General features: G+C 43.6%; 8 protein-coding genes, 2 long non-coding RNA genes and 5 other non-coding genes across 24 annotated transcripts; 6 read left to right on the top strand and 9 right to left on the bottom strand.

The window, feature by feature from the left end:
- Window positions 1–19,159: 19,159 nt before the first annotated feature.
- vax2 (ventral anterior homeobox 2) lies at window positions 19,160–39,944 on the bottom strand. Its single transcript, XM_034569259.1, has 3 exons — window positions 38,842–39,944; window positions 34,262–34,449; window positions 19,160–19,955 (listed from the first exon to the last, which is right to left on the bottom strand). Exons 1-3 carry the CDS (start codon window positions 39,074–39,076, stop codon window positions 19,473–19,475), a joined length of 906 nt encoding a protein of 301 aa, XP_034425150.1. The 5' UTR covers window positions 39,077–39,944; the 3' UTR covers window positions 19,160–19,472.
- A 7,559-nt stretch (window positions 39,945–47,503) lies between these two features.
- LOC117752218 lies at window positions 47,504–48,096 on the bottom strand. Its single transcript, XR_004612004.1, has 2 exons — window positions 47,969–48,096; window positions 47,504–47,924 (listed from the first exon to the last, which is right to left on the bottom strand). It is a non-coding gene; the product is annotated as an uncharacterized LOC117752218 (long non-coding RNA).
- Window positions 47,778–48,354, top strand: LOC117752217. Its single transcript, XR_004612003.1, has 2 exons — window positions 47,778–47,919; window positions 47,967–48,354. It is a non-coding gene; the product is annotated as an uncharacterized LOC117752217 (long non-coding RNA).
- Window positions 48,355–49,320: 966 nt separating this feature from the next.
- On the bottom strand, window positions 49,321–69,179 carry c18h20orf27 (chromosome 18 C20orf27 homolog). Of its 2 annotated transcripts, none has more exons than XM_034569420.1 (6): window positions 69,031–69,179; window positions 62,111–62,215; window positions 56,398–56,537; window positions 52,400–52,538; window positions 51,238–51,363; window positions 49,321–49,469 (listed from the first exon to the last, which is right to left on the bottom strand). In XM_034569420.1, exons 2-6 carry the CDS (start codon window positions 62,127–62,129, stop codon window positions 49,369–49,371), a joined length of 525 nt encoding a protein of 174 aa, XP_034425311.1. In that variant the 5' UTR covers window positions 62,130–62,215; window positions 69,031–69,179; the 3' UTR covers window positions 49,321–49,368. The 2 variants fall into 2 exon arrangements, with proteins under 2 accessions (XP_034425311.1, XP_034425310.1); XM_034569419.1 differs by lacking the exon at window positions 69,031–69,179 and adding an exon at window positions 65,565–65,728.
- trnag-gcc lies at window positions 49,615–49,685 on the top strand. Its single transcript has one exon. It is a non-coding gene; the product is annotated as a tRNA-Gly (tRNA).
- On the top strand, window positions 67,731–67,803 carry trnak-cuu. The gene has a single exon. It is a non-coding gene; the product is annotated as a tRNA-Lys (tRNA).
- trnan-guu lies at window positions 68,534–68,607 on the bottom strand. Its single transcript has one exon. It is a non-coding gene; the product is annotated as a tRNA-Asn (tRNA).
- A 457-nt stretch (window positions 69,180–69,636) lies between the features above and the next one.
- On the top strand, window positions 69,637–69,710 carry trnan-guu. Its single transcript has one exon. It is a non-coding gene; the product is annotated as a tRNA-Asn (tRNA).
- A 478-nt stretch (window positions 69,711–70,188) lies between these two features.
- trnan-guu lies at window positions 70,189–70,262 on the bottom strand. Its single transcript has one exon. It is a non-coding gene; the product is annotated as a tRNA-Asn (tRNA).
- A 584-nt stretch (window positions 70,263–70,846) lies between these two features.
- gba2 (glucosidase, beta (bile acid) 2) lies at window positions 70,847–82,379 on the bottom strand. 2 transcript variants are annotated; one of them, XM_034569412.1, is made up of 18 exons: window positions 82,098–82,379; window positions 80,871–81,573; window positions 77,624–77,715; window positions 77,167–77,282; window positions 76,734–76,952; window positions 76,245–76,484; window positions 75,913–76,015; window positions 75,439–75,592; window positions 74,973–75,098; window positions 74,611–74,795; window positions 74,022–74,126; window positions 73,826–73,933; window positions 73,480–73,631; window positions 73,140–73,246; window positions 72,868–73,010; window positions 72,514–72,629; window positions 72,012–72,203; window positions 70,847–71,875 (listed from the first exon to the last, which is right to left on the bottom strand). In XM_034569412.1, exons 2-18 carry the CDS (start codon window positions 81,062–81,064, stop codon window positions 71,639–71,641), a joined length of 2,589 nt encoding a protein of 862 aa, XP_034425303.1. In that variant the 5' UTR covers window positions 81,065–81,573; window positions 82,098–82,379; the 3' UTR covers window positions 70,847–71,638. The 2 variants fall into 2 exon arrangements, with proteins under 2 accessions (XP_034425303.1, XP_034425304.1); XM_034569413.1 differs by having other exon boundaries at window positions 71,825–71,934; window positions 71,984–72,203; window positions 82,098–82,375.
- Window positions 82,380–82,697: 318 nt separating this feature from the next.
- Window positions 82,698–86,760, top strand: rgp1 (GP1 homolog, RAB6A GEF complex partner 1). The gene is made up of 9 exons (XM_034569417.1): window positions 82,698–83,063; window positions 83,245–83,360; window positions 83,754–83,887; window positions 84,082–84,165; window positions 84,406–84,555; window positions 84,881–85,027; window positions 85,339–85,466; window positions 85,560–85,737; window positions 85,994–86,760. The coding sequence occupies exons 2-9, from the start codon at window positions 83,245–83,247 to the stop codon at window positions 86,215–86,217; spliced, it is 1,161 nt and encodes a 386-aa protein (XP_034425308.1). The 5' UTR covers window positions 82,698–83,063; the 3' UTR covers window positions 86,218–86,760.
- A 41-nt stretch (window positions 86,761–86,801) lies between these two features.
- Window positions 86,802–91,866, bottom strand: msmp (microseminoprotein, prostate associated). Its single transcript, XM_034569421.1, has 4 exons — window positions 91,755–91,866; window positions 88,624–89,003; window positions 88,444–88,552; window positions 86,802–87,534 (listed from the first exon to the last, which is right to left on the bottom strand). Exons 2-4 carry the CDS (start codon window positions 88,730–88,732, stop codon window positions 87,363–87,365), a joined length of 390 nt encoding a protein of 129 aa, XP_034425312.1. The 5' UTR covers window positions 88,733–89,003; window positions 91,755–91,866; the 3' UTR covers window positions 86,802–87,362.
- pik3c3 (phosphatidylinositol 3-kinase, catalytic subunit type 3) lies at window positions 91,792–101,345 on the top strand. 6 transcript variants are annotated; one of them, XR_004611999.1, is made up of 27 exons: window positions 91,793–92,222; window positions 93,279–93,467; window positions 93,865–94,008; window positions 94,144–94,273; window positions 94,483–94,509; window positions 95,403–95,489; window positions 95,624–95,719; window positions 95,821–95,892; window positions 95,985–96,089; window positions 96,617–96,709; window positions 96,820–97,005; window positions 97,203–97,333; window positions 97,747–97,828; window positions 98,067–98,134; window positions 98,247–98,352; window positions 98,444–98,560; window positions 98,815–98,946; window positions 99,077–99,203; window positions 99,352–99,423; window positions 99,520–99,584; window positions 99,684–99,768; window positions 99,871–99,945; window positions 100,028–100,196; window positions 100,394–100,528; window positions 100,597–100,848; window positions 101,043–101,083; window positions 101,165–101,345. XR_004611999.1 is itself a non-coding variant. In XM_034569409.1 (27 exons), exons 1-26 carry the CDS (start codon window positions 92,158–92,160, stop codon window positions 101,055–101,057), a joined length of 2,655 nt encoding a protein of 884 aa, XP_034425300.1. In that variant the 5' UTR covers window positions 91,796–92,157; the 3' UTR covers window positions 101,058–101,083; window positions 101,165–101,345. The 6 variants fall into 6 exon arrangements, 3 of the variants coding, with proteins under 3 accessions (XP_034425301.1, XP_034425300.1, XP_034425302.1); XM_034569409.1 differs by having other exon boundaries at window positions 91,796–92,222; window positions 100,394–100,484; window positions 100,723–100,848; XR_004612000.1 differs by having other exon boundaries at window positions 91,792–92,222; window positions 99,077–99,205; window positions 99,354–99,423; window positions 101,043–101,176.
- Window positions 101,346–103,676: 2,331 nt separating this feature from the next.
- Window positions 103,677–107,124, bottom strand: si:dkeyp-75h12.7. The gene is made up of 7 exons (XM_034569418.1): window positions 106,669–107,124; window positions 106,353–106,473; window positions 105,224–105,393; window positions 104,841–105,019; window positions 104,575–104,737; window positions 104,198–104,319; window positions 103,677–104,106 (listed from the first exon to the last, which is right to left on the bottom strand). Exons 1-7 carry the CDS (start codon window positions 106,742–106,744, stop codon window positions 103,807–103,809), a joined length of 1,131 nt encoding a protein of 376 aa, XP_034425309.1. The 5' UTR covers window positions 106,745–107,124; the 3' UTR covers window positions 103,677–103,806.
- Window positions 106,020–127,635, bottom strand: tesk1 (testis associated actin remodelling kinase 1). 3 transcript variants are annotated; one of them, XR_004612002.1, is made up of 11 exons: window positions 125,967–126,307; window positions 115,279–115,400; window positions 115,109–115,157; window positions 113,963–114,109; window positions 113,332–113,414; window positions 111,092–111,182; window positions 110,514–110,597; window positions 109,574–109,660; window positions 109,309–109,399; window positions 107,602–109,224; window positions 106,020–106,031 (listed from the first exon to the last, which is right to left on the bottom strand). XR_004612002.1 is itself a non-coding variant. In XM_034569414.1 (11 exons), exons 2-11 carry the CDS (start codon window positions 126,159–126,161, stop codon window positions 108,140–108,142), a joined length of 2,034 nt encoding a protein of 677 aa, XP_034425305.1. In that variant the 5' UTR covers window positions 126,162–126,726; window positions 127,420–127,635; the 3' UTR covers window positions 107,374–108,139. The 3 variants fall into 3 exon arrangements, 2 of the variants coding, with proteins under 2 accessions (XP_034425305.1, XP_034425306.1); XM_034569414.1 differs by lacking the exon at window positions 106,020–106,031 and adding an exon at window positions 127,420–127,635 and having other exon boundaries at window positions 107,374–109,224; window positions 125,967–126,726; XM_034569415.1 differs by lacking the exon at window positions 106,020–106,031 and adding an exon at window positions 127,073–127,329 and having other exon boundaries at window positions 107,374–109,224; window positions 125,967–126,726.
- Window positions 127,636–128,283: the final 648 nt, after the last annotated feature.

Here is a 128,283-nt window from a genome sequence, read left to right as displayed (position 1 = left end):
TTATCAGAAAAAAGTCCTGATAACTGGTGATAAAATGTTTGGTGAAATTCCGGCTCTTGTTCCTTATTTATCTTATCAAATATTAAACATACTGTAACATGCCCCTGTGTGCTCGCACATTATTGGTCAGGCTGCCCACTCCCATGAACCCTTGCAGCCTTTTTATCTCTTAATCCCCACACTCATCATATTTTGTATTTTTCACATAGTTTCTGTGTGAATTAATTTTTTGGGATTTATCGTGTGTTTTGATATTTGCTCACAAATTGAGTATTTTGAATTTAGTTGAATTAAACTATGTATGACTGTATTTAATTCGGAACAAAATTCTCGTGATGCCGCTTCATGTTACAGATAAATAAATTAAACCCTGCAGCGAATTAGAGGCTTTTGTTATTTTGTTAATAAGAAAAAAAGGAGATAGAGAAAACATTAACGTTGACGCTGTGGCATCCAAAATCCATGTGTAATTAAAAAAATACTCAGTCCTGCTTTTTATCTTTGAGATAGAGGGATGGAGTGAAATTAATTAAAGTTATTATTATTATTATTATTCTAATTATTATTATTATTGCACTGTATAGATCAAATTATAATAAAACAAATATCGTTAGAATGCCACAATAAATAGTTTTCTGATATAATTTGTTTTGCCAATAGGATTTTAATTGATTGATTGATTTTATTTGTTGTTTCTCTATAAACATGAACCTGACACGTACAGGCTGCTGATGGCTGTGTGAACTGGATGTTTTTCCCCTCTCTGCTCTGTAGGTGTCGCTCTAACTCTGCCATCTGACACCTGTTGCTCTGCCACATTCCTTCAACAAGTCTCTTCTGCTCAGCTCCAACTCCTCCGACTGAATGAGGAACACAACTGAACTTGGGAATTCGAATGGAAAAAAACCTGAATAAGATTCAATGCAAATGAATCAACTGAAATAAGAAAATAACGGTGCACCATTAAAAGTAGTGGTGGGATTGTGCTTCCATGTTCAGGACTGTAAATCACCTTTAGTCCCCAATAATTATTGTATCCACTTTTGTTTGTCGAGGTAAAGAAATAATCAGTGGATTCTAATATGTATTTCTTCATATTGCACCTCCGTTATTTAATTTATCTTCACACATTGGCCTGAATTCAAAGTCTGGAGGAAGAAAACCACATGTCAGCCTCGACACAGCCCCAGACGTGCTGTCACGGTCAGTGTGCACCATCACTGGGCTTCTGCCTCGTCTCCTGTAGCTGCAGCTACATCACCATCCTCCCCCGGTGGTGATGAGGAGGCCCAGTCTGCAGAGCCCGGCACCAAGTGGCACAGACGGTGGATCAGCGGCCGGCTCCCGGGTCATGACAGGAGAGGAAGCAGGGTGTCTGCTGGTCGTGGTGGGCACACACACAGTGGCACTGTCCTGAACACACACTGAACACACACTGAACACACACACTGAACACACACACACACACACACACACACACACACACACACACTGAACACACACACATGATCAGCAGACTCTGGCCTGATACTGATGGAGGAATCTGTCTCTCTGGCTAAATGAGGATTGTTTTTGAACATGTTGAGCAGAATAATTTAGCATAAATCTTGTTGCTATGAAATTTTGATTTATTATCTTTCTCGATCAAATCACAACTGTGTGTGTTTCGTCACCTCGTCTTGATTCCTGCTTATTTTCTCAGCAATTACCTGATTGCTATAAACACTTGTTTTTTCTCCAATCATATATTTTCATCTCAATTTAAATGGCAAATAAGTTCCATATTTATATCCCAACCTTTTCTTATATTCTAAAAGCCAACTTCATTAATTATTATTTAATAATTGGGTCTCAGAGGAAAGTTGGCATCAGGTTGTTATTTGGAATTCAGAAAAAAACACACAAAACAGCTCAATTTCAACTTTAGTTTTACCGACTAACTTTTAAAACTCTTGAATGAGAAAAGTGTTTATCTGATTGTCCTGATTTCTCTCATTGTCTCATTCAGATTAAACCACAGAACTACAGGGAAGTTCCTTCTCCTCGTTCCCAATAGTGTAAAAGGTATCAGGAGATGTAAAACTGTTTTACATTTGTCTGACATAAAGACGTTATTATATATTTACGCAAAAAGAGAGAAAATGCTCCGACTGTATAAATTCAGGCTAAATTAACGAATAAAAAATGTGACTGAAATCTGCTGTTTATGGGCCAATGTATCAAATAGTTATTTCTTAAAAGTAAATATGATTAATACTCATTTTACACAGCTTCATTTTTAAATATATAATTAAATCATTTCCACTAATGAATAAAATAGTATATATGTATGTAAGAATATATCTGGGGCCTAATCTGTAAAACACATAATTTTATAAACTCATATATTTTCTAAACATTCCTCTTTAAGGCAGTGGAATTTATATCATCACGTTATATTTAACTGATTACCTGAGAACTGCATTTAAGCGCAGTACGTGAAGAATATGGATATTTGGTATTTTCTGCCATCATCTATATAAAATCCTCCTGTGATCTCACTCAGTTCATCTCCTGTTTCCTGGACTCTTAGAGAACTTATAGAAAATACAGCTTTGCAGAGGGATGGCGCTGTGAGTGACGGAAAAGAGAGATGGACTCAAACGTGAAAAAAAATCTGTGTTCATCACCAAGGCCAACCCCCCCCCCCACACACACACACACACACACACACACACACACACACACACACACACTCTACTTCTCTCACTATCTCTCCATCCTGCCATCACTCCTCCCTCTGTGCTTCCACTCAGTCCAACACGTCTCTATAGCTCCACGTCGCTCTGGCGGTTTCTTTTCTCCTGTCAACTGCCTCAAACTCTGTTTTTCTTCCATATCCTGTATTTCCTCTTATATCTTATCCTTCTTTTCCTCTTTTAAACTTCCTCTTCCCAAAATATGAGTATTTACACCTTGTTCTCCCTCAAACTCCCTTCTTAAAATATTCTCCCCTTATGTTTTCCATCCTCTCCTCCCTCCGTCACCCCCTTTTTTTCTACACCTTCACTTTTCATCTTTTTCCCTCTACCTCTCTTTCCTCTCCCTTCCTCCTCCTCTTCGTCGTCCTCCTCCTCCTCCTCCTCCTCCTCTCGGTGCAGCTGGCGGGGCCCTTCCATTAGTCCTGACATGCAGAGGCACTGATTCTGTAAAGGTCATGACCCCTCGCAGCGGGTTTCGCCAGGGCTTAGTCCTACACACTCACACATCTGCCTGCCCACTGCGTCCATCCCTATGCCTCTACACAACACACACACACACACACACACACACATCCACACCGTACATATACATAGCAACGGAAAAATGCACAAATATGGATATACACACATGCACGCACACACAGGTTCACACACAAACTCTGGCCTGCTTTCATCATGCTGACTTAACCCCTGCCTAAATAGCACCAACTGACTGCACAGCTGCTGTGTGTGTGTGTGTGTGTGTGTGTGTGTGTGTGTGTGTGTGTGTGTGTCATGCAGTAGGAGAAACCCTGGTTAATTGGACCTCTGCAGGCTTGGGAAAGACCCACAGCCACTTTCTCTCTTCTAGTCAGTGGCTGTCCTCCACCTGTCCTCGTATTGTCCTGCGTCTCTATGATGAGCTGCTGCGCTCCAGCGACTGCAGGTGGCCTGTGGGAACACACTCAGATGTTAAGAAGAAGAAGATCAGAGGCAAATTACTGATCGTCATCATCCGAAAACTAGCACTGCAAGGCAGCTTCAACGTCCGATTTAACTTTAAATCTATTTTAATTTAATCTAAAGCTTTTACGATATGATTTTATGGCCCTTGGAAGATTATGACTTCAAGAGATGTCTGAAAAATGCTATAGAACAGTGAAACTGGTAGAACGCTACAAATAGTTGATGATGTTGGTGCCTGAAAGTTTGGTAATGTCAAAATAATCTTCATTGCACCTGCTTAGAGACTTGAGGGAAATAATTACATTTTTAATTTAAGTATAAAGTTTAAACCTGAGAATCAATAAATAAACGTTTAGTGGACATACTGATTATACTGATACAATTAATATAAGAAAAATACATTAAAATAATATGTGACTTTGATATGGTGTACGATTTTTTTATATTAATTTAGTGAAAATACAATAACATGTACAGTAACATGTGTTTCAGTTTGTAAATTTCATCTATTGCAACGTTGCTTCTGGTGGATTTCGAACATGTGGTATTTCTTCACAATTTGATGGTTGACGTTGTATCTTTATAATCAAGTGAGAGTGTTTAATTATTAAAATACTGAAAGTTTAATGTTCCCTTTAGTCAAGAAGTGACAAAGTTGTTTTGAGTGATGATTAACAATAATCGCTGTTCCTGTCTCTGGGGATGAGTGCATGTGATCCGTCTGTTTAAAAACCTTCACATCCTTGACACAAGCAGGGTCACGACACTCCTGGTGTTTGTGAATGAAACCTGCCAACTCTGCAGATTTCCCTCCACAGCTCTTCCCCCCCATCGTCTCTTCTCTCCACTGCAGCATCCTCTTCCTCAGCTTGCATCTCAATCATCTCCCCCACTCTCTGCCTCCCTCGTTTTCTCTGCCCTCCACGGTTGCCTCCTCCGCTCCTTCCTCCCACCCCGGGGCCACTGCTGCTCACTGTAACTGGCAACGTTGCTTCTCTCCCCTATTGTGGCCGTGACAAAGGGGGCCGGTGCCCTCTCGCAGGCTATGTTACAGGCTGTCACATGAGGCGGACACTCTGGGACGGCCCAGCGTTATCTGCTGTGACAACTCAGATTACTTCCACAGCCTCCCATCTGATCAGCACATCCAATTCAATTAGTGGCAATTAGTCCTGGTCCCCCCCCCCCCCCACTCTTCCTCCTCCTCCTCCTCCTCCACCTCCTCCTCCATCCTCACCCGCCCGCTGAGTCTCTCCCAAAAAGCAAAGCTGCCGAGCTTTGAGCAACTCGCTCAACCTGGCAGGCTGGCTGGCGAACAACTTTGTAGCGACTTGTAGCCCCCCCCCCCCCCTCTCACCCCCCCTTCGTCCTCCAATTACCCTCACACACACTCACAATGACCCATTCACACATTCATACTCGTATGCACCGCCAGAGCACATATTCAAAGTGACACATCACATAGAACACACAGCTTTCCGCACATAAACTCCCACAGATCCGATTCAGGAGCAACACATGGTCATGGACGCGACACACAACCTGCACGGAAACACACATTAAAGCTCATGTAATCAATAGTTGTATAATAAGAATGAATGAAATTGCTCATAGGCACAAACCCACGAGGATTTAAGACCTGACGCTGCAGCGCCGGCATCTTAAGCATCTTTCAGTTGTTATGCAAGAATTGTACTGGATAGATGCTCACCACCAAACGGTAAAAGTTAGCAGTTAGCTTGTTAACATAGCAGAGGATTTAAAATATGTTAGAGACCAAAGCAGAGTCTATAGGGGAGTAAATACTGGACTCACATTCACCAGGTGGTAAAAATGCTAATGTTGTCTGACGTATTCTAACAATTTAGCGATATCCAACTTAAAAATCAATTATTGCACGACGGAATTATTCAAATATGATTTGGTAACGTTTTTTTTCCCAAAGTGTACGTCTGACGAAGAGGTTTTGTTTACGTCAGCTTTTATTTTTTAGTTTGCAGGATTATTACCACTGGACGTTTTTTCCAGTTCATGGGTCTTGAAGATCCAAATAAAAATTGGGATCTAGCGAATTTAAATGTGGTTTCATACAAGAGGCATAAACTTTACAAAGTCCCACTCAGCTTCTATGTGCGATGGATCCATCTCCACGTGCACCCGTCATCACTTCGTCTTCTGCATGTGAGCAGCTCCACGAAAAAAATTCCTTGTATCATTTAATCTTTTTTTTTTTGCGGCCTAAAGAGGCGAAGTTATCCAGAAATTCACATGACCCCTTTGTGAGCCACTCACCCTTTGTTCCCCACTCTCACCCTTCTCCTCACCCGTCCTCATCCCCCCCCCCCCTTACAGTGGGTCCACGCACACCTGGCCTTGGTAAATTAGGGCCCTGAAAAACCAGCGAGCGAGGAGAAAAGCGGGATGCGTGGTGGAGCGAGGGGAGGGGACGGGGGGGACGGGGGGGGGGGCGTTTGGACGACGGGGTCTTTCAGCATTCCAACGGAGCAAAAAGTTAATGACGGCCCTATTGTGTTGTGAGAAAGCTGGCCGGAGGAGAAGTGTTAGAGGGAATCACCGCCTGTACCAGTGAGCAGCGACAAAAGGGGGCCGGCCATAAGCTGCATTGAGTTTTTAGCATATTTATATCGCTTACATGGTCACTTTATGTGCCCGCTGAAAAAGTGCACTCGCTCGTCCTCGCTCCGGCTAGCGAAACAACACGAATTAGTTCAGAGCGGCAAATAATGAGCGGACTTTGTTTTCTTGACCCAAACACAGCGAGACAAACGGTTTATTCAGGAGCAGCGAAACCAGTTCTGCCCTGGAAATTAAAAAAGGTGAATGTTTTTACTCTTGTAAAAGATTTTTTTATTTAATCGTATCCAGTCACTTTCTCGCTCCTTAACTCCCTCCCTCTCCTCCCTCTTCATAAAAGCCGCCCTAACACGCCCGCCTTCCCTGCAGGCCTTAATGCATGCTGACAGCTTCCCTCCGTAATTGGTGATCACACCCAGATGGATGGTTCCTTAATTTGCTGTTCCCAATAAAGTCAGGCAGCTCAAGGGAAAAGGGGCAGCGGGGGGAGTTCAGCTGTGGAGGTGGACGTGGTAGTGGGGAGTGGGGGGGGGGGGGGGGGGGGGGGGGGCCTGATCCTTGATTTGTTGGTTATAGATACAAGAGCAGTAAACACCCTCGGCTGCGGCCCGACAGTTTGCCCAAGCTTTTGTTCACACGTCCGTTGAAAAGCAGAGAGCCCCCCCCCCCCTCTCCTCCTCTTCCTCAGACCTCCCCCCTCCCTTTCTCTTCCTCAATAATCCTCTCTCTCTCTTTCTCCCTCTCTCTCTCCAGCTCCCTCTGTTTTTGGTCCGGCCCGGAAAAGAACGCTGCGTGAGCACTGGAGGACGTGTGTGTGTGTGTGTGTGTGTCTGTGTGTGTGTGTGTGTGTGTGTGTGTATGTGTGTGTGTACAAGTCCTGGGTCTGAGCCAAGGGCAGGACAAGGAAGTGATCTCTTGTGTGCATGTGTGTCTTTCCCCTTTTCATTGACTAAACGGATTGCTGCATTCCGAGTGAATGTCTGAATGGAGGCAAAGAGCGAGGTGAAGTTCCCGAGGTTATAGGTTAGGATCTGGGTAGGAACCTCGGTTCATGTGTGGTCATTTTGTCTCCATTAGGGAGGACACAAATAGGGTGACGGACAGGGTTTGAGGCCGAGACCTCCTGCTACTAATGAGGGCAACCTGCCGTGACCCAGGGGGTGCAGGGGGTCAAGCTGAGCCTGACGGTATGATCCAAGAGAAGGGTTGAACTGAAGATTTAATATGAGACACCAGCTGCTCGAAACAAAATGAACATACAACGTATTTTGGACACTTAAAATAAAATACAAATATATTAAATCCCAATGCATGAAAGACGAAATTATCACTTTAAATTGATTCAAGAACAGTTACTGTTGACTTTGTCAGGACTTAACTGTAAAATGTGCCATATTTCAGAAAAATGACAACTTATAATTTGATGCATTTTTAAACCTCACTTAAATTCTGTATCGCCCATGTACCCAATAAATTCAGCTTCTTCCCTTTATTCAACATATTTTCTGCATAACTTGCACTTTGTCTATACTCTACAAAGACGTATATACATTTTAATTTATATAGAAAGAAATCGAAAAATGTTTAATCCTTTAATTTAACAGACTAAACAATACAGAAAATGTGTGTATTTTAAGTTAAAAAATCATATTTATTTTCAAGCCTCAATTACATATATTTGTCATAGACAATAAACGGCTGATATATCAATATAGGAATTATATCAGCCCCAAAAAATCTATTTCAGACGGTTTCTAATATTGAATCCGTGCAGATCTTTGAAAATGCAGTTTAAGACTGTTTCTTTGCACTTTTATTCTGAAAGCCATGAACTTCAGGTGACCTTTAAACTTGACACTACAGGTACAAACTCACAGTTGTCTTCCATCGTTAGAAGAAGAAGACGTGACAATGTGTTTGGGAGTAAAAGTTCAGTGAAAAGCCGTTAATATAATGTCAGCCACCTGAAGAGGAGGTGAAGGTGAGACAGGTGATGACAGACACGTCTCCACATGACAGACAGACAGGAAGGACACTGAGGTGGATGAGAGGGGATGCTGCCATGCAGATGGATGCCCCGCCCACCTTTATGATGTCACATGGGGCTCCAGCTGCTAATGTGCAAGCAACAATACCATCAGACGTCAGCTGGGGGAGAACACACAGAGAGGTGGTGTTTCAGCTCTGATGGGGATTGTGTCACTGGGATCACCACAGACTGATCACACTACAGACTGATCACACTACAGACTGATCACACCACAGACTGATCACACCACAGACTGATCACACCACAGACTGATCACACTACAGACTGATCACACCACAGACTGATCACACTACAGACTGATCACACTACAGACTGATCACACTACAGACTGATCACACCACAGACTGATGATGATGATGATGATGACGATGATGATGATGATGACGATCTGTGATCATGGTGGAGAATCACCTGAAAACACTTCTATAAATGATCAATATCTGACTGAAGAGACGGTGAATAAAGATAAATAACCTTTAACATGTGACTAAAGACACAGTGAGGAAATATCCTCAGAAAAAGACAAGTGTCCTCAAGCTTTTAACAAGATACTTAAGTACTTTCTTTTCTCTCCCGCTTCTTTACGACTAAATGCTGCAACAGCGTCTTCGCTCTGCTCATCATCACCTCACCTGTTATTTCCAAAGCACTCTCTTGTGCCGTCGAGCTCTAAATAACATATTCCTCAGCACCTCAGAATATGTATTGTGGCTTCGCCTTGAATTCCGTTCTATGAGACTTGAAGTATGCAATGATGATAAAGTATCGGAGGCACAAAACCTTGCACTCATTAGTCGGGGGAGCACTCTGCTGTGCATTAGCGCTATGCATCACCCCCGCTGGATGCAGGGCGAAGAAAGGCGAAGAAGACGGAGGACACTATGGCGGATTTAAAAGCAGAGTTTATCAAGTTTCCTGTAACTCGATAGGAGTCCAAGGTTTCGAGATTGTTTGTGTGGTTAATGGTTGAAAAATTATTTCTTTAGAGGCCGGGTGCATTATGCTCCGGGAGACAAATTAAGGTGCCATCCTGTGTCCTTGAGGTGTTATCAATTTCTGAAAATCCACCGACCTAATCAGCGGAGATAAGTGCAGGAATGGCCGCCCAACAAAAGCGGCTTTATACCCAAGGACAAGTCTGCCAAGTCGATCTGCGTCTCTGTCCATTGATTCATGGCACAATACAAAACGGCGCTGGAATGTTGCTGATGCACTGGATGCTTGTTTCACATAGTATCACAGCCGTCCGATATGAATATAGACCAAGCGGTCATAAAAGTGGAAGCGGAGGTGAGGAGGTGATGCAGAGATGCGGCCTCGCGGGGAGTTTGGGCACGGAGACAAAACAAGAGGAGGACGGAAGGGTCCTTGAATCCTGCAGCAGCAGGGAGAGTGTAAATTGAAGGCTTCGGGTCGTGAAAAGGAGATTTGGGCAGCAGAGGCAGAGTCATCGGGGAGAAGAAGGAGAGGGAGACTCTGGCCTCTCCTCCGCTTACACCAATGCTCACAGTTATTGTTCGGAAAGGCAGAATAAATTGTGTAATCTCCACTTTTGTATGTGTTCAGCTGCGCTTCTTTGATTGAACAGGGAAGATTCATTCACCTTTGTGAAGGTTGGAGAAAAAAAATGAAAATGGGAACAGAGTCGCAGCACAATGATGTGTTGTCATGTGAGCATGTGTGTGTGTGTGTGTGTGTGTGTGTGTGTGTGTGTGTGTGTGTGTGTGTGTGTGTGTGTGTGTCACAATGCCGCACAACACAAGTGTGATGGGTCATTTCAATTGTCTGGTGTAAATGGTTCAACCTACGTTAGGCCTTGTGTTTGCAGACGCCGCTGAAAACACAATATGAAGACTTGTTTGCTTTTGCACGACGTCGCTGCAAACCTTCAAAATGAGCACAGAAAATAACACGGAGCTGCTGCAAGGTTTTATTAAATCAAGATATAAAATATGCTCATTGATAAACATTCAGACTCATTCATAACGACAATCATACTTTATTCAATACTATATTATATATGGTTTGAAGTTAATGTCAGGTTTGAAGGTTTGAAGTTAATGTTTGACCTGAGAAACACCTCAAGGTTCATTTACTTCCTGTCCTGGGGCTTTTGATCATGTCACATGATCTTCATCAGGAGATGCAACGCGCCCAGTTTTGTTTATCTGCTGTTTCCAGGGTCAAAAATTAAGTTTTCAGGTTGTTGAATTATAAAGAAAAACTTTTCAGCCCTTAAATGAACATAAAAACAAATCAAAATGCAAACATAAACACAGACGTACTAAAATATGAAATGTAGATTTAAAAACCACCTCCACCTCCCCCTCCTCCAGCGAGGATTGGCTCCCCCGCGACCCTGAGAGGATGAGATTGAAAAGAGAAATGATTATATACATACATTTGACTGCAAATGCAATTAAAGGTTGAGTGTTTTCATTTCAATGTAGAATGTCACAAGGCCGAACAATCCTGTAAATGATTGTTTAGTTCTAAAAGTAGAAGTAAAGAGGAAAACTGACTTGTATAGTAGGAGAACCACAGGTGTGACTGGTAATGGACAGTTTTCTATTCATGTCCCAGTAGCAGCTTGTAAAGCTGGACGACATGACAGCTCCCAAAAGTGAAGCCAAAGCGTCTTGACCGCCCCCTGGTGGGTGGCTGCAGTAGAGGTCACAGTCTCTGCCTCCTCCATGTTAGTGGATCAAACTAAAAAGTCAAATAAAGTCTCTCAAAGATGGATTCTGTCATTTTAACATCGTTCTTATCACACTAGTGTTGGTTTTAATGAGTCATTTGATGTTATGAAGACACAATGAAACGTCATAATTGGTCGAGTTCATGCATCAGCAGGACCTCGCTACTGCGGCGCCATCGCTTGATCGCTACGGCACAGACTCTGGCTCCAAATCAACAAGATGGCAGCCTTTGTGTCCAAGATAGTTTGGCTTCATGTCTGGATAGTGGGAGGAAGTGGAGACGCATCTGTATAAACGGTCAATGGTCATGACAGTGAGAGAACATGAACGGCACCAGGACCCTGAAACCGAAGCACATGGAACTCAACCATCCGTCCTCTCAGTGTTCACACCTGGGCTCCTCCCACTGTCACATGTCAACGGGTGTTCGGCCTAAAACCCAAATATATTCCACACACACACCTTCCATTCGCTCCTTTGGCACGTCATGTCTTTTTCTCTTCAAAACACATCAGAACCTCGCTCATCATCTCATATCCTGCTTTTAAACAGAAAAAGAAACAAAACTCCCTGAAGCCGGTTGTTTCTCTCCCTCTCTCTCTCTCTCTCCCTCTCTCTCTTGCTCTCGGGTGCGCTTGGTTCTCAGGAATGCAGCTGTGAGTCTTTTCGCCGAGCTTAAGCCGACTCTTGTGTGAATCGTGTCAAAACAAGCAGACATCACTTAGCCCACGAGAGCTGAGAGAAGCGGGGAGATGCTGAGAGAGGCGGGCAGGCTTGGGGGCCTCCGCTGAGCTGTCCGGCCCTTAAGGTCACCTGGCAATTAACCTCTGACCGGGCAGCGGGACCCCGCCCTCATTTCTTGGCGTTTCTTCTGCGCTGTCTTCTCGCACTTCCTCTACATCTGTGTGTGGATCCTTTCCCACCTTATGGACACTTTGGTTTTAAAGTTAGAGGCTGGTACACTCGGTTTAAAGATGATAGGCACCTTCAAATGGTGAACTTCTTCACTCACGCTGCTTTAAGTCCATATTTCTGCTCTATCTTTTGTTTTGTAAATTACTGCTATGGGCAAAAATGTGTAAAATCTACACAGTGCATCTCAAGCTTCATCATAAAAACCCATCTGCAAGTCCAGCTTTTCCCTTTCTGTCGTCTTGCTGCCTGCCGTTTTCCTCCTGCAACCCGTCTCCTCGTCTGCTCAGCCAAACTAATCCCCCGCTGCCCCCCCTCCCCCTCCTCCCCCTATCCCCCCGCGACCCTCGACCCTGCGCACCTCTTTGAATGTCACATGACCGTGCAGGTGTGGAGGGGTCTCTGCCCCGGCCGACCCCCAATTAGTGACCCTAATTAGTGGAGGGGCCCCCCTGATGGGCCGCTGAGCTGCTTTATGGGAGGGAGGGAGAGGGAGGGAGGGAGGGAGGGAGGAGAGCGTGGGAGGAGAGGTGGGGGCGGCAGGACAGTGATGCATTCCTAAAGGTCTGTGGACCCTCCAGAAACACACACAAACACATACGGCGGCGGTTGAAGGAAAACAGAGCCAACACGGAGCTGAGAGCTCATTTGTTGACGCACAACAAACAGCTCCTGAGTGCTGATCTGGAATTGATCCGGTGCTCGCTTTACACACAAGACTTTGAACATGGGGCCGGTGGAACGCATCAGGTGCACATGACAGAACATTTCATGCATCCTTTATTTTTATTCTTTCATTTATTCAACCCCTCGCTCGGTCTTCAGTTCTTCTCTATACAGAGATCGCATCGAAAACTGTCTTTTAGATTTACTGCGACAAACTGTTGTGACAATAGGAAATCATATAAAAGTCACATTTCATCTTGTTCTTGCAGATTTTTAAACAATAACCCTGTTTTTTTTGTTTTCAGCATCACCAGCATAGTTCAGCAGCTTCACAGAATAACAGACAAAGAAGCACTGCAACAACTAAGAATCTAAAATGAAACAGCAATGAACGACAAAGTAAAAAAACAAATGAAACAATACGAAACATTCTACGAGTATATTTATATAGATGGTCAACCAGATCTCATAGGGCAGGTTCTTATTGGTTCACTGAGCTGTTGCATCACTGGTGGAAATCAGGTTTTTTAGTGGTCAATAAATAATTCATTTTTAAAAGCACAGCTGCCAAACACATGTGGCTCCAGCCTCCAGATATAAATATAAATAATCACTAGTCTTAAGAACTATTTCTATATGTTAAACGGGAACATAGTAAAGCAAAGTGAAATCATGAAGAGTCCAAGATCCAGAGAAACGTGTGTAACTTTTTAAACATTAAAATTAACCATCATATATATTCTCCTCTATAAATGGCTGTTGATATATATTTTCACTTTTTACTTCTAAATTAATTCTTTATTTCACAGGTCTGTTGTGTCACAGTGTCTATTTCAGTAAAGAGCTGTGTAATGAGTCATGTGTGTTGATTATCTCTCTGTTATCGTTCATTACCGGTGACTTGATTCTATGTAAACGTGCAGTTGTGTGCTCCTGTATGTTCTGTTGACCTGCTGTGCTCTGACTTACCAGGATATTGATTGTAATTAATTAATTGGGAGTGGACGCTCTATTTCTCTTCTTGTAATAACGATGATTATTTTTAGAATAACATTGACAGAACGTACATAATAAGGCAGCTGATGAGAGACTACAGGTTAAAAACAGCAATAAAAACCCAATTAGTGTGGCTGGTCAGTGAAGCTGTTTACCGCCACAGTTAGTTCCTGTGCCGCGGGGCCGTTCCTTCTGTCCGTCCCCCTCCCCACCTTTAAAATGCAGCCCACCCATCTGGTCTCCTTTCTGTCGGCCCTCTCGCCTCTTCCTCGCTCAAATAAAGGTGCCAATCACTGTAATTGGCACCCTGCGGATCAATTGTCCTGGCTCGGAGAAGAAGTGCCCCATGCTGAAGTCTGGACCGGCATGGTGGGGGGGTGGTGGTGTACATGAAGTGTGCTACTTTTACAGACTCGTTCTCTCGCTGCAGATTATTCTGAATGTGACATGTCGCTGGTAAAGTTTTGGTTAGAAATGAGCAGACTGTGATTCGGCTGACAGGTACGAGGCTCGGAGCACTGAGCTGAACTGTCCTTTGTCTTTCCAACAATGACGTCGGGCATCAAACAGCCAAGTGGTTGCTGTGGTCATTGTGGCCAGGCCACTTGCCGCTGCATCGTGCCGGCCTACGGAGACCAGGGCTCGTTATTGTGATACTGAACTTTCAGAGACTTCAAAATGTGTAAAAGGAAAGAAAATCATGTGTTTCTGATACGAGAGCAGCTGGAGTGCAACGGAAAACACCTTTTTATTGTAATAACTTTCTTATTGGAGGTTTTTGTGTCAAATACATTCAATTTGTTTATTATTTTATGGTGATTGATGTAATTATTTACTTTGAAATGTCACATTTATTCATTTTATAAAGAACACATACAAGTTATATGTCTCAGTGTTTCTGGAGTACAGTACAAAAAAAACGATCAAAGGTTGTAAGAGCGAAGGATTTTCTTGTTGAATTATGTTTAATCTAACATTTCTCAGCCAAACACACTCCTGCCTCTCTAACACCATGTTAGAAAGTTTGCACCATGTTGCAGAAGTTGTCAGGGATGTGTTGCACTGGCAGCTCACTAATATTTACACAGTGCTACTTCCTCCGGTGCAGTGTTGTCCTGATAATGCATCAGATGGGGCAGTAACACAGTAATTCACTGACAAAAGTCGGGGGAACCTGTTGGAAGGGTTTGCATTGACTTTCATGGTTTGCTGATATAAACCTTTTACATCTTGTATTCATGAGCAGACGATGCAGAGGTCGATGTCGGTTTGAAAGTAAAGATTTTGCTCTTTGTTATCAGCGTTTTTTCAACAACTGCCCTGAGACGGGTCGTCCAACGTGGTTTAGACAAAAGCGCCATAACCACAACATCCACAGTTTGAGTCTTGGTCCCAGACGTGTGTTGCATGTCGTACCCTTCTGTCTGAAGACTTTCTCAATTGTAATTCTTTGTGTGTCAACTTGACAACATGTCAAGAAAATGATTCCTTTGGGAAAACAAGCTTATTTTGGAGGCAGGCTGCCCAGGTTGCTTTTTAATCATCTTTCAGGTCCTTATATTTTCTGAAAAATTCATCTTAGGCTCGGGAATAGAAGCCGAGTTTGTTTTGGAACCATTTGGTCAAACTGTTACTCACGTTTGAATCTGGTATAATAGATTTTTGGTCCAAATGTTCTACTTAAAGCATTTCAATAGAGGAGGAGAAGCAGAACGTGGGGTAGAAGGATTCTGCTCTGAACTCCAGGAGCGACCTGTGGTACCTTAAATCCCACTTTATAAATCTCAAATTATTATTATCATGCAATGTCAATCTGTTCCCTTTACAGGTCGCGAAATAAACTTGTAGATTGACCTTCAACAACCTGCCGTCTGTTCCCTAATTTGACAGCAAACATCAGATTTATTTCTTACACGCAGAACAACCTGAGTCATTCCACATTCGCAGAAGCATATTTTTTACATTTCCATCCAGTCTCTGTCCCAAGGGCGCGTCGGTTTAGTCTGCGCGCCGCCACCTGCAGCAAAACAAAAAATTAAAAGTGCAAAGTACTAACAGGCACAGAAAGACCTGCAGAGGTGACACGTCCACCGCCTCGATGCTTGTGCCACAGCGGACAAAGAAGCCAAGGTTTTTAATAAAGCAGCGAGCACGCCCAAACCCAGAGAGTGAATAGAGGGAGCTTAGACATGCAGATGTCACTCAAACACAAAGAGAATCTCATGTTTCCACTGAAAGGCTGTTTGGATGAGCAGGTTTTCTGACTCGCACCACACTGGATCTTTATTCCGTTACAAAACAGCGAATGGATGAAATCACATTTTCTTCCTGATTAAGTTGAGAATCTCCGTGGTCTTGAGGTTTGAGAGTGAAAGACGACAAGAACAGAACACAGGAGGCAGATTACATAGACATATATTTATATGCATATGAATAAAAATACATATACATATTGTACAGTATCTCGGCCGAGCGTGAAAACAGCTCTGTCAGCCCAGAAACAGAAGTAAGCCTCTTTAAATAAGTGCAAAATGTTAATGAGACAAAGAACTGTAAAGCATATAAAGTCTTTTTTTTTTCTGAACGTTCCTTCGCATTTTGTTTTTCCTGTTAAAATCACACGGAGCGGACATGGAGATAACTTGTGCAAAGACCCATTTATATATATATTTATATATAAATTTATATCTATGTACATAGAGTTTGTTCATCATAAGTAGTAGCTGGTGCCATTAGCTTGACATTAACTTTTACTGCTCAAAGAAAAAGACGTTGCAGAAGTTGTGCATAACGAAAAAGTGAACCTAGAAGAAGTGTATTTTTTTTGTTTTTTCTTTAAATAAAAGGAACATTTCACACAATCTCAGAAGGACTGTGTCCATCGAGAGGATCGTGGCAGAGCCGCGAGGCCCCGTCGTGTTTCTGAGGTGTCGGCAAAACAAGTGCAAGATGTCACAGATTGCACAAAACGAAAAAAAAGCAACAGAAGAAAAAGCAGAACCAAAAAAAAAAAAGAAGGCTTGTGTTTAACTGATGCAAAGTTTCCCTGGAGCTGGATCCTTCCCCCCGCAGCCGCAGATCTACTCTGTGAAACACCAGTAAAGTGACAGAATGTGGAGTCAGTGCTGCAGTTTGAAGGAAATAAAGAAATCGGAGAGACAATTTTTTTTTTGTAACGACTCAAATACAAAAACAGTTTCTCAACATACTAAGCCTCCTCATGTCACATCGATTGAGAGATAAGTGGAAACACAATGAATTCCGAGGCTCCTTCATCTTCCTTGTGTGGAGAGTTTGGACTTTGAATCAACACTAAAGCTACAAAACAATAAAAATGGAATATTCCAGCTAGAAGTCTGTGTTTTGCTCGCGGCACAGCGGGAAAGCAATTTAGCAAAGGAGCGAAACGTCCCTGCAGTAAAGAAAAAGGAAAAGAGGGTTTGTGAAAGGGTGCATCAGCCTCACATGAGAAACCAGCCTCCTGACCTCTCAGCTTCATCTCTCCGCTCAATATTTGATGTCGCAGCGTGTGAATTATGGATGGTGCTTATAGAAAATAATAGTGTTCAACAGCAGCACAGGTGCACCGCTGCAAAGAGCCATGAGTAGATAACAGGGGTTTCTGCAGCGCCGCCGGGGTCTGAACACAACAACAACAAATCGCCGGCTGCAGCGCTACACGGGCGCAAAAAGGCCCCGGCGAGCTGACACGCTGGGGTTTTCTCTTACATTTTCAGAGGCCGAGGTCGGAACCTGTCTGTGCACTCTACGAGAAATGTTTTCACAAAATGGAAACACGCGCTCAGCTGTTTTTCGGCGCGACCTGGCCTTGGCTTGTTAGCGCCTCCGTTTTAAATTGATGTCATGGTAGTGGCCTTTTCTCTTCTTTGTTTTCTTCGCGGATGTCGAGTCACCTTCGGCAAACGTGAGGGAGCGAAGAATGAAGAGAAAGAATGAAGAGAAAGAATGAAGAGAAAGAATGAAGAGAAAGAATGAAGAGAAAGAATGAAGAGAAAGAACTCGAGACCCATGAATACATACATGAAACTGAAACGGTGAAAAGGGGGAAGTAACTCGTGTGACACGTGGAAGCTGAGGTCGCGGCAGGTGAGTCTTGATTTTCTTTGGACGACGAGGAAACGTGGACGTATGGCATCATATAGTGGAAAGAGAGAAACGTAATAATAGAGCTGAAGCTTCCTTAATCCACGTTTTCTGAAACAGAGGTCGATTTCGGTTCAAACCAATTGACCGAGGTCGAAGCTTATTTAACAAATAACAGATTTTTTTTTCTGTCCAGAGTAAATCCTGACTTTCCTGATTTCAAATAAAAAAGGGAAGTTAAAAATCTGCAAACATAAAGTGCTTTTCGACGGGGGGGCGAGCGGAGGAGTCCTTCAGCTGAAGACGGTTCGAGGTGAAGAGAGAAGCAGGGAAATAAAAATCAATACGAGAAACATGGAGCAAAGACGAAAATATAAATTTAAAGAAAAATAAACAACGGTCAAAAAAAGAAAACGTGTTACCGACTTAAAAAAGGTTGTTTTCTTTCAAATTAAATTTAGCGAGTGTGTCAATATATAACTTAATAACTTGGTACAGTAAAAGTCACGAAGACGTTTAGTTTTATTGTGGATATGACCTGAAATATGTTCGATAGCTGCTGCTGTTGTGATGATGACGAGTTCAAAATATAACGGAGAAGAAAAAATAACATTTGAGACGATGGAACCGGAGAACGTTTGGTATATTTCTTGCTTGAGAACATGACGGAATACTTCTGTCGACCAATCGATGGATTAATCGTTTGTAGCTTCGCCCCCGAACCACAACTCCGACTCCAAATTTGGTCCGGTTAAATACGTCTAATTACGCGTCTGATTTACTGAACGTCTTTTTCGCTGTTCGCTGAAAGAGAAACCGTGACACCTGTGAGTCGTGGATTCAAAGGTCGTTTCTCTGAGCCCGACCTCGACTGATTGGATGACACGAAGCGCTGCACCTCCAAAGCTTCGTCCGTAAACGCTTTGGCAGAGTCGAACCAGCTTCCTTCCTTCCTCCTCCTCGTGTTCTTTTTATATTAATCAGATCTAGATATGTGATTCTGCATCGTTTGTCCAGATCCTACCACATAAACAAACACAACCAAATCAAGAATTTACAAAAACTACCGCTGGACACCAAACAGACTGATATTAAAATGCTACGATTCTTTTTTTTTTTGTCAGTTTTCTTTTTTTCAGTGTTTCTTCCATTTTGTGATCAGCACATCAACTAAAATCAAACATGGCCACTCGAAGAGAAATGTGTACAAACGGCTCGATTTGAAACGCTGCTCTTCTCGTTCAGATACTGATTCAATCTGAACTGTCCGTGTCAAGTATTCTTTTTTTTTCCTGAACAGTAGATGAAGGCCTGTATAGAGAGAAACGAACCACACGCACAAACTCACTGGACAAAAAAAAAATAAAAAAATGACGAGTCATTTAAAACCACTGCGAAGAGAGTGGTGATAAAAACATCTGTCAGGGGTCACGCAACACACACACACGGCATTTTGCAAAAAAGAAATTCACAAGTTTTTTTCTTCTTTTTTTTTTTCATGTGGGAGAGTCTCCGTCACATCGCGTCCTTTTCACCATTTTGTGTCAGTGTGCCAAACAGTGCTGTGGACACAAAATGGTGCCGCAAGGAAAAGCAACCTGGTCTCTTCCTCTTTTTTCACATCTCTCGTGATCCAGGGTGATTTCTTTGCCCCCGTCTGCGGCCATTCAGTGTCAAACAGGCCGCAGGGGGAGAGGCCGAGGAGGAAAGCTCTTACGAAGACAAGTCCCGGTCCCCTGGCGTCCGCAAAGACGGACGCGTTACTTAAGAAACCGTCTTCTTTCCGCCCAGGTCGGCCTCCTTCCTGTCCAGCCGCATGTACGGCTCAAAAGCTGAGGAGCCGCAGCCGTAAGAGGACGTCAGTTCGTGATGAGCGCCCCCCAGCAGCGGCATGGAGAAGCAGAGGGAGTGTGGCGGTGGGATGCCCAGCCGCGGCGAGGGCGGGGTGCCGCCCAGGGATGGCAGCGACAGCCCAAAAGTCCCCCCTGATAGGGAGCCGGGTGGAGTGCTGCTGCTGATTCCAGGAGAGGAGCCTCCGCCCGGGCTGCTCAGCAGGGAGCCGTTGTGATGCGGCCCCAACAGGGAGTTGTGAGGTGGGGCGGGGCCCGCCAGGAGGCGACCCTGCTCCAGGAGGCGCAGGATGTTGCAGGTGGCCAAGGACTCGGACGTGGAGGAAGAGCGTTTGTCCGAATCTTTGGTGGTGTCCTTCTTCTGCTTGGTCCGGCGGTTTTGGAACCACACTTTGACCTGAAACAACAAAACCAGGAAGAAATGTTCGTCATTTTTGCTCCAAATACAAACTTAGTCTGCGGTTGAAGCCGTGAAATGAGAACTTAAAAGGGAAGGAATATTTGCAGAGAGTTGTATGCGTATATTTGGTCCTTTAATCTTCAAAGAACCAAAAAAGGTTCTTCTGCTAAATATGTGGAACCTCATGAAGTATCCACATGTGTACAGATGTGCAGATCCTGGATGTTTCAACAAACATTTACATAAAACCATCAGGAATTCCCCCCTGAACCTTCACATGCCTCAAAGTTTGAAGTTTTCCACAGGCTGAACTCACACAAACATGTTACGATTGACTTCTTTGTGACCTGCGCTCGCTGCACATCTACCGTGTTGCATGTTGAGCGCTGCGAGCGGCGAGAGCACGCAACGCCTCAGCCATAACCCGGTCATACGTGCGTATATCCGTGCCGAACAAGCGGAGATGCTGTAATCCCCTGGCACCAGCCATTGGATCAACTCTGTTCGTTTTTCTCTGCACATTTGATCATGGTGGGTCCTGTGCGCTCTCTCCTCTCTCACACTCCACAGCCCTAACAGGCCGGAAGTGCACATGTGGGAGAGGGGGGAGTGATACTCGCGCCGATGCATCCTTCAAATATGATGCAAATGCACCAGAAACTGAGATATTGGTGCAGGAGGCTGCAGAGGAGAAAGAAAATACAAAAAACTCATGATCTCCATCAACATCTGCACCTCTTCACGGCAGCAAACTTTGGAGTTTCACCACACGAGCTGTCACGCCACCGGCAGCAGATCGAGAGGAAAGCTCGGTGAACTCTGCCTGTCCTTGTCCGCCATGTTTAATTGATGGCGGCACAGCGTGGCTTTAATGTATAGCGTGTGGTGAAGTTGGGGCTGACTGAGATGTTGATTGGAGGGCACGGTGGGGTCACAGGAGATCGCTGCACGGAGAGCCACCTCCGATTGGAATCACACACATGAAAAATGTATGCGAGCCTGACCGAGTTAGAGCGGCCTCATGCAGACTCTTCATCTCTCGCACTGTGGCAAGAAGAGCGGCAGCGGGATAATTAAACGCTCCTCTTCTTCATTTTGTTCTGATTTAATGATACATTTTGTTTTGTCACAGTAATTCACAATCTTCACTCCATCACAGCTGCAGAAAAACACGTTCACACTTATCTGCACCAATGCTCATATTTTAAAGAGTGGACGGAGGCTTTCTGGTGCAGATAGTGTAATGTGGATTTCACCACATGATCAGCAGGTTTATTTCCCCACTCTTTCCTCTCGTCCTCACGTCTTCACCGAGGAAGTTCAAACAACAGTGAACTGAAAGTTATTCGGACGTATCGGCCTCGTCACGATTTTTCACAGAAATCCAGTCGTCTAATCCCTGAGCCGAGGATTTAAAAAGAAACTCACAAGCCTGTGAAACGTCTCGGGTTTAATTTAATGGAATAAAAAAACTCGACAATCATCGTACAACAGCAAGACGACACATGGAAATACACACAAATAAAAGGAATAAAGTGTCTAAAGTCTGGGTGAAGGTGCAATGCAGGCACAGCAGGAGTATGTGGACACACACATTCACAGAGAGGTCACATGTGAAGTGGACACACACACACACACACACACGCTTGCTGTGAAGTCATCTCACATGACCCCGTGTCTCAGTAACACCCTTGACTCTGCTCGAGTACTTTTGGATGTGGAGTCAAGTTTTTGGGGGTTGAGATATTTTAAAGTTTCAGTTGCACAAAAGCAACAAACTTCAAAAAGCATCTTAACTTTAATTTTTAGTACAAAACACCCGGTGAGCAAATTCCTGTAGTTTCCTCTCAGCTCTGTATTGATTGGAGAAAAGCAAGCGGCCTTCATGCAGCCGGCATCCCTCAGCTTTCTTTTGAAACACCTGTGGGCGGCACAGGTTAGAACTCAAAGCGTAGCCGTCGATGGCGCTGGGAGCCATCGGGCCGACCGGTGTTAACCACGGTATCAGTACAGTATCAGTGCGGCGTGAAGGCGCGGCTCAACAGGCAGTGAGATCATCGCTTCAGCCACTGACCACGACGCAAATAATGGGATCGGAGAGGATCCCACAGCTCAGAGAGGAATACTGACGCCAGCAAGTCTTACTGCAAAGAGCCGAAAGAGGCACAGAGGGAGGGATGGTGGAGATGGAGATAAGAGGGGAGGGGCGGAGAGGCGGCAGGAGGGCAGGGCCGGCAGCGGTAAACCATCTGCGTCTCCCTCCTCTCGCTCTTTACCTCTTCTCCGTTCACACTAAGATCTCCTTCTGCATTTGACTCCATCGCCTGCCTAACACCCGCTTCCCATAAAAGCCTTTCACTCCAGATGAAACCGCCGACCAATCCGCCTCCTTTATCCCCCTCGCCGTGGGCGGGGCTCGGCCTCGGGTTCACATCACAGTCCTCCTATCGATTGCCGAGGGGGGAGAAGAAAAGAAAAACCTTGATGGTGTTTTACAGGGATTTTATTCGAGGGGAAAATGATGAGAAGAGAAGAAGGCAAAGCTGCCTTCGGTACATCTACACTATTGGATGTAAATCCTTTTTAATGGGATCCAGAGTTCAGAGCTGGGGCAGAGATTACCAGGGGAGATCTAGATCTGCCGTGACCTGCATTTGCCCCGACCTCGTCCTCTGCACCCCGCCCCGCTGCACTCTGGCCCGCCGGGGCGAGGACGTGGTCCGGGCCCGGGTGAGGGGGGCGGGGCTGAGGCGAGGAGGGCGGGGCTGAGGCGAGGAGGGAGGGGCTGAGGCGAGGCGAGACCAAGACTCACGAGGAAAGTGCTGAGCAGAGCAGGGAAACAGGAAGTTCACATACTCTGTGAATTAAAATCCCTGTTATTATGTTTGTAGGTCAAACGTCCATTAGTTTAAACAGTTAACGTCCTCTCATCAGTCTGTTGGTGTTAAATCAGTTGTTGACTAATCCCTTAAAAGACCAAAACTAACTGTGTGGCATCAGAAACATTATCTTCTACTGAGGATATATACATACAAATACAGCAAAAATATACCCATTTATGTATTTTACTGACATATTTGCATAGAATATGTCCATGTTGTATTTGCATATTGATATTTCTATTTTTATCTTATTTATTCAGGATTCAGTTTCTATTTTTATTTTATTCTTACATATGTGCTGCTGCTTTGAGCAGCTTTGATCAATAAAGGTCTTTCTTAAAAACAGTCATTGCAATTTACTAAAAAAAATGAGGGATAAATAAAATAAGGTACTATTAAATGTAAAAATTATAAATGTTTTGTAATTTAGTAAAACAAACCTGGGAATCCGTTAATATGAGGGATCAGTCGTATTGGAAAAGGGTTCATATTTCATCTTTATAAATTTATTGTAATTTAATTTACAAAAAAATAGGACGGCCATTACCATTGTCAAACAGTAGTAAATATTGAATTTATTAGGATCTATTATCTGCAGTGGATTAATTCACTTTTTATAAACTGTAATATCACAGCAGGACAGTGTATGTGGGATGAAATACAATAAACTACAGTCTCCATGTTCATGTCATATATGAACATGATTTAATAGTTTTCTCTGAACAATAAGTTGCTGTTTATCAGGCTCCAGACGCATAGAAAATACTTCTATATTATAAATGATGAATTTATTTCTGTTTTTTTTCTCTAAATTAGTTCTTTTCTTGACAATAACAAAAATAAAGAATATTACAAGACAATAAAGAAAGAAAACATGTTCCCACTTCTTTCTCGTTCATTTGTCTCGTTTTCCTCCTTATTCTTAATTTTTCCAAACAACTTTTTTTCCAAAGACCTTTAGACCCAAAGTACAAATTATAATTATATAACAAATATATTCACTGTGTCACAATAATGTCAAGATTGTAGAAAAACAAAGAAAACGTTGATTTATAAGTTTTTAAGAAGACATCAGGAATATATAGGATGTATGCAACTATTATATTATATTATATTGATGAAACTAACTTTAATCTAATTGGTTTCTAAGTTTCCTCCCTGTGTTAAATCCCACTCCACTGTTTCAGACCCAGGTAGCTGCTGTGTAATCGAAACACGTGTTAGGGGATGAAAACCAAAAGGATGGAGGGTGAACGTCGGCGTGGCCGGATGAATTCAAGGTCAGGGCGGTGATGATGAATCCGTCCTGCCTGTAAACACGGGCCAGTCGGGCAGAGGTCAGCCAATCGGAGGCCTGCGCTGGGAAACCAGGCAGCTGCAAACAGAGCGTAGGCGAACTGGGCTAGAGGTAGAGAGGTTAAGCCAGATCAGGACCCAGTGTAGAGAGCATCCATATGTGTGATCCATAAACCAGCTGAGCTCCGCTGTGTCCCAACGTGAACCTCTGATTGGAGGAAGTTGGAATAAAGACGTCGCTTTAGATGTTTTTTGAATAATTCTCACTGTTGTTTTAATTTGTTTTGTCCTTGTTTCCGTATCACTCGGGGTTTTAATCACTTTATTTCCCTGCTTGGCTTCAAGGCTGAACCGAGCTAAGCCACGACGACGTAAAGCGTCAACATAAACATAAAGCGATAAAACCCCTCCTGTCTGTATGGTTTAATACCCATAATGCAAAGTGAAATGCAGGATTGGAGCGGTAAATTCTTTAAGGAGGACACTTGGTGTCTTTCACACTTTCCATGACCCCTCCAGCCGCTCGGTGATCCCCCCCCCGACCCCGGGCAGACCCCCTGATCCCAGGCATGTGATGAGCCGCAGCAACACAATGAAAACTCTTTTTCCGTGGAGATTGTACCAGGCGGACCAGCGAGCGTTAAACTGTACGTAACGGACCAGCGGATACGCCACTGTACGTCACGTAGAGGACTGATGGCAGCCGGTGTGTGTTCAGATGCAGTGTGTGTGACGAATTTTCATATTTCCTGGGATATTTAAGTAAAGTCTCACGAGTCATTTGTGCATTTGATTCAACTTTGGAATGCTTCACCTCTTTTTCCGTCTATTTCAATTTTTTGGAAAACTTCTCTAGACTGACATATTCTGTTATTTCTGTCTATTCTCTGCTGGTGTTCTGCTGCTTCTTGACATTTTTTGTTGCATGTTTTTATTGTGACACATTATTGAACCCCATCTTGAATCCAAGGTGGGGTTACATCGCAGGAATTTGGATAAATTACCTCTATATTTTTGTAAAATACATTCATATATGAAATAAAACAAGATGCAAGGTTCTTTCCAGATAATCTCCTCTCTCTCAGAATCTGAATAGATACTGTACAAACTGAATCCATGTTGCTGTCAGTGTTGGGATTACAACACTGAACCAAAAACCATGGCTTCCTCAACAGCTTCCTCAACAGCTTCCTCAACAGCTTCCTCAACAGCTTCCTCTTCCTTCCTCCTCGTCACTCTCCTTGCTTCCTCTCCTCGTCACCCTGACTCCAAACCTCACACCAAAAATCATCATCACCACCATCACCATCCACCCTCAAACCCCTCCACCGCCGCAGCCCCCCCACCCATCACCTAACCCCACCCGGCTGAACCCGGTCTGGTCCTCCATGGCTGCAGCACATGTCCAGCCAGGTTCAGCCAGGGGTTAACGCCGTCTTATAGAAGCGCTGGTAGATATGGCTGCCTAATCCTCCTTAGCACAAAAGCACTTGGGACTGTTATGAGGCCTCCCGCTCTCCTGTCCATCCCTCCCTCCCTCCCTCCATCTATCCATCCCTTCCTCCCTCCATCCATCCATCCATCCATCCATCCATCCATCCATCCCTCCAACAATCCATCCATCCCTTCATCCATCCATCCATCCATCCATAACAGCCTTTACCTCTGATGAGCTACACTCATTCAAAAAAAATAAAAACCAAATCACCTTCAACAGAAAAATGTCTTTCTCATGATTCATAAAACTCTATAGACTGTTTTCTATTATTTTTTATATTTATAATTGAAGGAAGACAAACGCATAAGAGATGAAATCATAAAATCAGCCTGACTGATATGAAGGTTTGGGGGCCGATGATGATACAGAAATCAGGACACTATTATTATTATTATCTACCTTATTATATACGAGAACTCTGCCAAGGCCCAACAGTCCACTTATGAAACCATATTAGATCTAGATGTTTATTAGGATCTGCACCAAATTAAACACACATAAATATCAGCCCCCTAACATGTCTGATTTTTATTCATCAAGATCCAAGAATTATTCTGTGAGAAATCAACAGAAATGTTAAAAAACAAACGAACGATCCCACAATGTTAAAGAACGGGATAAAAAATTCCTGGATCTGCCCCCTGGACTGGATCTAGCCCAGAATTCCACGGGCTCTTGCCGGACCTTTGTCGCATCCTTCTACCAAATTTCATGGAAATTGGTTGAGTAGTTTTTACAGAATCCTGACGAACAGATGAAGGCTGATGAAAACATAACCAGAGGTAACGAACTACAAATAAAAAAGAAAACACAAATACAACCAAATATACAGAGCTTGATTAACAAAATAAAATGAATGTAAATATATATGTGCATCTCTTGTGCATTGTGTATTAAATGTGCGCATCTTGGTAATAAATCTTAGGTAATAAAAGTAACTGTACACAAATAAGAAGAGGAAGAAGGATGTAGAAACGTTTTCATTAAATCTTTGTGTGAGCTGCTTCTCTCTGGATTGAAACATGTTTTTTTAAACAGATTAATCTTGTGAGTTATATGACGAGATTTTACAGACTTTTCAGATTTTTACAGATTCTCAAAACTCAGACGAGAACAAGCAACAAACGCTCTGTTTCTCTTATGGTTTATGCTGAGAGAGAGAAAACAGAGAAGTCTTTAAACCAGGGAAGGTTTCACAATTTAGATACTCGAGTTAGAATTTTCACGGAATAAATTATATATTTTACCCTTTATGTTTTCATACGTGACATTTTTTGTACGACCCTGGAGGAGGGATCTCTAATGTTTTTGTAAAATATGTGATATGGGATTTTGTCTTAGGAGAAAATGATCCGAGTACTTGACTATTTGTATTTTCTGCTTCGTTATACTCCCGACACATTTTTAGAAAGAAATAGTAATTTTTACACCAACAACATTTATCTGATAATAACTGTGACTTATTCAGATTAATATTTGACATAAAAATCATGATGATTTCATAGAATATGATCTAATAGGTAAAATTGTGAATAATTAATATTGTTTAAAAAAAATCTAGAAATAAAATAAAATACCTTTAAATAGACTTTATTATAGTTTTATTTCATACAATTTTCCGCTGCATTTGTTTGTATAAATACAAAAATATTTACACAATCTAGAACTGTTCTACGTTAATGTTTTGACTCATTGTGATTAAATACTTGTACAATTCAAAATTTGAATTGTAGAAAGGCCTCGATCCAAGAAACTCATCATCCATAATATTTCAAAACTTCATTCTGCACAACAAGACTCTTGTTTTTTAATAAGTAGAAGTGCCTGTGTGAATTTCCTCATGAAAATATGGAGGTGTTGCGTGGACACATGGTGAGGACTCAGACGTCCCTCTCTGCCGGCAGGTGTGTGTAAGCTGCCGCGCAGGTAATCCTCCACTTTAATTGCATTACACATTTTGCCAAGCGAATGACACAAAGTGGCTGCATGGAAAACCTTTGACCGCACCGATGAGATGAGGTCACACCCAAGGCTCTCAGTGTGTGTGTGTGTGTGTGTGTGTGTGTGTGTGTGTGTGTGTGTGTGTGTGTGTGTGTGAGAAAGAGAAGAAAAAATGAAAACCTCTTGTTTCTAATTTTGGTGATTTCCACGTCAGTCAAAGGATTACATGCTCCTCCATATGTTGGAAAATTACACCATCCTCACACACAGACACAGACACACACCTCACTCTGCCAGAAGCTGATGAAACAAGTCAATTCAATCTGAGTAATTAAGGACAAACTAAGTCTTCATGGCTGTTATGTTCTCTGAGGATCTAATCAGCTGATTGACAGGTCGTTTCCTGAACATCCCTGAGTGGGACTGAAGCTCCTCCTCTCAGGACGACGCTCTTGAAACATGCAGAGGAAAGAGTTGGTTTCTTTACAGTACGAAGACCAAACATTTGAACTGGAGGACACAAAGCAACAAGTGTCTTTGCGTCCGTCAGCGTGTCTGTCTCTCTTCCTATCTCTTTCTCCATTCACACCGTGCGGACAATCCTCGCCCTGTGCAGCCGCCTCCGCGCTACATCTGCACAGCCACACGTCATGGCCGGGTCCTCTACGGCCCAGACGGGTGGCCAGACACCGGCTGTCTGGGCCCATCATGGAGAACAATACACACAACGAGGACATTCACTGAACGTAGACCCACACAGGAGCACAACTTGTCCTCTTGTCTCCGGCGTCTGCAGACGGACACAGAGATGTGGGACCTTCTCTCCAGTGTGTGGAACCAAAACCACGTTTTAGACAAGCATCTGTAACGTCTTAACAAGGAATTCAGAATGATCCCGTTATTTTAAACCCTTTTTTAAATGAATTTCTACACTCAGTGGTCATATTGTCTTGATCCATTCTGCCACACAGTCACCATAAGTAAAAGGTACATGTATGTGAGGCCTGCACCCTGCTGCCATCACCAGTCACGATTTATCAATGCTTGGTCTATTTAGATTATACTGATAGTGGCATCATCCGCTTACAGTCCACAGATCTGTTGTTTCTTGTACGCTTTTCTGCTGAACGTACTAAAAGTAAGAGCTGAGAAATACCTGTCATCCCTCGTCTGAAAGTTTTCACAGCTTCCACTAAACTGTGCCGGAGGCTGTTTGGACTCAAGTATTTGTCTGACTAATAGAAACGACAGCAGGCAGAAGACGAGGGGAAGTGTCACACTGATGTCGGGCGACGTAAAGACCTGTCGCAGGGTCGGCTGTGTCACATTAAGGTGGGCGGTGATTCTCGGATCATATCCAGCAGCTGAGTTTATTAACCTAAAATGTGTCGCGGGCAGGTGCTTCAGGAGGCGGGTGAACACTCGGTGGCACAAGAGCATCTGAATGCTTTCGTTATACGTTTTTTACACATTGTCAAATGTGTCCCTGCTGGCCACCGTACACCCTCTCTGACTGTCGGCCAGGAAAACAAAGAAACTGTGTCAAAAAAGCCCAAAAGAATTCATTTGAATAAACGATAATATAGGAAATGATACAATGCGTCACAATACGATACAATGTGGTACAGTACGATACTATACAAAAGAATACGTCGCAATACGATATGGAACAATGCTGTGCTGTACAATACAATACTGTACGATAAGATGATATTTTGTATGATTTTGCTTACATTCAGCCACATCTGTGCGTTGTGCAGCCAGCTTTACATTAAAGATTAAACATGGCCGAGCTCCCTCCCATTTGCTGCAGGATTAAACCAGTTTAACTCGGCACAGGGGCCATTAAATCCATAGCTTCTCCATGCAAGAGCTGCAAACAACAATGGACTGATACAATGGCAGCGAATAACGTCAGCTGCACTCAACTCAGGACGACTGTGGAGGAGCTTAAAGTGACCACACAGTGTCCGGGAACCTCCTGGAGCCTCCCACTGACAAACCAGTCGGAATAAACAGGGACCCGCTGGATAATGAGCAGAGCTTTGGTCTATTTCTATATTTCTGCAGCTGAAGTGTCCGGCAAAGTTTTAAAAATCGATAAGAAAGTTGGTGTTTTAAACATCTCTTCACATGGAACTACATAGAGGAAATGTGTAAAATAGGGCGTGGCTGTTCCATATGTGGTGATTTATAATAAATTCCCATGTGTGTGGATGTGAAACTAGAGATGAGGAAGGTTCCATTCAGCAGTGAATGATTCACATGCAACATACCTTCACAATAAGAGCTGGAGCCTCCATGAGCATCCACAGGGTCCCCAATAAGAATCTGTGTGTGTGTGTGTGTGTGTGTGCGTGTGTGGGCACCCCCCCTCCTGCTGTGTTACCCTGTGGCGGGGAGCCACCTGCCGGGATGAAGGGACAGCTCTGAGCTGCAGGTAATGGATTACTCAGTAACGCGTTACACCAGAGTGATTAGTGAAAGAGAAAAAAGAAAGTCATAGATTTTCTTTGGCAAAAAAGTTTGCATACACATGTTTTATTTATCTGGAGAGTCAAATATCATAATAAACCTTCAGTCAGGATTTGAAGAGCAAGTCGAGTTTTACTTTTTAATATTTCTGCTTTGATCAATGAGAATAACATAAAAAATTAAAGTCTGCACCATCGAAATTTTTGGGTTTACAAGCGTTGGAAGACGAAAAATAAAAATTAAGACATTTATTTGAAAGAATTTCTGACTGATATCATCAAAAAAGTAACGAAGAATGAGTCTTGGTCGCTGTTTGTTTTTTCCACACTGCGGTTTTACGCACTGCTGCAGTTTCGTTTTACGCACATTTGTCCAGTTGTGTTTGAGGAGAGGGTTTGGGATCGAGTCTGAGGTTTTATCAGGACAAACGTTTGGCGCAGTTTCACTTTAAAAGACAAGAATACCATAAAAATGTGAGACCATTTCCCCAGAGCAACGTTTGGAATCCACAGTTTATTAATCCAAAGGCTGCGCGTCACGACGAGAAACGCTGGTGCCACGAGTTTAATAATTTATAATAATATATTTGTTCATGAATAAGTCATTCGTCCATCTATTTTCAGAAATATTTACAGTGAATGTATTTGTCTTAAGTTTCTGCAAAGGTCTCTGTTTGCGTGCGTAAAAGAAAGATTTAAAAAACAAATCCACATTATTTCTTTTAAGTTTCTGTATGAGTCTCTTTTTTTTTACGTGCGTGCGTGCATGTGCTTCCTATGTCTGCTGCCTCATTGCGTGATCCTTTTGAATACCTCACCAAACTAATTGGAGTTACACCATGGGTCAATGACCAAATCCCCAAACATTGTTAAAAAAACACTTAACGATCCAACCTCTCTGTAATTAGTATTTGTCTTTTCAGTCACAGAGAAAGACGCCTGTCACGTTTATATAGGCTAAGCATGTAGCCTGAGGTCTGTTATATTTATAGCCTATATATTTATTTAGAGTGACTGTGGAATTATTTGGTTGCTATAAACCTTATAAATAAAAGACATGAAGACAACTTGATTTCTGGATTTAGTTGAAATCAAGTATCGAATCTCCATTTAATCAAACAGACTTAACGAGAAACGAAAAAACCTTTTCCTAAAACCTAAAGAACACCATGAATGTACAACCCGGTATAAAACTGATCTGTCATCGGTTTGAATAAAACGTAAAACTCCAAACTAAACTAAAACGGAAAATCTGGAAAACAAGAGCAACAGGCCTGAAGGAGCTTCTGTCTATGTACATTTTATTATTAATAATATTTAAAAAACACTGTTCAGATAGATAGATAGATAGATAGATGGATAGATGGATAGATAGATAGATAGATAGATAGATGGATAGATGGATAGATAGATAGATAGATGAATAGATAGATAGATGGATAGATAGATAGATAGACGCTTTAAAACCATTTGAGCGTCAGAACCCAATTAACTGCAATAACACGCAGAGATGAATCCAAACAAGCTGCTTTTAAAAAGCACCCAAAGGTTTTTTAGCGTCTCCACCTTTTCCTCAGTGTGATTTCTCATCATTAGATTTGATTTGGTTCATTTGCATGACGCGTGTTTTGTCTCCGAACAGAAAGGAGGCGATAATAAGACAGAAAACGCCGCTAACGCCACGAAAAAGCCTCTTTGATCGCGCGTGAAAGCTGCTTCGATAGCAACGCAGCATTAAGACATGTCTGCACAATGGGCCTAATATTTCCCTCCGCCATTACCGAGGAGACTTTTATTATTAACATGTTGTTCTCACTTGAAGGTCAGACGGGTTTTTCATTCAGCCAATCCTCTGCTGCAGCAGCAGCAGGAAGCTGGGGCCCTCCCATTAACACCCCTAGTGTCAGCACTAATGAGGGACACAGTGGCTGCTCTGTGCTCCACACACACACACACACACACACACACACACACACACACACACACACACACACACACACACACACACACACACACACACACACACACACACACACACACACACACACACACACACACACACACACACACACACACCACCTTTATGTTTGAGTCCTGGTTTTTTGTGTGGTTAGATAATACTGTTGCTTCATGGTGCGTAAATTCCTCCATGTGTTATTTTACTTCCTTCAACAAGTGTTTAAAGAAATGTCTGCAGCACAAAAGGCCCCGGAAACAAAACCCTGCTCTTTCATAGCACGAGTGAGAATAAAATGTGCCAACGTCTAAGCATTTTCGACACTTTTATTTTATGACATTTTACTTTGAAGGTTTGTTTTCGAGGTTTTCGTTGTGAAACTTGTCACAGTTTCCAACTAGCATCTGTGTTTTTTTATTTTAGGAGACATTCTTTTTCATAATCGGCCCCAAAAGCCCCTTTTAACACAATATATGATCATAACAGGAAAAGCACTTGTTAGTTGTAACTTTAAATGGTTCTGTTCTGTTCTAATGTTCTAAAAAACCAAGACCATGAAAGTGAAGCAGCTAAATGGAACCAAGCCATCGTTCATTTAATTATTTATATAGTTTATCTGTGCTTTTCCTACTGTAGCATGTCTGTAACTTTATACAACGTTATTGTCTGTTATTTTATTTTGTCTACAGACGCGTTAGTTGCTTGATGGAGTGCGTAAAAGCGGCGGATGCGTATCCAGAGAACAAAGTGTCTGCAGGTTTTCAGATGGATAATAAAAGTTCAGGGAGTCGTATCAGGCCTGAAATGCTTGAAACGTTATGTGACGCAGCTGAATGAACAAGATTTACACTGTTTCACATGAATTCCTCTCAAAAACGAAACTGATATTTAAAGGATACAACATATAAACCTACAGTGTGTTGAATAAAATGTTTTTAAAATGGTAAATACCACCATAGTCATTAAAATACCGTTTGTGGAAAAAAGGTGCACTTCAGCCAAATAGAATGTCAAAACTTATTTATTTAATATTTGTAAATCTAAATAGTCTAAAAATCTAGAAAATAATATATTATTGGTTGGTCTGACACTTCTGGTTTATTGTTCCTGCGTCACTTAACTCTTCTAGAAGTGTCCTATATATAGACCATAGCGTGTGTGTGTGTGTGTGTGTGTGTGTGTGTGTGTGTGTGTGTGTGTGTGTGTGTGTGTGTGTGTGTGTGTCCATCTTATGACTAACACAGAGGGGTGGGGCTCGTGGCGCTGCAGGAGGGTTTGAATGTGTGTGTTCACACTGAGGAGCAGTTACAATCACAATACCACAACAATAACAACAACAACAACAACAGCCACAAACATCCAGAACGTGACCATATATTTTAGTGTAATACACAAAGCTGCTCAGCGACTGGGAGACTAAATAAGAAAGAAGGTGTTTTTTAATTTTTGTTTAGTGAAAACTGATCACTTGGTGGTGATTATTTCCCTCTCATTCCAACAGCCCCATGACGTCAGACCTCACTGAAATGACTGGAGCTGTTGAACTGTGGTTCAGACGTGACAGATATAAATAACGACATGTTGACTCATCTGATTTTGATGCTGATGCAACCTACTGGACTAAAAGCGTTTTTAATAATGTATACATTTCATGCATATATATATAAATAACTTATTTAAACTAGAAATTCAAACATATATGAACACAGATTGAAATTGAAAATGCAAAACTATATTATATAAAACTTAAGGCCTCTAAACTGACTTGTTTCCACAAACCTCTGGAGTTTGTTTACATTGTTTTCTCTGTATTTCCACCTTCATACAGTTGCCTGTACATTCACATTAAAAACACACGTGTCTGTGTTGTTGGACTTTAAACCTTCACGTGTTCATTTAGTAAAGGTGGAAGGTAGGAACCCGTGTTGGGCGTGGCAGCTACCTGTCTCCTCTCTGATTGGCTGAGGAGCCAATTAAAGCCTCTGAACGAACCAGAATCACTCAGATACTAAATAAAAACTCCTGATTGATTTGGTCCCATAATTCTGAACTACCACTGTAAACTACTTGTAAAAGTTACTAGCTTGTGGCTATGGAGGCCTAACTTGTGTCTTTAGGTGAATTAAATACTGGGCTCACATTTGGTGGAAACGTTCTTATTGGTATTACAATATTTAGAATCAGGTTTTATATTTCTTTGGTTATTATCCACAGACAGTTCACTGAGATGAGTCTCGGTCCCGGTGTGTTCTTACCTGGGTCTCGGAGAGGTTCAGCTGCCGGGCGAGCTCGGTGCGCTCCCGGCCCACGACGTACTGGCACCGCTGGAACTCGAGCTCGAGCCGGTACAGCTGCTCGGCCGTGAAGGAGGTCCGCGTGCGCTTGGGCCGGTCCAGGTCGAGGCCCTTGGGCAGGACGATCTCCCGGATGGTGCCTTTGGCGTCTGTCCAGAGGAGAGAAACGCAGAAAAACACAGTGTCAGTGGATTTTACTACAGAAATACTACAAGTTCAGACTCTCCTCGGTTTATTGTGAGATATAGATTATTAGACCATTAATATACAGGTAGGTGGAGCATTCATTAGAGAATAAAATCTCATAAAACCAAAATGGACGCACTGGTTTTGTAGTTTCACGCACACACACCTTCCTCTGGCTGGAATGAGCGAAGGCCTATACGAGCTAAACTGGTGTGACACTGGGACGATGTGCGTCTTTGAGATGAACAAACTACTCATTTAACACGAGGGATGGTTCAGAACACGCTCTGTGAGAAAGATGCATATTTACGCACGTCAGTTGTAAATAGCAGATCTTGTCTGTGATGTGCTTTTATCAGTGGCTGTGTCGGTGCTCACAATAAAGCCACAATCTTGTAGTTAACCGACTTCATGGTCTTTAATCCACGCAGATTAAAAACTGAATCACCGGTTGATGCGTCGTGGCCAAAACTCTGACTCAGATAAATTCCGCTTGAACCGCCTGCGTGACGTGATTTCAGCCACTGGCTACGTTGGGAATTGCACGTCCTGTTCTCCTGGTGCCAAGTGAAAGTGAGTGAAACTAAACATCGCAGGTGTAAAAGACTTTATCCCAAACTTTATCTGGCACGTGACGTTGTAATGGGGATAATAACACTGTGCGTAAAACTGCTCGTTGGAGTCCTGACTGTGAAGCCCTGCACCGACTGTACAACTGTGTGTGTGTGTGTGTGTGTGTGTGTGTGTGTGTGTGTGTACACTTGTGTTCTTGTTATTATTATTTTTAAATATTCTCCTTCCTTGGTGGAGGCGTGTTTTTGTTAGTGTTGTTGGTTTGTTTCCCTCCAAGTGATCTGCTATCAATTTGAATTATTTATCTGCTTCGATATGTTCACCCTGGTATTGTTTTTTAAAAATAGCAAAAATCTGCTAAACCTGAACTAATTTAAATAATAGAAAACATTAAAAAGTATAAAAAACTACACGTTTTAAAAAGGTAATTTATGATGCATTTAATATTAGTGCTCCTGGACGAGGGGGTCAGAAGTTCCACCCCGCCCTGGATCCACAGACCCGGTGGATATACTCAGGAAAAGAAAAATAAGATAGGAAATAAAATCGTCATGAAGTTTTGCAATAATCGACAAATTACTTCTTTTTAAAATATTTTCTTTCCACAATAAAAACTCCGCGTCCCCGTTGACTCCACAGCAGCCGAGATTTGTTCGTATTTATCACATCCGAGGCCAGACACGACCTCCTCTTTGTCCATGGTTTTGAAGTCATGAAATATGCAATCCAATAAAATATGAAGAGTCCTGAATTAAATATGAAACAATACTGATTGAACCAAACATCCAAACTGCAAGAGCAACAAACACGGAAAGTTCAAATAGACTTTCTTTATTTCTTAACACAACAAAAAAGGCACAAATAAAACCTTCCTTCTGTTCTGTAGTCGTGGTGATAAAGTGTTAAAACGCAGCAGGAGCTTTGGAGGAAGGACACGCGCGTAAACGCGTAAAATACGTGGGAATTAAAGGAGATAATGAAATGGTGACTTGCTCCGTTATATTCACGCACGTATCTCAACCTCTGCGTTATATTCTCAAGTGTTTATTTAGCCTACACATGCACGAACCACGCAGTAAAAACACGACAGATCTCCATCTTTACGCACACGCATCATGACCGTACGTCATGTGTCGCCACGGGAAGTGGGTTCGGCAACACAACGGGCTACAAACCGTCCTCACGTCACACGTGCACGTTTATACAGAGTCGTACATTTTAGCATATTTTTTTTTAGTTGTGGGCTCCGGAGGCCAAACACAAAAAAAGCTCAAGCTGTGATGGAAACATGCGCAACGAGAGGAAAGGGGGAGCCGGCGCAGACCTGCTGACCTCCCGGTGACCTCGGCCTCTCTGCGGAAAACACGAGCATCCAGACTTCAGCTTTAAAAAAAAAAAAAAGGAAAAGCCCTGACGCTGCAGGCCTCCAGAACGAACTGTACAAATGTCTGAACCCAAAAAGCACCATGCCTGAGTCCTCACAGGTCAGCTCGTCATGCATGGACTCCATCAACCAGCGGCTGATGCAGCAGCAGCTCCCAGGATTCACATACAGGAAACATGTGATCACCTGCCTGTCGAATATCACATCAGCAAAGATAACCTGGACTGTGTGTATGTGGAGAAGGAGCAGAAATAAGGACACATAGAGGATAACGTGAGTAAAGGTCTCACTGATGCAGCAGCTGAATTATCTAACAGGACTATTTCTAATAATGGGAATAGGGGAATGAAAAGAACTTAAAAATAAATATATGTATTATTATTATAGCAGCTGCTTCAAATACAGGCAACATCTCACATGGAGCTGATTCTTACTCTTTATTTTGTATTTCTTCAACCTGCCTCTTCGTCATTTCTCTCGTGTTTCTGCTCCTCTCACACCCACAGCAGCAGCAGCATCATCATCCTCCTCCATTTAAAACCAGCCGTGACATCAACACTACCCTCGTGTCCTCGTGCTGACTGAGCTGCTCCTGGTTCAGGACACAGCACCGTTCAATACAAGATCAAACCAACCAGGCAGCGGCCATCGTATCCACAGCGTCCGCCTGCAGCCGGGAATTGATAGGCCGACATATTGACTGTGTCCAATGCAGCCAGCAGCAAAAAAAAAAAAAAAAACCACACAGGCTGTAATTTAATTTGATCATATTTTTCTTTTTCTTTTTAAATAAACGTTTCCAGGCAATTTTGTTCCTGGAAAAACCAAAACCAAAATTCATATATACAAGCAGGAAACCTCCTCATATATTCCTCATGTTATGTATTCTATGTTTTCCCTCATTTACCCTCTAACAATATTTATATTTACGCGCTGTAAGAATATTAACAAATGTCCTGAATGAAAATAACCTTGTAAAACAAATACACACGTGTATAAATATAAATATGTTTTCTTTATGTTTTTGGAACCTAAGATTTTCTGTGTATATTTACTGCACAGTTTGTTTTATTTTTTACAATTTAATCTGCAAATATAAATATACATTTTAAATGCCCACAAATATTTAGGGCATTTTAAGGTGTGATGTGACTTTAAGAGAATATTAAATAAAAATAAATAAATAAAAACAAAGGATATTAGCTATTATTAGAGAAACTGTGTGTTTGCTGATTGTATAAATTTGTATCCAAGTAACGTTTATATTTTTGTGGATGTTTTTGGGACGTTGGTTCCACTCAAGGACCAGGGGCCTCCTGCGTGAGGGCGTGGACACTGTACAAACACTGCATTAAATATTATTCTGCTGTTCATTAACGTAACGTTGGCACACAAAGGCAATCAGCCACTGACATGTAAAGTAAAAACACACACGCACACACACACACACACACACACACAGACACACAGATTCATAGTGTTTGCAGATGTGTGTTTTTCTCTCAGCTCTTGTGTTTGTTAACAACACAACGATGAATTTCACCTGCTCTTCATGAACTGTTGTTTTAATATAAATATAAATCATTTTTTTCTTTGTTACCTCGTTTTCAAACCTACAGCAACATACATGTGCTATATATAAATACTCCTTATATATATATATAAATGTGTACATTTATTATGAGTAGACACAACAGCCATATTTCAGAGGCTTTATTTAATTATTTTGAATATTGATTAGACCAATTGATTTGTATATTTTCACATGAACAAAAGAAATTGATATAAATGGGACACGTTGTGCCAAACGATAAATCTGTGACTTCTGTCGTTCAGAGAGCTGTTTATATTTATTATTTGAATTTTAGATTATTGTTTTTTTTTTATTTTAGCAGTGGTCTGGTGTTCCAGTCACTTTGGTGTGACGGAAGTGAAAGTAGCCTATTGTTAGCACAGCAGATGCTTGTTGTATCCACCCTGTATCCATGGCCACAGATATTTACATCATATGTTTGGGAGCTTCAGTCAAAGTTTCACACACTATTTTACTTATTATTACTTTATTTAGACCAATAAAATAAAGTTCATGATATTTGTTATAACAGGCCTAGAGTTTTATTTATTTTTAAATGAGAGAAGCAAGAAAATAAATCACATTTATGTCATTAAATTCCGTTTTACAATATTTATTTATAGTATGAGTTGAATCAGTGTGTGTGTAACTGGAGTGCAGCTTCAGATTATGACCTGTTATTGTTCTGTCATTCTTTAAACGACATTATTGTCTCTAAACCAGCAGTGAATTTAAAATCTTTTGACATCTCGTGGCTTTGACCTGTGAGAGTGAGTTTTTACGCACAGAAACAAACTGCTGTGGGCTTTGTTGTCGCGCACTTACCCCTCACTAATATCCTCCGACAGTAGTCAGGGTCCACTCCCAAAAGTTTGTCGTGTCCGTCTTCGCTGGAGGAGGTCGGCGTGGACGCGGAGGTCCCCGGGGTGTCGTTGGAGCTCTGCACCGGGGACCGGCTCCCGATCTCGGCGCGGCACTTCGTCTCCATCCGGTCCGGACACAGCGGGTTGGGTCCACAGCGGTGGCTCCCATCGCCCATAGTCGTGGCCTGATCGAACATCTACAAGTCAGCTGCAGTCTCTTCGGATGCTCGCTCGCTGCTCCTCCTTGTCTCTGCGGCTCAGCCCTCTCTCTCTCTCGCTACACTTTCTTCTCCTCTTTGCAAGTGTTCTCCGGAGACGAGGAGTGCATGCCCTCCTCTTTCCTCCACAAAAGGGGAAACAAGTAGATCCAGTTACAAAGGAGCCACGCGGTCCAGTGAAGGAGCCGGGGAGAGCTTCAGGTGTCGCGGCATGACGCGCGGTCCGGAGTCCAGAGCGAGGCGGAGGGCGGTGAGAGGAACCTCGGTGTCCTGCTCTAACTACAGCAGCCAGGAGGAATGCATGGTGCAGCCTGCAAGGTACAAGGGGCAACCAGATCTATGGAGGAGCGGGGAGGTGCCACAAACACACACACACACACACACTGCTTAGAAATTAAGTGAGAGGCGGTGCGCAAAACCCCCCTCACACACACACACACACACAGCTGCGGTCACAGTTCACCGTGCACGAGCCAGGAGAGGAAAGTTTCTCCTGGTTCCTCCAGAGCAGCAGCCTGTTACTTCAGCCCCGGGTTCATCCTCTGCTCCTGCGGGTTCTTGGCTGCTTGTTGTCGGTGGATAAAGGGAGAGAGGGTGGGGGGGTCGTCTGTGTGTGTGGAGAGCGCACAGGAGAGGAGGTCTGGGTTCGAACCCTCCAGGAAGGGACCAGGGGGGGAAAGGGGGGAAATGGTCACTTATGCTCCCGCGCTAATAGAAGCTCAGTGGGTCTGTTTGATAGTTTTTTGCTTCACGTCACGAGGAGCGAGGCGGCGGATGGATCAGCCTCTCGGATGTGAGAGATGTTGGTGTGTGGGTAACATTTGTGGTGACACACGGCAATTTACAGTGGCAGGAACCCGGTCACGTCACTTCCTGCCCACGCAGGCTCGCCGCTGATTGGTCCGCCGGGCCGGGCACGTTTTGACAGGAGGATGCGCGGAGCTTCCAGACCGGGATCAGGCGCGGGGACATGAGATGATGGCCGTGCGCGCTGGAAACAGCCAAACGCAGCGGTGCCTGGGTCCCCCCCCCCACCCCCACAGATCTGCATCAAGTCTCTCTTCCACCGTGGAGGAGCTCGGAGACCTGGAGCAGGACGCACAGGACCTGTGGGCCAATAAACCCCAAAGTGCACTCCTCTCAATTTAAACCCTTTAAATCTCTTTAATGCAAGTAAAAAAAAAGATCCATATGAAAGTATTAACTTGTAAAAATACCACTTGGCAAACATACAAATACACGTATGCACATCTCATACAAGACTTTACATATAAAGATGTGATGGAGGTTTCTACATAAACTGATTTACAGCCAAGCGATAAAACATGTCAAATAAAGCCACATATATAATAAACGTGGGTATTTGCCCTTCATTAAAATACATAAAGACCCTCAGAGTTTACACATGTGAAGGGTGGGGGATCAGGGGATGTCCTGTGTTGTCAGATGATACACATCTGTGGTTTTAGGCTATAAAAATAAATCTGATTTGACTCTAATATTCACCAAACTAGGTTCTTCCACATGTACAAAGGTGGAAAAGACACAATTCTAGGTTTTTTTAATATTAATTTTGGTTTAAATGTGTCTTTCAAATGTCAGATTATGTCGTTAAATAATGTTACCGAAGTCCAAAACCTGACAAAAATGACATTCTAAGAAATACACTTCCCTACATATCACGTTTTGGTCAGAGTAAAATATGAATGCCAGAATAAAACATCCTCTCAGTTTGAAAACAAGTCTTCAAAGCTATTATATATAAACCAATATAAATATATATGTGGGACTGATGTGAGGCTTTCTACATAAACAAATCCATGTGGTAAAATATCTTACTATAAATGTACCTTCATTAAAATACCTCGTTAACCAGTTAGTTTACTTTTACATGCACATATAAAAGGTGGAAGGACAGATGATGTCAATTTCAAATCCAGATGAGATGAATTTGTGCTTTTGGGCTGTAAAGATAAATCTGATTTAACTTTAATACATTATTCCACCATAAAGAGGTGTGAAACATTAAAATGAGTGGTTATGATTTGACTTAACTGTGAGTTTCCACTGTGTTTTATAGTTTATCACGTCCCTATATAGTCTTACAGATCCTCACATCCTTATAAAAATAAAATGTCTTGCCTTCATATCAGTTGTTGGCTTCCAAATGATCAGATTCAAAGATAAATGTCAGAAGTAAATATCAAGCAAGATTGAAAAAACAATAACTGCTCTTTAAAAAGCAACACAACATCATATAATCCAACACAATCCACTGAAGTTCTAGAGGGAACAGGTGTTCCTATTATTTTGTGTTCCTATTATTTTGCCCCCCCCCCCTCTGCTCACCACACACAGTCTTGTCCTCTGAAGTGGTGACGACACCTCCGGCTCGTACAGACAAAAATGAGCTGTTAACAAACAATCTGCACATGAAACGTCTCATTCACAGTCGTTTACTGTACGTGGGCATGAGGCCTTCATCTCACACACACACACTCACAGACACACACACACACACACCAGTCCATTTACCATCCCAGCAGATTTATGTTGATGCTGCAGCCTGCGGTTTGTTGTGATTGTGAGATAATTTCAGTCGCAGGAAAGGGACTGAAACACTGGCTGGAATTTCCTCTTTACAGGTGGAACATCTTTGAGAACACTGAGGGAGGCGGGGGGGAAGAAGGAGGAGAAGAAGAAGCATTTTACTGCTGGATTATATAATTATAGTTTTGCTGTGTGTGTGTTTTTCCTTATTTTTCTTATCCGAGGCCGTAATTACTGCACACAGCCACGGGTCGTTACTCCTTTCAGCTGGACTAATCTCACACAGGATGAATAGAAACTGTCAATCAGAGGCCGCACTCAGCAGCAAGACAAGAGGGGACTGATTGCTGCTGCTGCTGTGACACACACAGACACACACAGACACACACACACTCCTTCTCCTTCCTCCTTCCCTCCAGTGTTTCCACCCTCTCTGCTTTTTACTGACGCACAACTAAAACCCTTAAAAAGCAGATTTTCACCGTCCTTAACTTCTCCGAACGCTGCTCGTGTTCATGTTTCAGTCTGTAGGCGTGTTCAGGAAACCATATTTGTGTCACTCTCTCGTACTGTGTGTAGCATCAACAGCAAAAACGGTGGGGACACATGTTGCGGCTGCTTTTGTTGCTGTAGAGGATGTTTGATGCATCATGTGACGCCTCTTCGTGCTCAACAGCCTTTTTCTTGATGCAAAAAGGAAAAATAGACTCAAACAGGTTGGAACGGTTCAGAGAAAGACAACAATGTAAGTTTGCTACTTTGAAGGTACTGAAACGTAGTAAAAGTATTAAAGATTTCCTGTTTCTTTATAATAATGCCGCATTTCAGAGTAAAACGTTGTACTTTTTTTAAATCCGCTGTGTTTATTTACAGGAGAAGGATCCAACTGCCACAGCTTCTTGTTTTCTATACACAAATATATAATATCATCAGACACAAAAATACACAAATGTTTAACTTTGTTTCCCAAATCCCTGCAAACTTTACATCTCCCTGTTCCCACATTATTAAGCAACTGCACATTATTAGTAATTAATTGCATCCTTACAATGTTTATATACATTCTTATATATTCTTATTCCTTATATTTTGTGTAGTTCTGGTGAAGTCTGTTCTTATATCTTTTACATTTTGTGTAGTGTTTGATTTGTAATTTTGGGATCAATAAAGTACATCTGTCTATATGTATTTATGTGCATGTTAGCATTAACACTTAATGAATATAATTACATGAGGATTTTACACAATAAGAAAAAAAAGTGGAAGAAAATGCACCAATAATCATGTAGTAAAGTATAAATTATAACAATAGCCATTCTGCATAATAAGTAGTTTTACTTTTAATACTTTACTTTGCTAATACTTGTACTTCAGATATACATTTTAAAAGCTGGATTTTACTTCCTACATATAAACATATTTTTTACATCAGTAAAACCTGTGAATCTCTCCACCACCGCAGATCATTCACTGTCCTGTTCACACTTATAATAACTATATATTACAAATAACACAATAGACTAATGAACCAGTCTGTGTTGGTGACTGTTACTGGGACAGGAGATCTTCTCTGACCACTTCTATGAAACTCACTATTACATTTTAATTTTCTTCACATTATCATTCCTTCTTCCTTCCTTTATATTTTCTTTGACTTCCTCGTCCAACACTTCTGATCCTGAGTTGACTTAAATATATTCAAACAAATCTTGAAACACGACTTTCCCACATTGTTCTCCTAAAAGTTAGGATCAAATAACCCATGTGTACAACTAATTATTATAATCATTGAATAAAAGTTGTACTGTTTCCTACAGGTTCTGGCAGAACTCCCTGTATCAGTGAACTTTACAAATAATTGTACTAATGCTGCAGAAAGTTTTAATGATGTGAAAGCAACAAAATCAGAAGGAAAAACTTTTTATTCTAATCTCATCCTCATATATCTGCTAAGTTCTCAAAATGCCACATGTATTAAATCACTGCAGATGAAGAAGCACACATACACGCGCACACACACACACACACACACACACACACACACACACACACACAGTATCTGCTGCTTCATGACCACCACACGCACATCTCTGTATCTGTGCCCACGGGCCAGAAACAACGAGGGGAAGGATAATAAATTGTTTATTTGCACCAACACACCAACTGCTTCCGCTCCGTGTGCGGCATGCGCGTGACTGCGGCCTCGTGCAGATGAAGCTGATCAATCAGATCAATCAGCAGAGATTATACAGTATCCCGGGGGTCACGGGGAGGGCGCGAGGCCACGCAGAGTTCACGCCGCGGCGCGCACGAGCTCCACGCAAAGCTGTGCAGGAATGGCACAGATCTGAGCGCGTGGGGGGGAGGATATATGAAACTGTAAAGATGTTGTATTATTATTATGATGATGATTGTGAATATTATGATGATGCTGATGATTTAACATGACTATCAATTGTATTATTGACCTCGTTTCAGAGACAGGTGCATTCAAATACCTGCAGTGCGACGTTCATGGCTCATGCTGGTCAGTTTTTTACAGTTTCACACCAAATCCGTGTATTCACTGGTTTCACAACCTTTTATATACCATAGAAAACACCACTGGGAACTAGTTTCTGTGCCCATGTTCAGTAGAAGAGCGCTTCATGCTGATAGATTCAGGGTAAATCAGAGGGAAGTTGCCGTGTGGCCGCAGCCGGAGGAGGTGCCGGGGAACAAACTGGACGCGCACACGCAGAGAGGTGTTGTATTCTCTTCGGGGAGGAGATAGTGAGGAGAAAAATCAGACGCATTTATAGAAACGTGTCGGAGTGAAACATTGAGGAGGAGGAGGAGAAATGTGCAGGAGGCTGTGCGTAAAAACGTGGGAGATGTGGAATGAATCCAACTTTACGCACCGGTGTGTTTTAGTGGAACCACTGTTTTATTTTGCACATTAACAAACACACTGGGCTTTGGGGATGACATGATAAAAGAAATAAACTGTTGAGAAGAAATTAAGCTTCATAAAATATTTATTTCAGTCTTGGTGTTTGTCAAATTCAACCAACTTTTGCTTTTGTGTATTTTACAGTATAATAAAAAAAATTTTGTGCTTTTTGTCGTGTAATCTGCCACAGAACTGAAGTAATGATACACACTACAGGCTGTATAAATACATCTATACGTCTATAGCACAGAATTTGTGTTTATGGGCTAATTTCGTTCCAGCCAATGATTTAAAAAGCTGCCTGCGGCGACTTCAGCAGAGCCAGTGTCTAAAGAACTGCGAGTAATTTCATCTAATATTAGAAATATATGATTAGTTATTGAAAGAACATTAAGAATCGTACTTACTTCGTGCTGTGAATATATTGGACTCGTGTCACGTTGCTTTTCTCATCTGAGAAAAATAAAGAAAAGGAAGTTATTAGCAGTTTGAGTTTATTTTTCCTGACGCTGCCGATATCATTCAGGAAAAAACTTACGAGAGAATTTAAATTTACACTTTCACAATAAATAAATCATATATTCTCTCACTTAAAGTATTTTAAAGATCTACAAGTTACAAGTTACACGTTAAAATACAAAGATATGTTATGTTTAATTAATTGACAAATGCTCTATTTAAAGTAACATTTTAGGATAAATAACTATGAAATAAAGTCTTAAAAAGGTTATTTTATTTTGTGTTACTTCAACCACGCAGCTCCGCGTTGTAACAATATACATTACACACAAACACACACAACACGTGAATAATTCAGACGCAACTTAACGTGTATTTCTGCTGCAACAAGCTCATAGTTAATGTATGTTGTACTTTAGTTTACTCCACATGAACCAATACTGACACTGCAGTACTTTTACCACCACAAATACTACCATTAATAATAATAATAACAGTCAACTGCAGTAATGTTAAAATAAAAAGATCAAAAGCTTTATTCAGATACTTGTTCTATAATTAAAATAATAAGGATTCAATTTTATGACAGGAGTCAAAACGAATAATGCATTTAGATTTTTTGGGATATTTTGTGTCTATTTTCTTACAGCTCTGCTCCTCCTGCAGTTTCTTCTTCAAAGTTACAGACACACATGCTCCTCCTGCAGCAGCAGTGTGTGGAGGAGGAGGTGGAGGAGGTGGTGTCTGTGTTCCGGTTGAGTTCAGGACACAAACTGTCCCAGAGGAGGAGCAGCAGCAGAAGATCTCTGTGTCCCCAACAACACTTTCTTCAAACTTTACACTTCTCTCTGTCTGAAACTGTCCACACACACATGACGTCAGACAGGAAGCTGTCCCTCACTGTAGGTTTTATTTCACACACCATGAATTCTAAATACATGAATGAAATGTAAAGGTATGTGTGTAGTGGGCTTTTTCAAAATATAACAACACACCATGATGGAATATTATGTGCAGTTGTGGCTTATTTAGTTTTTTTTAAGTAGTGGTTATTTAAAATGAGTTATATTAATGCTGGAAATGAGCCAAAGAGAAATAAGGACTGAATATAACTTTTTATATCAGGATGTTGATTAAACCATTTTGAGGAAATGCAGCAACATGACAAACTGTTTCTTTACATGATAATAAAAATGACTTTACCTATATACACGTCCATAATTCTCTTCAGAAACTGGATTATGAAATAAACTGGTTGCTAAAATCTTGTGGAAACTTATCGTACTTCAATATAAATACATCCACACACAGACAGTGGTTCGTCTGCCCTCTCCTGACAGACTCCTGCTGCTGTGTCCTCCTCTTCATCCTCATCTTCATCTTCCTTATCTGAGGCTTTAAACTGGAGTGACAGTGAAATGGAAAGTAAAAGTTAATTTGAGTAAAAGTTGCTGTTGCTGCACTTCATCAATTTCCACTTATTTATAATTCATGAGGCTGTATTGTCTCTGTCATTTATTCTGAAAAACCTGCAGGATTTCACTGAAATAAGTTTGAACGTTTGACGACTTCTGATTTCTAATAACTGCTTTCTTAAATATAAGTGGTTTTGTGTTTAATCCGTCTTTGAATCAAATATTTACATATAATATTTCTTACCTTTCAGACGTGGTTTTCCTGAAAAAGACAGAAAATGGGAAATACATTTATATTTACAAAAGCTGATGAGAGACTTCAGCAGCATAATAAAAATGCTTCTCGCCGCGTCTCCCTTTGGATATTTAAGGGTTAATCTTAAAGTAAGTTGGTTTTTAGGGGGGGGGGGGAGATGGATGCGATGCTTCGACTGCAAATGAATCTCTGAAAAGCAAAGAGCAGCAAATGAATTCACACTTTATTCATCATCGCAAAAAAACATAAACTAGTTAAAAGAATTTGTGCAACAGAAACTTTAAATTGTGGTTTCTGATGTTTTATGATAAAATCCTTTTGTGATTGATGGATTTCTGACGAATAAATACTAAAAAGAAACATCAAAAAGGTACAAATCCATAATAATGATAATTAAACTGAAGATATTAGTGTGAAATAGCAATAAAAGTCAGTTTGAGTCTCAAACCAACTTACTGGATTATTAAAAATGTCTCTTCCAACCCCTGAATGAGTCTGTGTGTAAAGTCGTACATGTTTATACAATGCACAGTGTTAGCAGAGCCATGCAACTTGTTACTGAGGTGAAACTGCTGCACAGGGAGGAAGGCAGACCTGATCCTCGTTCACAGGCCTCCGACATGTTGCATCCTCACTTCTTAGGCCTCTGAACATCTTAACGTTCTAATGAAAAAACATTTAATGTAACAGAGGAGCCATGAGGAGGAGGAACATGTTGCACAGCCTGTCATGGTGTACACTGCCCCCTGGTGTTACTGCACCGAACCGACGGAGCTCACAATAAGCAACAAAACTCAAAAGACAGACACATTTTTATTCATCATTTTTTTAAATCAAACACATCAATCACTCGCACAGGGAGCAGATATCGACACGGGAACCTCTACGTTAACTACAGATCACTTTAGTTTCACACCGAGAGGGAACAAACCGGATTCTGACCTTTAAAACACGCAAGCAAACATCTAATAAACCTATGAACTCTGTACGACACCAACAGCTCACAGTCCAACACGGAGAGAAACTACACACAGTCATTTGCTTTAAGGCTGAATGCATTCGGTAGGAGAGGAGCAGAGGAAAGAGAAGTGATGAAACATGAGTAAGGAGGAGGAGGAGGAGGAAGAGGAGGAGGAAGATGTCAGTGGAAGCAGATCATGGCACTTGCTCACAGATGTAAACTGAGCCAAGGTGACAGGACGTTACGCCTGTCGACTCTCGCTGATCTGCACTGGTGCCGTGACGAGAGCGGCTGAGACTGAGGGAAGCTGGTGGACGGATTCCACGCAGGAAACACAACAAATAAACTGAAACACTTTTTCTGTCCCACGTTCTTTCTCTGTACTCCCGCTCCAAACCGCTGCATGTGTGTGTGTGTCTGTGTGTGTGTGTGTGTGTGTGTGTGTGTGTGTGAGACGAGGACAAGCAGAGAGATGGTGAAACAACATCAGGCTCGAGTGAGGGAACAGGACGGAGGCGTGAGAGGCACTTATGTCGTGTGTGTGTGTGTGTGTGTGTGTGTGTGTGTGTGTGTGTGTGTGTGTGTGTGTGTGTGTGTGTGTGTGTGTGTTTTTCGGAAGGCTTCATGAAGTTAAACAAAATGTTGATTGGACCAGCTGCTTTCTCACAGGGAAGAAAAATCCACCAAAAATATGGGTTAATAGATTAATACTTTCAAACGTGTATCAGGATATTCAAAATAAAACTCGCTGACCTTAATTGTGTTCCTAAGAGCACGGTGATGTATTTAAATATCAGATTTTTGTTCTATAAACTCTCCAAAACAAAAAAAAAGACTTTTAGAGCTCAATAAGAAAAAACATTTTGTTTAGCGTGTGTCATCAGCAGTCGATCTCAGATTCCCAATAACAAGAAAAAGTCGCTCCAACTAGAGACGCTTTATTTTTCTTGGTTTATATTTTTGTAGGTGCAAATCTTCACATCCAGTGTTTGGGACTAAAACTTAAAAACTAAGCAGATGTTTTCAGGGCATGTTGGGATAATGTCCATTAAAACCTCTTACATGTGAATTCAAGCTATTACTATTATTATTATTACTATTATTATTATTATGAATTGCACAGTTGGATTTGACTTTAAATGCAAAGTCGCCTGCAGTGCCCCCTTGTGGTGAAGCTGAGACATTACAGGCCCCAGCACTTCCTCTCAGTTCATCTCTATTTCACCTGGGATGTGCAGATGTTCTTCTTTTCGGGTCAGTCTCAATCTTGTAAAATTCACAAACAAGACTTCATGAGGGATTCACTCTTCACACCAGGAAACGAGACGCAGAGAGAGGGGGAAGCTGAGGCCGCACGGATTTAAAGAGCACTGCTGCCCTCTAGAGGATGAACGCAGAGTAACAGCACAGGGGGACGAGGATGAAGAAAGTTGGAGGAGCTGCAGAAAGAGAAGAGACAACACGTCTGTTCAGAAGCTGTCGGTGATGTGGAGAAAGCAGAGGAACGTCTTTGGATGTAAATGCTCTCAGGTCACAGGACTTCCACTTCCGGTGAGGTCCGCCGATGAGCACATGTTGGGATGAACACGTGTGTGTGTGTGTGTAGATGTGTATCGTCCTATGACGGCAGGTAACTGTGTGTGTGTTAGCGTGTGTTTGTGTACTTCCGGTGGGAAAAGGGGAGCAGGAAGTGGGGGTTCAGTCGAATCCCTGCCAGTCGCTCTGTTCGGAGTCGTACTCCAGCTCCACCCCGATGCAGCGAACCCCCTCCAGCAGCATGGGGGTGCCGTGGTGACGATCTGGAGAAGAGGCAGAGACATTTTTAAAACCTCATCGTCATCAACCCCATTATAACCGAGAGGGAAACTCCGAATCCCGCTGAGGCCCAATGGTCAACGTCACTAGATTTACTTTATAATGTATGCTTCAAGAACTGTAAAACATGCATTGGTGGTTCAGTGGTAGAATTCTCGCCTGCCACGCGGGAGGCCCGGGTTCGATTCCCGGCCAATGCAACTTCCTTTTATCTTTTCTTCCACATATTTATAAACACGTATTAATAACGTTTTGACCAACTGTAGCTTTCTATTGTTTAAACTTTAATATATAAATATTTAATTCCAATAAACACAGTCCCAAAGATATTAATAAGCTTAATATAAAACAGAGGGAACAAATGAAGTGTGGGAGTTAAACTCAAATGTTGAAGGTTAAATTGAATAAAATGTTACTTGAGCTTATTAATATCACAACAATAACTTCAGTAAACGTCTTTTATATTAAAACACTGTAAACGTTGTGTGTTCAGAGCAGATTGTTTAACACTGAAGTCTAACAGAGATCAGATCTGATAGTAACGGTTCAGCAGTGAATCATCGGAGGCAAATCTTAATCCTTTGATCTGGCTGCCGTTGAGGCCTCAATTACACACAGACATCTGGACAGATGTTCAAGCTTTGCTCCGAGAGTAAAAATAAACCACACAATGCCATTCGTGCTCAAACACACACACACACGCAAACCTATAGAAACATACACGTGTTCTCCTATATATTTTACGCAGATGGAAACGCCCCCTGATTCTCCATCTGCCGACACGAGAGCCCGGCAGCTAATGGAGTTTCACTGACACCGATTTAAGTGGAGAAGATGTAAATTAATTAGAGGCTCTGATTAGAGCTTTACGATGACAGAGAGCAGCACAACAGAGCTACAGCGTCAGAGAGCAGGTTTGTTATTGTTGCAGAAGAGCTTTCAGATCTTTATATTTCCATCCACTGAAAAACTATGTAACAGCTCTAAAGCAATGATGTAACAAAATGGCTGTTTTCATTATTAAGAAACTGTGTCTAAATAAAATGGAATATTCTTCAAGGGTTGTTGATGAATAAATTGTGAATCTGAGGCTAAATGCAGGCTCACCAGCAGGAGGCAGCAGTGCACTACTGAAGGTAAATTCAGGTCTGTCAGTTTCTCCTTTAGAAACTATAACAGGCAGAGATGACTCGTAGAAAATTTTAAAAATCGTTGATTGTTGAGACTTGTTGCTATTTTGTTAAATCAATTTATGATTCATTCATTCATTTAGGTTTCTGATTTGTGAAGTTTTGTTGTTTTTCTTGGATTCATGTGGTAGTGAATCGAGTATCTTTGGGTTTTTGGACTGTTTTTATTTCCAGAAATGAAGCTAAAATATTCCAGATACGAACTCTGACAAATAAATAAATATTTTTTTATGAAAAATAACCCTTGAACAAACATTAGTGTGTTAAGAACTACCCAAAGTGACAGAAAGCATCTTTGAGAAAAAAATATTTAACGTGTACTTTGACTTTTATGTTGGTGCATGTCACATTCACTGAAATGGAGGATTTAGATTTATGACCTATACTGTCGCTAACCACCAGGTAGACACTTGGACTTCACTTATAAATGACATATATATATATGGCTACAGTATAAAATACATAAAAGTAATGTTATCTAAGTCTTTGGGCTTGACCGTGGTGCAATATTCCTGAATAAAAATGAGATCATCTCCACTTTTATTGCTAAACGTGGCCTCACCCATGACTCTGGCGTGAACCTTGACTTTGACACACACGTCCTCGTTGGTCTCGCTCAGCAGCAGCACCTCCTCGCACAGAACTCCCTCCTGCTGGGCCATGTACTCGCACGTCACCTTCAGACCTCCTGGAAAACACAATGAGGAATCACACAGAGGAAACAGACGGATTAGGTTACCTCACTCTTGTATGGACGAGTTCAGTTCAACACACAGGAACAAGTTTTCTTTGTCTCTCTGTGTGTGACAAATGAGTAGAACACAGATCAGACTGATGCTCAAGAGGCCACCTGCAGGCCAAAAGAATCAAATGTCAACCTGATGAATGATGAATAAATACAGCTGACTGATGTGTACACAATCACAAATACATTGAACACACACTTAGACAAACATAGACGTGCAGCTGCCACTTTTAATATCAGCTGACACACACAAGACTGCAGTTTTGCAAACTATGACACAAAAGAGCACGAGGAGTTCACCAAGGAAAAGGGAACAATGGAAGAACTGCAGCGGCAAACTTTGGAAACCGCTTTAAAATGACGCAATAAATTCGACAAAGAGCCTCGAAGCAGAAGAGATAACTGACAAAGTTGTCGAGTTCATTGTTGTATTTGTTTTTCAAAAGAGTTTAACCTGAACCAGGCCAAAAAACAATGATAACAATCATCACTTCCATAGAAGGTTAGTAGCATACAGCTGTTAAAATACTTTATATACTGTAACATCAGCCAATATGAAAAGTCCAGGTATCGTAATCGGTATTGGGAAGAAAAAACCGTATCGGAGACTCACACACATTCAAGTCTGAGGTTTTTAGCCTTCACAGGTGCAAACAAGGAAGACATACGAGAGTCAGTTTTAATGATTCCTCAGAGACGGCTTGCTGAGCCAGCACTTTGAGTGAACTGTCTGATGCTGTCATCCTCAGCCATCTGGTGCAGCCTGTAACTCTGCTGCTGAGACGCACATCCACTCAGATCTGCCTCCAACAACAAGAATCACACGCTGAACTGGTTTTATATTTGCATATTAACACTCTGAGTTACCGTTGCACTGCCTTGGGAATATAACGTTCGTTTATATTTTGTAAAACGAAGGTCGTATGGATGGAGATTTGTAGACGAGGCCTCGTTTTCCACGTTCGACTTGTGATCTTACCCTCTGGTGCAGGTGTGATGTCGGTGATGCGGAGGTGCGGACTGGGCACAGGCGCTGGACACACATCCTTCCCCAGAGCTGGGACATCGGGCAGGTTGAACACTATTTCATATCGATGCTGCGTCTTCAGGAAGCCGACCTAGATTTAAATGCAAAGAGTCGAGTCAAGTAAAGACTTAGAAACTTTTAGGAAATATAATGGCGTCTTTCTCCTTTCTATAAATGGACTAATAGGGCCGCACCATAGGGAGAGAGGGGTGGGCCCATAAAGAAGTAATGGAGAGAGAGGGATTCATACAGTTGAAAGCTTGGCCTCAGATCGAACTCTATTAGTCCAATACAGCTCAATAAATACAGGATGAATGATTCATGAATAAGTAACTCTCATAAACACAACGCTGCTGCGCTGAGGTTTCCTTGAAGGACTCGTCTAATTGAAATCATTACTTATTTCTCTGGTGGTTTTAATCCCCTCGCTTCAACCAGATCGCCAATTTTTAGCCTGAGGGGAAATAAAACCTGAACCTCAACTTCAGCAAAATCTTTCTGTAATACTAATCCCACGTGAAAAGGTTTGTCGGCAATTCAAGATTTTAATCTGATTCATGGCAACACCTCCTACATCAGGCTGCAGGGGAAACTCTCCAAGAAGTGGGAAAGTTCAGACTTTAAACGTCACATAAAATTCAGACTATATTTTCAAGATAACAACACAGAGGCTGTATTTATTCACTGTCCATCTTCAAATTGATGAACGCATGAGTTACGTAATCCCGCTGCTTTTACTGCACACAGCACAAAACATACAATTCATTGTACCTATAAAGAAGAGGACAAGAGAGAGAAGCTGCAACAGAGAGGTAGAGGTGTGAGGACGTAGCTGCCTTGAATTTAACAAACAGAAAAATTCATGAGGGGGATTTTCATCACAGAGAGGAGCGAGGGAAGCCTCACAGAGGAGACTGGATGAAAAGAGAGAGGCAGCGAGGGAGAGGAGGAGGAGACAGCGGGGAAGTGCAGGCGAGGAGAGATAAGCCTAAAGCCCCTCCAGCTAGAGAGCGACGGCTCCGGCCCCACACCCCCCCCAGGTTGGAGCGATGGGCAAGAACTGTGGCTGGAAACAGCAATAAGAGAGAAGGGGCAGAGGGAATAGTGAGGGAGCACTGCAGAGAAAAAACAATAACCATTCTGTGAGCGCAGCCCCACACTCGTCCACACACTGTGAACAGCCTCCGAAATGTGATTTAATGGGAAACTAAAAGTGACAACTGATATGAAACATGTCATTTAATAAGCCAGTATGAAGTGATTCCTGTTTATGAGTCTGCGAAACTGTCAGAGAGCGACACACCCAGTTCATCCGAAACGATTGTGTAATTCTCGAGTCAATTTGAAGGGAAGTACCACACATTTTATGAAGTTGTGTGTCACCTCAGTTCACCGAGGAGGTTCATTCAGTGCATGTTCAGAGTGGAGAGGACGTTGAGTTATTATTGTTGCTTTTTCCGTCACTGCCTGTTCGTACAGGCTCTTTATGAGCTTGTATTCTTTAGTTCTGTCTCTCTTTTCAGTTTCTCTCTTGTCATGTTGTAATTCCTTATCCGAGGATGCTCTCTAGGACCGACTGGAACAACAGTATCAGTCCATGGATTGTCACTACAAGCCCTGCTCTTAAAAAATACATACTGCAGCTTTAAACTACAATTAAAACACCAGAGTAGCCTCTTTAAATCTCCCTTTTCTTACTGCAGACCAGAGTTTCCTGCAGCCAACCACATATAATCCTGTTACTCGCAGTAATATGATGATCGAGTGCATGCAAACCTGATACGGTTCTGCAGCGTGGTTGTGAAAACTCATAAGAACGGCCTGTTCTGCGTCACTCACAGTAATGATCATTTAAAAAAACGTGTGGCCTCTGCAGCGACACGTCTGCGGCAGATCTCCGCCGCACTGACAGCTGCTCATTTCCATGTCCTGAAATCACGAACAAGAGGGAGCACAAAGAAAAAACATTATCTGCTGCTGCATGACCCCATCTGTTTGTCAAAGTCTCATAACCTCCCTGAAAACTGCTATTCATACAGCTGTTGTGTGCATGCCGCTTCCATCCCACGCACTCCCACCTCATCTTTGGTCTGCTGCCCCTCCACCCGGCCGTTTCCATAGCAACACCCCCCCCCCCCCCCCCCCCTTAGCTCCATGATAAGCCACGACGCCAGGCTGGCAGTAGCCCGTGCCCACTCTCAAGTATGCTTAAAGAGCTTTGAGAAACACACACGCACACAAAATTAAAACGGGCCGCTCTGTAACTGTGAAGGCCAACTTTTCAGTCCATCCACACGTGCACGTGCAGCGTTTAAGCAAATTGATTTGGCTGCGAATAAGTTTCAACACTTGGAGAGGCTTCGTTACACCGAGCGTGTTCAGAACTTCCCTCTGAGATTCTGGTGCGATGGAGAAACTGTGGAGGAGGAAAAGGTCGACTGAAAACTGAGAGGCCCCTAAAGGTCTTTATTTGGCGTCAGTACATGAAGTTCTTCTCCTGGCAAAGATTAAAATGCTAAAACTAATTTCTGTTCCTGAAAACAGTTTGCTGAGTCACATATATGTATTGTAAATACATCATATAAACCAAATAAATGTACCTTTAAAACCTTCCGGCCTGATAAATAAAATATAGAAAGGAATGAGAGTCCTTCGTTAAATTGACAAGCTAAAGTGAGCAGGTTCAGTTTATTCAGCGACAGTGAAAGGGACACAACATGAGTCCTTGTGGTATATTGATGTAAAAGATTCTAGGAAGCACTTTGTCGTCAGGTAAGACATCTTTTCAGAAATGGTTCAGAATATGTGAGCTGCTGCAGATGCACTTTATTTTCTGTGCACGACACTTGGACAGAAAGAAATCCAAGGCCTGTTAGATAAATCATGATGTGGCTCCTCTGCCTGGTGCATAAAATCCTCTCAAACTTTTAGATCAGTGCTCTCGAGTTGTTCCACCTCCTCCATGTTAGTGGGTGGGACATGGACCAAAAAACAAAAGGATAATGAGAGAGAGTTTTTCCACAGGCTCTGATTTCTACAGTTTATGAGGTTATGGAGCATTTGGCACCTTCAGCTCCTGAGTTGAGCACCTCCGGGGGTTTCACAGCCGGCAGATGAGAAGCCTGATATCATTGTTTTGGGCCTTTATAGCCGACAGAGGAGATTAACAGTGATGAGAAAAGACTTTAATCTCCTCCTGGATGTTTCGCAGATAAAAACCAAGGCTCACGAGGAGACTGACACACTGGATCCCAGAGTTACCTTCTAATGTTATATCCACCACTTACAAAGACTGTAACTATGACCAATTACAGTCAGTGGTAATGTTGTTACCTGTGTCACATGGTGTAACACACCGCCGGCACACAAACGATTACAGAGCTCGCCCAACAACACCTCCATCAATGTGTTTTATTTTTACAGCTCAATTCGTTCATTTTCACCTTCAGAGTTAGCGCCCACGTTCATCAAATATCAATAATCACCTACACGTGTGACCTGCACCCATTGGAAAGTAGTAGCTGTCAATCATATGGTATCCGTGCCCCCATGCATCCTGGGCTTTCTCGTCTATTTGACTCTAAATGGATCATCATTTACTGAATGAACATCATGCTTTAGTGCAGAAGACTTGAAACTGCAGATTGAGACATAAACTCTTTAGGAAAATGTTTACTGACGCTATAAATCGAGGGAGAAGTTTCAGGCACTTTGGTTTCACTTTCTAAACCCGGACTCTACGTTAATTTTTTTATACAGTCTATGATTGAAGCTTTATTATTTGAATCTCTGGAGTTTTCGCTTGAAACTAAAAGTGAGGATAGGTCGATAGAAACAAAAAGAAGTTACTGTGTCTAACATCTATCCACTTAGTTTTTAGAGGGAAAAGCAAGAAAACAAGTCTCATTCATTGGCTATCAAGTGTGAGGCTGTTGCAAGGTCAAACAAACCTTGACCATGAAGTTGCCGTCATCCTCTGGAGTCACCATGACAACGGAGTCATGCAGCTTTTCGTCGAAGTGGACATGAGACGGGGCTCCGGCGGCGGGGGCCACCTCTGAGAAGCGCACGCCTCCTGACTTCGCACAACCTGAGAAAGAGGGAAGAGGGAAGAGCCGGCGAAGGTCAGACTTGGACACATGGGCACTCACACTACACTACTCCACACTACACTACACTCACTAAAGGGAGAGAGGACGACGTGTCAAACCGCCGCAGTCGACTCCTTTCAGTGACATAATGGAGTGTACATGCAGCAGAGCACTTTACAATCACTCAAACCTGCTCCTGGAGACTGAACTGAACACACATCGTATAGTGTTCAATGCTTTTATCATGGAAACATCGCTGAACGACAGGCAAAGGGAGAAAGAGAGGATGAGACAGGGAAAGTGAGGCAACAGTTGAGGAAGAGGAGAAGAGTCAAGTAGATCTGCGTCTACACGAGTATTGAATGGTTTCTACTCTGACCCTGCACCAGGTTTAATGAGAATTGGTTTATGCGTATTCTATAGATGCCATGTTCAGTGTTGCTTTGCCCTGTGAGACCGGACATGAACACATCTCAGTCAGAGAAGCAACAACAAAAAGGACGTAGTTGTGATCAGCTGATTGGTAATCAGCAACGCAGGCAACAATGCTCAAGTGCAGACGTCATGGCTGCTGATTGGAGGAGCAACCTCTGAAGAAAGGATTGTAATTATAGCAACATACGACTAATTACACACACACACACACACACCCACACACACACACACAAACACACACACACACACACACACACACACACACACACACCCCCCCACACCCCCCCCCCCCTGCAAGAATCGTCCAAAGAGTTTCCATGAGAAATGACCTTTATATTCAAATGATGAAGAAGGTCCAGTGGCCACAACCGTCTACTAATAGAAAATTAACCATTTCAAAAGTCGTGTGAGTGTAGAAGAGGTCCAGTTTTTACTTTGAATTGTTTACCTATCTGCTCTGCTTCCCACTCCTCTGAGGTCTGGAGAACGATCCTCAATAACGAGACCCGACGCCCTTCCAGCTGAAATTCAGACAAACTGTCTGTTGTCTCAGAAAACGATTATTTTTTGGGGAGGAGTGGGTTTATTTGGAGAACAAGCTCCTGCTCTCTCACACTGTGCCGGAGAACAATAAATATCAGCATGTCTCAGCGTCATCGGAGAACAGTAAAACCTAAAGGGAAATAATATGCTCAGCTTGAAAGCCTCAACCTCTTTAACCCCATTATTTTGACACAGAGGCTCCACAGAGACAAGGAGGCATTGAGGACTGTGTGAAGTTATATTACCTGGGAGAGGAGAAATTTGACTTTCTCAATTTGATGGAGTCGGAGTCGTCTGTATGAATTATTCAGCCGGCAGAAGCGGAGCCTGATCACAATCAAACATTTATCTTGAAGATCAAACCGATAAAAACATGATGAACTAATTATTCCCAACAACAGCACGTGTTTTCTGGGAGTGTGATTAAATTAAACATGTCTTACTCTTAGTTGGAAAGCAGGAGAACGATATATGCAGGTAGAATTATATAGAACTAATCACACCCCAGTGTGTATATACTCCAAATGTCTAGATACATTGTGGTTAATAATAAAGACACAATCCTGTTATGCATAATTGCTCCAGCCCATTTAAATGAACTCATATACTGACTTTATGTCCCTGCATTATAAGAAACACAGGCCACATCGTCCCACGTGGGCGCAGTTCCATTAAACTTTTATTCAGACTCATATTAGAGATTAGAAATCCTTCGCTATCAGCAATGTGGGTCACAATAATGAGTTCAGGAGTTACGTCACGTTCCATATGTGCAGGATCACTGGGCAGGAAATAGAAAGTGGGACTGAGGAATGCTATTTGCAGTCTGAAGCGCAGAACACCTTCAAGAATCGACAAAATCCCTTAATCAAAGCTCTAGTATGAGATATATGTTAGATGTGAGGCAACTTAAAACTGAATTTATTATGGTGCAAATCTCTTCCATCACAGATCAATGATAACTTCTCGGGGGGGGGCGGATCAAAATATCTGAAAATGAGTCTTCTTATCTGATTATGAGCTTCATTTAAAATCAGTCTTTTCCTAATTAATATATCCGTAATTTAAATAAAGTGATGCCTGCTTATAAAAGATACAGATGGTGGGAAAATATATGAAACTTATTTGATGCACTTTTGAGTTTTGTAACATACGTTGAGTGAAAATATAATAATAATAATACCTTCAATATTTTAACACCAAACAACGATGTGATTATTTAGTTGTGATGTGTTTTCTGAAAAGTTAAAGCATGTAAACCTTCTATTTATAATACAAATTAAAATTATAAACCTGAATATGAGCAGAATATTTCATAATCTTTCAGGATATTTGAAAATAAAAGCAGCAGCCGCACAAATAAACACTGGATTGGCTCCGAGTGGAAGGGATGGAATTTAAGAGCATCTCAAAACACCACGAGAGGTTGAATTTAAAAATCACACGCAAAAAAAAAATATTCAAAGATGTGCCACATAACCACATCGTCCATGATTTGATTCTGGTCAAGGACCTTTGTTGCATGTGCACTTCCTGTCTTGTCTTTTCGAATCAAATAAAGAAAGGAAAGCTTATACAAGGGTGTGTTTCTCCTTCTCAAGAGGAAAAACTCTATATGCAGTCTTAAAGCTTCAAGGTAACGATTTGATCACAGGACCTAATAATAATAAATCATAATAATTTGTAAAGCGCCTTTCAAGACACCCAAGGACGCTTCACATGTGTCACTAGGGACAAAAAGAGAAAAGACCTGTTATTTCAAGTTACGACTCTAAGGTCTATAAGAGGCTTTTTACGTGAAGCAGAGAAGTTCTTACAATGGGGCTCGGTGACTATAATTACATTCACTTGGCAAATACCCGGCTGGATAATGACAGGCTTTGTGAGGCAGTCTATCAGTAGTTGGAGTAGAAAGGGGACATTATACCATGTGAAGAGATGAGACGTACGCTTGTAATGAATCCACTGTTAAAAGGAAACTCATCAGAAGCATGAACTTAACGACTCAGCTTGGGTCCCTCACAAGGGAGAAACATCTCGATGGCAACGATGGTGTGTGTGTGTGTGTGTCTTCAGAACAACAACTACAGCCTGACGTGTCTCAACACATTCTGCAGAACCAAGGTGTTGCTGCTCTGTTTTTCTTTCAACCTTATCTCCAATGTTCCTCGACAATAAAAAGTGTCACAGTTTTATCTGTTTATGTTATGAAGATGGACGACGTACTGTCCAGAACTGAAGACAAAATATCCAGGGATTAGAAAACTGCCATTACTGCATTGTCGGGGTTGCATCCTTATTTTTTCAATACTCTCTTAGCACTGACCTTTGCTCTTTTACTTTCTATTTGTATTAAGTGTGTACCCTCTCACTCACAAACACAAACACACACACACACACACACACACAGCCAGTATCACAGCTGTATAGCAGAGACTCTGGTCCAACCCTTTGTGTCGGGCTCATTATCACAATGCTCTGCTCTGTGGCCTTTTAGTTGCCTTTGATAATCCCAGACAGAGCAAGGACACACACCCAGACTCACCCTCACAGTGGCTGCAGACCCACAAACAGACGGATGCACGTGCACACGCAAATTAACGTGCACACACATGCACCACCCTCCTGAACTGGCTTATTTCAGATTAATCTGTCTGTTTCTGTCCCTCCGCTAATCTATTTGTGAGTGTCTCTGCTTTAGCTCTGCTGAAAATGACAGTTTTCTGTCAGTTTAAAAGCCAGATTCTCTCTGAACTCTTGATAAAATAAAATAAAACTCTGAATGTTTGTGCAGGAAATACGAGACACGTAGTTTCAACAATGATTGACCACAGATTGATTGGTTTCGATCAATACAGCTGAACTTTTTTAACTCCTCTCTCAGCTGTGCCATCATGTGATAGCTTCACCAAAAAAAGACATTCTCCCGAAACGTTCCGAAGGATGAAAGGAGACGTGCACGAGGAAGACATCAATGAAGACGTCAACAAGACAACGAGATTTAAGAGCTTTTGTTCATACGGGCTGTTCTGTAAACAATAACACCTGATTGCTGCAGAAACAGAGGTTTCCAGGAGATGTGACAGTCCATGTTTGCTGTATGAGAGTTGACAACAATTTGTCAGTATTTTCAAAAACCTTTCCACGTTCACATGCCAAAAAATAAAGGTTTTCAAAAAGCTTAAAAATGTGTTTGTGTTTTCCACAGCAACACATGCCTCCCTCTCCCCGTAAAAAAATAATGCTTCAAACACTCTTCCTGTGACATTTCAGTCCTCCTGAGACACAAGAAAATACAGTTTTTTAAAAATGCCATCAGCAGGAAGTCAATACAGAGGCTCCCTTTGCACCAGCCTTCATTCGGTGACCTTATCAAAAAGGACAAAGGGCTGCGGAGCGGTCCTCAAAGACAACAAGCACCCTTCACTCCACTGGGTAATAGAGGCGGCTTATTCATGATTATGATTAGGGCTTGTGTTGTCTTGCCTGCCTCATTTCCAGCTTTTGAGGAAATAAATTTGCTAACCTCAACAACAACAACAACAAAATCTGTCATAAAGCTGCTGATATTGACTCGCCACCACTTACACACTGTTTTCCCAAGAAACCCGACTGACTGAAGTATTGATCGTGAATTTTAAATTAACCACGTAACCTTCCAGGAAATCCTCCAACTCGTCTCACTGGTGAAAAGGTTAATTTGAGGTTCTCTGATAAATGATACCAGTTGTTTTTGCTCTTTCCTTCGATGCAACAGTGGATCCCTCCTGAGAAACACTGGACCACGATTAAGGAAGTCTAATTCACCCACAGCAGATTATAGGATAGAGCTTCAAACATTACGATCACTTCCTGGATCTGTAAAAGAGCTTATATGTGATGGAACTAATCCATCCCGTGCACAGGAATGTAACAATTCCCTGTACGTCATGCATCTGTTAACTTTTTTATGTATTCCTGTAAATCACTGCTATCAAAACACAATACAACTCAGGATAATTGAGTGTAGTTGATTCTGGACTTTCAGATCAGATGTCAAGAGAAGTGATGAAAGAATTAGGAGGAGACTGAGGGTCGAATGGAAATCAGATCTGGGCTTAACAGCCGGTTGGTTTCCTCTCTGGGGGTCAAGACTTTGAACTCGGGGAAAATGTCCTGAGAATTGGGTTTGCCTTGGACATATGAAGAACACAGCAGGAGATTGTCCCAGTTTTTTGTCTGTCGCATGTTAGAAAAGTTCCAGAAAATGTCGTTTGTTCTCACATAAACCTCCTGTAGAAAATTCCAGGAAAATACCCAGTTCAGCGCAGGTCTGAAAGCAGCTTTAAGTCCATTTGTGCAACCATTTTTCTAGCCTGTGGGCAACAGCTCTGAATTATTCAAGACAAACACAGACCACTTGATCCTGGGACACACACATTTTGATCGTGGGTTAGTCTTGGCTATCTTCACGCTGAATAATAAGTCGTGTTTGTCCTGTCTGTCTCAAAGGGTTTCTTCTGCTTCCCAAATACCAAAATGTTTACGAGAACATTTAAGTTAGTGAACGTCACAGTAATTGCAACAAGCACTGAGTATAATAATGTAAACTCACTCTTCTTTGCAGCGGCCATGTCACGGGAATGGGTCCGGTACAGACACACTTGGACACACGCTGTCACAGCCCGGTCATCTCAGCAGCGTGACCTCAGAACGACCCCTGCAAAACAAAGTTAGGATGGAGAAGACAATGAGGAGAGATGCGTTTAGCACCGGACGAGAGAAGAGAGAGACGGATCGAACACAATGGGCAATAATTAAATCAACGGAGGAGCAGGAGAAAATAAGGAAGGAGGTAAAGGTTTAATGTGAGAGAGAAATAAAATGGTGGGGGAGGGAGGGGAGGGGGGGGATAACCGCTCGCCACACAGTAAGCTTCACTGGGTGTTTTCACTTTCTAAATCCACGACCCCAGGTTAGCCTGTATTTCAGCTGAGAGGGCAGCTGTGCTGTAATAGTCGAGCCACGAGCACCAGAGACTCCCGACAGAGACTTCAATTAAAGGAAAAACAACAAAACAGTCTAAGAGGATTATCCAGGGGCTGAAGCTGCTGTTCGTGGGCTTCGCACAGATGGAGAACGTTCATCACATCTCCGGGAGGTGCTTCATATATATATGGAAGTATAGAAAACACTCAGTATATTTGTGCACGGTTCAGTTGCATGATAACAATGTATTGGCAGCAGATAAGTGAAAGAGACAGTTCGGGTCAATTTAATCTGCTGTGGAGATAATAAAGCAAGAGAGCACTGTTGTTTTCAGGCTTTACTGTCGTTACACAACACGCTCACTCTGACAAGTTTCTCCAAAGCTTTGACTTTATATAATTTTAAAAACCAAGGGGAAAGTGTTGCATGACCTCAAATTACTCAGCACATTTTAACGCTCCCCAAGTTCGAAAAGCACACACACGGTGTTGTCTGGTCTCGGATGTGATGAATAATGACAAGGACATTTTCTTTTGTGGAAAGAACATTTTTTAAAAGATTTTTGATTTGATTGTCTCTTCATGAATTTTTCTTTTCTTTTTAAAATGTATTTGATTATATCCTTTTGGTTTCTGGATGAGTTGTAATAACCGACCCTCTCGTCAAGAATCACCAATATTTAGTATATTATAAACTTTTAATGTCATTTTTTCCCTTTCAATTAGAATTTGGTTAGATTTTGTGAACAGTCTTTGAACACAACACCGGGGGGTAATATATCAAAGCAGCCAATTTTTGACAGATAAATTGAAATGATCAGTAGTCTCCACAGGGAGGAAAACCAATAACTTCAATAGAAATAAGATAAAAATAATAACGCAGCAACAACACGAACAAATAAGACCATCAGATTACCGAAACAGCACCGTAAGATTTACCAATGACCTTCTCATGGCCTCAGATCCTAGATTTGTCTCTATATTTGTCCTGCTGGATCTTAGTGCCACATGTGACACCATAGATCATAAGATTCTGTTACAGAGACTGGAACAACATGTAGGGATTAAAGGAACAGTACAAGACTGGTTTAAATCGTACTTATCTTCCAATTCTTTAACAGTAACAAAGACTCGTCCATGCACACAACAGTGAGTCATGGAGGTCCACAAGGTTCTGTACTTGGAGCAATACTAATTGCTTCCTTAAGGCGACACTTTCAGAAAGCACCACGTACATTTCCATCGTTACGCAGATGACACCCAGCTGTATGAAGCCTGATAAATCTAATCACCACTTCAGGAATGTCTTAAAGACACTAAAACCTGGATGATGCAATACTTTATACTTCTAAATTCAGAGGTTTCTTCCAGTTAATGAGGAACCTTTTCCCTTTTCCCTCCCTCGCCACAGTGCTTCCTCATTGTGGAAACTGTTGGTTTCTCAATAATTTTAAGGTCTCAACCTTACAAGTGCCTTGAGACAATGTATATTATGATTTGGCACTAAACAAACACAATTGAATTTAATTGTATTAAGCTAAAGAGATGATCCTCATGTATTCTGCCATTTACCTACTTCTTTATTCTCAGGCTTGATAATAAATCTTATTCCACTACAAACATATGAAAAATCAGATGCGGCTGGTGTAAACAGGGTCATGGAAATGCAAACTGTGCCAAGTCTGCTCTTAAAATTCAGGTGATTCTTTTCTTTGAGGGTATTTCTGTTAAGTGTTTTTCTTTCACAGATTTTCTAACAGGAACCTCCCACATCTGTGAGGCCAGTGACCCCTAGACACACTTGTGTGACTCGTACGCGAACAAAGACGCAGCAAACATAGTTTGGCTCTGGAACACAGGAGGGAAGAGTCTCGCTTTATGGACGATAACAAAACTCACAATGTAACATCCACTGAGAATAGTTTGGAATCAGAGGCTGCTCCGTTTTTAGCAGTGTGAAATATCAGAGCTGTTTCGACATTAATGGGTCGCTATGATTAGAAAACCACTGATGGGATTGAAATGTACTCACACCCATCTGTGAGAGCAGTGGTGTGACACGTACAGAACGTCTTACTGGATGGAAGAATAACTGTCTTGTATGAATCCTGTTACCAACAGCTCCCCCTGTGCTCTGTGCCACAGCTCACAAATTAAAATGGTAGAAGTCACAGGGGACTAGCAACAGGTACTCGTCCCCGGCTTTTGAAAAGTGATTTTCTTGTCTCTGTGTGAAACAGGAACACGCTGGGAGTGAGAGGAAACACAACTTTCACTATGAAGCAAACATTACATCACTGCAGTGTTAACCCAGTACAGTACAGCTTTACCAGTATCTATTTATTGTAGCAGACAATAAGATGTGGGCTCTTTGTTACTACGGATGAAGCAAATACCTGATTAGTGGATTGACAAAAAAAATTGAATTGCCATGATCGTCTTGATCAATTAATTCACGTAATTTTTCAAGCAAAAATGCCAAATACTTTTTGCCTAACAGTTTGTTGACAACAATAAGTAATATAATATTACTAATACATAAAATAGCTGAAAATATCTAGATATCAAAATCTTTCAATAACTGCAGTAGTGTCAAAGTATAGTGTAAGAATAATCCCATGTATAAATACCACAAAATGAAAATACTCAACACAAACATGGGTTTATGATCTATACTGCAGTCAGCCACTAGGGGACGATCGAGACGTTTTGGCGTCCAGGATTATATACAGTCTATAAACTTAATTTATAACAGTTTGTTGACAATAATTAATATAATATTAATTATATTGAAAATAACAGATAATGACTAGTTATCTGCAGTGGTGTCAAAGTGTAGTGTTGCAATATTTCCATGTATATAACACAATAAAAATAAAAATACTCCACACTCTACACAAATTTGAGTAAAATATTTGTGTAAGTGTATTTAGTTGACTTTCCGCCGCTGGATAAACATAAACTAAAAGTCACATTTTTACCATTAAAGATAACAAGAGTAAACACAGCACGAGCACCTGACTCTGTCCCGAAAAAGTTACCAAACGTCAAATCTCCATTTCTCTGTTCTGTTGTTCTTACCTTCGTTCCTTCAGGGCAGGAGAGAGTCCGCGTGTAGAGACGATACAAACACTGCTCCTCTGTGTTTGTGTGTGTCTGTGTGTGTGTGTGTGTGTGGACAGCAACAACACCAGCAGCTCACTACACGAACACACACTCCCTCTGCTCACATATACACTCACCCTGCTCCACCACTTCCGCATTCGGTCACGTGGTTTGCCCGCGTCCCCCTCCTAGTGTTGTTTATAACCTTTTGTATTTATGATGATTAAATGTAATAAATGTTTCTGCAGGTTTGCACTGAAACAACGTGAATATCGTCCCTCTGGGTTCTGAGCAGATCGACGCTGACAAACAGCAGCTGATGTCAGTGAAGCTCCGGTTCCACACACCGGTGCTTTTATTATTGTGGGGAAGTGACGCCACCTAGCTGTGAATTGTGCGCATTGAAGATTGTATAAAAACTTTTCTCAGGCCTCGGTAATACTTTAGAAACACTTTATTTAAACTAGCACACTTTGCCTTTGATGTGAATTGTTATATTTACTTAATTAAATGATCTGAATTCTACTTTACAATCAAATAGTTAGTTAGTTATTAGTTAGTTAGTTATTAGTTAGTTAGTTATTAGTTTGTTAGTCAGTTATGCTTTACCCTAGATTAAAAGGGTCATATCAGTATAAACATAACATGAATAAATTACAGAATACAGCAAAAAAATATAGAAAACAATCATCACAAGTACACAGGGATTAAAAACACTTAATGACATTTGTCCCATAATATAACACAATGTAACACGATAACACACAATATAACATAATATAAATCAATGTAACATAACATAACACAATAAAACACAATGTAACACAATGTAACACAATATAACACAACGTCACAGAAAGGTTTATAAAGTTTTTTTACCCAGCAGCCCACGGTCTCCCTCCGCTGCTGCTCCTGGACGCAGGATGAAGAAAGTAGACCCTCTTTGTGTCCCACTTCTAGGACATGAAACTTCCTCCAAACGTCTCCTGGAGATTAAATGTGTCCCTCGACTTAAAGACGGTTTGTTTTCAGCTCGTTAAAACGCGTGTTACCTCCTGTGTTAGATCCGTGCGCACCTGGAGGCAGCGGGACTCCACCCGGCGGAGGGTCGAGGATTCAGCCGCTGAGCGTCGAGCTGCGTCTCCGCGGTGAGAATGAGACTGATGTCCCACCTGATGTGGAGGATTGTCTCCGTGACAAAAGACACAGGTTTGTTTGTGAAGGACTTTTGTTTTGGACTCGCACGTGTCGAGTGAAATGAGCTGAAATGTGCTCATGTTAACACAGCGAGCGGCTTTAGCTTCAAACGGGACCTAATCACGGGTCAAATGGTGACGACTGTCGCACCAATTAAGATTAATTAAAACTCCGAGTTTCATTGTGACGCTTTTATTTGTGTGTTTTGTGTTAATTGTGTTTTGTTAACGACTGATTGGTAGAAAATGGAGGAAGAGTGAGAAGCTGAACTTAGCTAGCTTAAGTTCTGGTTCGACCACAGGTTCTCGTGTTTGGTAGGGGAGGCGGAGCTGAGGGGTATTCGGCTGCAACATGCAACTTCGCCACTAGATGTCACTAAATCTTACACACTGAACCTCTAATGTTCCAACGTAAATGCCATCGCATGTAGCAGCATTAGCTTAAGATCTTGACTTTATTAGCAAATGGCATTAGAACTAATAGTAATTAAAACTCTGAATTTCATTGTAATGTTGTTATTTGTGTTTTGTGTTCTGATTTGCAGTAAATGGAGGTAGAGTGAGAAGCTAAACTTAAAACTTAAAACTTAAACTTTGAATGTGGTCCATGTCCCAACTACTAACATGGAGCAGGTGAAGTTTATGACCTATACCTCAGCCAGCCACCAGGGGCTGCTTGAGATGATTTAGCTTTACTTATGAGGAGCTCTCATGCTATTCATCCTTATTGTCTATTAATACCCTAAATGAAAACTCGGCCATACTTAACCCGATCTCCTAAGCCTTTGCTGCATAGGTATAGAGAACTTAAACAACATAACCTTACCCTGGCTGACTTTTTTAGGTTTTTAGGTCAGATTTGTAGGTCAAATATGGTATCTTCTAACAACTCAGTATTCAGAATTATTGTGCAGTTTTTATTGTCACTGGCCTTGGACACACACCAGCCCGGCTAGCTCAGTCGGTAGAGCATGAGACTCTTAATCTCAGGGTCGTGGGTTCGAGCCCCACGTTGGGCGCACAATCTTTTCTCTTTTGTGTCAGTTAGGACCTGATGAGCTTCCTGCTGTGAGAATTTACTTCATATGTAAGAAAGAACAAAAAAACATTTTTTTATTACTGAATGACAGTAAATATTAACAACATTCTGTTACTGTTGTAATTTTAAAAAACACGTCACGGTTGCTACGTGTCTGCCACTCACACCATTTCACATCCAAGCACCTAAAACAGAAGTTTAGAAATTTCGCTGGCCCCGTTTTATTTTGAAAACTCTTGGGCTCAATAGAGTATGGACAGGCAAAACTGAGACATTTGAAAAACAATGACGCAGTCAATCGCATTTTTCGGTCATGACTTGACTCACAGAGGTGAAGGCAGAAGGTTGTAAACACTTTCTTGTCAGTAACGGTTCCTTCTCTTTGATCTGGTCTTAATTTTGAACCTTTATTGTTTCTCGTTCGTATCATTTTCTGTAAGTAAGCAACCAACTGCAAAGTAGAAAATCTGCTTCCTGTTTACACTGGCACGTACATTCCTAGTACATAATGTGTTTTCAAAAGACGCTCTCACATGCAACAGATTCATAATGACAGGTAAAGTACAGACTGAAAGACAGGTTCTTGTGCGAGAAAGAGAACTGCATTGCATTCTACTTTTGAGTACACACACAATGTCTGCATGGACGGGTACAATCTAACGTGTTTTAAATACCAGTACTATTTATTTAAGTTTAGTGGAAAAGGCTATCGTCCCTGGGTGGGCTTGAACCACCAACCTTTCGGTTAACAGCCGAACGCGCTAACCAATTGCGCCACAGAGACAAGTTGAACGCACCTGTGGTATGCATGAAGCTTTGCATGGGTGAGGTAAATCTTGTTTGCAAATTGTAGACTGAGATTGTTAAGAACAAAGCAGCCAGCTAAGGTTGCCAGGCCCGGATAGCTCAGTACGTATACACTTATAAATGCAAGGAGATATAAATGCCAGAGAAACTATGTACACAGTGTAAACATGCTTGAGAACAGTCTGAGCATATGTACAGTGGAACGTATTGCACACTAGCCATGAATTGCAAAGGCAGAATCACCTCTGCTCAGTTAAAAAGTGAAACCTGAGTGCACCTGAAGAAATCCAACTCCATTTCTTAAAGTTGTCCCTGATCTAGAGGCAGTTACACTGGCCCCAGTCCACAAAGTCCTGTGGACTGGGGTCAGTTCTCTGTATATCAGAGCTGTGGTACTCACCCCAGTACCAGGCTCATATTGTAGACGTGCTCCACTATCCTGCACAGCTGGTCAGCGCAGGACTTGAGGAGCCTGGAGCTGATCCTGTCAGGACCTGCTGTCTTTCTCGCCTTGATCCTCCTGAGCAAATTTCTCCCCTCGGCTGTTGTGAGGGACCGATTGGACCAGGGGAGATGTGTCCTCGGTGGAGGGGGAGGGGTGGTTGGGCTAGTGGTGACGGTGGTGGGGGTTGTAGGAGGGGTGGGGCAGTATTCTGGGGGTGCAGATAAGGTTCAGATTATTTAACAGGCCCGCCACCTCCCGCGGGTCTGGTGGCGACCTGTGGACAAGAGCAAACAAGGCAAGGGGCAGGAGATAGTGTGGGGGTAAATCCAGTCCACCACAGCTCCTCTCTGTCGTCAGTGCCCCAACCAGTGAAACTCTCAAGTGTTTCTCTTTCCCTTTTTCTTTATATTTCTTTTCTTTTATAATGTTCTGAAAACATTATAAAAGAATGTTTACCCCCCACCCCCACCCCAAACACTGGTGCACTGCTGCCTGAGATCAGCAGGCTGGGAAACATCCCATCCCCCTACATAATGCCTCAGAGGACTCATATGGCAGCCTGTCTCTGTGGCGCAATTGGTTAGCGCGTTCGGCTGTTAACCGAAAGGTTGGTGGTTCAAGCCCACCCAGGGACGAGAGTTTTTTTTTTCTGTATCATATTAAAAACACAATAAGATGTTGATTTGTTTATTTTACAGGGAAGTAAACAGAGTGGGCCCCTCCCCCAGCACCCCCCCCCACCCCCCACCCCCCACCCCCCCACACACACACACACACACAGTCCCTGTTGTTTGAACAGTGGCTGTTTCAGACGTTTCTCTTCCTGCTGTAAGTGTTTAGTGGATTTTGTAATTTAGCTGTTTGTTAAAAACTCTGTAATCTTTGTTTTTCCCCTAATTATTTTTCTCCTCACTCTATAGATGCAGAGAGATTATATAAACAAATAGCTGTTAAGTGTTTCATACGCTCTTCACACATTCAGCTTTGTCAAAGTAACACAAAGGATTTTATTGCGGTGATTAAACTCTCCGTCATTGGTCATGTGAAGATCATGTGCTTTGTTGCAATGTATTTAAAAGTATATTTCACAAGGAAGAAAGAAAAAAAACATGTCGTCCCTGGGTGGGCTTGAACCACCAACCTTTCGGTTAACAGCCGAACGCGCTAACCAATTGCGCCACAGAGACTAGGTGGAGACCTCCAGTTGAAATCAGAGTATTTATATGGTCACTCCGTGGGAAATTAGGTCAGAGTTGAGAGCAGATTGTGTTCTTTGATTTTACTTGAAAGGTTCCTCCTTTGATGTAGGTGACAGTGTTGTTAAGGTCTGTGCCGACTGGTCTCGTCTTAAGCCCAAATCGTACTTCTGAATGAAGCGCAAACCCGGAAGAAATTGGCCTCTACACGTCTCCTGTTGCAGTATGTTTGCCAGTGACAGCAGCACCTTGTCATGGCGCTACCTATTCTGTCCTTGGACCAGGGATGTTTGGCCCCTGGACAGAATGTGTGCCAGAATCTCCTTTTGACCACCGAGCTGCCAGTGTGGGTTCTCTCTCAGCCATCAGAGGGCGACCTAGGGGGGTTTGGCTTCACTTTATTGCAGTGAAAACTACTCATGATAATAATTAAGTTCTTTGAATAACAAAACATCCCTGTGTGGGTATCGAACCACCGGAGACAGTGCTTGTGATGGTTCGGGGGCATCTGGTCAGTCTTCTTTCATTCGATCACACTTGTTTTCATTTATTAACAAATACAACAAAAGTGCCAATTGTATTTCTCAGTCATTTATTCAGTACGATTGTCATGGGAATTGGTTCTTATAAAACATAAACGTTGCAGATACATTCATATATTGTAGATCTAGGTCAACATGCAAAGAGTCACCAAATGTTATTTTAAAAAGGAAAAATATATATATTTTTCAGACTTAATTTCCAACACTACTGGTCGCATATTACATCATTTATTACAGCATTCAAATTTAATTGGAGGAAATTAAAAACCTTCACAATTACTTTTTGAAGTGTCTACACATCTGATCCAGTTATAAAGGCCTTCTGATGCCATTTCAATAAATTAATACCTACAGTCCTAAAACTATTAGCATATAAACTTGTTTCAGGTCTGCAAACTTTATCATTATTATGATTGTAAATTGATAAATGTAGCATTGTATGTTGCTGGTAATTTTTATTATGTTATTTTTAATTAGCAACACATACTGGCTATGATTTTGACAGTTCCTAAAAAAAGAAAATAAACGCTGCACGCCTCAGGCTCTTGGAAAATGTTGAACCTAATTCATGATCATCTACAGTGGTTGTCGACTTTGTTGCACATAAACCATACACCGCAAAAAAAAATGTGTATTGACCTCGAGCCGTAAATGACAAAACATCTGAAGCAGTAGAGTAGAGGATAAAATCCCAGGTGTGTAACCAGTCTAGCAGAGCACTACAGTGAGGGAGTGCAGACTGCGGCGGGAGTGTTTAAAGGTCATTTTCTAAGGAACCTGACGTCCCTCACGAATCACAACACTCTTAATGGCTCAAGCTTTTTCTCAAATTGTGTCCCTGCTCCCGTCCGTGTCTCCAGTTTGTGCCGATGTGGTCTGAATCTTCTGGGAATTATTTAGGGCCAGCTGCATAGCCCAAATGCTCAGAGGCCTCATGTAAGCCAGTGAGCGATAGATGCCCTTCTCGCAGTAGGCTTCAGGAGTCTGGAATGCCATTCCCAGTCTCTCCCACACGGTGCGGTAGCAGCCCTCTGCCGTGCGCATCCCTTCATCCCGCATGCCCTGAGGGGGGGGGGAACAGACGCAGAGGTGTGAGGCATGATTTATATTAGGTATCCAAACGGGTATCGAGAATGGTGTCACAAAGTTTCTTTTGCCTGTAAATGTAAATCAGATTCTAACATAGACACACACTCACCTCGTGGATCATAGTGGCTGCCAGTCCGTACACGACTCCAGTCCAGACCTCATCCGACTGGACGCTGGAGCGGTCGGGCACGCCTTCAGGACGCATGCCATTCACTGCCCCCATCTGGCCTCCAGCAAAGCTCATTACATTCAAGTCAAAGACAGATTTTAGTGCACTCTGGATTTTTTCTTTTGGAAAAGCCTAAAAGGAGAGAGAAGGACCATATAAGACCATGTAAGTAAAAGGTACTTTTAAAGCCCAACCTTGAACATACTGTTGATACTACCTATGTATGTTATGGGAGTAGTCAATCCAGAAACATTAGCTGTGGCTATGCACACATTTCATTAAACAAACAATAAGCCCTGCCCAGCATCAACCTTTCTATTAGAGAATTAGTTTTGCCTGGTTTTGTTTGTTAACTCAAAAACACCATGGACCTCTGGGAAATCCAAGGTTCATTGCTTATGGCTGAAAGATGGGAGGTGGTGGTGTATATGTGTTAACTCACCTGGTAGTCTCCCTCCCCCAGCCCAGATGCTCTTAGAAACCAGTGGCCAGCACACTGGTCAGACATGACACTGTTGGAAAGGTTTCTCCCACTGCTGTCATAGTTGTAGTACTTTCCTAAAAATGATAGGAAAATGAAAAATGAATAAATAAAGTTTCAAGTAGCTCAAATGATGTCAGAACATTTTCCAGATTTGGCCTTTCACATATGAAGAATGCAGCAGGAGACTGTCCGGGTCAGACACATTCACAACAACAGGAAATTGTCCCAAACATCCAGGTAAGAGGTGGCGTCTGGACAGAGCAAGTAGCAGGCGGGGCATGACGTATAAATTCCAAGTGTTCTTGAACTCACCGTTCCACAGCAGTTTGTCAAAAGCAGCACTGCCTCTGTCCAAGATGTCTCTGTAATGTTGGTGCGTCTCCTCGCTGTCCACCATTGTGGCCATCTTACACATCACACACAGGGACGCCAACCACAGCCCACCACAGTACGCACTGTAAAACACAAATAGACAAAATGACACTGGAGAAATGAAGCTTATATTATGGGTTAAAGAAGGTACTTTTAATTTCCTTTGGTAGGTGATGCAATAAGATCCCTGAAATAATTCCCTGAACTCTCACCTTGGTCCAGTAACGGGCCAGCCGTCATAGGTCTGGTCGGCGTAGCCAGAGTTTTCTATTAGTCCATCTCCATCCAGGTCAAACTTCATCTCCGACTCCATCACCGCCTGGTAGATGGACCAGAGTAACACAGCTGGGTCGGACATATTCTGAGCAATACTTAAGTTTAGTGTCAACTCTCATAAATGCAGCAAGTATTAGCTTCTTAGATTTCATTATATTAATAAGGCTAACATGTAGAAGGCACTTGGGCCGATTGTTTTTCAGAAGCTGGGGACAATTTATGTGTGAATTTGTTTGAGAACTGAAAAGAGCACTGTAGTAAGACCGTGCCTTATACCTTGCAGATGGGCCACATGTCCTGGAGGTACTGTCTGTCCTGGGTGAGATGAAAGTCCCTGTAGACCTGCAGGACAAACTTCAGGTTCAGGTCCTTCCAGTCGGCAGTGTCATGAATGAGGTAGGCGTTCACCCGCTGCCAAGGCTCATCGTCTGGGGACAGAGTCACCGAATAGAAGTGAGACCTTCCATGACAACAAGAATATGAAAAAATACCAGTTTCAAGCCAGTTTGGAGGCTCTGCCGAACAAAGGTGCTGAATCAGTCTTTAAACATGGTAAACATGGGTTTCAGTCATGAGTTATACATGTTTTGCAGGTTATTCCACACTCAGGTCTTTGTCCTACCTGGGTCACCGATGTCATGAGGCACCACATTTTTGACCTTGACAGGAGAACACAGCCCGTTCATCAGGTGGAGCCTCACTGTTGGGTCCGGCCGAACCACACTGCCGGCTGAGAAGAGATCAATGCGGTGATGTCTGGTGCTTGATCAAATACACATGCTTGATATAAATCATCACAACAACAGCTCTGCACTCACCAATATCATACTGCACACTCAAGGCAAGTTTGGGCCACAGCATGATCAGTGCAAAAGAAGCGTAGAAGTGCACATCGTACGTGTTGTACATTCTGTACTCCTGACCTGGAATACATATTTATTATAGGTTATAAAACACAAGTCTTTCTTTTCCCTTTTGAAATCCCTGAACCTTTGCTTAATAAGTATTAGCAATAAGGATCAGATTTTAAAAAATGGTCACAAGCACAGTAGTGTATGTGTAGCAATGCAATAGGGTTACAACAGATATTTGTCCATTTCCCTTGATTAATCATTTTGTCTGAACAATGTCAGTAAACAGTGTAGAATAGCTACTGAAATTTCCCAGAATTCAATGTGATATCTTCAGATCTCTTGTTTTTTTTACCAATAGTCAGAATTCCGTTTACAGTTATATATACAAAAGAAAAACTCAATTTTAGAAACTGGAACAAAGGGATATTTACATTTATGCTTGAAAATGTCTGACTATCAAAATATCTGCTGATAGATTTTGAATCAACCAGTTGTTTCAGCTGTAAACGGCAGTCTCTAGTCTGGCTAACACCTCTGTTCTCCTGGCGTTTACCTTCGAGGTAGGCAAACCGGCCGTACTCTTTGACCACAGCCGGCTGAGCTGGAAGCCCCCCGTCCTCGCTGCGGATGCCGCCACTGACGTCGGCGTCCTCTCCTAGTTCCGTCCACACCGACCCCCCGTCCGCCACGAAGTACAACTCGTTAAACAGGGCTGATTTATACCAGGAGGGTAGAGAACTGTAACACCAAGAGAAGTACAAGGTCAAAATGGTGCCAGTTAAAAAGCAGCTATAAGCTTGAATGGTTTGACTGGATGGGATGTTAAACTGAAACTTATTGAGGTTGTCATCCCAGATTACTGTCTGTAGATCATGTTTTCATTTAACCTACAAGGCTTTTCGAGCTGTGTGCTACCTGTCCTGCAGGATGGGTCCCTGCCACTCCTCGATACTCCTCTCCCACTGTTTGTAATGTGTCAGAGCGTAGTGGCTGAGAGAGGGGGACGCATCCCCTTTGGTCCCGAAGAAACGAGTGTATCTCCTGGAAACAGAGGAGCCACAAGCAGGTGATGTCATGTTCATCAACAAACAAACAGAAATCGTTGTATTAGGACGAATTTAACATCTGTATTCCATTACTAGATCTGTTCTGTTGTGTGTTATTTTCTAGGTTTGTCATTCTCAGGCGGGCATGAAACTTTAAAGTAAGACCCAACAGTGAAAGAGTTAGGTCATCTTCAATCATAAACTTTTTGTTAAGCTGAGATGGAATAAGAAAGAGGTTTTTAATAGAATACCTGTTAATCCATTTCAGATTTTAGACATTCATTTGTGGTAAAATTCAAATATACCCCAGGAAACAAGAAACTTAAGCTGTGTACCTCACGTGCTCCCTCTCTCTAGAGCCGAAGGTGATATTGGGCATGTCCCAGGCCAGACAGAGCTCCAGGGTGTTATGGCTCTGAGCCGCTACTGAGCAGCCCACAGCCAACGCTGCTGCCACCGTGTCTCCCTTAGCGGTTGGTGGGCTGGAACCTGCAGAGGTAACATGGAGAATATGACAGGTTCTATTTTCTTGTGTTTTTGAGGCGTTATGTGTCTGAACAGCTGAGAAATGACAAGAAACAAGTCTAGTTTCGTTTTGAACCATGGACAGTGTCGACCCCACCTTAAACCTGTGGACAGTTACAGTGCCATGTAGGCGTGAGTTTTACTTAACTAGGCGTCAGGGTTTCTGTTTGATTTATGCAAATTCTCTCTCTCTCTCTTCTGAAACAGACTTTGTGGCCCCAGATATCTGGTTACAATGTTTAAACCTCACGTGATGCTTAATGCAACTGTTTTTAAGCACTGACCTGTGGGCGAGTCCAGTCGTCCATCAGTGATGAGGTCACTCCACAGAGCGCTGCAGGTTCCCTTCGGACTGAACGCTGTCTGGTGACTGACCTCCCTGTCAGGCTGTTCAGATGTGCACACAAACAAAAAGGCGCTCACACTCTTGGTAAATCTAAAACCTCATTAACTCAGCAGATTTCAGAAAGAAAAGCTGATCATTATAAATCTGATTCCAGATTAACAGCAACTATTGTTTCAACTCTTTAGATTAATCCAGAGAACTGATTGAGCAACTCATGAACTACAACAGAAGCCTTCTTGAAACGGCCACAATCATCAAATCAAACCAAACCTGCTCTCGGGCTGCAATGCACATCGTGTACGGGTTCACTGGGGTGCGGTGATGCAACAAGACCCCGGACACCGTCTCCCCCTCCTTCTCCAGCTGGAATGGTTCATTCCAGTGTCCTCCGCTCTTGTCATTCTTGTGCCCGGATCCATTGACCATAGTAAACATGATGGAGACGTCTAGATCATAGTCATTCTTGTTCTCTATGTCCCACACAAACACGGCCACTGGGAGACTGGAGTCCTGAGGGAAATGATTATTAGATGTGTATTATTAAAGGTGGAAGAATTATAAAGGAAACACGTCAAAATACACCGTCTTAAATCTATGCTTTACCATAAATTATTCACTTGACATATTTCTGTAATTTGAAATATGTGCAATTGTCAACATTAGCAAAGATCAGAACCGATATAGAACCACAAATACCAGACAAAAAAAAATATCATGACCCATTTTGGACTGACTGAACTCCAGGGGTGCTTCAGTCACCTGGTAGTCATGAGGGATGACGGGGGAAATCTGTCTGCAGGTCAGGGTGACGTTCTGCCCCGGCAGGTGGTAGACGGTCCAGGCCCGAGGGTACAGGGCGTGGTAGAAGGCATACTCCCCGCAGTAGCCCCAGTTCCAGCCCTGTAACGTGGGCGGCCGCTCTACAGAGAGCACCTGCTGGTAAACTGTTTGTCCTCCTCGACGCAAACAAACTGTGAACTAACGGAAAGAAGAACAACGTGATCATAGAGTTGTGGATTTGTTGATGTTTATATGAAGTATGTCATTCAAACCCACTGACAAATGTCTATGGACATGAATAAACTTGGTATCCAACCCACTATAGATCAAATAAAGCCAGATAAATATGTTTAAACTAAGTCATTCTTTATGATGTGTGCTTTTACACGAGTGACTTTAAGACCCTGTATACCTGATTTGCTGTGACAGTTTTGTATTGGTACATTCCCGGGTTAAGTTGCCATCTACAGAACTCCCCCCTCCAGCCTCTAGTGATGGTTCCTCCTCCAATGCCACCAAGCGGAGCACCTGCCAATCAGGAGTATAGAGTCAACACTGACAAATTGATCACCCTGAAGTACTGGCCATCCTATGTAAAATAGTACAATACTATTTTTCACATTATATCAATGTGAAGTCTGAAATCCTTCCCATGTGCACTTAGTCATCAGATTTGGAAAATAGTTTTTCTGTTACTATTGAGGTTTTAATTGGTGAAATCAACAGGTCAGAATATGTTTTGGTCAAAGATGAAACAGAATTATTAGGGGGCTTTATTTAAATTTGGTGTTCATCCTTCTGTCCCTCTCAAATTCTGCATGAAACTTGACTGAATGTATATGTTGTTTTTACAATGGACCCGTACTCACCATATATTTGACGCAAGGGTTGGGCACCAAACATATCAATGAATGGAGCCTTCTTTTCCACCTGGGTCTTCCTGTACCACCACTTGAGATACCTGGTTGAACACAGTGGAGGTGGAGAGGTGCAGGTGTGAAGGTTAGATGTCTAGTAACACTATAATCAACAACTCAAAAACAGTCACATAACACCATGAAAATGAAGTGTGAAGACATTACACACCCTGCATAGAGGTGTGTGTTGTGTTGAAGGGAACTGATTAGCTGCTCTTAACTTAATTTACCATCACAAGCACATGCTATCTGTAATTGTGCTACTTCTCCACGCTTGTCAGTTAAATGCCGCTACATTTCTTTATCAGCCTTTTCGTCTTCACAACGCGCGCGCACACACGCACGCACGCACACACACACACACACACACACACACACGCAGACTTGCATTCTTTTACTGGACTTCAGACTCTGCCCCGAACCAAAATCAGTGCTTAATCAGCATTTTTGAAATTGTGTAAAATCAGACAAGCATCCCCCATTAGTCTGAAGGGTAGCCTATGACACAGAGACACATACACACATACACAGGCAGAGAGAAAAAAGGGAAATGTGCAGCTATGTGAAAGACGCACTTGTAACATGAGAGGAATGACGTCAATGTGGTAACTCGACTTTGTCTGGTTTATATTTACTGTGTAGGTGTGTGTGTGTGTGTGTGTGTGTCTTTGTGCAGCACCAGCTATTGCACCAGGATTGTGGGTAAAATATTAATTAGGCTACGTTACAAAAGGTCTCAAACGGATCCTGGAGCCTGAGGCCGGAGGCTCGGAAGTTCATCGTCGGAGTCACTAATCCGTTTATGCTCTGAACTCTGATTTCAGACATGCTCGATTTTCTGCTAATATCCCGAAAGTATAAAGCTGTTTTTGGTTTGATCAGTTTATTGCATTAGACGGGTCATCAGTTCAGCACTGAACTGGCTGCAGTGCTCATAAAGTCCCTTGTTACATGTAGCCTGCATCGCTTTAGCGTTTAGTCTTTTTCTGTATGAAATAGCCCCTCTTCTATTTCACATGACGTAGCCCATCTCCTCTAAAATACACTGCAGACATTTCTGGTGTAGATATCAACTATGTCAACAGAAGTCACAATTGGCATGGAATGTGGAAGGGAGGAAACGATGTGCATACCTGAACAAGCAATAATCTCTCAGCCACAAAGTTTGTACTCGTGAGAACATTTCTGTGCAGCTGCAGAATTGCTTTGTCTGATAATACAGCACCTGGCAGAACTACGAACAGTAACCTCTCACAAAAGCTCAGTTCAGAGCAACAACGAGGCCGTCGATACAGGAGATGAATGGGATCGGTTAAAGCCCGTTATTTGAAGCCGGGGGAGGTTTACGCTATTGTCAGGATTTGGTTGTTCTGCAGGTCAGCTGAAATGCAAACAGACGACCTCACTCTGATTTCCATCTGTGATTACAGGCTTTATAAGCTGATTTAAACTCCCATGTCTGAACTGAATAACCCAACATTGATGCAGAGACGAAGGTGTGTCTCGTCCTCCTCCTCCTGCATAACTGCTGCCACAGTAATTTGGTAAAAACAAAAGCAAACTCAGACACACCTTGGATGAGAGAGTATGTTTGCTCTACCACAGCATTGCAACCGGTTTTTGAAAAGTTAAATGTAAGGTTTGGGTTTTAACATTAACACAGAGCAGCTTCGAGGACATTTTGTATTGTCCTATTATGCTTATTAGACCCTGTGTTGTGGTTCTGTACTGCAGGGGGTCTTGCGGATATAAGCAGTGGTGATTTTGTTGGAGACAAAAGAATAAAAATAACAGCACACAGATCAGCATAAAGAGGAAATGAATTGAGTCCCTATCACTAAAGAGCAGGTCTGATGTCTTACAGATGGACGACTGACACTCCCTCGACAATCAACGCTCCAGATTGCAACGATAAGAAAGGTAAACTGGCTGTGAGCCCGATCGTCTTCTGAAGCTGCACATTGTACCACTTTTCCATCTCGGATGTCAGCAGGTTGTTGCAAAAACAAACTCAAAAAAGATCAACACACGTGGAGACCTGTGCTAGATTGTGTTTTCGTTCTCTTTAGCTGTAGGGCAACAATTCAGCCGTCACGACTTTACAAGTGGATGCAGTCTTTCCTGTCGTGTTTGCTGGACTGTGAATGATGGGCCACCTCCACCTTCCTGCCTTTATTGTAAGAGGGTCATGGAGGAGAACACAAACTGCACCTTGAACCAGCTGACCTGCAACCAGAGCTCAAGTGACACTTTTAAGAAGGGTCAACCACATGTGCATTTCATCAAGCGATAACTTGACGACCTTTACAGAGAACAGTACTGTGACCATTATTGTCCAGAAACTGAGAGCCGTCAATCATCTGTATTCCTGCACTCAACAGAATGTCTGAGAACATTGTGAAAGAACAGCTGCCATCTGAGTCAGTTATAGAGTTTAAAGGTTAATTTAAGAAGTTTCGTTGAATGTAAAGTAATTTAGGTTAATAATTAACACACCATTGATTAATTTTTAAACTGTTGTAATGCTTCTTTTGCTCTAACTGTGATGAATCTGATGTATATTCTTTCAACTACAAATTAAAGTGCCTTAATGTGATATAGTAATTGTTTTATTTTGTCCTCTATTTGGGCTGCATGGAAAATTAGAAAAGATCAGCTGTGGTGCCATCAGCTGCTTCAAGGCAGGGCTGCATTAAACACCTGCTCTCGCTCTCTTAGGTGTGGGCTGATAAATATGACACCATAGGATAACGGCTCCGCAGGTTGCACACAATGGAAATGCACACAGGGGTTAAATGGTAAATAGACTGAAGGTTGCTATGACATATAGAAGTTTAAACTGAAACCGCCAGTGTGAGGAAAAGTCTCCCGGGTGTTCAGAGAGCGCACGGGAAAAAATATTGTTGATGCCACTGCCAGGGAGGTTGTTTTCATCAGCCTTTGTTTATTAGTTTGGCACCACGCCAAAACTATCAAACTAAATTTCCCTTTCAGTTTGTGGAGGGGTGGGGAATGGCCCAAGGAAGAATCTCTTCAATTTGGAAGTGGATCTGGATAAACTGGTGAATCCAGGAATCTATTTTCACTTTGTAAGACAGGGCGTTAGTCCCGGCAGAGGTATGTGACCTCCGAGGGTTTTCATTGCTTCTCCTCCGTCGGCACCTCCTCATAATGAATACAATTCTCTGATCACTCTCACCTGACTCCGAGGCCGATGTGATACCAGATGTTGGACAGCGACACGTCTTTTGCTTGTAAGGGCTTCCTCTTTTCCTTGAACTCGTGTGCCAGACAGATCCGCCAGCCCTCCTTGGGTACGCCATATCCCGTTTCCTTGGAGACAAACCCACTCATGAGGTCCGCTGTGGACTTCTCACCCCACTCTGTAGTCATTGTTGCAAGGTTTCCAGCAGTTGGGAGCTTTATGTACTGAATGGGAGTAGGGAAATTCTCCCGACCACAGACCTGTCCACACCTTTTGTCAGAGTTGATCTATCGTGCCTTTACTGTGGCGCAAACACCCAGAGGTGGCGGCTGCATGTGGCTTAGAGGTCTTAAGGTGGATAAGTTAACGGCACAGTTCTTCCTGTGGGACAAACTGGATTTCTGGCAGGCTCTGAATAACCAGACGAGTAGTAAATACTAGCTCCTTCATTCATTGGTTATGTTATCGCTGTCCACGTGATCATTCAGTCTCTACAGCTCCATAGGTTCATATCCCGAGGGTCTAATTGGTCTGATTCACCATCACCCTCTGGATTCCTGTATCTTGGAGAAGACAGAGCCCTTTGTACGGAGCCCCGGAAGTGGCTGTGCCGTCAGCTGTGGCTGCTGAATGGACGAATGGATGGATGACCGCCTGAGAAGTGGGACCCAGGATCTCAGTCATTCAGCCGGGACACCTACAGTGGGATCAAACAGAATCAGATGATTAAAGTAAGCTCACATCGTGGCAGCGGCAGCTCGTAGAGGCACTTCCAGTGTCAACAGAAGCTGCCACTGATGCCACCCAGTTTAGATGCTGCTGCCTTTGATGCCTGTGCCTTTGATGCTTCACTGTTTGGAGGCAGCTGCATTTGTTGCCACAGGTGTTTGGGGACAGGTGTCAGTCACTGTCTGAGACCAAGTGGAGAAATACAGATCAATTATTCTTGGTGCTCAGAACAGCAACACGTCACAAACAGGGTGGCAGCAGTGGAGACTGTCCCCAAACCGCTGGGGGCCACTGACAGCAGCAGCAGCCTTTGCAAATCAGTGGCAGTTGCTGTTGCCACCGGAAGTGGCCGCTGCCACGATTTGACCTGCAGAGCAGAAACTGTCCCCTCGGAGAGCTGCAGAACCCGCACACTGGTTCTAGATCAGCATTGTTACGCGTGCATGTAGCGTTAGCCCCGCGAGCAGCAGCTAACTCGACCAGCTAACTCACCATCAAGAGAAGAGGCAGCTTGTTGTTGAATGTCGGAGCGACGTCGTCCTCCCTCAGCAGCTCGGACCCGCGCTCAGCATCATGAAGCCTCTGCTAGCACCGCTGGCCCCAGTGGAGCCCTCGGATGAGTCTCCCAGGCGGGCTGCCTGTGGATTGATCATCATTCTACCACCAAGCTGCTAAACTAGATTAAATCATGAACCAGGAGTGAACCCTCGCTGCTGGAGGCAGAGTTAATGTTTGCCTGACAGAGAGAATCAGTAAAGATTTGATGTTCGCCTGACAGACCTGACGTAGGGGCGTATTTTCCACCCTCTACTGAGGCTGTACCACTTTGAGTAGCGAGGAGGGGGTTTCTTCATGTCGCCTTTTTTTTAATTCCCCACTCAAATGACCCTTTGTCTCTGCGTTTTATGAACATGAAGTTAATAAACGTGTATTTAAACTGTGTTCTCTGAAGTGTGTCGTGTCCGTGAGAGAAACGCAAAGATTATGCGTCTGTGTTGAATTCACGGCTCCCGGTGCGTTACCATAGCAACTGCTAACCCTTCGCTGTCCCCGTGCCACGTGACGTTATTTAATGGCCGACGAACAACTTTACCGGAGTTTTCCTGTTTTTGTTTTAGTCGTTAAAAAATGACAAATTAAAGTTTAGATTTCACTCAGACTTTTAGTTGAAAGTCGATCTCGAAGTTGACGCATACTTGTTGATATAAATCTTTATAGTTGTTCCGGTTTGTTTGTCCCTTGGTTGGTGCTTGGTCGCACGTCACCGGATGTGGAATCCCCTCCACTCAGACTGTCTTGTTTACTGTAGCCGGACTTGTGGCTAACTCAAATCAAATATGGTCAAATCCCTGAGAAGCACAGTCTAACATCGAGCTGTTTCACTCGAGAAGTTCATTTAACTTCCACCCTGGGATAAGAACACGCGACTGACTCGCTGCTGCGTCCGTCGAGGTCAAGGTAAGTGTTTTAAATGATCCTCAGAAACGAGCTGCTAGCCAAACAAGTTCCCTGCTAGCCAAACAAGTTCCCTGCAGCCAATCAACACGTATTGAGCATCTGGAATAAACACAAACACGAGTTGTTCCCGGTCGCAGTTCATTGTTTATCTCTCGCTAACGAAGCCTCTTGTTGTTTCCAGATGATCGAGGTGGTGGCCTCCATGGCCCGAGGTCCCGTGCTTCTGGCCGGGGAGCTCATGGAGTGTCTCATAACCTTCACCAACCCCATGTCCCACCTGTCCACCTCGGCCAGCAGGTAACATCCCCTCCATGTCATGTATTTGTAGATCACACACACTTAAATATAAAGAGAAGAGAGAGAGAGAGAAAACGAAGATCCTGTGTGTGTACTGTACTTTTGTTGGGGAGCAAAAAGAGCTGCAACAACTGATCAAATACTCAAATCGAGGACGAGTCAGAGCTGAGTGACACAAACGCAATCAACAACACATTTGATATTCACTTAATTGTTGTGTATGTTCTTGTCATCAGAATAGAGATGATGAGGTGAAGAGGAAAGAGACGAGGAAGCGATATCTTTCAAATGTTGTGAAAACTGGAACGTGTATGCGTTTAACTTTGCCAATAAACACACACACACACACACACAGAATATTGTGTAACTCTTGTTTTTTCTAATGTGTCCCAGTGAGATGTTGGCATGGGCCAGTGCTCAGATTCACTGTCAGTTTCATGCCAGCGAGAACAGGGTGGCTCTGCCGGCCCAGGGCAACAAACAGGACGTCCAGGCCGAGAGCGACACGGTGCTCATTCCAAGCAGAGGTCGGTGGGAAGAAGTGAACATCACGATTTGTTATATTTAATATTGATAGAAGGACATTTAAGTGAAGTGGTTATTGTGTTTGACAGGTTTTCAGACAAAGATTTGAAAGGATCTAGATCTTTTTTAATTCTTGTTTCAATAGCTTCCTTGCATTATGTGGATTCTCGGCAGCACTAACTCTTTTGTTCTGCAGGAGAGCGAGGGCAGTGTGTGCTGGACACACCACCTAAGATACTGTTCTGTGACCTACGTCTGGACCCCGGGGAGAGCAAAACCTGTGAGTGTGTTTCGATGCCTGAAAAACGTGTATTCATAACAATCCACTAGTTCAAAATGAGCTAAAACTTCTCTTACATGAGTATTTGTGATGAAATAAGTAGAGTTATACCTCCTTGGTGCATGTTTCCCAGATTATTTAGAGTAACATATTAAACATGCAGTTTTATTTTCCAAATCGTAAATGCATCATTTACAGATAAACCCATATTCTTGTGTTTTGTGACTCGCTCCACCACAGATTCGTACAGTGAGGTCGTACCCATAGACGGGCCTCCTAGTTTCCGTGGCCAGGCGGTGAAATACGTCTACAAACTGACCATCGGCTGCCAGAGAGTCAACTCGCCCATCAAGCTACTGAGAGTTCCCTTCCGAGTGCTGGTGCTGCAGGGTGAGATGACTCGGCTTCAAATGCTCGTGTTCTAGACGTTTATGCCTTCGGTGCTAATGAGGTGTATCACTGAGATGTGAAACCACAAGATGATGGTGAAATGCTTACTTCTGCTTTACTGCAACTGTTGGTGAAGATTAGAATGAGGACAATTCCAGCAGCAGCTAAACAAATGGTGTGAAAGGTTTGTGTTGAGTGAAAGGAACCAGTTTATTTTGTTATCACCATCCGGCGTCCGGGGGAAATAAAGACTCATGAGTCACTTCGTGTGACTTCTATCTGTTGTGCGCATGTAATTGCTGACGGTTTCCTGTCTGATCTGCAGGCATGCCAGAGCCTCCGTTTCCCCAGGATGAGGAGGTCTCCCCTTCCAACCCGTTCCTGGAGGAAGAGGAAGCGAGCCGCAGGGATGCTCGTCCTTTGGAGAGAGCACTGGACATGCTCATGGTCACCACCTCCAGGCGATGCCCACGTGAGTCAGATTCTCAGTCTCTCTTCGGTAGAAACTAGGTGGCATGGAGCCTCGTCAGGGGGTTTCAGACCATAGTGTCATTGCAGTCTTCCTGTACGTAACTGATCATAGACACAAATCTGTCGTTGCTGTGGACAAACTGTTCTTTGGGCCCCCGGCACCAGTCCTGCTTTGCTAACCCTGTCCCAGCTGCATGTCATTTCAAAAATCATAAATACAGTTATTCCAAATTTAGTCTTCTACTCTTTTTGCTTTTCCACCTTCTTTATCGTGGATTTCCACTTTGACCTGTTTGATTCTGTTTTCTTCAGACATGTTCAACATCACCAACGTGCGCGGGAAAGTGGCAAAGTTCTGCATCTTCAAGATTGTTTACAGACTCGGGGAGGACATCGTCGGCACGTTCAACTTCTCAGAGGGGGAAATCCCCTGCTTACAGGTGAGTGATGGTCCTTGTAGTTGTACACCGCCGCACACTTTGCACATTTAGATTGAACCATGATGTGAATTATGACTTCCTGTGTGTTTCCAGTATTCAGTGAGCCTCCAGAGTGAGGAGGAGATCCAGCAGCTGTACCAGCGGCGTCCTGGCCAGGCGGTCAGTGTGACCGGACACGGGCGACATATGGAGTCGTGCCTCCACACGGCCTCCAGCCACTTCTCCCTCCCCGTCCCCCTCAACGTCACCCCAGGTTTCAGCACAGACATAGGTCAGTCACCAGCAGATACAAACACGACTGACTTGTATGTAACGTCTCCAGTTATTTCCCTTGTTTTTATTTTATGATTGAAATGATGACATGTTCTGTCCAGTATGTCTGGTCAGTACGTCAGCTGACAAATAACAAAAAAGGCCTACTGGTTCTGTCAGTTGTCAGATGCTCATCAAGATTCATTCTAACTCAATAATATTCAGAATTAAGTCAAACATGAACTTGAGACCCAAACCCTTATCTCTCCGTACAGTATCTCTTCGCTGGCGCCTGCACTTTGAATTCGTCACGGCCCGGGAGCCTATGGAGCCACCCACCGTTCTGCAGAACCAATCAGAGGTCACAGTTTGGGCCGGGGCGGAGCACGTGGACGTGGACACCTTCAGCTGGGATCTGCCCATCAAAGTCCTGCCCACCAACCCAGCCTTGGCATCCTACATGTCCCAGTTCACAGGGACCAACAGGATTAATATCTGACTCTGAGATCTGGTGTTGAAAATGTGTCTTTGACGTGTCGACAGATGTTTTCATGGTCGTGTGTGAGACACGGAGAGAAAGACAAACCTGTTGTTTGTTTGTTGTTGTTTTTTCTCTCCAGATGTGGAGCATTAGCACAGATGTGCACATTTCTGGAACAGAGAATATTTTTTTTTGTTTCCTTGTATATGCAGAGCCAGTGATGGAATGAATTTGTTAAGTATGCAGCCTTTAATTTGCCTTTTGTCTTGTGCATTTTTCGATGCATCCTAACGTTAAAGACATTTATTCCTTTTTAGGAAGACTGACGCACATTAACTGTGTGAAGTGCAACTCTCTCTGTATTTATTTCAGTTTTCTTTTTCTTTTATTGTCATGCACACTTTATTTCAGATTTTATGAGACAGCTTTTTCTTATCCAAGATATTTTTACAGTGTAACCGTTTTTCTTTTAGCTTCAAGGGCTGAACGGAGGACGGGACTGACGTGTATATACGACAAGAGAAATTAAAAGTGTGATTAAAATGATGTTTAAAGGCTTCGTCTGTTACTTCACAGAATTCGAACTTCATTTCTCTTTATAAACAAGAACATTATTTGGAGGTTAAATGAGTTACAGCAGAGAACAGGTCAACTTCAGCAGAATTTGTATATATTAATGCATGTGTATATACTGTGTTTATATTTACAAGAAGTCATTATTGGATTGATTAAAGATCCGACATTCGGCTTAAGGTGAAAATATCCCAAAACTATTTTTTTCTTTACAGACAATCTTTGGCACAAGTTCCCCACACTCTGTATCTAAAGACAAAAGTTAGGTCGGAAGCTTTGAGCCACTAATGGCAGATAAACTACGTACTCTAATAACTAATGTAAAAACATAGACTGAAAAACATTTGATCTTAAGTAAACTTCAATCTTAATTTGTTTCTATGTTTCATAAAATTCTCTGCTGGAAAATGCTGCAGTTTTATTTAAATCTACTTTCACAGACGAATGTCACATTTCTGACGATACAAACACTGGAACTTACACATGCTGTTAATGTTTTATATTTGTTCAGAAGTAGTTACTGGTATTTAACTGTGGTGAGTATGGGTTTCACAGATCAGACAGATGGTTGACTGGGTTCGAGTGGCTCTCTACCCTTCGAGCTGGTGCTGCAGCTGAAGCGATCCATGGCTCGGGTCATTGAAGTCTCTGCCGGAGTAGCAGGGCAGACGGGGGTCGGCCGCCTGCACCAGAGACACTTTGCAGGTCACTGGCTCCACACGCAACTGACACCACGCGGGGAAATCCACCGGCCGATGCACCCTGGAGGCAAAGGAGGAGACTCTGTGGCTCTTTGCAGCTTTTAAGACACTTTCAAAGCTTCAGAACTTAAATCTTTCCTTGCACTCTTATCTTTATTGTTAATAATGAAGACTGGAAACTCCTAACACCATCTGACTCAGTTTCTGCTGGTTCACCGTGCACCTTTAGAAGAATCAACAACTATGGTGGAACAGTCAAGACTCAACATTTTGAAGAAAACAGCCTGAACCAAATGAAAGGAATTGTTCTTGAGCCCTAAAATACCAGTGGTCCAAAGTAACTAAGTACATTTATACAAGGACTGTATTCAAATATTGTACTTTTACTCCACTACATTTATTCTACAGCTATATTTGATTGTTACATTTTATAAAGTACAAACATGATCATCTTCTATAATATATTGTAAAGTCTATTGTAAAATAGTATATATTATTTTTAGATGTATTTGAAAGCATCTCACTGGTATGTAAATAAGTGAATCTGAGCTTCAACCAGTTAAACCATTAAAATGCTGTTTACATCAACAATATCAACAGTAACATCTGCAGAGAAAATGTTCTTGAGCCCTAAATACCAGTGCTGGAAAGTAACTAAGTACATTGATCTGAGCGCTGTTCATCGCAAATGATTTTGTAAGTGTCCGTTTCTCCTTTTAATACTTAGTAACTTTAGCTGCTTCTATCTCTGTTCTTTAATTTGGCTCAAACAGAAATTGGATGTGGTAATTTTGCCACTTCTGCTTCAGTAAAGGCCGTGAACACTTGTTCCTCCGCTGCCGGATCTCAATTCACTGCTACCCAGAGTTTCCTATGATGCATCAGTTTAGAGTCAGTCCTAAATTCATTCAGACTCTCTAAAGCTGCAGTATTCTGGACAATAAACCACACAGGGCGTTTGTTCACTCACGTCTCACAGCAGCCGACTCCAACAGGGTGCAGACAGGTGCACTGCATGCAAGCGTTGTCCATCCAGGTGTCACCCAGAGTGTATTGTCTTCCCTCAAACACACACAGAGCTGGACCGAACATAGGGTGGTTAGGTCATTACTCAAATAGCCAATGAGATTTTAAAGTTTAAGGGTCTCACCTCTTGAGTCGAAGTGGCACTCCATGGGCGCAGCAGAGCCTCCGCTGCTCCACAGGAGAAACCCCGCAGCTGCCAGCATCCAGTTCACCCTTGAAATCTCCATCTTCATCTGGTCCTGCTTGCCTCTGGTTGTTCTTCACCCGTTTGCACCCTCATTTATACATCCTGACTGCATCCACCGCGGCGTGGAGGCGTGTTTTTTTTCTCCCAGTCCTGGCTGGGGAAGGCGTCAGGGGTGCCATCCACTGGGAGCGAGGAGGTGGCGGCGGTTTGCGTGGAGCAGTCTTGGCACCGTCTTGGCTCTCCAGAGATCAGCTCGCTGCGCTTCAGCAGGCATGAACCTCCAAAGTGATAGAAAGAATGACACATCGGTGCTGTGACTAAGAGAGGGAAGGGTAAGAGAGAGGTGAGATGGAGGGCAGGGAGAGAGAGAGAGAGAGAGGGGTGACGTCCAGGGAGAGGAGGAGGAAGAGGAGGAGGAGGAGGAGGAAGAGGAAGAAGGGTGGAATTATCAAACATGATTCATCACCATTCAACCTCTGCTGGGGTTTTGTAGAGCAGGTCGACGTCCAGAAACTGAACATGAGACTCATACATGTGTAAAACATTTATGTAAATTTTAATAAAGAAAAACAAATCTTTAGTTTATATGTAAATCCACAGCAGGGAGCTCTGATCTCCTTCCCACAGTGTCTGACTGCACAGTAGTTACAAGAGGCCCTCACTGGTCTGGATGCACAGAGCTGGATAAATGGAGACAGATGCTTCCATACAGGGAACAGGGAGCCACTGATTGCTCTGACGTTTATGAAAATAATGTGAATCATGTGGCCTTTGCTTCGCGACTGAACACCTATGGAAGATGTCTTCATTGAGCGTGCACACACCAACGCCATCGTCAAAACACCGAGTGAGGAATTATCTCCTGGAAACATTTGGTTCATATCTCTCGGAGAGTTTGAGAAAGTCGTTGAACGTCAAGGAAAACTAAAGCCCAACACCTCACGATGACACTCCGGGTTTTTCCTTTGTCATCCACGTGTCTGTGGATGAACTGACCAGTAAAACCCACTTTTGTTCTTTTTCTGTTGACCTTTCATTCAACCTTTGTTTCAGCTCGGGAATACATTGAAGGAGAAACCTCGTTTACAATAAAAACAAAACATTCCCAAGAAAATAAAAATAAGAAATAGTCAAATTGGCCAAATAACAAAAACAAGAGCAAAAGTAAAAGGAGAAACGCTCATCACTTGTTTCTTAAAGCAAAACGTAATCTCAGTCTTCAATTCATTATCTTGTCCAACTTACATCCCCAAAACTAAAAAGTATTAAATTTACAATGAATTTTGAGAGAAAATCAATAAAATCTTCACAATTTACCAGGGACGAGGGAAATGTTTGACTTTTTGCCAGGAACATTGACTTGAAATGATAAATCAATATTCAAAATCGTTACCTCCGCCTGTTTTCACCCCTGTTCATTTGTTTTGATGATTTCTTTCTTTCTTTGTTTGTCAGCAGGATTACACAAAAACTACCTGATGGATTCCCACCAAACTTGGTGAAAGGATGGAAGATGGGTCAATAAAGTCAATTTTGGGGCATCTACATTTGTGTTTTATTTTTATATATATTAATCCTGGATATCAGTTTCTTCTCAGCCCCAAAACTGTATGATATGTTCTGCAGGAGTGAATATTTCTGTAAATCTCAGCTCTCGTAGTTTCACCCCTGAAAAAACTTTGACCTGACGATGCAGCGCAGTCTTCCTCCCTGGGTCAACAAAACATTATCTCATCTTCTTCCACTTGTTTACTATCTGCAGAGCGACATGCAAAATCATAGGAAAAATCCTCCCAAAGCTCTCACAGGAGGCCCCCGGGGCAACATAACATGGGCTTTTACGTGCCTTCTCTCTGGTACCCCACAGTAGTCGGAGAGTGTTGATAGGTCCTCCTCATCAGGGGGGGGGTTCTTTTTCTCTCAGTTCTATGACTCACACTTGCCTCTCTCAGGCTTTACTCACTTTTTCTCTCATTAATTTGAACATACAGTTAATTATATCATAACGGCCTGATGGAAAAGTTTGGACATTTCAGAAGTCTGTTTCCTTATTCATTTAGAATTATTATTATTTGTTTAAGGGGCTATTTCTTCTATTCTAAGTTCAGGTGTTTACCTCTTTAGAGCCACTGTGTCGCCTATAATAAAGTGAGGATGAGTTCACTGTCTGATTTGTCAGCTCGTTGTCGTCAGCGCCGATGAGAGGGAGGATCTCATCAAAACAAAAGATGAGGATTTTCCGGTCACACGCCTGTTTCCCTTCACGGGCGTGCACTTAATTGGTGACAAGCGCATTTTAATTGGGCAGAACTTTCTGTTAAAATTTTACAAGGCTGTCGTCATGAAATCATTCAACTTGGAGAGTGGAATCTTTGATAAGACGACTGTGTTTCACTGCTTATGTCACACTGACAATCAGTCATGTAGACAGACTGCTGACAAAGTAACATGAACGGCTTGACTACGCATCATAAATGTATTTTTATATATTAAATACTTCAGTCACTTCAAAATATTGTGCGCCCCTGTGTCTTTAATTCAAAAGGTAAAAACAGGTACTGTATCATTCTGACACCAAACTAAAATTGCTAATAGTGGAATCATTAATGATGTTCAAATTCGATTAAAACGTTTTTTGCCTAAAAGTGTGCTTTGATCCTCCTGTGTTCACATTTGCACGTACACACCGCACACAAGCTCTCGCCCAATGGCGTGCGGGGTACGGTAGTGGACATTTAGGCTAAGAACATGGTCTAAATGACGCAGTTTCAAGTTGAATTTGAATATTGGGGCTTACAGACACTTAGATGACACCACAGGAGCTGTATGGAGGCATCTTATGTTTTTTATTTGTTATTTTGTTGTTTGAAGAAGGGGTCACCATTTACTCTAATTGCATTGGCTTTGGCTGCAACCCCGTTGGCCCCTGAAACTCCAAAAGTGTTTTATGGACTCGAACACTAAATGTACTAAGTAGTTAAAGAGTGAACTCTCCCTCTAGAAATAATTTGGGTGTACTGTTCCTTTAAGACGCGCGCTGGAAACCCCGCCCATTCTCCACTTCCCACTTCTCCTGCGCGAGGCTCGACCAATCGATCCACGATCCGACCAGGGCCGGTGAACCCCTCGGCGCTCCGCTGCATCCGGGTTCGATGACTTCCCCCTGGCTGTGGATGTCAGTTTTCCGCGGTGTTGTTGTGTCGCTCGGTGAAATCACCACATCATGCGCGAGGAGACCTGCGTCAAAAACACCGATTCTACCGTGAACACAGCGGCTCCATCCGCCGGTGGGGACCCGAGCGAGCGCCGGTACCGTCTGCCACCGAGTCCGCGGTGCGTGAACCGGGTTCAGCCGAGTTTCAGTGCGCTGATCCGGGGCCTTGTCTCTGACCAACCGTCCGGGGAGGGGGGGGCAGGGGGTTTGATGGTGGAGCGCGCAGGGCTCTGGTTCCAGTGTTTCCCGGTGGGAAGATGGACACTGATAAATTCAACTATGTTTACAGCTGCGACCTGGACATCAACGTGCAGCTCAAGATGTGAGTTCTCTCGTCGTGGAGCCCGACTGCACACCGACAATGTGGGGACACTACTTCCCTTGTGGGGGACAGAAGCTCACTTAAGTCCCCTAGTCATTCGATTTGAGGTTTAACACTTGGTTTAACGTTACAGTGACATGAATGTAGCTCAGTGTACTTTCCTCTTCGTTATATTCTCTCTTATAGACTCTATTACGTTTGTGTTTCTGGCTTCTAGAGCTAGCTAACTAAGTTATAGCTAAAAGTGCTACTGTCTGTACAAAGCGGTTTTAAATCGGTTTGGCAAAGTAGGGCCACTTTTATTTAGAACACACACTTCATACACAGAGAGTCAAAACAACACAGAGGCAAGATAAAGGAAAACATTTCATAATCAGAAAGCACTGTTCTTCCAGCCAAATAATAGAAATTAAAACTAAGGTAAAAGAAACAAAAAGGACAAATCAATAAGCAGAAAAATAATACAAATCGTATCAGTAGTTGCAGTAACTCTTTGTTAAGGTCTATCATTTTATGTCATTACTAAACTAGAATCGCACTCAGTAGATTACACACAAAGGCCCGACAGTCCACTTAAATTCAAGCAAGCTTCACTAAATTACTCATACTTTATATTCCAGTTTTTAGAGTTGGGATGAATTTCCACTCACTAGAAATAAATAGATTTCAGTTAATTGTCTCTGTTTAACTGAAATCAACTGACTGAACCAGTAAGCAGGATGTTTACTCCACCGTGACTCAGACAACACGAGGAATCATGTGTGTAGCTTGTGAGTCTTGTGATTGCACAACAATTTACCAACTTATTTGAAATGGCCGTGAATGTCTGACTGGGACTGTGGGAATCAGGCTGTCGTCACCGTCACAGCAATTCTCTGTTTCCATGAAGTTTTATATTTCTGGCTGAAACTTTTAAATTGACAACCATGAATAAGTCTCAAATAACTTGATTTAGTTGTAAGAGGTTGAGTCGTATCCGTCTTCACGACATCAACAAACAGCCTCTTTGTTTCTCCCTGACTTTATCTCCCCATCTGCTCTCTCCTCCTCCTCCAGAGGCAGTTTAGAAGGAAAGCGAGAGCAGAAGAGCTACAAGGCGCTGCTGGAAGACCCCATGCTTCGGTTCTCCGGCCTCTACCAGGAGAACTGCTCAGACCTCTACGTCACCTGTCAGGTGTTCGCTGAAGGAAAACCCCTCGCCTTGCCTGTTCGCACCTCGTATAAAGCATTCAGCACACGTTGGAAGTGAGTCCAGTGGTTTCTCCTCAAAATTAATGTTCATTTCTCCACATTTATCTTTTCTTAGCCTTTGTGTCAGTTGAATCTTTAGTCTTAATTTAGAAGCAGGAATGCTGTAAAGATTTTTTTTTACTTTGCAACATCATGGATTCTTAATGCCTCCCTTAGTGCTGTCATTGCAATGAACCCATTACCTGGATAAAAAAAAATCCAATAAGCATATTTATATACTGTGTCTCATTATAAAAGTGAAAAGACAATAAACTCCCTCCAATAATCGCAAACCCCTTTTCCTTAAGCTTCATAAAAGTTACATGTCAGCTGCTCAGACTTTATATTTGATCTCTCACACTTTCTCTTGTCTTTTTATTCTCTCTGTTCCCTCTCCTCTTGTGCTGCGCAGCTGGAACGAGTGGCTGCGGCTGCCGGTCAAATATCCAGATCTTCCCCAAAGTGCCCAGGTGGCTCTCACAGTGTGGGACATCTATGGTCCTGGCAGAGCCGTACCCGTGGGGGGCACCACTGTCACTCTGTTCGGCAAATATGGGTGAGTCGAGTCTCGTGCCATTTTTTTGCGGTCGTGTTTAAAAATCAGCCCACAGCTGCAAAGTCTTTTATGCTGATGTGTGCAGAAACACTGATATGTAACTTTGAAACACGTCCTGCTGCCGCCCTCTTCTAGTATGTTCCGACAAGGGATGCACGACCTGAAAGTCTGGCCGGGCGTGGAGGGGGATGGAGGGGAGCCCACCACCACACCAGGGCGCACCAGCAGCAGCCTGGCAGAGGACCAGATGGGCAGGCTCGCCAAGGTACAGTGTGTGTGGATCGGAGAACAGGGTTAACTGGGGAGAGAGAGAGGAGTGTAATGGTGCATGAGAGGAGGCAGTAGGACTGAAAAGACGAGAGAAAGGAGAGAGATAAGATGGGGGGGGGGGGGGGAAACGGAAACAATGTGTACGTTGGATGAAGAGAGAAACCCTCCGACGCAAAGCCCTGTCTAAACACTGATCTGTTCCAGGGCCCTGACCTGGAGGTACTCGGTGATGTGAGTACAAGTGGTGGAGTTAGTGTTGGCGATGCAGAATGCGTGTGTGTGTGTGAGTGTGTTTGAGTTGTGTACTGTACGTTTGTGAACAAGACCTCGGCCAAACTGTATTTGCAGACTTGTCTTTTCACTTGTATCACACAGTGTTGGTGCATTTAGTATAAAAGTGTACAAATACACTTTGACCCGGGTTCTGGTGTGAACACATTGCGTTCTTGGAGCCATCACACACAGGTTTTCTGCTCTTGCCATAAGTTTTTATATTTTGCACAAGTGTTAGTGCATGAATTTCATTTGTTTGTGGACACGAGAAAATTATATTTGTAAACTGGTCGCAGGTTTTTTGAATATTTCAGAGGGAGTTCATCTCATTTCAGGCTACACTAATCCGATTTCAAAGTAAAACAATCTCAGTCCGCACAAGTGTGTCTATACCAACAGGCCCCCGAAAACAGACTCACTTGTTCCTCCATTTTTGTTATTAACACTTAGTGCAGTTAACTTAATGTATCTCAGGTTGTTTCCAGGCTTTCATCCACGATCTTTTAAAGAGTGAGAACTAATTCTAACCTGCTGAGTTCTGGGCTTCCTGCTCACGGCCAAGTTTGCGCTCACATCCTCGTCACCCACACTGACCGATGAGTGGATTGGCTACTGAGCGTGTGTGTCTGTGTGTGTGAGCGGAGATGCTGGATTGGCTGCTGGCACATGAGTCTGTGCATGATTGGTCGAGCTGTTTGCACACCAACCACCACGCTGTGACCAGAGCATCGATCTCTGTATATTTTACATTCTCTTATTTTTTTGGTGTTTTTTAGTAAACTGCTCTCTCTTTCTCGTTTCCCTGCCCTCTTTCTTCTTCCCCTCTTTCTCCATCTCTTGTGTCCATCCAGCTGACGAAGGCCCACCGGCAGGGCCACATGGTGAAGGTGGACTGGCTGGACCGGCTCACCTTCAGAGAGATCGAGATGATCAACGAGGTTTGTTTTTATGTGTCTATAACCAATGATATTGTAGGAATACAGGATTGTCTCGGACACTTCACTGTGTGCACGTGCATTTTTCATAACTATGTTGTGTTTTGGTTTTTAATGTTTGATGCGTGTCTCTGCAGAGTGAGAAACGCAGCTCTAACTTCATGTACCTCATGGTGGAGTTCCCTCGTGTCAAAACAAATGACAAGGAGTACAGCATCGTCTACTATGAGAAGGTAGTTCAATATATTCCTAAGCATGTAAAAAAGCTCATATTAACGTGTAATATCCATAAAGTGGGAACTTTCTGATTGATGTGTACGTGGTCCCCCTTCAGGATGGAGACGACACGTCACCCGTTCTCACCAGCTGCGACATCGTCAAAGTTCCTGACCCACAGATGGGGATGGTGAGAGGACTAACACTTTTTTATGAAGACTGTGATGATGTTAGTGAAATATATATTGAATTCAGTGTGTTTTCTTTACATTTTCCTCACAGGAGAACCTGGTGGAGAGCAAGCATCACAAACTGGCTCGTAGCCTCCGCAGCGGGCCGTCGGATCACGACCTGAAGCCCAACGCTGCCACACGGGACCAGCTCAATGTAAGTGGCTTCAGTTTTTAACTAGAAAAACAAATCCAACTAGAAATACGTTTATTATTGTACATAACGTATTTAAAGGCGAGATGGCACAAAATGGCTCCCAATACTACGTACAGATCTATAATCTTGAGGGGTAAAACATAAACCAGTGGACTCAGCCGAGCTCAAACCTCAAACAGGCCAAACAGTCACGCATGAAACCACGTTTAAATTCACTGGATCCAGATTTTTATTTGGATCTGCACCAAATTATACAAAGTGTTTTTTGTGCAGGTAATGACAATGAATAAAATGGATGTATAGGCCATTCTTAAGCTTCTTCTAAAGTGTCATGGGTCTTAAAGTTGGGAGTCACAACCTCTCAGCCCCCGGATCAGACTCCCTCAGAGACCCACTCTTGATGTGGGATTAGAGTAGCTCTGCTGCTTGGGTCACACGCTTCATAATATGTTAGAGAATGCCTTTCATAGCTGAGGATCAGAACACACCGTCCAGATCTCACTCCTCCAGTCTGTTTGCACCACCAGATCATCGTGAGCTACCCTCCGACCAAGCAGCTGAGCTCTGAAGAGCAGGACCTGGTGTGGAAGTTCAGATACTACCTCACCACTCAGGAGAAGGTGGGCGTGTCCATAGTTTATCTTCACAACTCTGCGTAACCTGACGGATTTCTCTCCGAACCTCACTTCCTTTGTGACCAAATGAATTCCTCCTCCTCCTCTTGCTTCAGGCTTTAACAAAGTTCCTCAAGTGCGTGAACTGGGATCTGCCCGGGGAGGCCAAGCAGGCTCTGGAGATGCTGGGGAAGTGGAGGCCCATGGACGTGGAGGACTCGCTGGAGCTGCTGTCGTCCCAGTTCAGCAACCCGACGGTCAGACGCTACGCGGTGACGCGGCTGCAACAGGCAGACGACGAGGTAGGCGTGCAGGGCCGAGGGAGGCCTGGAGGAATACGTGATGTAAATGTATGGGTGTGGGCGGATGATGATGAAGGGTCAGTTTCACATATAAGTGTGTATCCATCACTTCTTTCAGTACTTTTTAAACTATTCATACTTAGAAATTCCTGCTGTAGCACCATCGCTATAATTAATTCCATCTCTCTCTCTTCCAGGACCTGCTGATGTATCTGCTGCAGCTGGTTCAGGCGCTCAAATATGAAAACTTCAGTGATATCCAGGGAGGCCTGGAGCCAGGCAGCAAGAGAGACAGCCAGGGACTTTCAGATGACTCCGCAATGGACAGGTCAGCACTTGGATCAGAAATTGGAACAGCTTCTCCGGCTGTGGATCATTAATAAATAGTTTAAAAATGTAACCGAGCGGACTGAAACTCAGGGATTTGTTTTTCTGCCTCATTTTGTTTTCAACAGCCTGGGTCTAAATTTATCTCCGAATATTTTCACGTGATTATTTTTCTTTTATAAAACCATAATGAAGTCATTGGTTATTTTAATTTCCTGGAAGAGCTCTGGCCAGAATCTTTTGCCGTCAGCTGGAGGCAGAGAAATTCCACTCTGCGACCGTGTCGACCTAAAAATGAATCGACCCTCACTGCTAAAACACAATGTCCTGTCAGTTTGAAGAAATGTTTTTCATCACATTCTCCGACAGGTTTGTTATTAATCAGTTTTGTTTTCTTTCTCCCGTTTTGTGTAGTTCTCAGATTCTCTCTGGAACATCTGGATCCTTCACTGCTCCACAGAAAGGCAAAGAAGGAGCCGACAGCGAGAATACGGAGGTGAGGAGAGCTCAAAATACTTGTCCCATGAGAGAATTCACTGCTGATCAATATAAATCCACGTGTGTCACATAGAGAAACCCACTTTAATGAAGCAGAATCAGGAGTGTTGGTGTCTCCTCCGATTCTCTGGGTCGTCCGAAACGCAGGAAATCAAACCAAATCCCTCTAGTCTGAGTCCAGCTTCAGTCTGTCGTGATGAGTGTGTTTAAACTCAAACATGTGTGTCTCTTTGCAGCAAGACCTGTGCACGTTCCTCATCTCCCGCGCCTGCAAGAACTCCACTCTCGCCAACTACTTGTACTGGTGAGAACAGCTCGGATTTTCCTTCTGACACTATTTCCCAGTTTCATTACGAATGAGTGTGTGTTTTAAGTTTGTGCGTCCGTCCGAACAAACCAAGTGTGTCCTCCCTCAGGTACGTGATTGTGGAGTGCGAGGATCAGGACACTCAGCAGAGGGATCCCAAGACCCACGAGATGTACCTGAACGTGATGAGGAGGTTCAGTCAGGCTTTACTGAAGGTCGGATATCTTTTCATCAAAGAAACAATTACCATCTTCATCTCGGTCTCTTTGCTCCACCTCTAATCGTCACACTTTCTCTCCGCCGCAGGGTGATAAGTGTGTGAGAGTGATGCGCTCGCTGTTGGCCGCGCAGCAGACGTTTGTCGACCGACTGGTGCAGCTGATGAAAGCCGTGCAAAGGGAGAGTGGAAATCGCAAGAAGAAGGTAATAACAGAATAGAACTGAGCAGAGTGCAAACCTCCACCAAGGTGCAACGAATCTGAAATACATTTAAATTTAAACCCATTAACATCTGGCTTTGTCTTCAATGACGTCTCTCCCCCCCTGTGTGTGTGTGTGTGTGTGTGTGTGTGTGTGTGTGTGTGTGTGTGTGTGTGTGTGTGTGTGTGTGTGTGTGTGTGTGTGTGTGTGTGTGTGTGTGTGTGTGTGTGTGTGTGTGTGTGTGTGTGTGTGTGCAGACGGAGCGGCTGCAGGCTCTGCTGGCCGACAACGAGAAGGTGAATCTTTCCGAGATCGAGCCGATTCCTCTTCCTCTGGAGCCTCAAATCAAGATCAGGGGCATCGTTCCTGAAACAGCGACGCTCTTCAAGGTACAGAAAAGACATTTACACAGTTGAACAGTGTTTTATTTTTCAGTATTGCTCTGCTTTGTCTTAACTAAGATCAAACATCTGTGTGTCACATTGTTGACGAGTCGTTGTTTCTGTGTTTGTGTGTCAGAGCGCTCTGATGCCGGCCAAGCTCATCTTCAAGGCTGAGGATGGAGCCATGTACCCGGTGATCTTCAAACACGGGGACGACCTGAGACAGGACCAGCTCATCCTGCAGATCATCTCCCTGATGGACAGAGTAAGAAATGACTCTCGGGATCTCTTTGGGTTTCAGATCCTGCAGCTTCTGTGCACCACAGAATTATGTTATATATGTTGCTTGCTTCGTCAAAATGGTGGGAACAATTTTCACTTTAAATAAATGTATATGCACATTTTGTCCTCAGCTTCTGAGAAAAGAAAATCTGGACCTGAAGTTGACTCCCTACAAAGTGTTGGCCACCAGCACTAAACACGGTAAGATAACATTTTACTCTGATAAAGAATAGGTTCCTCTCAAAAACAAATTTACTCGCAGAATAATGAAGAAGAGAACATTTGTTCTGGTTCCAGGTTTCATGCAGTTTGTCCAGTCGGTCCCTGTGGCTGAAGTCCTGGCTACTGAAGGCAACATCCAGGTCAGCAGAGACACAACCCTCACACATAATCTCATAATAATCTGCTGTGTGGATGAGACGCACAAAATAATCTGTCCTTTCAATCGTTGGTTTCCACAGAGCTTCTTCAGGAAACATGCACCGAGTGAGAAGGGGCCGTACGGCATCAGCTCCGAGGTGATGGACACCTACGTGAAGAGCTGTGGTGAGTGTGGTGTGTTGATAACAGCCGTGGGCTCAGTGTGTTTGTGTGCCGCACTTGAAGAACACATTAACTGACGTGTCTCCGCTCTCCGTGTCCTTCCAGCCGGCTACTGCGTCATCACCTACATCCTGGGAGTCGGAGACAGACATCTGGACAATCTGCTCCTGACGAAGACGGGTGAGGCAAACGTCTTCCTTCACTTGGTGTTTGAATCCCGCTCCCTGGAACATGTTCTGAAGAACATTCTGTCCTTCTGCAGGGAAACTCTTCCACATTGACTTCGGCTACATCCTGGGCCGAGACCCCAAACCGCTGCCCCCCCCCATGAAGCTGAGCAAAGAGATGGTGGAGGGGATGGGGGGCATGCAGAGCGAGCAGTACCAGGAGTTCAGGAAGCAGTGCTACACCGCCTTCCTGCACCTCAGGAGGTGGGGGTTCACACACACACACACACACACACACACACAGACACACACAGACACACACACACACCTGTCGTTTACTTTGTTGTCGAGGTGACTCATAACTCCGGTCCACAGTAAAGGGTTTTTTCAAGGAATATAGAATTATATGTATGACATGTATTTAACCACAGAGATAAACCGTCTTCCTTCCTTTTATTCAGATACTCCAACCTGATCCTGAATCTGTTCTCCCTCATGGTGGACGCCAATATTCCCGACATTGCTCTGGAGCCTGACAAGACTGTTAGGAAGGTACGTTTGTCTAAACTGAACAGGGACAGGTGGTGGGACATTGGGAATGAACTCGTCCTCCCACCTTAACAAACAAGAAGATAGTTTTTATAATCATCTCTTTACATATCACGATGGCTCGTGATATTAGGTGGTTTCAGAAGACACACGCTGGAGTTTGTCTTGATGTGGTTTCTGACGTCTTTCCATCCAGTAAAAGAATCAGTGACGACCATATCGTTTTGTTTTCTGCCTCCAGGTGCAGGACAAGTTTCGATTGGACCTGTCGGACGAGGAGGCGGTTCACTACATGCAGAGTCTGATCGATGAGAGCGTGGGGGCTTTGTTTGCTGCCGTGGTCGAGCAGATACACAAGTTTGCCCAGGTGAGTGCACACAAGTCACACATTTAAAAAGATGGCGTAGCGGATGTTGTGGGAGTTTAAGAAGAAACTTTATAACAGTTCAGAAACGTAATTGATCTCTTCTACATGTTAACAACTGGCAAGTGAGCGTTTTGCAGAGCGGTTCCTTCAAGTCCTGAACAAACGTCTGTAACTTATTTCCTGTGTCTCTTCAGTACTGGCGTAGATGAGCAGAGACTTCCGGGAAGAGGACGACGTGGATCCAGCGTTTGCGGCAGGAACTCGCGGCTGCGGCCGATCGTAGGCACCGACACAACTGATGCTGTGTGTGTGTGAGAGAGAGAGGAGAAACTTAATGACACTGTTTTTAAAAAAGGCCAAGAATGCACTGCCAACCTTTACTGCAAGTCGGCTGAACAAGGACACGGACATCTTTGTTTGCTCATGTATATATCGTGTATATTAATTATTGAATGAATGAAATGTACGGCCAAAAAATAAAAGACTGTTGATACAACTACCCGTTCCACTCGTGAGTATATTTCTCGAGACGTGTGTGTTTTCATGGTCGAAGCCCAGAGAAAGTGCTGCCACGCTGCGTTTATGGGGCGCGACGCGGTTCTTAATTGAGCATCGCTGACCATCTGTGGACGGTCACACTGTCGACGCTGGGGGCAGAAACAGAGTCGGACCCCCAGAGGGCGAGGGTGAGTCAGAGCGAGTGACTAAGCATTTCCTGCCAGACCCAGAAACACGGGACACACGTAGTTGACATGCCATCTAAGAACAAGATGTACGTTTCCTCCTGTCACTTACACACAGCAGCTGATCTGACTGAAGTAAAGCTGAGTATGAAAATAAACTCTCAATCATTTACATCCAGTAGAACTAAGTCACCTGGAAAATGGGTTGTTCAGTTTTAAAATATAAAATTTATCTTATGGTAAAAAACAAAATGGGCAATTCACCTAGAACAAGAAATTGCAGTTAAATTTGAACTAATATGTATAAATATGATCAAAATGCTGTTAATATCTAAAAGGTTCACTCAAAACGCACAGATCATGAAGCAGGATGTTTATTATGTATTAATAAAACACTCGGGCTGAAAAATAGATATAATTTATCGAAGTCAGGAGAAAAAACTACAGCAGCCAGTAACAATATAGAAGAAATGCATGTTTTTAAAAAAAGTTACTCACAAATTACTGTTCGTAAATAGTTTCATGAGAATGTAAAACAAACTTAAATAACTGAGCTTGTAAACCTTTTATTTTATAAAGATAAGGTTCTTATGGTGATGGTTTAATAACCTTGGTGAACTCAAGTGAACTGAAATAACTTTGGTTGTGTAGATTATTCATCTTATATTTATTTTTTCAATTTATACTTGTAAATATCTAAGTAAGTAATGTCCTCATTACATTTGGTCTAAATGGTCCTCACAGAGATATAAGTACGAGTGGACATACATACAAAGACAATGAGCCTAATTAAATCCAACTAAGTGGAGATTTTCTGAAAAGTTTGGGTAAAAAGCAGAACAGAACCAGTCGAGCAGCTTCCTGATGCCAGAGCCACCAGCAGATCTGTTGTGTAGTCAGGTGTTCGATTCCCCCCCCGGAGCCAACTCCGAGCTTCATCCATGAATCACCTCATGTCAGCACCGTGTTTCGTAATAAAAGCCCCGGCACAGCTCTGGACGACCCCCCAGGTCTCTGTGGACTCTGGAGGAGGCAGAAGGGGAAACAAACAACGCTGGACGGCCAAACCGCCAATGCTGCGGAAAGAATGCAGCACCAGCAGAAAACAGGAGGCCGAGCAGCGAGATGTCAAGATGTTCCCGGTCGTCATGCAGGACGCAGAATGAGGCGTCAGTCACGGGCAACAGGCGGCGGAACGTCGATGGGGGGCAACTGTGAGTCAGAGACGTTACAGGGGGGCAGAGAGCGGCATGTTGGCTGCAGGTCGGGGGGGTCAGGAGTTTTCTTAGTTCCTGTTTATGGAGATGATGGTTTGGACGAGCCTGTTGAGTGACACTGGAGCTCGGCACCAAACGCAGAGCGGGAAAAACCGCAACCAGATTTAGATTTTTCACCGAATCCGCGGACGAGCACACGCAGAGACAAACATCTCGTTCTGGACCCGTCGGATAAACTGTCTCTGCTCCACTGGCAGATCTCACTCACCAGTCGATTCCCTGACTCGTGTCCGAGCCAGAGAAATGTGCTTGTACGTTCGAAAAGTGGGACAAACAGTTCGATCGCTTCGTGCCACAGTGTCGGACGTCATCCGAGGGCTCGAGAGGACGGGAACATTGTGTTTGTGGTTAATGAGCTCGAGGAGAACGGGAGGTCAGAGGTCAGGAGGAACTGGAGAGGAATCATCGTCTTGAAGGGAAACCGGGAGAAAGGTTCATGAAGCCCAACGTTATCTCTTCATATTGATTATTTTGTCCAACTCAAACTTCCAAAACTCAAAAGTACTACAATTAATATAAGATAGTTAGTCACGTCAGACAAAGACGAGCAATAAAATACATACAACTTCGGGGCTGTCGAGGAATATTTGACTCCACCAAAGAGGTTATGTTTTAGCCCTGGTTGTTTGTTTGTGAGCAGGATTCTGCAAAAACTACTGTATGAATCAGATGAAACTTAGCAGAAGGATTTGACAAGTGCAAAGAAAGAGTTTATTAAAGTTTGGTGCAGATCAGGATCATGGACTGTAAAGATGGACGACACGGCAGCTCCCCAAAAGTGAAGCCAAAGCATCTCAATCGCCACCTGGTGGCTGGCTGTTGTATAGCTTATAAACTCCGCCTCCTCCGTGTTTGCAGATGAGGCTCTCGATCTTTCTGTCTCCAGCCAAAGCTCATTTAAGAAAATCACGTCGCCACATACAGACCAATATTTGTAGAACAATACAAATAACATAATGACATGTAAATAACAAGGTGTTGGACATAGAGACAGTGACTCAGTCTGTTTGTATCAGTCTCATCTTGTCACACGTCTCCTCAGAGGACTGAGACACAGGCGGGATGCTGAGGCCAGAGTCCAGGCCTCGCTCCAGCTCCGTCCCCCCGCTGTCCCAGTACGCTGCCCCACAGTCCCGATGGAGAGGACTGCTGGTCGAGGTGTGGTCCTGGGCGGAGGAGGGGAGGCTGGAGGAGGTCTCCATGGAGATGTGGTCGTCAGGGAACTCGATGTGAATGTCACAAGGTTCGACTGGGACCGGGGAGAGGGGGTCCAACGAGACGGGATCACAAGCAGAGGACTTGAGGAAAGAAAGAAGAGAAAGATCTGTCATGGAAAAGCAGATCGAGAGTTGTGTTAAGAGAAAGACAGAAATAAGACACATCTCGTACTGGAGTCTTCGGTGGAGGTTCGGTGGCTGCAGCTCGTCCTGGGTTTTTCAGAACCACGACGAGGAGCGGAGCGAGGAGCAGAGACGCCAGCAGGACGCCGAGACACAGCACCGGCAGCGACGCTGTGGCAGAAGAACACAAACAGGAGTGAACACGCTGAATCCACAGTGAGGCTGCAGAACGAGCCAAGACACCAGCAGGAGATTTAACTGCACCTTTGGACTCGGTTGCAAATCAGGGATTATGGAACAAACAGACACGTTGAGTCAAATGAAAGATCCTGAGTTCTGGACCAGGACCAGATTCCTTTTGTTTTACACATCTGCCTCAAGCTTTAAACTTTTATATATACGACTGATCTTTCTTCCTCTTTACACCTGATTTGGAGACGATCTGGACGCACTGAGGCCTGGACTTCGGAGACGCCGCCATGGAGAATGCTGGGAGGGAGAAGTTGGCCACGGCGCAGAAGTTCTGACCCGGAGACAAACCAGAGAACTCCACCAAGGTCACGACCTCCTGGGTCCAAACCGTACGACTCTGAAGGGAAAACAAAACCCAGCCTCGTCAAAACAAAAACCACAGAATCAACAGATAAGAAGTCAAACTCGGAGTCAAACCGAAGGATCAGGACATGTTGGACCTGATATTCTGAGTGCTGGCGTTCGTTGAACACAGTCACTGTCGTCCGGGGGTCAGTCAGTTCAGAGATGGGGCAGCAGCTCTCCGGAGAGCACCTCCTGTTGGCAGCGCAGGGGAACCGCACCTCCACCAGCAGCCGCTCATCTCTCTGAGAGACAGAGACCGAGGGACAACTGAATCCTGGGAGGGAGAGAATCACACAGTTATTCACCCTCCAACATGTGACTCAGTCAAACTGTTTTTAAAGCAGCAGTTTTCAAATCCTGTGCCACAGAGTCGGATAGTTTTCCTCAACCAGAGCAGCTGGGACTGGAAACTCTGAGTCACAGATTTCAAGACCAATGAATTCCAGTTGCTGAAGATTCTTAGATTATTGTCACTGACTGAAGTCGCTGTAGCCGAACTTGCGTGGTTTGACCCACACGGTGGAGCCGGGGCCGAGGTGGACGCCGAGACGGATCATGTTGAAGAGCTCAAAGTCTGAGAAGGCCCGAGACAGGTCACAGCTGCGGGACGAGACCCGGACGCACCAGGAGACGTCCTGCCAGGGGCCCCTGCAACCAGGAGCCCACAGTCAGAGACAAGTACAGAGAAAATCAAACAACAACTAGAATTAGGTCAAATTAACAGATAATGATGATAAAAGCAGATTTTAAGCTTTGATTTGAAGGAAGTAACTGAGTAAGTCTCCTGTATTTCCTCCAGAGCCGCGAAGCTCTTGTTTCAAAAGCTCTGCCCCCTTTAGTCCTGAGCCGATAAGACTCTATAAAGCTCACAGGCTTTGTTTAATGAATTCTTTCACTTATTCTCTTGCTTGTTCTTTTCAAGTTCACAGAAAACTCACTTTACAACAGGACAAGTTCAGAGGTATTTATTTAACCTTCCTGTTGTTCTCAGGTCAGATTTGATCAGAAATAAGGTTTGTATCATCTAATGGCCATAAAATAACATGGATGGTTCCATTCTACAAAAGGTCATGGCCACTACTTTCATAGAATTGGATGTTTTATATGCGGCAAACACTGAACACTACACACCAACATAAATAAGAACTCTAAGTTTATTCAGACAAAAAAGTTTCAAATAAGTGACGAGAAAAGATGAAAGTTAAAATACATAAACTGCCTTTGAGGGAACGAAAGCATAAAGTGTCTGTGGATAAATACTAATATGTGAAGCTTCACACACACGTCTCCACGACTTGAGGACACTACATTGATTTCCTGGAGACTGACTCTAACCTTGACTCAAAGGGTGAAGCAAGTCATAACCTTTGTTAGGACTCGATACACCTAAACCTTTAAACATGTCTTCACCTGAAAATGTAATCATTTACATTCTGGGGACTTGCTTTTTGTCTCCATAATGTGACCTTGGAAATGTGCTTTTGGTCCCCACAACATGAGGAATACCTGGACCACACACACACACAGAGAGAGAGAGAGAGAGAGAGAGAGAGAGAGAGAGAGAGAGAGAGAGAGAGAGAGAGAGAGAGAGAGAGAGAGAGCCTCACCCCTGTGTCTTGGTCTGGACGCTGTAGGTGGCGTTAGGACTGGCACGGGGACAGGTCCACCGCAGGAGGCAGCCTAAGTCCAGTGATTCCACTGCGGTGTAACAGACTAACCCGCTCGACCCTGGAGAGGTCGCACATAAAAGCCGTACACTTAAAAATAGCACAAACACACACACACACACTGATGCTCATTGACCTGTTAAGTCTGATTATCACAACTTTGTTAACACTTGGATGGATGATTGATCAGAGGGGACGACTTCGTGCAGCAGACACACAGGAGGAGGAAAAAACATTTCAACTGTCTCACACTCACCTTTAATGAGCAGCACGACCACGACACACAACACCACCGCTGACCTCCACCCACCCGGGGCTACACCTGTCTCCATGGCGACTTGGTGACCTGCGGATCAAGTGGACGACACCGAGACGGTCTCAACTCCGACCTGCAGCAGGACAGGAGGAGACAGACTTGAACACAAACACACAGAGACGGAGAGGAGCAGGAGGAATTAGCTGCAGAGGAGGATGATGGACTGGAGACAGCAGGAGGCTTAATTGGAGGCTGGTGACTTTGTAAGAGAGAGAAGAGGCTGTAAGCTACTTAACAGGAGAGCAGGAGGAAACAGAGAGTGAGAGGAAGAGGAGAAAGTTACTCTATCGCTTTTTAAAAAGGTTCAGCTGCTCACGTCCTCAATAAACTGAAGATTTAAAGATTGTTTTCTGGCCAGAAAGTTTGAAACTATTGGAACTTAAACCCTCAAACAGGAAAATATGAAGAAACATCTTTTAGCAGTTGCATCTTCTTTATGATTTTATTCTCCTAAAAACTGTTCATCCAGTATTTGTTGATTATATTCCGACATTTATAAATAATAATTATCTAGAATGATAATCAGCCTCCTTATGAAACCACATTTAAATTCACCAGATCTTGATCGGTTGAGTGTTTTTTTTTGTGCGTAATCCTGCAAACAAACATCAGCAAAGGTAGAAATCAGATCCACGTCAGGACAACTTCACTGCATTCTCTCATTTTATTCAATGCCATGGTTTAAATAATAAGAATCTGAATAATAATACATACATCTCTTAAGCAGGTCTTTGACCGTTCATTCCCAAAAGTAATGACGACATCAACAGCTTCCTTTTTAACAACAGTAATACAGATGAAGTGCTTCACCAGGAGGGAGGACACAGATCATACAGAAAACAAAAGAGTCAGAACGGTGTACAGCTCTCTCACTCACACACACACACTCACACACTCACATCTCAGCAGTGCACTATACACCTTGATAATTAAAGACACAAAAGCAAAAACTGCCTGTTCATTCAGAAACAGCACCAAACATCAATAAATCATTGCAACAGTAATAATACTAAGCTTAACATTCCTCATTCCAGCATCATCATCAGTCATAAGAATCTTGACATCTGCAAAATATACAGGATCGAAATCGACCGGGGCCCCGAGTGTTCACATGCGGATCGGCTCGTCGGTCACATCCACGCAGGCACAGCTGACGCCCTCAGCCCAGCAGAGGGCGACACACACAAGAGAAAGTCAAGAGAGAAAGCTCCCTGTCCCACCACTCAGCCACTCTCCAGGTCGGGAGTGTTCCAGGAGGTGGACGCTCTGCACCGCACAGTGTGTCTGGAGGAGAAGCAGAGTATTGCTGTGTTCAAATCTGTGCAAATTCGAAGAAGAGCCACTTCATTTCCAGGGAAGATCTTTCGGTGCAGAGTCTCCACTCGTGTATTTGGTGTCGAGGAGTCGGGGCTTATGTCTGCGCCCCCGGCAAGGCGAGGCCCGGCTCCAGGCGGGTGGTGGTGGTGTTAGTGGAGGGCGGCAGACCCTTGGGTCCCGGACTGAGCAGGCCGCGCGAGGCTGCGTGGTCCACGTTCAGGTTCTTGTAGGGGTTCCTGCGCGGCGGAGCTCTGAGGCAGAGCGAGGGGAAGCGGAAGCCGGCGAGGCAGCAGCCGGGACAGGAGACGACCTCCTCCTGGTCCAGAGAGTGGCCGCTGCTGGAGCCGAACGGGGACGAGCCGGCGGGGTCTCCAGGTGAGTGGTAGCCGTTGTTGTTGGTGGTGGTGGCGGCATTTGGGGTCGGGGTGCTCCATCCCAGCGGCCGGCTGACAACCACATTGTTGTTGTCCAAACAGGAGAGGGGAGGCAGGCACGGGGGCCCGTTGGAGATGGCGGACCCCCAGCCGTTAGAGAAGGGAGGGCTGGAGGGTTGGAGCGGAGTGGAGGAGTGTGAGAGAGGAGGCGAGGGATCGGAGTAAGGAGATGAAGTGCTTTCGTCTTGTGTGTCCGGAGAGCTGGTGCAGTCCATGGGCTCCTCTTCCTCCTTCTCCTCATCCTCTTGGTCGAGGGACAGCGGCTCGAGAGACAGAGGAAGCCCTGAGTCTCCTGCCAGCTGCATCTCGCCCTGCTCCCCCATCTCGTAGCTCTGTCCAGTTATTTCACCTTTCCTCTCAGACGGGGACACCTCCTCAGTGAGGATGGTGTTCGGCGCCGACGTGAGGTGAGGGGGAGGCGTGCACGGCAGCGAGTGGCAGCGCCTGTGCCTCCTGCGCAGGTTGCTGCCGTCCGTCTCGGATGCTGAAGGGTCGTCGCAGTCCGGTGGAGGGGGCAGGGTGAAGGTCAGGGAGATGACCGACTTGCTGGGCGTGTCAAACAACTTGATCTTGCCGCCATTCAGGTCCTCCCTCTGAGAGAAGGGGTTGACGCGAGCGGGGGGCGCCAGTTGGACAGAGGGGGGCGTGTCCGGGGGGTGGAGCATGTCTGATTTACTGCGGGAGAGTCGAGGGTCTGATGGACGGATGAGGGATCTCCGCAGGGGCCCGATGGATGGAGAGACGGCTTTGAAAGAGAAAATCAAAAAAGGTAAATGAAGGAACATTTCAGAAATATGAGTCGACGCTCAGGTGACGACAGACGACTCACGTTTGACCTCGTCCTTCTGCTTCCTCTCCGCCTGTCTCCTCTCCAGCTCCTCTGCGATTTGGGAAAAGGACGGACGGAGCTTTGAAGACATCTGACAGGACAGAAAGAATCAGACTGAGCATCGTGGACAGAGGAGACAGAGCTCAAAAGAAACAGAGACACGCTGAAGGCACAAGTGAACCTGCAGCGAGGAACTGAGCTGCAGAATGAACACGGAGACGACAGTGAGGGAAGAAACCAGAAATGAGTGACGGGAGTTTCTTACATTACAGCAGGTAACGGCCAGTTCGAGGAAATCTGAGGGACAGTCGCCCACCATCTGCTGAAAGGCCTCAATGTCCAGACCAAAGTCCTGCAGAGGAACAAAGGGAACAACACCAGGGTTTAGAGTCATGTCTGTACGAATGTTTCCCCCTCTGGGTTTTTTATTTTTGTGCTTGTAAATTTGTTTCCAAAGATTACACAGCATAAAAAAAATTCAGCCCTCGTTTGATGTCGAGATGAATGAGACGACGAAGCTGCTGAATTATTCAACAGACACGAGAGGGAGAGAAGCTTTTGTTAGAACTTCAAAGCTTTGAATCAGAGTTCAACGGATCCCGTGTCCAAAACTACACCAGTTATTATAAAACAGAGAACTACAGTGTGTGAACCAACAGCTCCACTGTGTTCAGGAAGCAGAGGATCATGGGTAATACCCAGCGTTCAGTTGGGTTTGAGTTCAGTGAGTGGGACTAAGCAGTCAACACATTTAGGTCCTTTTTCTCTTTAACCTCTCGGACACAGAGCCCAACAGAACCAATCACCCCACACGACTGCAGAGGGCGCTGTTGCTCAGTAAAATCGACAACTTAAAATATATTATCGAGAACTGGGTGAATTCACTTGTTCTCGGATCATAAAGAGGTCATCACTTAATTTGAGCCATCAGCAGTTACAGTTTTGACTCATGTGATCCTCGGTCCTGCAAAGTCAACTTCCTTATTCACCATTTTTTCATAATCATAACCAACATGGTGCAGATTCCAGGCACTGAAATCAACCTGCACATCATTAACAGGTCTTTTATTCTAATCATCTTTCCACACAAGGTCAGACTGTTATATAATCAGCTGCTTAATGAAATGAGTATGTGATGAAGAGGAGGAGGAGGAGGAGGGGGTGGGGGTGTGAGGGCATCGTGATGAAAACGCCGTGGTCCGTACCTCGGTGCGTGGCAGGATGTCAGGGTCGGCCTGTATCCTCGCGATGACCTCACACAGGATGATCCCGAACGCAAACACGTCCACCTGCGCAGAGGGAGGAAGAGGAGATGACGAAGATGAAGAGAGACACACAAAAAAATATCGTAAATTCTGGATCTTCCCCCAAAGAAACTTAATGCAAGAAAAGAAACAGATATTTAGTCTTTAGTTTCTCTCAGGTTTCACTTACATATGCTGCACAATTACTGTTATTTAGACACATAGGTCTGAAAACATGATTATGCAACTGCTCCATAAAACTGAAACAATATAATCATCACTTAAATACAACTCAAAGATTTAATGAGGATTTCCACCAAGCTACACAGAGAAATACCACTAACCCCTCGCAGGACGTGCAGCTCTTATGTAATTAAATTACTAACCAACTGAATCCCTGTTTGCTTTTGTGACACATAACTGAATTATTAGATATTTATAGCTCGGCTTCCGTTCTTTGAGCGACTATCGTCACATCACACCCACTGTGGACCTTGAACTGCAGCTGCACATTGATGAAGGCAGGGATCCGTCATTACCTTCTCATTGTACACTTCTCCTCGGAGAACCTCGGGGGCCATCCAGTAGGGGGAGCCGACGACGGCCAGGGGCTCCTGGTCTTCATCCTCACTGCAGGAAAGAGGGAAGAGGATGGATGGAGGGAGGAGGAGAGAAGGAAACGCACAGTTTATCTCCACAGCACATATCAATGATGGAACTCAAAGGACTTTGCATAAAATGGAAAAGGCTTCATGACAGAACAGAGGGAATAAAAAGATAAATTAAACGAATTAAACGAATAAAAGGAAACAGGAAATGAGCACTTAGAGGATCCAAGTTTTAAAAGGATCCTGCAGCACAAAGTATCACAGATCAGTGTTATAATAATAATAATAATGTTTCTAAATCAATTTGATCAGAGTGAATATGAAAAATATTCACAAAGAGGCAACAACAACAACCCAACGTTTTAAAATAGTTTTTATTGAGGTTCATCGAAAACAACCTGAAATAAAATGTTTGCACACGACAACAAGTCATTTCTAATAAAGTCGCAGTTAGGATGTTGTTCAACTAAATGAAAACCATCAGGTTTCTGCAAGTTGAAACTTCCTTTGTATCTTAGAAACCGCAGTGTTTTTCAGTTATCTGGAGATAAGGTTGTGAAATTTAACCGAATAAAAAGAAGGAAGGAACACAAGAATGTGCAAGGACAACGTGCCTGCACACATGCCTGCGCTCGCACACAAACACACACAAACACACACACACACACCCTGCTGGCAGATACTTCCTCTCTGGGCTATTTCCATCTGCTACTGTGGGCTATGATACTGCAAATTTACAAGCGGCGACGGGATGGCAGAGGGACAAACGAGAGCGAGGCTCCCAACGTAAACAACATGTGGAGAAGTGGAGCGAGAGCAGAAATCAGCAGAGAGAGAAAACTGAGAATAGAAAGAGAATTAAAAAAGGGGAAACCGACGAGGAAGCACGGGAGTGTGAAGGACAAGAGTGACTTGTTCTACGAGGGCCGAGAGAGATCCAGCACGACAGAGAGCTGGAGGAGGACTGGAATAGTTTGACCTTATTTGGAGTGCTTTTCCTAAACCCCCGCCATCTCCTCTCCTTCCCTCCCTCCCTCCCTTCCTTCCATGCCACCAGCACAGTGGCAGCACTAACACAAAACACACACATTCAATACGTGTCAACATCATCCATTCTCTGCCACAGGATATCACTGTGTTTGACTGGAATGAAAAAGCAAACATGAACTCGGAAGTGAGAGAAAACTACAATCACCAGCTGCTTTAGAGAGAAAGAGAGAGGGAGAGATGGAGGTAGAGAGAGAGAGAGGGAGGTAGAGAGAGGCTGGAGCAAACAGAGGACTCATGTCCGACAGGTGCAGGAATGCAACAGTGACACACACACACAAAGAAAGAAAAATGTTTTTACAAGACGGACGTAAATTTTTCACACCACTGCACAGAAAACAATTCTGCATCAAGTTCAGTAGGAAGCAATAAAACCTCAGAAAGGAGATTATGCTTTCATTGCCTTGTGTTTAGCTGATTGTCTGCAGGGATTGTTCAAAAACTACCAGTTTAATTCTGGAGCAGATCCATTTGGCCTCTCCACGCACACTTCTCATTCTACTGTAGCCAACTGCTTTAGTGATGAAACTTCTGCATTAATAAAAATTCCAATTCAGGACTTTTTCCAATGGAATATTTCCCCCAGCGAAGACAAGAATGTGATCATCCAACACTGAGAGACATGTCGTCACAGGAAAACCAGCTGAAGGAAATAAAAAGCCCACGTCAGAGGAGCGTTGTCATTTATGGTCAAGCTCAAGCCAGCGGTGAATTGATGGCGGAGAATAAAACACGCCACATAAATGTCAGCGCTCGTTGAAGAGAAACACGCAGCTGCGAACACACGGGGGAAGAGGCCGAGGGTTCGAGCAGATTCAACTTTGACAACACCTCAGAGTCGAGCTGCTGTTTGTCCGACGCTCAGCAGCATTAATGAGAATCGTTCCACAGAGAGCGAGAGCTGCCGGAGAAGACGGAGGATTCACCACAAACTGTGGAAAAGGTGACGGAGTAAGTCTCGTCGCTGTGACTCAGAAAGAAGAAGCTGTTGGAGACTTGTTTTAAAGCTCTTTGCACAGAGAGATAACCGAGACAGAGAGGAGCAGAGGAATTTATTGAGCCCGACTTATCTAATCACAGCGTGTTGATAGAAGCTCCGATGAATGGACCGTTGTGGGACTGACCTGTAATCTGGGATTTTCTCCGCCAGGCCAAAGTCTCCCACCACGGCCGAGCACACGCCGCTCTCCCAGCGCACCAGGCAGTTCTGCACACGGGGTCACAGAGGTCACACATGTCACTTTATTACCGGGTGTTTCAGCGGTGATGTAAGCTCCTCGCTTTCCAAACATGCATCAGAAATGAGTGGATTTCTGTGTTTTAAAACAATGAGGGGATTATTTCACAATCTCTACTTCTTAGCAGCCATATGACCACGACCGCCACTCAAATCTGATCTGCAAGTGTAAAGCAGTTTACAGGATATCAGCATTTCATTTGTAGATGTGACTGCTTGGTTTCAAAACATCTGCTTCTGCTTTACCTCAAAGTTTGTTTGTAGTATGATTCAGAAACTACTCAACACGTTATATTTTTGGTGCAGATCCAGGAATCTTGTATCACTTGACCCAAGTTAAAATGTTCCCACCTCAGCTTGTGTTGGAGCGTCTATATGTTAAGTGACTGCAGCTAAATGTGCATTAGTGCATGTAACACATGTATGTATCGCTGCCTTAGGAGCAGAGTCCCAGTGGAGCATCAGTCTGCAGATGTTCAGTGATGTGTGTGTGTGTACGTGTGCACGTTAGCCGTTACCTTGGAGGTGAGGTCCCTGTGGAAGATGCCCTTGCTGTGCAGATACTGCAGCCCGCGGGCGATGTCCAGGGCCAGGCTGAGCCGCACGCTCCACGACAGGTACACGTTGCTGCCCAACAGCTGCTCCAAGTTCCCCCCGTTGATGTACTGGAGCATCGGGACAAACACAAGGCGTTTTATTACTCAGGTTCAGTGAGCATCACATTTATAAACTGTTTTTCATATGAGAGCTGCTTCAGATATTGTCTGGGGGAACTGGGACCAATATTACCATGATTATCGGCATCATTATTAACATGGTTTTTAAATGGGATTATCAAAATGATGCTCAGACCGATTTGGGACTTGAAATATTAAAGTAAGGCCCCTTAACTTCCAACCTTCCATTATTTATACCACTTTCAGGATCATGGAGAAGCTGGAGTCAATCCCAGCTGATATTTCACTCACACGTCTGCTCAATCTATATTCTACCGTTTGTTGGGTTTTACAGAACAGTTTGTTTTTGTTTTCTTCGTGATCCACCATGGATCAATAACAACATAATGAAAAGAGGAGTTCAGGCGTCAGAGCATCGAATCGCCGTCTTATCTGCCGATCGCTCTCCTTTTCACTGCTCGGTTACCACGGCAACATCGGGTCACCCCATCACAGGTGTCCGACCCAGGTCTCTGAGCAGTGAGGACTCAGCTGTCTGTAGCAGAGCGTCAGTGAGAAGATGGTAAACTGTCTTGTATTCATCCTGTATTGTGCTTTTCCAGTCTCATCGACCACTCGAAGCTCTTTACAGGACAAGTCACATTCACACAGCTCTTCTAATCACAAACTATTCATGTCAAGGGTAATTTGGGGGCTCAGTATTTCGCCCAAGGGCACTTCAGAATGGACGACCCGCTCTTCCTCCTGAGCCACAGCCACCAGTTATTTTACCGCCTCTCGCTCTACGACGTCAGCTGGGATTGGCTCCACCCCCCCAGCGACCCTCAAAGGATAAGTGGTATAGATAATAGAATTTTTAGGGACATGATCTCAGAAAGTCTTAGAAGTTGACTTTCCTCCAATAAACTGGTTTGAAAATAATAACGACTTTCTATTAATAATAAATTAAAATCCTGAACATCTTGCAGCAGATTAACAGCGTCTTACCTCAGTGAGAGCGTGGAGCTGCCCCTCGTGCACACACACTCCTATAAACCTGGAGGACGAGCAGACAAACACTTTATTAACAAGGAGAAAAACAGCTTCTAGATGCACAGAGACGAGGACCAGACTAAACAGATCAGATCATCAAGGGGGGGTCCAAAGGTTTCAGGTACCTGAGTATGTTGGGGTGAGACAGTCTGTTCATGAGCTGCACCTCCCTGAGCATGTTGGCTCTGTTGCTGGCCAGGATGTTCATCTTCAGGGCCATCACCTGACCTGACACACGATGCTGCACCTGGATCACACATTAAAACAAACAACACATAAATAAGTTATTTTGATTGACTGGAACGATTCACAAGGGGAAGAAGAGATTTTCAAAAGTGCCAGTTCAGCAGAGTTTGGGTAGAAATGGGTCAGTTGGGGAGATGATGCAACTCGACCCCCTGGACTCGATTTATTGCTTGTTCCACTTTCCACAGAAACATAACAGTTGAAGGGAAGCTTCATTCAAAACAGCCCTCGAGGATATTTACCATCAGAACAGAACAGGCCTGCAGCTCCGGATTAATGAAAATTGATTATAAAAAAAACATAAAATCACATGATTAAACCACCACACACTGATGACATATTAATATAGCTGAGTTTTTGTTATTTGCTTTGGCTGCTTCTCTGCCCTGACCTGCTGCGGCGGCAGAGGCTCTGCCTGGTGTGGTTACCATGGAGACGTGACATACTCCCCCCCCACAGGCATATTTGCCTGTAAAAACTTCTAAAAGAAACCGTGCGAGAGAAAACCACAGTGATGTGTGATGTCTAATTATTCTTGAATTATATTTTGCATTAGTACTTTTGTTATCCAATATGTTGAAGGGGCTGATCTGTAATTTGCTTTGACCCTAAAAATTACAACTATCTTTACTTGAATGACAAAAGACTTGAATTTATTGATTTATCAGCCATTGAATAAACCCTAGGGTTATACAAAAAATGATCTTATATTCAAATATCTATGGATAATTCATATGCTTTATACAAACCATCCAAACTAAATGTAGAACAATCCACAAAACACTACGGCTGATATACGAAAAACAAAGAAAAGCCAGAGTTAAACACTAAACCTGATAAAAACTAATGAGCCCAGATAAAAACACATGATCAGAATCCAACGATACAATACAAAGCTACAAATATGCATTTGAGCTAAATCCAATAAAGTGGAATATCGGTATCAGGATCTTTTAATCCCTCAAACCAAAGATCCACATCAGTGAGGCTCTAATTACAAGTGCTACTCTAATTAACTGACCCGTCAATCAACTCGAGTGACAGCAGGTTGCTAACCTGTCATTTTGTTTTTGAGGTGGTGACACTGATGCTTCCATCCTGGACCAGGAATCAGACTTTTACTGCACAAACATTTCCTACGAGCTATTAATAAAGTTGAAGTGGCGCTGGAGGGTTTCAGGTTGTGTCTTCATTAGTTACATGAGAGTGTAACGACAGACATGAGGGTGGGTGGGTGGGTGGGTGGGTGTGTGTGTGTGTGTGTGTGTGAGAGAGAGAGAGTGACCGAGGTCTGAAGTCACAACTGTGGGGGCTGAAGTCCGTGTGACACTGGCCTGCATCTCAGTTGGTCAGAGTGGTGATGGAAAAAACACAAAGCCAATTAGAGACCAGACTAGACTGCAGCAAGTAATGCCATTAACACACACACAAACCCACAACACACACACAAACCCACAAAACACACACAGGATGTGCACGGCCCTCTTCCTCTTAACAGCCAGTCAATGAGTCAATCTCTGCAGCACTAAATCCTTTCTCGGCCTTCAGCAAAGTGCTGCAGCACATGCATGGATGCACACATGTAAATCACACAAAGTACAGTAGCTGGCTCATCCTGCAAGTGTGAAGTCCGAGCAGAGATGTAAACACCCAGCAGGAGTGTGGAGGCGGTGCAGACTAATCTCTGCGTCTCTTGATGCATTAACACCACTTGGAGGATGAGGTGGACTCTCGTAGCTCGTAGACGGAGCTGTGTAGCCGATAAGGAGCCCCCCCCACCACCACCACCACAGACACTCCTGCTTCTATTGACACACATCTATCTGGCAAACAGGACTGTGGATTTACATCACACTTGTCCGCCTCTCCTCTGCACACACCTGCCTTGTTGCTTTTTGAGAGGAGTGTTACATGCGTGTTTCCCTGACACACACATACACACACCCAGGTTATAGTGCAAGCGTGACCCAACTGCTGATGATGCAGCGGTTGGAATTGCAACACTGCCTGACCCCCCCCGAGTGTTTTGTCCCGAGTGTTTTAGGCTTCAAAACAAACAACCCATCGCTCGTCGTCATTACAGGACGAGTGTGTGACTCAAGCTGTGGAACCTGGTGTGACATTTTCTCAGGTGTGTGTGTTATTAGAAACTCTGGAATGAGGACGCGATAAGATTAGGCGTCCCCCCCCCCCGGACATGCTTCATGCCAACCACTTCTCTGGTCTTCTCCACAGACTTGCCACTGGAATGATAATGTCCCCGCCCACACACACAGCCCCTATGACAGACGTCTGCTCGCAGGCTCGGACACTCCCTAAAGCTCTCGCTCAAACGTCCTCGGCCTTGTAAAGTACCGCCGTCAGCAGAGGAAAGGTCACAGGCAGCGCTCTCGCTCTGCGCGGCCAACATGTGCAGCGATGTCTGTCATTAGCCGGCGGCCCGATGTGGTCGACTGATGCAGAGGAGGAGGATTTGTCTGAAACTGCAGAATGAGGATGCACACAAGGGCAAGAGAGACGTTTGTGTTTTTTTTTTATATCTGGGATTTAAAAGCTTTTCCGAACACGATATATGAAGATTACATTAGAGGAGGAATCCCATTAGCTTTAGTTTTGGTTTCACAAAGTGTAAGGATGTAGATGAGAGATGGAAACAATCTAAGTGTATTATTTTGCATTAGGATGTTTTATTAATGTTTTTGTGCAAAGAGATGTAACCGGGGTTTTAGAAAACTATACATCAAGAGTCTGGGTTTTCAACTAGCCTCCAAAAAAGTATTTTGACTTAAATACAGGAAATGACAGGAATACAATGTTGTAGAGACTCACCAAATCCCATTATCTATGTATATCTGTATTCCTAAACACAGTCTGACCAAATGCTGTTTACGTTAATGTGGCCAAAACTTTGAGTATGTGTGAAAAACACTTTCCAGGTGTCCACATACTTCTCACCCTGTAGTGGAGATTCAGAAAAACTCTCTGCAGGAGAAATTACATGCTGCTGCAGTGGTGTGACCACACAACCAACACACACAGTCTCACACACACACACACAGTCACACACACACACACGTATGACTTTGCCTCGAGACACTGGGTCAGCTCTGAAGGCCTCCTCTCCCCTCATGGATGTCATGGTTACTTCACACACTTCCCACCAGCAGGAGCCATTGTTGTCGTTTCAGCAGCTGAACATACACCTTCGTAAATCTAGATTAACTTTGAAATGAACCACACTGGGGAAGGCAGATTGACGGTGGGGACTGGCAGAGAGGATATACATCAATATATATATATACACATGCTTCGAAAAATAGTTTAGAAAGTACCCAAAATAAAACAGGATCTGCTCCTCAAACAGTAACATCACCGTCATTAAATACACAACTTCTGCAGGATTTAACTGAACTAAAGCACAATTTGCCTCAGACGCAGCATTTGTGACAAAACCAGGGAAAACCTCGGCCGATTTCACACCAGAGCGTCACGCTGGAGTGAGAAGAGACTGAGTAAGGTCCCTGAGGGGGTGAACTCCACTCACTCTGGGAAAATGACTTCTCCTACACAACAACTCGGGGCCCAAGCCATCGCCTGAGGCCGCGCTCTCCGTTATGGCGTTAAGGAGAGTGTGGGAGTGTCACAGCGAGCAGAGTGTGTGCAGGCGACTTGGTTCAGAAACAGTGCCACAGCGCGAGGAGGAGAACAGTGCAGGTCCAACACGGAGCTGAACACGTCCCCCTCGAGTTCGTACATGTACAAATACACGTTTAGGTTCGCCTGCTGGTTTCTCATCAACAAGCGGCTTCATTTGGTTTAACAACGTGGAAAAGCTTGAGTGAGAAGATGGAGATGTGGTCACACTGCGGCTTCTGATGCATCGGTGCCGGCACTGACCTTATTAAGCAGATTGGCTGTAAACCTCGACACGACCAATCCACATTAAACACAGTTTCTTCTTCAGTGTCATTAACTTTTATCTTTCTGCCATTACTCCAATTCATTCACAGCCGCTGACAGTTTTAAGGACCCCAGGGATCCTTAGTGCCAAATTATAGAAACATCTGTATCCGACTCACAGCTCAAAATATTACACTTTTTCTAAAGTGGTAAAGTAAACAAAATCTAAATGGAATCACTACCAGGCTTGGGAAGTAGAAATCTGTTACAGGGCAGCATTGCATTATGGGAAATGTAGGATCCAGTGTGGTGAAGCTTGATTCATCCCTAAACTGTATATAAAGATGGAGAACATGACTGCTTCCTAAAAGTGGCAGTAAAACATCTTGATCGCCCCCTGGTGGATGGCTGCATCGTCGCCCTAAACACAGCCTCCTCCGTGTTAACTCATGGGACACCGACCAAATTAAAAATAATCAAACAATTTTTCTCAGATCTTTGTCATTTTAGGAAGTTCTTATAACTTCGATTTAATTTTCCAGAAAGTTTGGTTTGTGTATTAAAATATAATTATAAAAAATGCTGTTTAAACTTTTAAAGACTCCACTTTAAAAGTAAATGCACCACAGTTTGAATTACACCCATTTCCAGTGTATCAGGGTGGAGGCAGAGACTTCAGATGCACACTGTTTTTTTTTTGGCGTTTCAATGAACTGACTCTTCAAAGCACGATGGGACAGAGCCAATAAAAACAGCCGAGCTCCGCTCCGCCAGAAAAACAGCCAACAATCTTTGTGACACTGGCGAGACGCTCATGCAAACACTGAGCCGTTTGTTTACCCTATTACAAGGGAGTGGCTTTCCCCGAGGTCGAGCCGAAGACGACCACATTGACAACATGTGGACGGGAGGAAGCGCTCATTGTGCGCTGACGTAAACATAACGAGTCGTCTGTGGAGATGCATTTTATGAAAACACTGATAACTATGAGAGGAGGAGGAGGAGGATCAGAAAATAGATAATTGTGCAACTCTTGCCCAACACTTCCCTTTTTCAATCCCGGGTCCAGCTGAAAACTTTTAAAGTGATAAACACGGTGGTTCAAGTGAAGACAGGCACATCAGCACTCCTTGTGTTTGTGTGGCTGTGCAGAACATAAACACGGCCACATACCTGCACAGTGAATGGCAGGCGAGCAGGCCCCGACTGGAGAGAGGGAGCAGAGGAATAATGAGGGAAAGGTCCTTACGCTAAGCCCCTGATGTTCAAGTCTGCACTGGCTCTCCCATTCCAACGCCACCGCCACCCAACAGCAACAAGGAGACACACACACAGTCTCCTAATCCTGAACGCTGAAACCGATCACAGGCACAAAGGTGACAGCTGATGATGGACTGAGGTTTGTTTGTGTACGTTTTTTTTCCTCCACCCTCCTTTGTTGTCGTTTTATCTTTCTAGAGTAGAAGCTGCAGCAGCAGCCGGGATAGACTGAGAACTGGTCACATCTCAACACGTCCTGATGAAGGAGTCTCAGTCTCTGATGCAGAGATTCACGAGGAGTCACGGCTGAACCAAACCAATAAAGATTCACATTCTTTTCTTCTGAAACATCATGTATTTAATAACTCATCTTAAAATGCTTTAGTCTGCAACAACTTTGATAATTAAATTAAAACAAACTCACAATTTCACCTTTTTTAACAAGATCTCTGCATCATTTGTTGAGAAGTTCCCAGACATGATAAAAACAACACCACATCTCGCCACCTAAGTCGATTACGCTGCAAAAGCTTCTCTGCCCATATAAAAAGTCATAACCCTCTTAGTGGATTTAAAAATAAGCATCAGATGAACTGATAATTAAATTATTCATTAGCTGCAGCTCTAATGAACATATATCAAAATAAACTTATTAGCAAAAACATTACAAGTAGCTACACGTTTTAATGTTGCAACACATGTGTGCACGCACACATAAAAAATCCTATATGAAAAATAAAAGTTTGATGTTTCGAGCAATGTTTTGTGTTACAGACAAAACTTCACACACATGAAACTAAAATCATTAGTTTAATTAGTTTGTAAGAGGACAGGTTTAGACGGCGACGTGGTGCCAATGAATCATCACAATATGAAACTGAAATTTTAAAAGCTTTAAAAATAGCCTAATGGACTTTTGCCAAGCCACTGTTACAAAACGAGATATACACAACACAGACGTATGTGCGCGCACACACACACACAAAAGCAGTGGCACCACAGCAGTGTTTGGCAATGCTTCTCCTTCACATTACCGTTGTGTCACAAGCAGCTGACACACACAGCACACAGACGCACGCACACACACAGACACACAATCATGTTGACAGTATTTGTCCTCAGACTTCGGTCTGTTTTTAATCCTCTTTATCCAATTTCTCTTTCAACTTATTATCACCAACTCGTGAGCATAACCCCCCCCAACCACACTTATAACAGCTGATTTAACAATTTCCATGATGACTAGTTGTAATATTAAGAAACCCTGTGACTCATATAAACGTGGCCTTTTCCAAATATAATTTCCCGCTTCCTCTTTTTTCAACAATCACCAAAACAAACAACCGGATCAGAGCTGAAATTATCTCTTGGACCAGCTAATGAGAGAACGACGAGTCGGCTGAAGGCACAAGACAAAACAACTGTGGACAGATTGACAACAAAGTAAAACAAATAACATTTTTAAGTGACTGTTCAGAATACTATATATAAATTCTACTTTTTGATGTTATATACAAAAGTTAAAGCCAATTCTCCTAAAAGTTATTCCTAGAAATTAAGGGTATACGTTTTTAACAAAATATTGATGATTGAAACACGGTAAAACAATAATTAATGTATTTTTGAGTGACAATACTAAATATAAATGCTATTACATACTATTAAATGTACCATAAAAGTTGGGGTTCACGTGTTTTTTGTTTAACTGCAGTTTTTTGGCAAGTGACAGTGAAAACGTAAATATAAAAACATAATAATTTAAAAGTTCGCCATTTTGGGAAATACATGCGTTTGGTTTCTTGCAGAGAGATGAATGAGAAGATCAAAGGTAAATATACAACCCTAGCTCGCTGTTAGCTAGCTGTTAGCTGTTAGCTAGCTAACTGTAAACACAGAAACTGCTAGCCTGGCCCATTCCTCAAAATGATAGAACAAAACAGCCTGTAAAACCACAACATGCTACTTTTACACATTTGTACAGATTGAAAAAAGATCTGTTAAATAATAAACTTTGGCTAAGCTAACAACTATAGCTTTTAGCATACAGACAACTATCAATCTTCTCACCCAGCTTCTGACAAGGAAAGTCAATAACTGATTTCCAAAATGGTGAACTACTTCTTTGAGACGCATTTCAAAAGTCTGTGAAGTTAGAACTGGCTGGAAGAAATGACACAATGTCAACCATAGGTGGCCTGAATTTGGGACCATATTCACAATTTACCACATGGGCCACTTGAGTTCCACATCCAGATTACAACTTGCCTTCAGCACCGCATGTTTGCCAAAAAACACCCACTTTTGTTTTGAGATATTTGGTCCACATTTGTTATCTTACATTACATTTTTATATATTTTCTACTATATTTAGGCTCACATCCATTTTGTCCGGGGTCCTAAAGACCAATATGGACCCACAGGTGAGACTTAAAGTGCAGATGTGGTCTCTGACTGGACCGTGACGCTCTGCCGGCTTCTGAAAACACTGTCATGAGATTTTCATGTCTCGTGTAAATGATGGAGACAAACGAGAAACAAAATCGGATAAGAGGCCTGTTCTGTGTTTCCTGCTTCCTAGACAGCAGGTGCTATCTGCGTTAGCAAATATACCATCTATTATCAGGAGGGGAAAAGCTGGAAAATGACGCACTAACACAGTAATCGAATTAGCAATTAAACCATCGTGTTTTTAAAAAAAAACCCCAGACAATTAGAACTTCCTGGGAGTAATGGTTCAATTTCTTTCTGAGTGGTTTTATTGCTTGAGCTTTCAAAAACATGCAAACAGACCAAAACAGGATTCTCACAAGGACAAAGCTGGTCACGTACACACACACACACACAATGAACTCCCTCTAAGATTATTAAAGATGAAAAACAACACCTGAAGGATTTGTCTGGACACGCGTGTTCCCTTCCTTTCTCCCGCGTTTTTTGTCTTGCACTTTTATTTTTCCAGGGTTGCACAATCGCACGCTGCAGAGGTGAATGTCTGCCTGCAGAGCGCCTCCATTGATCTGCACTGCGCACGCACACACACACACACACACACACACACACACACACACACACACACACACACACACACACACACACACACACACACACACACACACACACACACACACACACACACACACACACACACACACACACACACACACACACACACACACACACAGCAGGAGGCCAGATCCTTTGTAGCCCAGAGCAGGACGTCCATTTCAAAGCCTGAATGTAAAGTGCTCAGGACATATACACTTTGGTTCACGCTGAATCTAATCAACAAAAACATGGGAGAGGTTTTACAGCAGAACTTGAAGCCGTTTCCTCTGAACTACAGCAGGATCCAGGAACAGTCGTTCAGTCAACAACCGGTTTAAATGGGACTGATAACTGCGGTTACATTTTTGCATTTTTATGGCTTGATTAAAAGGGCAAGTTGATCCAAACCTAAGTGCCGGTAGTAAACATGGTCACATTTGCATGCTCATTGCTCATTCAAAGGGCAAAGCTGAGGGAGTGGCTTCTGGAGGCCGAGTGTCCTGAAGAGGCCAAAAAAAAAAAAGAGGAGAATCCACAACACAGAGTCGGATACAACAAGTGGAGGCTCGACTTGGTCGTGCTTTTTTTAAGACCGGATTGTTCAGAGAGCAGGTTGTAACTTTAAATGAATGAAATGTCACAGTCCTGTAAATCCACCATCTCTCAATATGTATGAATTACTGGTAACAGAAAAGAAATGTGACTCCACTATCCTGCCAAGTTTAATCTTTGCATGTTACAGTATATTTGTGTTTGCTCATCACGACGTGGATCACAAAACAACATATGTAAAATACAAACTCCGGAAAAAGTACCGGACACATTTTCCCAAAGTGGTTAAGAGATAAAAACTGTTCTTGCTGTGATTTATGATCATAATTATAAGAATCGATGAAATCTAATCTGCATCAATTTCTAAACCTAATTACATTTCAAGCCACAGCATCAGAAATGATCCAGTTTCCAGTAACTCAAAACGTGGAAATTCCCTGTTTATTTTTCCAATGAAGTTGTCACCTGGCAGCAGCGACAGACGCCCTTAGGCTCACATCACCCACTCGGCTACAAACCCATAAAGCAAACAGCTACGTACATAAAGAGGAAGCAGGAGAGGGGGGGGGGATAAATAAAAAACACCAACAGGTCACATTTAGTCCGGTGAGTCTTGGCCCCGCTCCCACGATGCTGCTAATAATCTCCTATTTAACAAGAGGGCCTCGTTGTGGACGCATCTCAAGTGTGTTGGGTTTTGAGGGAATTACAGTTTGAAGTGAAGAGTCAGACTAAACACACGACGTGATGATAATTACGGGAGCGACTCAGGAGACTGAAGAGACTTGACTTTGGTACCCAGACATTTAGTGAGACAGTCAATCTGTCATCAAACCCGCCTTCACCCCCCCCCCCTCCCCTCCCGGGCAGAGTTCAGCCTGTTATTTATGACCAGAGAGAAAGTCATTATGTCACAGTGTTCGTCCTGAATGCTCCATATTCAGCTAAATTATGTAAGTAATCCTCAAATCAAATTGTGCCTGTAAATATTTAAAAAGGGAAACACACCAACATAAAAAATAAGCCACAATATAATAAATGTAAGCAAAATAAGTATGAAATAAAGATGAAATATTACAAAAACTATCCAAGCATACAAATGATCAATTAAACCCAATAGTGCTCAAGATTAAACCATCATAAACAAATAAATAATCATTATCCTATAAAGGAAGCTCTCTTCTCAAAGATGATTGACACCACAGGACGATATGGGACCACTCATCTTTAATGAGGCCTTCCCTGGGCTCAGTCTCCAAACCAGTGAGCAGCAGCAGCGTGACAACAGAGACGAGGGCTGCTGGTCCGAACAGAGACCTGAGTGTAGGGTTACCTGCACGTGTGCCAGAATCTACCCGTCCTGACTGTATCCACTTACACACCACAACACACTGCAGTGACCCACATGTTGTGCAAGGCTGGACACAAACACGTGTGGAGGAGAGGGGACGAGGAGGAGAGGGGACGAGGAGGAGGTGTAACGATGCCTGTCAGAATATCAAATATACCCCATTGCCAGCTTCTTAATGGTGTTTAGTTCGAGATGCACTGGTTGCCATAGCTTTGGAGATGGTGAGAGCTCAAGTTGAGTCAAGTTAACAAGTCGGCAGCTGTGAACAAGTTGAGTTCACACTTTGTCTAATCATCACAAATAATCAAACACAGACTGGACGGATGATGGGTTTCCATGGAGACCCGGAGTATGTGCACATTGAATCTTAATCTGGAGCATGTGTCCCACCAGAAAAATAAATAATAATAAACCATGTGCATGAACTTCTAAGTGCGATGAGAAAACACTTGCTCTCACCTTGAACACCTCGGAGAAGAAGCCCGCTCCGATCTTCTCGCAGCTGAAGTCGTCGATGCGGGCCAGGCTGGACACGGCGCTGCGCAGGGCCCGGTAGGAGGACGGCCGGATCCGGTTGGTCCCGTGGACGCTGTGCATGGGCGGCTCCGCGGCTGCCTCCTGCTGCGGAGGCTCGACCCGCGTCTCCGACTCCATCTCGGGACGGCCCGGGAGGAGATGGAGGGGGCGGGGGGAGGACGTGGGATGTGTGCGTGTAGTTTAAAATCCAGCCCGGCTACTGTTTACATGTCCCATGTCCGCGGCAAGGCCACGGCGCTCAGCAGGGGGGTTTGGGAAGGGGGTGGGGGGGTTTGGGAAGGGGGTGGTGGGGGGGTTTGGGAAGGGGGTGGGGGGGATGTCGCAGCTTTGGTCGGGTCAGTTCTTGCGTCGGATTCCTGCAGTTGTGCGTCTTTACCGGAGCGCGCAGCTGCAGCGGTGCATCCTGCGGAGTCAGTGCGCAGTTTGGGTGAAGTCCGTCATGCCGCCGGAGCCCAGTGCTTCCTCTCTGAACTGCGCAGGCTGCTGCTCCTCCTCCTCCTCCTCCTGCTGCTGCTATTACTCCTGCTGCTGCTGCTCCTGTGGTGTCCTCTCTCTCCCTCGGTCTCCTCTGCTCCTCCTGCAGTGGTTAAGGCCGGGGCTCCCCTCGCTGGTTCCACCAATTGGATCGTGGACTCTCTCAGTGCGCACGGAGCTGCCTCACTGGTGCTGCAGCCTATGGAAGCTGGAGAGGGACAGACAGGAGAGGGGGGGGGGGGTCAATGCACTAAATCATAAAAGTGTTGTGTGCGTGTGATGAGACTCGAACTGCTCCTCGTGTCGCACTTGTGATCCCGGTGCCGAATGAGAATCAGGCTGCACGACGAGCACTGTGCTGCCCTGGCGCCATTAGGGCTCGAAGCCGCGTCCGGTGGCCGCTCTGAACATTAACAATAATCTGCTTTAATTTGCATTGCATGAGAGTTTGTGTTCGAACGAGGCTGTTATCCGGTGATAAGAGAAGCTGGACGCAGCGGAGCACCTCCTCGCTGTCCCCGGCTGCACTTTGCACACACTCACGCCGCCTGTACCTGATCCAATCACCCGGACAGTGTCCACACGTCTCCTGCGACATCGGGGGGTCTCCGGGCTCCAGGAGGCGGCTCCTGACGCGCTGCGGAAACCCTGCGCGTCGCGGGGGGGGGGATCGAGCTCCACAGCCCGGCTGACTGACTGACCGACCGACCGACTATCAGACTGACTGACCGCGGCTTGTAAATTATGGACGAGCCGAGTTCGTGCAGCTAAAGTCGCCGATAGAGATGCACGCGCACGCACACGCACAGGAAACGAGCTCGGCAGCTTCAAAGTGAAAATCGCTGACGCACAACTGGATGGAGGCGCTGGGGGACGCGTGGTGGAGGAGGCGCTAACTCACCTGGCCTTCTCCCCCCCCAAGAACACAAGCTCCACACGCGCCGGGGTCCAGATCCGCCGCAGTGTCCGGTTACCGTCCGGCCTTTATTTTTTCACCGATGAATCATCTCCGTGCGCCGCCTTCACGCACACGGGCTCCCGGTGGTTTCGGTTTACGGCTCCTCTGCTCCCTCCTCTCGCGGTGGAAGAAGAGGAGCGCTGACTTTTGGCTGCGCTTTATTGGAGGCGGGTCCAACACGTGACCGGCGCAACAATGCACCTGTGGGGGCGCAGGGACCGGCCCCTCACCTCCACGTCTGCTACAGGGTCCCCCCAGGGCCGGGCGCAGGGGGGGCCACAGGACGTGTTTGACCTTTGGGCCATCAGTGTTCACAGAGGGAGGAGGCCTGTGCACAACTTATCATCACTGATCACATCCTCTCTGAGCTCAAGATGCTGATTTGTGCTTTATTTTGAGAATCAGTGGGATGTTTGAATCCGCTGACATCATCACATAGTGCTAAAAAACATGTCATCACAGAGAGACAGCGGATATTTGAGGTGTAGGTGGTCATTCTCAGTGGCGCTTCGTTATGTGTCTGGATTTTGATCACAGTAATTTCTTCTGAGGAGGAGGTTTTGTTTTTGCCCCTGTCCATTTATTTGTTGCTCTGTTTGTTTTCAGCAGGATGAGGCACAAAACTACAGAAGAAGGATGAGACATGGGCCAAGAAAGGAACTCATAAAATGTTGATGTGAAACTGGATAAACAGGGAGAATCCAGCACTTTTATATTCAGAGTTTTTAACATTGCGAGATAGAAGTTTTCACTGATCTCCCAGAAAATAATTCATGGATCAGGCATACTTAGGGAACTGATTTCTAC

Source organism: Hippoglossus hippoglossus, chromosome 18 (genome assembly GCF_009819705.1).
Source record: "Hippoglossus hippoglossus isolate fHipHip1 chromosome 18, fHipHip1.pri, whole genome shotgun sequence".
NCBI classification, from domain to species: domain Eukaryota; kingdom Metazoa; phylum Chordata; class Actinopteri; order Pleuronectiformes; family Pleuronectidae; genus Hippoglossus; species Hippoglossus hippoglossus.
Note: the sequence above shows the minus strand (reverse complement) of the source record. Positions and strands in the feature narration are given on the sequence as shown.

Excerpts from the sequence above, each read along its gene's own strand:
- vax2 (XM_034569259.1), bottom strand. The coding sequence starts at position 39,076 with ATGTTCGATCAGGCCACGACTATGGGCGATGGGAGCCACCGCTGTGGA. Across the intron at positions 34,450-38,841 it reads TCGGAGGATATTAGTGAGGG|ACGCCAAAGGCACCATCCGG; the intron begins GTAAGTGCGCGA and ends TCCTCTGGACAG. Across the intron at positions 19,956-34,261 it reads TGAACCTCTCCGAGACCCAG|GTCAAAGTGTGGTTCCAAAA; the intron begins GTAAGAACACAC and ends TTGTTGTTTCAG.
- c18h20orf27 (XM_034569420.1), bottom strand. Across the intron at positions 52,539-56,397 it reads ACGGCAACTTCATGGTCAAG|GTCGGCTTCCTGAAGACGCA; the intron begins GTTTGTTTGACC and ends ATTTAAATCTAG. Across the intron at positions 51,364-52,399 it reads CATCACACCTGCACCAGAGG|GAGGTCTGAAGGTGACGTGC; the intron begins GTAAGATCACAA and ends TGTGTTTTCCAG.
- gba2 (XM_034569412.1), bottom strand. The coding sequence starts at position 81,064 with ATGACTACAGAGTGGGGTGAGAAGTCCACAGCGGACCTCATGAGTGGG. Across the intron at positions 75,593-75,912 it reads ACGACTGGACTCGCCCACAG|GTTCCAGCCCACCAACCGCT; the intron begins GTCAGTGCTTAA and ends TTACCTCTGCAG. Across the intron at positions 74,796-74,972 it reads GGACCCATCCTGCAGGACAG|TTCTCTACCCTCCTGGTATA; the intron begins GTAGCACACAGC and ends TTGGTGTTACAG.
- rgp1 (XM_034569417.1), top strand. The coding sequence starts at position 83,245 with ATGATCGAGGTGGTGGCCTCCATGGCCCGAGGTCCCGTGCTTCTGGCC. Across the intron at positions 84,166-84,405 it reads CCCCGGGGAGAGCAAAACCT|ATTCGTACAGTGAGGTCGTA; the intron begins GTGAGTGTGTTT and ends GCTCCACCACAG. Across the intron at positions 85,467-85,559 it reads GGGAAATCCCCTGCTTACAG|TATTCAGTGAGCCTCCAGAG; the intron begins GTGAGTGATGGT and ends GTGTGTTTCCAG.
- msmp (XM_034569421.1), bottom strand. The coding sequence starts at position 88,732 with ATGAAGATGGAGATTTCAAGGGTGAACTGGATGCTGGCAGCTGCGGGG. Across the intron at positions 88,553-88,623 it reads GTGCCACTTCGACTCAAGAG|CTCTGTGTGTGTTTGAGGGA; the intron begins GTGAGACCCTTA and ends TGTTCGGTCCAG. Across the intron at positions 87,535-88,443 it reads GGAGTCGGCTGCTGTGAGAC|GGTGCATCGGCCGGTGGATT; the intron begins GTGAGTGAACAA and ends CTTTGCCTCCAG.
- pik3c3 (XM_034569410.1), top strand. The coding sequence starts at position 92,158 with ATGGACACTGATAAATTCAACTATGTTTACAGCTGCGACCTGGACATC. Across the intron at positions 97,829-98,066 it reads CCGACAGCGAGAATACGGAG|CAAGACCTGTGCACGTTCCT; the intron begins GTGAGGAGAGCT and ends GTCTCTTTGCAG. Across the intron at positions 99,946-100,027 it reads TCTGCTCCTGACGAAGACGG|GGAAACTCTTCCACATTGAC; the intron begins GTGAGGCAAACG and ends GTCCTTCTGCAG.
- si:dkeyp-75h12.7 (XM_034569418.1), bottom strand. The coding sequence starts at position 106,744 with ATGGAGACAGGTGTAGCCCCGGGTGGGTGGAGGTCAGCGGTGGTGTTG. Across the intron at positions 105,394-106,352 it reads GTCCAGACCAAGACACAGGG|GGGCCCCTGGCAGGACGTCT; the intron begins GTGAGGCTCTCT and ends TCCTGGTTGCAG. Across the intron at positions 105,020-105,223 it reads GTTCGGCTACAGCGACTTCA|GATTCAGTTGTCCCTCGGTC; the intron begins GTCAGTGACAAT and ends TCTCCCTCCCAG.
- tesk1 (XM_034569414.1), bottom strand. The coding sequence starts at position 126,161 with ATGGAGTCGGAGACGCGGGTCGAGCCTCCGCAGCAGGAGGCAGCCGCG. Across the intron at positions 115,158-115,278 it reads TCTCACCCCAACATACTCAG|GTTTATAGGAGTGTGTGTGC; the intron begins GTACCTGAAACC and ends CTCGTCCTCCAG. Across the intron at positions 109,400-109,573 it reads TGGCCGTTACCTGCTGTAAT|ATGTCTTCAAAGCTCCGTCC; the intron begins GTAAGAAACTCC and ends CTGTCCTGTCAG.